The following is a 144,179-nucleotide window of genomic DNA, read 5'->3' on the forward strand; positions in this document are numbered from 1 at the left end:
CACTGGTGCTGAGGCGGTGATGTGTTGAGGTGGTGCTCTGCTGATGCTGAGGTAGTGTTGCATGGGTGCTGAGTTGCTGCTGAGGCTGTGGTGGTGCACTGATGCAGAAATGTTGCTGTGCTGATGTTTATGTTGTTCTGGGCTGGTGCTGAGGTGGTGCTGCACTGGTGGTGCACTGATGAGGAGGTGGTGCTGTGTTGATGCTGAGACGGTGCTTAGGTGATGTTGAGGTAAGGCTGAGTGATACGGATTCCCTCACCACCACTCTTCAACAGTATCCCTTAAAGCTTCATAACCACTAATGTTCAGATGCATTTAATTAGTTATAAAGGGACACACATACCAGTGTAGGGTGCCAGAGCACACTGTATCACACACAAATTACACAGAGAAAATCATAAGTGTATAAATTAGTGTAAAGGAAATTTTACAAAACAAAGAGGACTACAGGGTGAACAAGTCACAAGTCATGCGTATTGGTAGGCAGCATTGCTACAGAGTGCTTGTGCCCCAGAAGCACAAACTCAGAATTAAAAACAGAACACCATAGTTGAAGGTTCTCTTAAATAAAAAGAATCAATTTTCATCCAGATGAACCCTTTTTTGCAATTTTAATATCCCCTCTAATCTTTACGTTGCAGCACATGCAGTTCTTTGATGACAGTTCTAAAGTCACTGATCTGTTAGGATTTTAACTTATAAGCTGCAAGTAACAGAAGAGCAGTAACCCATTACATTTACATTGTATGCACTTTGTAATCCACATGGTACACTTTCTTTGCAGATAGCATATTAACCTGCTGGATAACTTGCAATGAGTTAAAACTTCTTCCACTAAACAACTCTGATCTGATCGTGGCCAGTGCTAGGCCGTAGGTAGGTCTGTTCATCTTCCGCTTTATTGCTTTTATTGCATTGCCTGTATTTTCATTGTTGTGTCTGTGACTGCTGTTGTCTGTCTTCCCCCGCTGCTTCTACGTGGTCCGTGGCCCTTTTTCTTCCCTCTGTTCCCCTCGCTGTCCCCGTGCTCTCTCTGCCATATCTTTCCTTCTGTACCCCTCGCTGCCCGCGTTTCTCCGCCCGGTTTTCCCTTCTGTTCCCCTCGCTGCCCCCGTGTCTCTGCCCGGTTTTCCCTTCTGTTCCCCTCGCTGCTCCTGTGCCTCTCTGCCCGTTCTGCCTTCTGTTCTTAGCTGCCCCTGTATTTCTGTGTTCTGTATTTTGCCTCTGTGCCACTCGTTTTTCCCTCATTTTTGTGCCCTTTTGCCATCTGTTCCACCCATTTTTTGTTCCCATCTGCCTTCTGTGCCACTCGTTTTTTCCCTCGTTTTTGTGCCCCTTTTGCCTTCTATTACACTCGTTTTTTGTGCCCTTCTGCCCTCTGTTCCACTTGTTTTTGTGCCCTTCTGCCCTCTGTGCCACTCGTTTTTCCCTTGTTTTTGTGCCCCCTTTGCCTTCTGTTCCAATTGTTTCTTGTGCCCTTCCACCCTCTGTTCCACTCGTTTTTTTGTGCCCTTCTGCCCTCTGTGCCACTTGTTTTTTCTTCATTCCTGTGCCCCTGTTGGCTTCTGTTCCACTCGTTTTCTGTGCCCTTTTGGCTTCTGTGCCACTCTTTTTCCCCTCGTTTTTGTCCCCCTTTTGCCTTCTGTTCCACTCATTTTTTGTTCCCATCTGCCTTCTGTGCCACTCGTTTTGTCCCTCGTTTTTCTGCCCCTTTTGCCTTCTGTTCCACTCGTTTCTTGTGCCCTTCTGCCCTCTGTTCCACTCGATTTTTGTGCCCTTCTGCCCTCTGTGCCACTCGTTTTTCCCTCATTCCTGTGTCCCTGTTGCCTTCTGTCCCACTCGTTATTGTGCCCTTTTGCCTTCTGTGCCACTCCTTTTTCCCTCAATTTTGTGCCCCTTTTTCCTTCTGTTACCTTTGTTGTCCCTCACTGCCCTCGCCGCGTTTCCCCTACAGCCCGACCCCCTGATGGCCCACTGCCCATTCGCTGCCCCCCCTCCCAGCTGCTCCTCCCTCCCACCTCCACATATTTGCCAGCTGCTGCGCGGCTGCGCAGTTGCCGTGCCGAAGACAAGCTTGTGTCAATCCCGTCTGTGTCCGTCCGAGCCTGGACCACGCCCAGTGCCAGAACCCCTGGCTCCTGCACCCAACACGACGACCGCCGCCACTACGACGCCAGCACTCTGCACGCTGTCAACTCCGGAGGGAGCCACACCGGCTTCAAGGCCGCCCCAAAACACACACAGCCCCTTCACCTGCCGGAACTGCAGCTACACCAGCCTCAGAGCCGACGAATCACCGCCCAGAAAGACCCCAACCATCTCCGATGCATACTACTGAACACCCGCTCCGCACGCAAGCTTGCCGTCGAGCTCTAGGACCTGCTCGACACAACATCCCCGGATGTCGCCTTCCTGACAGAGACCTGGTTTAACGACTCGTCCGCACCCAACATCGCCATAGCCATCCCAGACGGCTACAAGATCACCCGCAGAGACCGCACCCAACGGAGTTGGAGGGGGAATCGCCATCGTCCACAAGAACAGCATCAGGGTCTCGACTAGCAACGACGACACACTCAGCACCGCCGAACACATGCATTTTCAGATCCACACAGACCCTAACTCCACACTCAGAGGCACCCTTGTCGACAGACCCCCTGGACCCTTCCCCCAGTTCAGTGACTCCATCGCCGACATGATCAGCACGCACGCCCTGACCTCCCCCGACTACATCCTCCTCGGAGACCTGAACTTTCACCTTGAGAACAACAACGACAACAATTCCACAACCCTGTTCGATAACCTCGCCATCCTCGGACTGAAGCAACTCATCACAACGCCCACCAACTCTGCCGGCCATATGCTCGGCCCCGTCTTCTCCTCCAGCCTGCACGTCTCCGTCAGCCACACCACCGAACTTCTCTGGACCAACCACTGCTGCATCCACTTTGCCTTCCAGAAGCCCACCATACACCACCGCACCCAACAGATTCCCCGCCGCTGCTGTAGCAAAATCACCGAAGACCAACTACATTCAAACCTTGCTCTCAGCCCACCCACTGAACCCTCCAACACCGACGACGCTGGCCACATCCTCAGACGCTGGATCGAGGACTGCGCCAACACCCTCGCCCGCTGAAGAAACCTCCCCACAGAGACACCAGCAAGAGGGCCAGCTGGTTCACCACAGAAGTCCTAGCCTCATAGCAAGCCTGCTGGAAACTAGAGAAGAAATGGCACAGTGAACAAACTCCGTACAGCAACTCAGCACACAAGGGCACCATCCGCAACCACCACCACCTCATCAGGGCGGCCAAGAGGACCTCCTTCAAAGACTGCCTCGACATCAACGCACACATTAGCAAGGATCTCTTCAACATCGTGAAGGAACTCTTCAGCCCCAGCTCCAACACCAACGACATCCCGTCGTCGCAAGCCCTGTGTGACTCCCTCGCCACCTTCTTCCACCGCAAGATAGCAGACATCCACGACAGCTTCAACACCCAGACAGCCTCAACAGACAGCAACACAACAGACCCTCCACACCATCGACCATGACCCCTGCTAGCCTGGGCCAGCGTGAGCATCGATGACACCATCAAGACCATGCGCACAATCAACTTCGACTCTCCATCAGACCCATTCCCGCACTACATCTTCAACAGAGCAAGCAGCTCCATCGCACCCCACCTGCGCAACGTCATCAATCTCTCCCTCGAGACCGCGAGCTTCCCAGAGATCTGGAAACACGCCGAGATCAACGCCCTACTCAAAACACCTAAGGCAGACCCAAGAGACCTCAAGAACTTCCGGCCCATCTCTCTGCTCCCCTTCCCGGCCAAGGTCATCGAGAAAACCATCAACAGACAGCTAACCCAATACCTCGAAAAAAACTGAATCCTGGACCTTTCCCAGTCAGGGTTCCGCAGCAACCACAGCACCGAGACTGCCCTCATTGCCGCCACCAATGACATCAGGACCCTGCTGGACAACGGCGAGACTGCAGCACTCATCCTCCTAGACCTCTCTGTCGCCTTCGACACGGTCTGCCACTGCACACAACGCACACGCCTCCACCCTGAAGAGATCCGAGGCAAGGCTCTGGATTGGACCACCTCCTTCCTCTCCGGTAGAACCCAGAGCGTCCGCCTCCCCACATTCTGTTCCAAAGCCTCTGAGATGATCTGCAGCGTACCCCAGGGATCCTCCCTCAGCCCGACGCTGTTCAACATTTACATGGCCCTGCTTGCACACGTAGCCCGACAGCACGACCTCAACATAATATCCTACGCTGACTACACTCAGCTGATCCTCTCACTCACCAAGGATCCCATCACCGCCAAAGCCAACCTCCATGAAGGAATGAAGGCCGTCGCCGACTGGATGAAGACCAGCCGTCTGAACTCGGACAAGATGGAGGTCCTCATCCTCGGCTCCAACCCTTCAGCCTAGGACGACTCCTGGTGGCTGACGGCACGGGGGCAGCCCCGACACCCACTGACCACGTGCGCAACCTGGGAATCATCCTCGACTCAACGCTCTCAAGTCAAGTCAACGCAGTCTCCTCCTCCTGCTTCAACACCCTCTGCATACTCCGCAGGATCTACAGATGGATCCCAACAGATACAAGAAAGACAGTCACTCAGGCCCTCATTAGCAGCAGACTCGACTACGGAAATGCCCTCCATACGGGAGCCCTGACCAAGCTCATCAAATGACTACAACGCATCCAAAATGCCTCGGCACGACGGATCCTTGACATACCACGCCACGGCCACATCACCCCCCACCTGAGAAACCTGCACTGGCTCTCCGTCAACAAGAGGATATCCTTCAAGCTCCTCACCCACTCACACAAGGCACTCGACAAAACTGGCCCAGCCTACCTCAACAGACGGCTCTCCTTCTATATCCCCAACCGCCAGCTACGCTCCGCTGACTTCTCACTCACCACCGTCCCGCGCATCCAAAGAACAACCACCAGTGGGATATCCTTCTCCACCTTGCCGCCAAGACATGGAACACCCTCCCACTGAGCCTATGACAGACCCAACACCTGCTGACCTTCAGGATGATACTCAAGACCTGGCTGTTCGATCAGTAGCGCCCCCCCCAGCGCTTTGAGACCCTCGCGGGTATGTAGTGCGCTTTCCAAATGACTGATTGATTGATTGATTTATTGATTGATTGATTGATTGATTGATCTCATGAGCAAGAGCATCAATCACTAAAGTTATCTTGGCATTTTTACTGTCTGGGAATTGCAGGAGTCCAGGAATGTGTGGATGCTTATAAAAGCAAAATAAACTCAGAAACATTGCCCCTCCGAAGTCAGTATCCAGTGCGATTGCAAAGCCCTTATGCTGGCCCTGTCGTCTTGTTCTGCTTTTATTTATTGTAGTACATCTAAATGCACACTGTAAAAGGGACATTTTTCCAGAAGGAAACATTTTGACCTCAGCACAAAACTGATGAGTAGAAACTGCCAACTCTTCAGCCAGCAGCCAAGAATGCTGCAATAAAATGTAAGCAGTTATGTCTGAGCACCCACAGTGTAACAAGAGGTCGAAAACATAATAAAATAGTTCCCCCATGAACAGATCAACAGAATAAATTCTATTGATATTGTACTAAGTCCCTGCTCCTTGGAGGAAAAAGGACGGACAAAGAGGCAGGACTGACCACTAGTAAGCAAGGATTTTTGAAGGGCATTGAAACAAACAAATAAGAAGCAAGGAATGGCATTTGGCTCACAGAGATATATGTATACTAAAGTATACAAGAGGTCATACGCTTACGCTCAACCTTAAAACAGTATTTAGCGCCGTCAGAGGTTACACATACTATTCATCACGGTGCCACGCACCAGGCCCTGGTTGCGGTGGCTGCTGCGGCCACTTTTCCTGGGACTGCCTGCGGACTGGTCTTTGTCAATGGGGAATTTGAATAAAATTCTCCATTGACAATGACTTCACACTTAAGTGCAATGCAATGCACCACTGAATAAAGTCTCTTTCAAGAGGCCGATGCTGAGGACAATTTGGCACATGCATATCATAACAGGACCCACTTAATATGAAGCGCTTTTGTCTTTGAAAGAACTCAACTTCCTTTCCAAAAGCATTCTGGTTGTGGAAGAGAAAATTTTCTTTTAAGGATGTTTGGTCATTCATTGTCTTGCACTGTCAACTAAATTTTATGAACTTAGCATGATTAAAGCATCTGGACAGTCAATGAGTTAATAACTTCTGTGATGGTTAAGGTTTTCCCCCAAAGAGGGGTACGGGAGACCAGGGGCTTTGACAGAGTTAAGGATCTAAGAAGCAGAATAGGTAAATCAAACATGTGTGTATTGGAGTATAAGAAAGGGTGGTCAGAGAATCTGCCAGAAGCAAGGGAAGTGTGATGCTTCAGTGGAGAAAATAAAAATAATATTGAGTATACCTCCACATTTTTACAAAGAACCTGAATACAGTGTAAAAATAAATCGTTTATTTTGTGATCCAAATAGTCAAGGTTTAACAATTCTTGTTTTGTGAGTTAAAAACTTAGCGCTGGATCAAAGCTAGACTCGAAAGCTATGAAATAACAGACATTATCCTGTGGTACCTGCCAATTTTAGGTGCCCGACTGGAAGAAAGATTTCAGTGAATTGAAGAAACTGAGACTTCAGGTAAGTATTAAAGTACAGGAAACTTTGTTACCATTGCAGAGACCCACAACAGCTCCAGTTGGCAGAGAGACAAAGAATGAATAATCAACATTCAGAATTCTAGATCACAGAATGCAGTGAGCTAATACATTCGTATTACCTCACATATGAATTACATACAATTTTATAGATACAAGTAAATACCAAAGAACATAAGAGCAACACATATACAACTCTCTACACCCCTTTTATAATAATGAAAAACAAAAACAAAATGATAACAAAACAAAAGAATTAATAATACACAAAATCCTTAGAATTAAAAGGAGCAAGTCTGATATGAGAACTACTCCTCAATAGTCTGCTATCACCAGATCCACTAGTGATTTTTTGATTAGCATTTTAATCCATATTACTAGAACGAGAAGTAACACCGCCATCACCTCTCTCCCCTAAAGAACGAGAACAAGCCATGTTCTCATCTATGTTGTGCACAAGAGTGAGATTACAAAGATCAAACCAATCGGTATCAGATTGAGTTTTAACTCGGGTATAGTCTATCTTGGGTTGTTCATCAGTCAGTTATATTAAAGCATTTCGATTCCGCCATCCATGATCTTGTAATAAAACAGCCATTTTAGAAACTTTAATAATTTTAACTGGTTCAGTAAACGTAGATTGTCCCTTGCCAACCGTAATAGGTTTTTTAATTAGAACACAGTCACCTGGAGTCCAAGACATTACTTTAACATGTTTTTTTTGTCATAGTTCTCCTTGTACAATGCTTGTTTTTGTTTCACATGTTCTCTGACTTTATGCAAATCAAGGGAATGTGCATGATCAACTTTATCCATCACCCAAGAGGGAATGACTAGAGAAATGGGTTTCCTACCTCTCAATACCTAAGGAGAATCATCAGTGGTGGAAGGAGGTGTTGTATTGTAACTGCAGACTTTTTGGCTCACATACTAGTACACATCCAACTTATTAGCCATAGCTGTTTGTACCCCTTCCTTCAACAATTTGTTTGCTCTCTCAACAAGACCATTAGAGGCTGGACTATATAAAGGTACCAATATATGTCTAACAGAGACTTCTCCCAGAAAATGTTCACATTCATTAGAAGTAAAATGAGTGCTGTTGTCAGTAACAATCTCCTTAGGCAGACCAAAATATTTGTTGTAAAAATTAAATGACTGTCGTTGAATCTGAACTCCTTACAAAAGAAAAGTACAGCTACTTGGAACAGTAATCAATGATTACAATCAGAAACCTTCTATCACTGCCAAGAAGGGTAAAGGGACCTGAAAAGGACAATCCTAACTTCTGCCAGGGACCTTTAGACCTTTCAACTGGGCATAATGGAGTAGTGGAAGTGTGCCAATGTTTATCTGAACATAAACACTCAGGACATTTGTCCACAAAGGATTTAACTTGACCATCAATAACGGGCCACCAGTATGTTTCTTTAATCTTGCGAACAGTGCTAGGAATTCCTAAATGTCCCTTATGAGCAAAGGAAATAATGTTGCTTCTCAGAACCTCAGATGGAACTAATTTGTCCTCTCTAACAAAAATATAATTAAGAATGGATAATTCCGAAGCGACTTGTGAAAAACATCTATCTTGAATAGATATACTTCTGTCATATGGCCAGCCATGGACTAGAAATAGCTTCACTCTTTAAAGACAAAGATCTTTTTCACAACTTTCAAGCCATTCATTTTCAGACAATTTGACATCTTGCGTTGTCACTCACAGTGAAAACAACAGCACAATCATTATCCTTAAAAGGATCATCCACATCACTACATTCTAGAGGCTTATGTGAAAACAGTCTGCCCTGACGTTCTTACCACCAGGGATATATTTGATATCAACATTAAATTCCTGTAACCACACCAGAAGTCTGATAAGTTTAGATGAAGCTCTGTTTGAACAACTGTCACCAAGCATGTACATTAGCGTTTTGTGGTCAGTAAAAAGTTGAAATCTAGAACTCCATATATACATCTTAAATTTCTCAACCACCCATGAACACGCTAAAGCCTCCCTTTCGATAGTGCTATAGTTAACTTCAGCACCACTCAAGGTTCTAGAGGCGAAAGGTACGGTATACTCCTGACGGTCAATCATATGATTTAACACAGCACCTAAGCCCTTGGAACTTGCGTCCACAGTTACATTGCTCATCTAACCATTCGTAAAAGCTCCGATAGCTGGTGCTTCCAGAATAAAATTTTTTACAGAATCAAATGACTGTTGTGTTTCTTCAGTTAAAATGTACTATGAATATTTTTAAATAAATCTCTGAGTGGTTGCACTGTAATGGCATAACTCTATACAATGCGAGCATAATATTCGCTAAGACCTAAGAATGCCCGGAACAAATCTTTAACTTGCGGTTTGGGTGCATCTTTGACAGCATTTAGTAACAACAACTTAGATTGTATACCTTTGACAGAAATGTTGTGGCCTAAATAGTCAACATCTTGAGTAATGAACTTGCACTTATTCCTATTCACGGTCATGTCAACAGTTTCCAGTTTTTGTAAAACTTTTTCAAGGAGAATATAATATGACTCTAATGTAGCCTTGTAGATTAAAATGTCGTCCCAGAATGATTGGATCCCTTTGACATGTGTTAACAATTGGTCCATTAACCTTTGGAAAGCACTTGCAGCGGATGCTAACCCGAAAGGCATCCTCCTATTCATGTAGACTCCAAAGGGAGCAACAAATGTGGTAAGAAACTGAGAATCTTTGGAGAGGGGAATCTGATGAAACGCTGATCGTAGATCAATAGTGGTAAAATAATTGCAATCCCCAATATTGGCAAGCATTTCTTGGATACTGGGTAGGGGATGGCAGTCTACAACTATATTACGATTAAGCACTCTCAAATCAGCATGCAGACGAATATCACCTGAGCTCTTACGTCCGACAACAGCAGCAGAAACACATCCTTGTAAGCAAATATCATCTAACATTTTTTTTTAAATCGTCCCTGGCAGACAAAGGAACATGTCTGCATTTCTGAACCACTGCAAAGGCATTCTTTTTTAGTTTAATGGTGTGTTGGTAGCCTTTAACTAAGCCAACCATGTTGCTTAATACTCAAGAATATTTGGTAAATAAATTACCCAAATTAGAATCAGTACAAGGTTGTAGAATACTCAACGTTCTTGTTCAAAAGATAGAATGGGTAGGTCTTCTAACACCACTGGCTCAGCATGACCAGGTCTCAAAATTATGCCTAAATTCGCTTGGTCTTGCCATACCAGAATATCACTACCATTAAGGGCTACATACATTTTGGTACAAATCTCTCTACCTTTAAATTTGACAGAATCAGAAAAATAACCAGCCATGATAATATCATATTCCCCCCAATGCTTTGGGTTTGACATCCGTAGGTTTGAGCAGAACTTTTGACCAACATTTTTTAAAGGTTTTTTTTCATCTGGTATAGTGATAGGAGAGCTAGTGTCAGCCATAACATTGATATCAATTGGTTCAATTGATACATTACACATAGGCCCTTTACACATTTTTGTATCATTGCGTAAAGTATTAATTTCAATAGTGGACAAAGTATTGCTCATAGCCTCACAAACAGCATGCTCTTCAACATTAAGAAAATTTACCTTGCCCTTTTGTTTAGCTGATCTACACACCGTGTAAAAATGTCCGATTTTTTACAAGTGTTAAATCTCTTACCAGGTGCAGGACAATTCACATTGTTGCTCATATGATACTTGGATCCACATCTGTAACAAGAACCCTTCTCTCAACACTTATATGTGCTTTTGGTTTGGTAGAGACAATGTTTAAATCAACATCATTAGCATTACCAGTAGAAGTGACTTGCAAAACTTTAGAACTCTCAGGAAATTTACTAGCAAAATCTTGAGTTAAAATTTTTGAAAATACCACAGAACATTCAATGCTGCATGCAATATCCATCATTTCCTCAAGGGAAGGATTCTTTCAAGTTAAATTACGCTCTTGTATCTTTTTGTTAAAGCAATTAAAAACTAGTTGGTCATGCAAAGAAATATCTAAATTAGTACCAGATTGAAATTTAGATGCCAAAACACGCAAGACTGCGAAATAATCCTCAATGGGTTCATCTTGTGTCTGTTTGCATTTAAAGAACATATGTCGCTCATCCATAACAGATGGTTCATCAACATAATGTTTTCCCAATCGTGCCAACGCTTCCGAGAATACATTCCAGGTTTCGTCACTAGATGGGGCTGGAACAACAGGCAAATTGTCAAATACATCTTGACCTGCACTGCCTAAATGATTGAACAAAAGCGCTCTTTTTCTAGAAGCAGAATATTTGGTAACATCAATAGCCTCCATATAATTCTTGAAAATTCTATACCACTTGTGCCAAGGAGTGAGAGGCGTACCAGGATTTTGTAAAAAGGGAGGTGTTTGCATAACATTATTGTAAGAAGAAGACATATTGCCATAAAATAACAGTATTAATAGAATGCAGAAAAACTTTGAAGTAAAAGGTGGTAAGTATGTAAGGTAAAATAAGGAGACAACAGATAAAAATAATGCCCAAGCAAGCCTGGTAGATTCAAAGTCAAACAGGGCAGCAACAGTGCGATGCAACCGTTAAAGGTAAACACAAGCTCTTTGTGTCAGCAATAAACTAAGTTTGCAATCAAACACCAATATCAAATGTACCAAATCATGCACAAAACTCTTGCTAATTAACAGTACCGTTTAATTGTGACATGAAGTCAGCATCAGAGGCAGCTCATTAGTAGAAAGGATCAGAGAGGAATAGGTGCCGACTCTCGTAGAAACGATCCGAAATAAATTCGTAGATAACAGGAAATCTGTAGACGGTGGTAGGAGGTGCTGAGGCTAAATGCCTTTCAAAATGCAGTTGAATAATCCAAAGTGAATAATTAGAAGAAAGAGACAGTTGGTCGGTGGGTCCTCTGATAAACGCCAAATCCTCGCCAATATATGTAAGAAGGGTCTCAGTGAACTGAAGAAACTGAGGGGCATATTACCAACAACTAGCGATAATTATCGCTATGTTGGCTTAGCGGCAAAATTTTTATCGCCGAGCTGCGGCGATTTTTATCGCTTAGGAGCCTTGCTATTATCAAGGTATATCTCCTAAGCGATACAAATCGGCCGAAATGCATGAATATCGCTGAAAAGTCAGTGATATTCATGCATTACCGCGCTAATGCTCTTAGCCATGCTATCCACCTACCATTGGATAACATGGCTAAGAACTGCTCAGGGCAGGTGTTAGCTTTTGGAGATATTCGCGCTTAGAGCAAATATCTCCAAAAGTTGGTAATAGGAGATAGCGATGTTAGCGACTGTTTCCAGTCGCTAACATCTTGGCATGCCCACTTTGCATGTCATTAGTAATAAATATCACTGACATGCAAAGTGGGGCCCAAGATGGTCGCTATCTGCTACTAGCTGCCGCTAACTGGTGTTAGCGACAGCTAGGTAATGGGAGGATAATTTTATCTCCGCTTTCTTGGCTTTTAAAGCCAAAAAAGCGGAGATAAACCCCCTTGATAATATGCCCCTGAGACTTCAGGTAAGCATTAAAGTGCAGGAAACTTTATTACCATTGCAGAGACCCACAACAGCTCCAGTTGGCAGAGAGACAAAGAATGAATAATCCACATCCAGAATTCTAGATCAGAGAATGCAGTGAGCTAATACATTCTTATTACCTCATATTTGAATTACATACAACTTTATAGATACAAGTTAATACCAAAGAACATAAGAGCAACTAATATACAACTCTCTACACCGACTCACAACTTAATTTATTTATTTTTTAAATATTTTTTATTGAGATTTCAACTTATAGTCACATTACAAATCGTTAAGTTGAGGAGGGTAAAAGAAAGAATAAAAAACGCCTTTTCGAGTCATGACAATGATGATGCACATCAACAATAATTATACATTACAGTTGTCTCGTATCCTAGCTGCTGATGCGCGGAAGGAAAAGGAAATACACAGATCATATAACAGTTCCTCATAATACTTTGTACTGAAGAGTGTTTCCCAACTCTACAGAGCTATGGGTCATCAGCTAAAAGGAAGATGGCGCCTAGGAACTGAATCAACGGTGCATGCCGCAGTGTCATGGCCTTTCGTGTGCTGCTAGTGTGCGCCCAGCGGGGTGTCAAAAGAAAGTGGGGGACAGGTTGTCGTCTGGATCATTTGTAAATATGGTGTAATTCGCATATGTGTGCCAACTGGGGCCCAGTGTTTGTCATTTGTGAAGGTTCCTCACTCCACCCATCATGGCCAAAAGACCTGCTATGTTGAGTGGCCCCTCAAATTTAGGTGTGAGTGTTGCCAGCCATTTAAGGAACAAACGTATGACATTCCGTACGGTGGTTTTCAATCAGTGTAACTATTGTGTCCATTAATAAATTCGGTGGGATACCTCTAACGCGGTCAACTAGGGGGGGAGAACGAGTATATAGGTTAAATAGCGATAAGGGTCGATAACAATTAAAGGTAGGAAAAGAATACAAAAAAGCACTGTTCTGGGGTGCATCTAAAGGGGTGTATAAGCAGGTATTGTGTTCATATGTGTCAGTACATGTACGGTATTGCCCCCTGGTGTGAGGGTGGCAGTGTGGGGATGGGTGGATGTATCTTCAGCACGGTTATGGTGGGATGTTGGTATCTAGTCTTGTGTGTGGGGGGCGGGTCTGAGTTACTTGTCGGTGGCATGTGATCGGTTTCTTGTGTCGTGTGCGAGGCATGCTATTGTCTGATAGAGTCAAGTCACCTTCCCTGGATGCACTATCTTCCTTCTTGTCAGTCATTTTAATGACGCTCGACCAATCAGACGTCTACTTGATTCCCTGCTCAAGACACACCTGTCGAAAGGTTTTAAAAGTGTCATCCCAAGGCTGCGCTATTGGGACGGCTCGCAGTCCCGCCGTCTCCTCCCTGTGAAGGGTCGTGCTTTCTGCTGCCGCCCAGTTATTGAAGGAGGTGTACCAATGTTTGATTTGTGGTGGGTCTCTGCTCTTCCAATGTTTGGTGATAAGCCTCTTAGCGGTGACTAGCCCCAGGTCCTAAAATCTGGTGTGAACTTTAGTATGTTTCGTTCTTTTAAATAACCCCAGCAAACATGCCTCCCATGTGTGTGGCAGTTCCCCCTTCGTCAACAGCGACGTTATGCCGTGCCAATATGCCAGCAGCCTAGGACAGATCCAGAGCATATGTAAAATGTCCGCACTTGGTAGGGAGCAGCGCGGGCATATGGACGTATTTATTGCAAAATATTGGTTAATTTTTTCTGGTGACAGATACGCTCTATGTATTATATAGAATTGGATAATCTTGAACCGCGAGTTGCGTGGGGTATTAACGGGTCCCTCCAGTATTCTCTCCCATTCCTTGTCCGTCCAGTCTTTGCCCCTATCTATCGCCCATTTATCTCTCAGTGGTTGGAGGGTGCGAGTTGTGTGCAATAATAGTGCCTGTGCTAACCAATGTATCACATGGGATCCATTTACCATGACGTGCATATATTGTACCAACAAGTGTGTATGTGGTTCCTCGGTCATATCACCCCAAGCCTTTGTATACGTGCGTATCAATGATGTGTGTAGCAGGAACTGTCCTGCTGGTAGGTCTGTGGTCGTCACTAGTCTATCGAATGGAAGCAGAGTGCCATCAGTATGTAGGTCAGCCATCGTGTCTATTCCGGCCTGTTCCCATCGTTCCAGAGAGGATGTGGTTACAGCCCCTCCATCTTTGGGAGTACAGCCCCTCCATCTTTGGGAGTACAGCGTCTCCATCTTTGGGAGTGCCCAACAGAGGGAGTGCAGGGGCATAGGGCGTCACCGCCCGCGTGAGCTGCAAGCTTCGCGTGTAGCACTTGTGAGCCACTGCTAAATGTAATTGTGTCGGGCGAGGTAGTTTGGCCAGGGGATGAAACTGTGTGAGGACCTGCGTGTAGGTCAGGGTTGAGGTGTCGGAAGTTGTGTCGGTTAGGCACTTCCCACTCAGCCAACCAACCACCCACTGCAGCTGCTCTGCCAGGTAATAGAGTTCCTGATTGGGAAGCGCGAGTCCCCCCGCTGCCACTGGTGTGTCGAGTTTCGTCAGCGCTACTCGGGGTCTGCCGGTGTAACAAATGAGTGCTCTAATCATGGTTTCCAATTCTCGAAAGATGCGGTTCGGGACGTATACCGGTATATTGGAATAATAGTATAAGAGCCGTGGTAGGACAATCATTTTCGTTAGGGTTACCTGGCTGGGTACTTTGAGGGGGAGTGTTTTCCAAAAGGCTATTTGTGTCTGCAGGGAAGTGATGGCTCTGACCAGGTTACCCTCTAGCACGTCCGCGGGGGACCGGTATATATGGATACCCAAATATCTGAATGTGGTAGCGTGCCAGGCCAGCCGTACCCCGCCGAGTCGCACCTCGCATTCCTGCATGTCTGGGCTGAAGGAGTACACCCCAGACTTACCCCAGTTAACCTTGAGTCCTGAAAGGGCTGCAAAGGTCCATAGGGTGTCCGATAGCGCCTGTGGCACATATGTGAGATCTTTAATATATAGTAGCAGGTCGTCTGCATACAGTAAGACCGCATGGATACCGTCTACCAAGGGAATGCCCCAATCCTCGCCTGTTGTCTTAATAATTCTGCCAGTGGCTCCATTGCCAGGGAGAAGAGCAGCGGTGACAGAGGGCAGCCCTGTCTCGTGCCTCTCCAGACTCTTATGGCTGCAGACAATAGGCTGCCGGTGCGGACCCGCACTGTGGGTGTCTGATGCAGCAGGTTGACCATGTCTATAAAAGCCTACCCCAATTTATATTTCTGCAGTACCTCCCGTAGGTATGGCCATTCCACGGAATCTAAATCAAGCACCAAGCACCCCAACCTTGGCCATTGCTTCACTGCATACTCTTGTACTCTAAACAATCGATGAATATTGTGTGAGGTGCTTCACTTGGGCACAAAACCATTTTGGTCGACATGCACTAGTGTGGGCGTGAAGGGGGCTAGCCGCTGTGCCCAGGCAGACGCTAACATTTTATAATCAGTGTTGAGAAGAGCAAGAGGTCTGTATGAACCCAACTGCTTCTCATCTCTGCCTGGTTTTAAGAGGGAGACTAGGGTGGCCTCATTGAGTGTGTGTGGAAGGGAGGAGTCCTCTAATGCTGCCTCATACATCAGCAGGTCTGAATAGGCCTTGTAGAACTCCGCTGGCAGTCCATCTGGGACTGGGGACTTGCCATTGGAGAGTGCAGCGATGACTACTTGGAGCTCCTCTGGTGTTATGGGTGCTGCCAGGTCTTCACTCTGGGCATCCCGTAACTCCGGCAGCGGTATGTTTGCGAGATATTCGGCAATATCTGGGAGGGGGGGTTGCAGATAGGAGCGGTACAGCGTATTGTAATGGGTGGTGAATGCGTCATGTATCTCATTTTGTGTGTAAAGCATGTCTCCCTTATTGTCCTGTATCGCCGTCACCGATACCGTTCGGTCTTCCCTGCTACTCAGCCAGGCCATTAGTTTGCCAGGCTTATCTCCCACATTGTGTGTGCGAGCCGAATGGGCCGCATAGTTGAGGCAGCGCAGCCTTTCCAATAAACGCTCATGTTCCGCCCGGGCTTCTATTACCTCCCCCCTCCACCTCATTCTGGCACCTGCTCTTTTTGTATGAGGTCGGTCACAATCTTCGTTAAGTTTTTTTCCAGCTGCCTCCGTATGATAACCTGTGTGCCTAAGCAGTGGCCCTTGATCACAACTCTGAACGCGTCCCATTCTATCTGGGGGGTGGATGCCGTGTCCGTGTTGTCCTCAAAATAGTGTATTATTTGTGCCTGTAAAGAGTCACGGAATGGGGCTTCAAGCAGCAAGTCTGGTTGTAGGCTCCAGGTGGGGACAGGGGGATGTATATGTGCCCATGTCAGGTCTAACACATGTGGGTTGTGGTCTGAATGGGTACGGCCCATATAATAGGTGTCAGTTACGTGTGGGAGCAAGTCGTCACTCACCATGTACCTGTCCAACCACACATGCAGGTCGTGGGCGCCCGAGTAGTATATCCGGACATCTGGGTTGCGACACCGCCATGCGTCACGCAGATCCCATTGCGCGGGCCAGGCTGTGAAGGCTTTCATTACTCCCAGCACAGGTGCACTCAGCAGAGGCGAGAAGGAGCGATCCAATGCGGCGTCCAGGACGCAGTTATAGTCTCCGCCCAATATCCAGTGGGGGCCATGCCATGGGGACAAGACAGTAGAGAATTGTGCGAGAAAGCCCTGCTGTTCTGTGTTAGGGGCGTATACTGATGCCAGCACTACTGGGCGCCCATCCAGTCTTCCCTTTACAACTACAAGTCTGCCCTCTCTGCCAATGTAGGAGTGTTCAACCTCTAGGGGAGTTCCCGGCCTTACCCATATCAGTGCGCCTCGGGCATAGGAGGAATATCCCGTGGCGTAGAGTTGCCCACTCCATCAGCGGCGTAATGTATGCACCTCCGTGTCATTTAAGTGGGAATCTTGCAGGAGCGCAATTTGGACTCGGTGTCTCTTCAAATAAGAATATATTTGGTACCTATGTGAGGGTGTGTGCATGCCACGCACATTCCAAGTGCAAAGTTTAATAGCTTCCATTACGTTTGTTCAGGTGATCCCCGCCCTCCTTCCTCTCGGTACCACATTCCAGTTGCAAAAGCATTGCCTCCCAAGATGCCCCACATTCGTACATTGGATACACAATCAGGATTACCTGCAATAGATGGATAAAGATGCTATAAACAACAAATGATCCAGATGGCTCAAATAAATCTGAATAACAATCATGGGGAATAATACCAAAAGGTCGGCTGCAAAACGTGCAGATGTCTAAACACTCTATCGAGATAGTCAACATTCAAGTCTGGGGGGTTGCTGCCTGCCGAGCAAGGTGGAAGCTTCTTAACCAATGAGTCAATGTATGTGGTTATTCTCCTTCCCGGGGGAGCAAAAGTCGAACACAGTCAGCTCTATTGTAGGTTATGCAGGGATGCTGACAGTATGGTGGCCTGCATGTACTTCACCCCAGTGTGTGGCAGTCGCCAGCATGAGCGATGCGGTTCCAGGAGGCCCATCGGGCAGAGGGTTAGCCAGCCAGATCTTGCCGGCCAGAGCAGTTACCTGTTCTTGGTCTCCTAACCCCTTTCCAGCAGTCATGCAGTTAGGATCAGTACTCACTGTGTCTCCTGGCTGGCAACCAAGTGTCCCAGGAGCGGCGCCTCTTTGTGTTATCTCGGCGCCATCAATCAGCCAGAGCCAGACACTGCCGGGTGTTGCGGCCTTCCCATCAGGCTTCCTGGCCTGGCGTGGAAGAAAATGAAAGAGAGGGGGAAAAGATCAATGTGGTTTCTCAGCCGAACAGGTCTACCGTCTGTGGCGTGACATCTGGTAGGTCCGAGGAGAGGTGAATTGCTAATCTCCGCAACTATACGCAGTGCATCCTGCTGTTCCTGATGCATTACGTCCTCAGGTGGACCAGGGCCTGATTGTGTTTGGTCACCGGGGACCGGTGATTCTCTATTTCGGCGCCTCCGTCTCGGGCCTTTGTTCCGCTTCGCAGGATAGGTGTCTGCGGGTCTTCTGGGAGTCTTATCCGTGCCGCCGTCTAACCATGCCTCCAATTCATCTGAGCTAGTGAAGAAGTGTGTTTTGTCGTGTGCCACCACTCGGAGCTTCGCAGGGAACAGAAGTGAGTATTTGAGACCAAGTTGACGTAGTCTTTGTTTCACCGCTAGGAAAGAGTGTCTTTGGCGTTGTACCTGGACTGTATAGTCAGGGAAAAACATGATTTTGGCGTTATCGATCTGGATGTCGTGGAGTTTACGCGTTTCTCTCAGGATGGAGTCCCGATCTCTATAATTTAAGATACGGAGGAGGAATGGCCGAGAATTAGAGCCCGTTGGAGGAGGCCTCGTTGGAACTCGGTGTGCTCGTTCCACTATGAAGTGGGGCGACAATGTTCCCTCAGGTAGTAACGTTTGCAGCCGGTCTTCCATGTGTGCTGTGGGGTCTTTCCCTTCCCATCTTTCTGGCACTCCCACTATCCGCACGTTGTTCCATCTCGCCCGCCCTTCCGCGTCCTCTGCCCGATCTTCCAGAAATTTGACTCTGTTGATGAGGTCTCTCATTAGTTTATCCGACTGGGTGACTCAGGCCTCGAGATCCGACACAGTACTTTCCAAGGTGGTGGAGCGCTCCGCAAGCTTCTTGTTGCTCGCAAATGCGTTAGATCAATGGCCACTCCATCTATCTTTGTTTACAGCGACGTGCGTGTGGATTGCACCAATTACTCCAGCCTCTCCATGGCCGCCAGCACAGTGTCAAGCTTGGCCGTCACTTGGTCGGCTTCCGCCTGTTTTGTAAATTTGTACATCTAGCCTCGCAGTTGCACTCCTCCGGAGCCTGTGCGTGTCCTGGTGCCTCCAGACATGGGCAGCGTTGGAGGTGTGTGCGCTATATCCGTGAGAACAGTGACTGGTAGGTTGCCCAAGTCCAGTCCCAGTCCTTGAATGCGCGGACAAGTTAGCGTTTGTTGGTATGGAGTGGGCAAGGGTTTAAATGGCGGCTGGATTTGACGTCGCAACGCCTCGTGGCTGTTGAAGGGCAGTCCGATGCTATCTGGCGTGCATGGGCAAATCCACCACTATCCAAGAATTTCTGCCTGGTCTTCTCGGGCTAGTCCTCCGGCTTTTACATCAAGTGTCTGTTAGTCTCTCCAATCCCCTATCTCCAACGCCTTCAGCGGAGCAGCGCCGCTGCCTTTAATGAGCCTTCCCCTTGGTCTTTGCGCCATCCAGCAGTTGCGCCTTGTGAGTGTCTATTGCGCCTCAATCTAGCGTTGTCCCTGGGCAAGGCCCGGTCGCTGCACAGTAGTTGCCCTCATGTAGGTTGTCCCGGTGCGCTATAAGGTGCGTGCCTGTTCCGCCCCCAGCTTCAGCCACAATGTCCCTCCACCATAGGAGGCCCTGCACTGTCTGTGGCAGACCCCCAGTGGTCTACTCATGATTCCGGGGCTCCTCGGTGACACCTCCTGTCTGCCTCACGCAGGGGCTCCGACGTCTTCTGCAGGCCGATGTGCGCCCCTCCAGTTGAGTGCCTCACCCTGAAAGCGCGTCACCGAATACGCCACGTGTGCTGCCCAGCCGGGAAATAATCGGGGGGTTACAGTCAGGGGAATCATCTCCCTTCGGCAGGCTGTGCGGCGGGGCTCGGTTATCGCGGTCCTTTTCTGCCGTGTCTGCCTCCCGTACTAGGCCTCACTTTGCGGCCTTGCTCTCGGCCACGAGCTTCGGGCTCGCGTAGGTGCTGCCGCCAACGCGGCTCCCAGGTTTGCGGCCGCTTCCCGATGAGATGCCCCGGTGCGGCCTGGAAGCCCCAACTGCGCGATTTTCGGCAGTGTGGTAGACTGTGGGTCCAGACTGCAGGCACCGGGGTATGGGCCAGTTGTGCTCGGTATTGGCGGAGAAATGTCCCGGTGAAGGGGAGCTCACGCCGGAGCTCTACCCGAAGACGTCCAACCTCGCTGCGTGCATAGCCACGCCACCGACTCACAACTTAATGAAACTGGTTTGTTTATGACCAAACTGCAAAAACTTCGATGAGAGGGCTGAGAATTCTGCCGACCTGCTACACTGGAGGTTTGAGACTGGATCAGCACCACTGCTACATTTTGAAAGGCTTCAGTAATTATATGATTATAAATGAAAGCCAAGGCACTGCTGTTGTGCCTGACTTCAATACGTCCAACATTTACCGTCTGGTTTCTCTGAAACTCAATATTGAGCATTTGAGACATTGCAGAGTCCTTCTGAATTACTTTTAGCAACACCTCTTTCATTAAGTTGTGGCGTTTCATACAGCCTTCTTTGCAATTCCTATCTGATCCTAAACACCCATTTAATTTTTGATAACTTTATTCTGCCTGTCAAGATATGAGGGCTACAGCAGCAGGTCATTATGGGTTGCTGGGCCAGTACTTCATAAGCAAAAGCTGCATCATTTGTAATGTTTGTAAAAGATTCAGCTGGTTTTGATGATTTCATCATTAGAAAGGGGGTGATGTGATCATATTTCTTCACCCCTTAAATGAGACTTACAGTGTCTTGTAGGCGGCCCTACTGCCTTTCAATGTTTATTCCTTGCCATCTCAGTGTGCCCAGTCCGAAAAATTACAATAACTTCTACTTCCTCAAATTTAATTTGTAATGGTGCATCAGTAAATTAAAAATAATATGTGAGATAAGCATCATTATTATCTCAAACCCTCTTCTGAAGTTCGTGGTCAAACTGAATTAGAAGCTACCTGCCTACATTTTCATATGAAATTTGTTAATTGATGTCATAACTACATTTCATAAATGCTTTACTAACCTTATTGCTTTCGAAAATATGCTTGAATATGCACCATTTGCCCACTCTTTTACAAAATGTTCTCGTGGGAAGGACCACCCACACCCTCCAACCCATCCTTATGCTACTCGGGCTAGCTCGCTGTGCACGCTTGCCACTGGGCACTCATCACAAACTTTTACCCCACACCACTTTCTAAACTTACAGGCCATCACAGAATATGCAAACACAATGCAGTGAGTTTAATAGTGTGTTTGTTAAGAAAAACATTCTTCCACAAATCCACTTTTCCATTCTCAAGAGCAGTATGTTATATAAGCGCTCTCAGTTCTGGGACAGAATGCAACACGATCCCCTCCACATAATCCAAAGACCTGCTTTACAGTTGGGTGGTAAAGAAATTTCTACCCATTTTAGGAGGAAGTGCTAATTCTACAGGAGAATGAATCCATCTTTGGAATTCGGCCCATTATACTATTCCTATTCCTATTCCTAAGAGTTCCTAGGGGAACAGCAAATTTTTCTGTACACGAAGAACTGGGTATGCCATTTTTATGTGATAAAATGGCAGTAAACCCTCTAGTATGTTGGCTAAATTGTTGGTTAAATAACGACGTACCACTTACTCAGCTCATATTGAGGGAAGCGCTAACATGGGAAAATAGGCTGTTGGTTCCTTGGATAAAGTATCTAAGTAACTGCTTTAATGATATAGGGCGTCCCGAACTTTTTCTAACACCAAACTCCATTACGAAATTGGATGTTATTCTTGTGAAGAAGGCTTTTTTCTCTTCTAGGCACTTAGCCAGGGAGACTGGTAAAATGAGGAAAGGTAGTGTACGAAAACATGTGCTAATAAAAACAACCTTGCTCATGGAACCGTACCTGTCATGGCCGATGTCAAGTTATGATCGTTTTTTGCTGACAAGGTTTAGGCTGGATTTATTTCACTTACTTCTGGCAGTGCCTAAGGGATCCTATCGTGGACAAGTGTTGCCGGCTTGCGGCTGCGACGAAAAGTCTCCGCAAGACCTGGCACACTTTTTATTTTTTTGTCCATTTTACAACATACCAAGGAGGCTATATTTAAAACCCTGTCTTAAAAAATTGAACTTTTCTCAATTTAGACCAGCACTTTATTATCTTCAGATGCTAAGTTGTGACTGCACTTTGTTTGTATGCAGTTTTTTAAAATTAGCACTCAAATTCAGGAAAAGTATGGAAGGATAATAGCGCTGTTAATTGAAAAGATAACCTTTTTATGCTCTCAGAACACTCCTTTTTAATATTTTGAATGCATAATCTGCCTGTAACTTTTTGCGATTGTTTTTTTGTTAAGCCGTTTTTAACTTCTTTATGCAAGTATGAGCCAATATATGTATAGTGTCTAATGCTTTTATGGTTGTTATTTTAAATAACCGAATAAAGTTATTTGACTTGACTTGACTATTCCTATGGCATTGAATGCTAAAAAGGTTGCAAGTGATAGGGCATAAGGCTCAACCATGAATTTACCTGAGCAAGACAGAATGACTGTACCACAATGGGTTCTACCCCCAGAGAAATGTTTTTTGAAAGGGGAGTAAAGTAATGATTTTTTTCCCAAATTTAAAAAATATATAAATTACAGCATGCTATGTGTTTTGGATCCACATTGGTAGGCTATGGCCAAATGCACACGCTCTCCTCAACAGAGTGAGGCTTCAGGCAAGGCAGAGGAATCATGGTTTCCATTGGGAGAATATGTAATAAGAATTGGAAAAGCCAATAGGCAGCACCTTTGGGATCTGTTCGCTTTGCCAAAGGCGTTAACCAATGCTGCTCAGGATCTCTGATGCTGTGCAACATGGCTACAGAATTAGAAAAAAAGCTTTCAAAAATGGCTGCATCATTTTTAGACATGCACCCCATGGGTGTGCCTGACTACAAAATGATTCTGCAGTTTTTTTCTTTTTAGTTGCTAATGTAAGTTGGATCGAAAAATAAAGCACAAAAACATTTTTTGGAAGCAACTGGGGAGAAGTGGATGCCCAGAAGTGGCACACGTGACTCTGGGGGAGGAACAAACTCGGGCGATCACAGACAGAAGTTAGAAGCAGGTCACAGGAGCAGGTAAAGGATGTGGAAAGAGCAAAGTGGAGCACTAGGGATGGACAGCAAATGGGCAAAAAAGAGCAATGTGGAGCTGGTAAACTGAAGCACACTGCTGAGAAAATAACACAGGGGGTGTAGGGGAAAAGCACAGTGGCGAGAGCGAAGATTACCATTGCGTGAGGGTGTGGTACAAGAGAGAAATATATGAGTGAGACAGCCGAAAAAGACATGCATTCTTGTGGAGGGGAAATATCCTTTGCCTCGCAGTCAATACCACAATGTGCCTTTACACTGCAGTCAGAACCCGGCTGCAATGTTACCAAGCGTTCCTTTAGCATGCAAGTCATTACACAACTAGCTGCAAAGGACACATTGTTAGACTGGTGTTGGGTTTGAAGTCCAACACCTTCCCTATTGCTAAATGGACTGGAGTTGGAATAGTAATTTATACTATTCCAAAGTCCAGCAACCCCTTAGGCCACGTTGTGGTAATAACTTGAGTGGTAAAGGAACGCAAGGTATTGTCGCAGTCGGGGTACGGACTGCGGTGTAAAGGCATGCCTATCAAATGCATGCGGGGTTCCATCATACAACCCATGTGGAGTGCCTAAATAAATAGAAAAAGTAGTGCACAGTGGAAGGACACAATTATTGGGTCCATGCTTCATTGAAGAAGAGGAAGCAAAGCCTATGTACGCTAAACAATAAGAATCAAGCAAATGTGAGTGGCTATAAAGCCAACCAATAGTAAGCAGTGGTCAGACTCCAAGGCAATTGTAAGCTAACAATATGTCTTGCAACAGAAACTGCATGCGCTGTCTAGTAGGCCAGGGCTATAAAAAAAATAATTGCCCATTTGCACCTGGCCTATTGCTCAACATCCCCAGTGCCTAAGCCACTCACACTGGCAGCACTCTTCACATTTCTCAGCATAATCCTCACCTCCCAGTGCCACCTCCTCACCTACCATCACTTCTGTAAACAAAGTGTCAGGCTCATGCAACTTTTTAAAAAGTAGCAAATTTGAAATGTTCCATTGCCAATCCTGGAGGAAAGCATATTTCTAAATAATAAGATCCAATTAAGTAGTTTTCAGCAGCCAGCATAGCAGTATTTCACAGCCCTTAGTAGCTAAACTCCACATTTCTCTACTATGGCTTTGATTGAGATCACAAACAGTAGAGAAATGACATGCAGTCAAATGCCCCATATCAATATCATCAAAAACTTTATGACTTAGATATTTTTAAGAGTACAAAAATAACATGATAAAATTACTTAAAAATCAATATTTCATAACGGTTTGTCACACATAGAATTACAACATAGCACAATGCATTCAAGAATAGAGCCTACCACCGAGTAGACCTCATCATCCCGAAATCTTAAGTTTTTAATACATCTACATCAATTTCCCTTTTTTTATAAGAGGAATTAAAAGCCTTTTGTTAGAATTAATAAAATGTATAAAACGCAAAATGAAGCAGCGTGTGTTTCGAAAAATCTTCACAAGGACACGTACCAGTTATATAATTTGCATATTAGCCAAGGGTAAATACCAAGAGATTACAGACATTGCATGTTCCAAACCTACATAACCAAGGATTGCAAGCCAGTAACACCACATTATCCGCACATAGGAGTGCTGGGATAGCAAGGTAGTTAATAATTTGGTACACCATGATGCTGCCCAACTAGAACTGTACACAAGTTGTTTATATCTAATATGAATAAAAAAATAAGCCAGAATGCAGCCTTGGCATACCCCTCGGTCCAGACAAAAGGGATTGGTACATGCTCCAATTGGCCCAAAATTGACCCTAGCAGAGCACAGAGAAAATTGATCAGCGATGTGTCCAGCCCCATACTCAGAAGCATCAACCATAATTTTGATCTCATGAGCTGATCAAACATGCTTGGGAGATCCATAAAGGTCAGGAACACAAGAGAGTACTTGGAAATGGTATATTTGCTAATAATTAGATGGCGATTCAGGCACTGCTTCATTGTACCTAGGGCCTCTCTGAACCCAAGTTAACAATTACTCAAGATGACTTGTTCGGTGGGCCATGATCTGATACTTATAAAAACGGCTCTGTCCAAAACTTTGACTGCCAAGTTGAGTAGACAAATGGGCCGACATCATATTTGTTCCAATCGAATTAAAAGTTTCTCAGAAAGCTTTGGAATATTTAGAATTAGTGGCAAAAATGAACTGCTGACAATTATTTTCTTTGGTCTCTTTGCAACTAAGATTTAAGGATTAGCTATGTTCACAACAGCGAGTCTCAACTAAGTTTTTGTCCCTTGGTTTCTAAGACAAAGCACTCCACAAGCACCTATTGGCTATTGAACAGGGTGCATTTAAACATGTACGGGAGGAGTGCTTCCCAGAGTTTAAAGGTTTAATGAAATGGCTTTTAGCAGCAGCATATAATTCACTAAAAGCGGGCGAGAAAGCACAGCTTCCAGCATGGTCTGGGAGACCGATCATGAATCTGCTAAGAATAAGCTTAATAAAGAGTTCAGAAAAATACATAGGTTTGTCAAAGTCCAACCAAGTCTCACTTTTTCATTTTTTGGCCTTCAGATATCTTATACCTTAAATGTGCTCTACATCTTTAGCAAAGGATGCTGCAAAACTGGAGACAGGGAATTACGATCCCTAAAATTTACATTGATGGTATCACAAGATATAAATTGGCTCATGACACTCCTGGGAAGAAATATGTAGCTGGAGACTCGCTCTGCCCACAGCCCTGTTGGCCTTCCGAAGGGAATTCGAACCACATCTTTAAATTGAAATCTGCCAGTGTTCCCCGTATCCCATAAGCCCCAACCCTAAGGTCACAGGACTGAGAAGGACAGGGGAAGATGAGCTGGGCTTTCATCAGTAGGGTGGAGTACTATAGGCATTATCTAACTTCCAATAGCTGCCCGTAGGAGGTTGCATCTGACAAGCCATGTTGCCCATGGTGTTAGTGCCCAGGGCGTTATTGTCAGTAACATTCTGGCTGTTGTCGAAGTGAGGTCTCGTCACAGAGTTTCGTCGGACGCTGCCTGTCATAACTTCATATACTGTGTTGGTGGCACACTTCTCTTGAGACCGGTTGCCTTGTTTTATCTGAAAAATAAACAAAAAGCTATAGACATTGGAGGTGCAATCAATAGTTGTTAAATATGTTATAAGATTGATAACCACTCAGGAACTGAATGAAGTGCTTTGAGCAGGTGCTTTGGAAAATAACTTACGAATCTCCAGAGACACAGAACCTCACAAAGTAATCAAATCAGGAGGAGAAACGAACCAAGCACATAAAGTGAGACACAACAGAAATACATGGAAACTTGTAACTCCATATTGCGGCTTTGGGGGGCAGCCGAGAGCATGGGAGGCTTGCTCCCCCGGGATTTTTGGACCAATGGTGCCGCCCGATCACAAATTGGGCTCACTTTGGGCTATTCCTTTGGGCTGGGGGGCGGGATACAAATACAGCCATCTTGCGCTCCTTGTCACCATTTTGAGTAAGGTAAAACAGCACCCGGCGGGGATACAGACAACAGTTTTGAACCAATTCAGGTAAGCCCTGCGAAGCACAGCAAACACAGCAGGTCCGGGGTTCGATTCTCTGGGGGTTTTACTAAAATAAAAAAATATATAGCTAAACTAGCTTACCTGTCGCGCGTTGCTGCGATCTCAGAAGAAAGGAAATTTAAGGAAACTTGTTATGATAACATTTATTTTACATTGTGTCATTTTTATTGAAACTTATTCATTTTAATATGGAAAACATTTTAAAGTGTTGTTTTAATTCTGTTTATTTATTCGAGTGCTTGTGGATACATGGTGTATTTTGTTTTTTCGTCTGGTGCGTACACGAAAAAATCATAAGGTTTTCTGACGTGTGAGCTGGCCACATACAGTTGTCCATGTGAGAAGCATTGATTCTCCAGATCTAGTCCACACACTTGCAGCGATTGTCCTTGTGCTTTGTTGATGGTCATTGCAAAAGCGAGTCGCACCGTAAACTGTAAACGTTCAGTATTGGAAAGATTATGAGGGCCCTGGGGGCCGGGCGGCCGATATTTAAGACATTTTTCTTTTTTTTTTGCCAGAAACCTTCGCAGGAGTGTACTCAACAACTTTTAACACTTTTTTTTAAATGTATTTATTTATTTTATTTTTTTTGCCAGAAACCTTCGCGGGAGTGTTCTCAACAACTTCCCAAAGTTTCATGGCGATCGGATGAATAGTGTAGTGATGCATAAAGGACAAACAGACATACTTCCGTTTTTATATATATATAGATAAATAAAAAAATAAAAAAAACTCGTAAGGGCAGTGCCATCAGGCCGTTTTCCTTCCACTGACATGGAGCAGGCGTATGTAACTGGGAGGGGGCCTGGGTTGCAGTAGGCGACCTCCCCCATAATTAAAAGGAGGTGAGGGGGTTGGTGCACCACGCATTGCCCCGCTCCCCGCTTCCCGCCACTGTGACTAAGGACACGCCCCCTTTGCCTTCTGTGCCCTCCCTGCTCCCGCCTCCCAGCTGCTCCTCCCTCCCTCGCACTTCGCCATAAATGGCGACCGTGCGCATGCGCAGCATTGACGCGCAGCGGGAGCGCCGATTGTGCGCCGAAGGCGCGCCAAAGGTAAGCCCGTCTGCGCCCATCCGCGCCTGGACCTCTGGCCCCCGCAGACGCCAGCCCACCCGCCGGACCTACGACTCCACCGAACTCAACGCACTCAACACCGGTCAGATCCCGGGATGCTATCGAGCCACCCCGAGACGCACCCACGGACCCTTCAGCTGCCACTCCTGCAAGTTCACCTGCATCCGGACCTGCACTACACGATCACCCACCAGGCCGAGCACCAGCAGCAACCACCTGAAGTGCATCCTGCTCAACACTCGCTCCGTCCACAGACACGCCATCGAACTCTGGAACCTCCTCGACACCACATCTCCAGACGTCGCCTTCTTCACGGAAACCTGGATGAACGCCTCCTCAGCGCCCGACATCGCCATCGCCATCCCGGACGGATACAAGATCACCCGGAGGGACCGCGGCAATCAGACCGGAGGAGGCATCGCCATCGTCCACAGGAACACCATTCGCATCACGACCAACACCGACGACACCCTCACAACAGCCGAACACCTGCACTTCCAGATCCACACCGACCCCAAGACCACCCTCAGAGGCACCCTCATCTACAGACCCCCGGGACCACGCACACAATTCAGCGAAGACATCGCCGACTTAATCTGCCCGCACGCCCTCCCCTCCGCTGACTACATCCTCCTCGGGGACCTCAACTTCCACCTGGAGAACAACAACGACCGCAACACCACCACCCTGCTGGACAACCTCGCCAACCTCGGTCTCAAGCAGCTGGTGACCACTCCCACCCACTACGCCGGACACACACTCGACCCCATCTTCTCATCCAGCAAGGACATCGTCTTCAGCCACGCCACCGGACTCCACTGGACGGACCACAGCTGCATCCACTTCAGCTTCAGAAGAACCACGATCCACCATCACCAGCAACAGGTTGCACGCAGGAGCTGGAACAAGATCACTGCCGACCAGCTCGCTGCATCCCTGAGCCAGCACCCTCCCACCAGCTCAGCGAACCCCAGCCAGGCCGCCGACAACCTCACGAAGTGGATCAGCACCTGCGCAGATGACCTCACCCCACTGAGGACCCCGCCTAGCAGACCCGGCAGTAAGAAAGCACCATGGTTCACCGACGAACTCAAGAGTTCCAAGAAGAACTGCCGAGCCCTCGAAAGAGCCTGGCGCAGAGACCCAACACCAGACAACATGACCACCCTCAAGCTCGCCACTCGAAAACACCATCAACTGATCCACGCCACCAAGAAAACTACATTCAAGGAACGACTGGACAACAACGCACACAACAGCAAGGAAATCTTCAACATCGTGAAAGAGCTCTCCAACCCCAACGCCGGAAACAACGACATCACCCCATCACAAGACCTCTGCAACTCCCTCACCTCCTACTTCCACAACAAGATCGCAGACATACACAACTGCTTCAGCACGCAACCAATGCTCCCTACGACCGCACCAAAGCCCCCCACCACCTCCATCCGCGCCTGGACCCCGATCACCACCGAAGACACCATTCGTAAGATGAACTCCATCCACTCCGGATCTCCAACCGACCCCTGCCCTCACCACGTCTTCAACAAGTTCGACGCTGTCATCGCTCCCCACCTGCGGGACCTCATCAACACCTCCTTCAACACCGCCACCTTCTCGGAGAGCTGAAAGCATGCCGAACTCAGCGCTCTACTGAAGAAACCACCAGCGGACCCCACCGAACTCAAAAACTACCGCCCCATCTCGCTCCTCCCGTTTCTGGCTAAAGTCATCGAGAAGACCATCAACAAGCATCTGGCCACCTTCCTCGAGACGAATGGATCCCTCGACCTCTCGCAGTCTGGCTTCCGGGCCCGTCACAGCACCGAGACTGCCCTCATCGCAGCCGCCGATGACATCCGAGCCCTGCTCGACAACGGAGAAACAGCGGCCCTCATCCTCCTGGACCTCTCCGCGGCTTTCGACACTGTCTGCCACCGCACCTTAGTGCAGCGCCTCAGCAACATCGGAATCCAGGAGAAGGCACTGGAGTGGATCATCTCCTTCCTCGCCGGAAGGACTCAGAGAGTCCGCCTTCCAACGTTCAGATCAGAAGCCACCGAAGTCATCTGCGGCGTACCACAGGGATCATCGCTCAGCCCCACCCTCTTCAACGTCTACATGAGCCCCCTCGCAGCCATCGCACGCCAACACAACCTCAACATCATCTCCTAAGCCGACCACACTCAGCTGATCCTCTCCCTCACCAACGACCCAGCCACCGCCAGAGCCAACCTACACGAAGGGATGACAGACTTAGCCGAGTGGATGATGACCAGCCGCCTGAAACTGAACTCAGACAAGACGGAAGTTCTCATCCTGGGCTCCTCGCCCTCCACCTGGGACGACTCCTGGTGGCCCCCCGCCCTGGGCAGCGCACCCAAACCGACAGACCACGCACGCAACCTCGGCTTCATCCTGGACTCCTCCCTCTCCATGACCAGACAAGTCAACGCCGTCTCCTCGTCCTGCTTCGATATCCTGCGCATGCTACGTAAGATCTTCCGGTGGATCCCCACCGAGACCAGGAAGACGGTCACCCAGGCCCTCGTCACCAGCCGACTGGACTACGGCAACGCCCTCTACGCCGGAACCACCGCCAAGCTCCAGAAGAGACTTCAGCGTATCCAGAACGCCTCAGCAAGACTCATCCTCGACATCCCCCGACACAGCTGCATCTCCGGACACCTGAGAGACCTGCACTGGCTCCCGGTCAACAAGAGAATCACCTTCCGTCTCCTCACCCACGCACACAAAGCCCTGCACAACCAAGGCCCAAGATACCTCAACAGCCGCCTCAACTTCTACACTCCTACCCGCCAGCTTCGATCGACCAGCCACGCCCTCGCCGCCGTCCCCCGCATCCGAAGAGCCACAGCAGGAGGAAGGTCCTTCTCCTACCTGGCCGCCAAGACTTGGAACTCCCTCCGGATCCACCTCCGCCTGACCCAAGACAACCTCGCCTTCAGGAAGCAGCTCAAGACCTGGCTGTTCGAGCAGTAGCGGACCCCCCCTCTCCAAGCGCCTTGAGACGCTCCGGGTGAGTAGCGCGCTATGTAAATGTTTTGATTTGGTTTTTTTTTAAGTGGGGCCCAGGCGAGGTTTTTTTGAGGCAGGATGGTAGGCGCTTGGTGTCTCTGAGGGCCGCAGGCCGGGTTTCATGGCCTGTCAGGGGCTTGGATTGGTCACTTGTGTCTTCAAGGCACTGTCAGCTTAGCTGACAAGGGGGAGGTGTCAGGGGGCTGGCCTGTAGTCCACAGCTTGTCTGGGGGGGGGGGTGCCCAAAGGCAATCTTGCAGTCGCTTCGCTGACAAGGGAGGGGGTGTCAGGGGGCGTTGCCTGTAGTACACAGCTAGTCAAGGGGGGTCGCCCAAGGGCAATTTTGCAGTGGGAGGGGCAAAATAAATAAATAAAATAAAAATAAATAAGTAAAATATAATGGTTGGGGGTACAGGAGATGCACTGGAAGCAGAACGTCTCAGTCTGGGGGGGCGTTAAGCTCCAGCCTGCCAGCAATGTACAAGTGGGGGAAGGTTTGGAGGGGGCCCCACAGTGGGGTGCATAGGTCTTCGCCGGGTAGGGGGAGAGGTCTTTTTGAAGTGGGGTGGGATAGACAGCGTGGTATTGGAGAGATCAAAAACTTCCAGACAGAAGGGAAGAAAGGCAGCTAGGGCTGGCATCCCAGACTCGCCGGACCTTACTTGGGTGCTGCAGGGGAGGCAGCAGGGACAGGCAGACTTGGGAGAGTCACAAGAGGCTCAAGGACCCCGAGAGGAAGGGATCCAGGAGCGGCCAGCCAGAGTGCGGCGAGGGACAGTTTCAACGCTGCCATGAAGGGAAAAGGTGGCCTCTGCGGTGCAAAACCCAGTTGGGTCAAGGCGGCCTCAGGGAGCAACAGGAGCAACAAGCTGGAACAAGAGGGTGTACTACGGCCCGCAGTACTCGGGGAGGGACATCGAGGAGGAAACTCAGCAAGAGCAGGGCATAACAGAGACAAGGGTTAACAAGCAAGCCAGTTGCCAGTTCTTAGGTCCTGATGATAATCTGACAGAGGGACTTGTAAAAAGTGTGGAAGGTGATGCTTTGGCGCTGGAGGCACATGCCCCTGCAGGACGAGGGTTTGGATCACGCTAATGCTGGCAAGTTTAAAGAGGAAAACTCGCAGAAAAAAAATGAGGGAGGGGGAAAAAAAATTGAGGAAAGTAGGGTGTGGGGGTGTATGGCAACAATGTTGTGCCTAGTCTGTTTCAGGCTCGGAGATGCAAAGAAAAATACCCAGCAGAGGTCGAAGCCATTCGAGCCCCTTCACGACTGGCTAGGCGGAGGAATCCGGTGTGGACACCGACCTTGGTGACAGGTAGGGGCCATTGGTGGGTTGGGGAGTGGGGGGGACAGCAGTGCACAATCAACAAGGCTCCGGGGTACCATCTTATATGGGAGTGACAAACACAGGTGGAGTACTTTTAACGGGGAAAAGAAAGGGCCATAGAGGGGGAACGGGAGCTGTCTGAAAGGACTAGATGGTTATGTAATTGGAGAAGAGGACCGCAGTTTCCTGACTTTCGAGATATTCTTAGGCGTGGAAATACCCAAAGAGATGTCTTTATTCGAATGCACAATTGGGATCAGCAGGTAACACAGGGTGGATAGGCCTCACTACAACAAAGTATTTGGGGAACGGCTGGCATGGGACCCCACGGCCCAAAGGGGTGGGGTTGACCCAGAATGGTACTGGTAGATGGGTTTGGGGTAAGTTCGGGAAACCAACTATATGGACAGTGGTCTACAGTTAGTAAACCCTGTCAGGGGTGCACCCCCAGGTGGGGAGGGGGTACTCGGATTCGAATTTGATATCTGTAAGCTGACACCCAGTTATACAATGTTTAGGGGCATAGTGGTTGCAGTCAAGGGACAACAGTCTGGCCAAGGGAATCAGCTCCCTACAGCAGGGGATGGTCTTGGGGCGCAAGATACTGGGGAGCAGGTGGTACGACATTAAAATAAGATTTTGGGGATTGTCGAGGTTAAGGTTTGCAGGAGGGGTTTTACACTATGGTACGAAGGACCAAGTCCAACAAATAAAAAAAATAAAAAACTTTAAAAAAAACTTAAGGTCAGTCCACACAGGTACAGGGTTGGTAAGGGATGAACCATGCAAAACGTTGAGGCAGCAAGAAGGAGGGCCCGTTTTTTCATCTTGGCTTATCCGGGAAATAAGCATCCAACCTGTGGGGGGGGGGGGGGGGGGGTTCAAAGTAAGAAGCTGGGCAGTTTAGATTGTTGCAGCACTAGTCTTGGCAGGAGGGAGTTCCTGGCACTTTATATATGAAGGACTAAACAGATTGCATACTTTATGATATACGTAGACAGGGGACTGCTTGAGAGAGTAAAAGGCATAATGAATGGAGTTAGATGCTGCAGTATTGTGGTGCACCTTGATGACTTCGAGACATTGGGTGTCCCGTTATTTGTCAAAGGTTTGTGGACACAGCATTACAAAAGGGTGCTACATATTGTGCCTCGTTGGAGCGTTTCAGTGCAATTTGGCAATGAGTCTTCTACAGGGCAAATGGTTAAAGTGACGGGGAAAGATTACCTTGATGACCCCTTCCTGGTGGGCCAAAATGGTTTGACGGCCTGTCAGCAACAGTTGGCAAGGGTCTAAGAGTTCGGGGGCACAGAGATGCCCCTGGCACTAGAAAAGGTGCAAGGTCCAAGCACGCTGTTGTCATTCCTGGGAGCTGATTCGGTTTTGGGGACAATAGAAACATTCCTACCAACAAAGGAATAAGGGCACATGCAGTTGCGGCTGGATAACATGTTAGCTAAAATATGGTTTCCTCAGGGCAAACGGATAAAGTGGCGGTGACACATTACCTTGATGACCCCTTCCTGGTGGGCCAAAATGGTTTGACGGCCTGTCAGCAACAGTTGACCTCAGGTGGGACGGGGAATGCCCCTGGCACTAGAGAAGGCACAAGGTCCAGGCACAGTGTTGTCATTTCTGGGGACTGAATGGTTTTGGTGACAATGGTGGTACGCCTATCAACAGATGAATAAGGGCATATGCAGATGTTGCCGGATGACATGTTGGCTAATCTACAAGTGATGGTCACGGTGGTACAGGTTTTCATAGGACATTTGAAATGAAGGACTTTGGGTAGCAGTGCTATCACATGCATTTATCTGCGAGGGCAAAGGAAGCGTTTTGCATGGGGTTTCGAGTTCAGAGACGACTCCATTGACATTATTATAAACACGCCAGGAATGGGGACAGAATGTACAAATGTAATCTGATGCTGCACGAGCGAAAACATTGGTGCAGGGAAGCAGTGGCAAGACGTAGGAAATTGGGGGTTAGAGTTTTGTCTTCATTGAATTTTCCGCCAGGGGTATCCGTCAAGGCATGGGTATAGGATTTATGCACCGGATAGTCAATTATGGAGGGTACGTGCCTTTGGCAGGTGTATGGGAAAGGGCATGCTGGAAGGGCGAGCAGAGGAGACATGGACCAGAACTAGGGTTAAGATGCCAGGCATGAGACAAGGAGAGTGACTATGTTTAGGTTTTTGCAGTAGAGATGCAATGGCACTGCATTGTGCAAGGCACAGTAGACCAGATCTGCTGGCACTTCCTCCTGAACCCTATACCCAAGTCGGGAACAGGGAGTCAGGACTGGTGGCAGCGTATACACTTTAATGTTTTTTAAGGCCCAATTGATCCTAGGCAAAGTAAGAGCAGTGGGTCTAATTTTCCCTCCGTCATCCTTTGATAAGGGGTGGGTCGCTGTTAGCGGCTCTGCGCAATGTGCTGTTATATGTATATATACATACAGACACTCATAGGCAGGTGTCATTGATTGTCAACCACTAGCATCTGTGCCTCCTTGCGCACCCACTTAAACATCACTGTAGAGATATCAAATGTTTTTCTTACCTCCACTTTGCTCATAATAATGACTGTACATAAGGCCAGGGTCACCAGAGCAAAAACAATGAGCAAAGAATTCTCCCAATTCCTGGCTTCAGCGAGTTGGCAGGGCTGCATTTCACCTGAAATATAGAAGAATGTTCTTCAACATCTTGGGAACTTTATCCAAAAGGCGACCAGGTCATTAAAGATTTTGAGGTGAATTTGCCCGACACAACATTTTTTCATAAACGACAGAAAAAGCCCTATTTATATATTCTTTCACATGTTTGGCTTTAGCATCAGGATAGCGGTGGGTTGAATTTGCTATTCTATCAATCAATCAATCAATCAATCAGGTGTTTGTTAAGCAGGCCTACTCACCTGTAAGGGTCTCAAGGCACTGGGGGGTGAGGAGGTCGCAGGTTCCCGTCCATTAGGGAGGGGGTCTGTCGAAGCGTCAGGTTTTTGAAGTTTCTTGCGAAGATGGGGAGCGATCCTATCTGTCTGGCTTGGAGCGGAAGGTCATTCCAGGCTCTGGCCGTGGGGAAGGAGAAGGAGTGGCCTCCTGATCTGGTCTTTCTGGTGTGGGGGACCACAGTGAAGGCGAGCTGGGCTGATCGTATGGTCCTTAGGAGTAAGTGGAATTTGAGTCGGCTGTTCAGGTATGCTGATCCTGTGTCGTGGAGGGCCTTGTGAGCGTGGGTTAGCATCTTGAAGGTGACTCTAGCTTCGATGTAGAGGAGAGGAGAGGAGAGGAGAGGAGAGGAGAGGAGAGGAGAGGAGAGGAGAGGAGAGGAGAGGAGAGGAGAGGAGAGGAGAGGAGAGGAGAGGAGAGGAGAGGAGTGAGGCGAGGCACAACAACTTTTTTCCCATTCTGAAGCAGTGATAAACTTTCACATGTCGCAGGTTCCAGTCCATTAAGGAGGGGGTCTGTCGAAGAGTCAGGTTTTGAGGTTTCTTGCGAAGATGGGGAGCGATGTTATCTATCTGAGTTGGAGCTGAAGGTCATTCCAGGCTCTGGCCGCGCGAAAGGAGAGGAGCGGCCTCCCGATCTGGTCTTTCTGGTGCAGGGGACCACGGCGTAGGAGAGCTGGGCTGATTGCAGGGTCCTTTGGGGTACGTTGAATTTGAGGCGGCTGTTCAGGTATGCTGGTCCGGTGTCGTGGAGGGCCTTGTGAGCGTGGATTAGCATCTTGAGGGTGGCTCTAGCTTCTATTGGGAGCCAGTGTTGTGTGCGCAGGTGCTAGGAAATGTGGCAGTGTCTTGGCAGGTTGAGGACCAGTCTTGCAGTGGTGTTTTGGATGTTCTGTAGCCTGCGGGTGACGTTTTTGTTTATTCCGGTATAGAGTGCATTGCCGTAGTCGAGCCTGCTGGTGACCAGGGCATGAGTGATGGTCTTTCTGTGTTCGAAGGGGATCCATTTGAAGGTCTTACATAGGAGGCGGAGTGTATGGAAGCAGGAGGAAGAGACAGAGTTGATTTGGCGGTCCATTTTGAGCTCTGAGTCCAGGATGATTCCCAGGTTGTGTGCATGGTCCATGGGTGTGGGCGGGCTTCCGAGGGTGGGGCAGCACCAGGTGTTGTTCCAGGCGTCGGGGTTTGTGCCCATGAGGAGTACTTCCATTTTGTTGGCTTTTAGTTGTAGGCAGCTGTTTTTCATCCATTTGGCGACGGCTTCCATGCCTTCTCAAAAGTTGTGTCTGGCAGTGTTGGGTTTGTTGGATAGGGAGAGGATGAGTTGTGTGTTGTCTGCGATGACACAATTTTGAGTCCGTAGGTTCTGACGATGGGGGCGAGTGGAGCCATGTAGATGTTGAAGAGCGTAGGGCTGAGGGAGGACCCCTGGGGGACTCTGCAAGTGGTAGATGTAGGGTCCAAGGGGAAGGGGGGGAGTCTGACCCGCTGCGTTCTGCCAGAGAGTAAGGAGCGTATCCAGTCGATGGCCTTGTCTTGGATCCCTGCGTCGTGGAGTCTGCGTATTAGGGTGTGGTGAGAGACTGTGTAAAATGCAGCTGAGAGGTCAAGGAGGATGAGGGCTGCTGTTTCTCCTTTGTCCAGTGAGGTACGGATTTCGTCTGTTGCGGTGAGGAGGGTGGTTTCCGTACTGTGTTTTTTTCTTGGTTGACCATTTACATTGTGAGTCCCATATTTTATTATCGTGGAGGCTTATTCTCAGTATGATGAGTTGCTTCCCTCCATGTTTGGAGCAGTGCCTTCGAGCATTCGATTCGATCCCTCGATAGATTCTAAGGGAGACCGCAGCGTTCTTGTGTGTGGTTTTTTACTCCAGCAATTGATGATTGCATCTTGATGGCAGCATTCAATTAATAAAGGGCAGGCCACACCAGGTGGTAGAAACCAGCATCAGTGATTGTTTAGTATATTTTTCCCAGTAATTAAGGTATACAAAAAGTCCTTTGAAGGTAATTGTACTGCAACAATTAATAGACATAGTGACATGGTAGATGTCATCTTAACAGAAGCAATCATGCCCTTTACCGTCAGTGGGAGTTTCTTCCAGACAGTAGTACTGGTCCTCAGGGCTTCTATTGCTGCATGTGTATATCTTGCAATAACATCCAACTCATCTGCAGTGGCGGCTGGTCCACTGGGGCGTGGGGGTGTCACCCTACACAGTGTGAGAAGCAGAAACATGAAACGGTAAAACTACCATTGCATGTTTCTGCTTCTTGCACGGCGAGAAAGCAGAAGTGCCTGGAGTGCCTGGTTGAGGGCGGGCAGGTGGGCGTACCTGCTCGAGTGCAGGGAAGGCGTGTCTAGCCCACTGTCTTGGGTGCTGACTGTTTGATCGGCCTCAGGGCTGACCAAACCAGTCATGCGCAGTTGCACACTCTCTCTTTTTCTCTATGTAGGCTGCATGCAGCCTACATAGGGAAAATGGCTCCCTGGCCTACAGGCGCCCAGTTGGGCGCCGTCCGCTGCACCACATCAATCACAACGCTACAATTATAGTGTTGTGATTGGCTTAGGGGAGCAGGAAGGATGCTGCCTAAGTTAAACGAAGGCCCGGCCAGGAACAGCAGGAGCTAAGGTGGTGGTGCGTGACCCGGAGGAAGCAGTGAGAGGAAGGTACGTTTTAAATTGTATTTTGATTACTGTCCCACTACCTCCACACACGCCCGAACTCACCACCCCACCCGCCTGTCTTGCTGGCCGCCACTGCTCAATGAACCTGAACCGCCAGGTACATGAATGCTTTAAACTCCCAAGTCAAAGCTGTTCCCGGCAAAACCTCTTTAATGGAGCTTCAAGTCTATTGAATGTGAAAATTAAAGCTTTCTCCCAGTTGGCCTCTTACCCAGCTATTTCCCCAAAGGATTGTAATATATCTGTTGTTAGTAAAATGTCCCCAGCATATCATGACATAATGCAGATTTGCACCCCTTATTTTCATGCCCATATTGTGAAACCCCCCACAATCATGCTGCTCAAAGGTTCTGGCATCTTCTAGAATGATAACAGAGACAGGGGGTATTCCTGGAGGGTCCCTCTCTTAAAACTACAGGTCTAAGATATTACTTTCCTAGCAGGCGCCATAGCCGTAGGATCAGCATATGATAGAGAGATCCAAGCTATCATTTCTTGCCCAGTACCTAGTATCTGAATGTTGTGAATAAGTTTTGCCATCCAAGGGTATCCATGGACAGTGCATCAGGCAGCAATTTAGTATCTATGGTTCCATCCACAACCCAGAAGAGCCTTTGCATGAGGTATCTTGCCTTATTGTAAATCCCCTCTGGCTAGGGTGGCCAATATCAAGAATAGCATCTGCAACACAGTCGAATTATACTCCGTGCTTTGTACTCAATATTTAACATAAAATTAGATTTTTTTGTCAAAGGGTCGCTTCTAGATTTTTGAATCGAACCTTTCTTTTCCTTCCTGATTGTAGTTACCAGTTCTGACATTTAGCAGTGTTGTGTACCACAGCGAATCTGGGTGCCAAAATGTAAGAAAAAACACTGGCAATGCCAATAGGTCAGGGAAATTCGAGAGCTATTAACTTTATTAATTTTAATGTCTTTTAGTCATGCTTTATGGAGTGGAGTGGAGTGCAGTGGATGTATATTGTGTGGAGTGGGATTATGTGCGTTGAAGTGGAGTAGTGTGGAGTGGAATTGTGTTGTGCTGAGTAGATTTGTGTGTAGTGGAATTATGTAGCATGGTGTGCAGTAGAACTATATGGTTAGTAATTGTGTGGTATTAAGTGTAGGGAAATTATGTGTAGTGGGATTGTGGGTCATGGAGTGTAATTATGTGGAGTGGTATTGTCTGTTGTTAAATGGCATGTAGTGGAGTGGAATTATGTGGCGTGGTGTTGAATTTGAAGCATGATTTGGAATTCTGTTGTGGGGATTGGATGTGTGTAGTGTGTAGCAGATTTATGTGGCGCGTAGTGTAATTATGTGTTGTGGATACAAAAAATGTGTATTGTGGAATTATGTGTTGCGGAATGGAATTGTGTTGAATCAAATTGTGTGGCATGGACCTGTGTGGAACAGTGTGAAATTATGTTGAGTAGAATTATGTGGGATGGTGTGGCGTGTTGCTATGTGGAGGTTTGCTTTGTGGGACAGAGTAGATTTATGCGGAGTGTAATAATGTGGTATTGGAGTAGAGTATACTTTTGTGGAGTTGGATTTGTGGTGTTCAGTGGTATTATGCGGAGTGTAATTCTGTTGCATGGTGTGGAATTGAATTGTGTGGTGTGGAATTGTGTGGCAGTGTGTGAAATTATGTTGCATGAAGTGGAGTAGAAATATGTGACTTGGTGCGGAGTTCAATTTTGTGGAATGAGATTATGTGTTTTCAAATCGAGGGGATATATGTGGAGTGTAAATTTGTGGAGTGAACTGTAATTATGTAGGTAGGAGTGGAATTATGTGTAATGGTATTATCTGTAGTTGAAATGTGTTGCCTAGAGTGGTATTTTGTGAAGCGGGATTATGTGGCATGGAGCGAAGTGGAAATATGTGGAGTAGAATTTGTTGGATTGTAATTGTGTAGAACGCAGTGGAATGAGGTGGAGTAGATTTATGTGTAGTTGAATTCTGTGGCATGTCATTTTGAGATGTTTAAATGTGCTGTGTATAGTGGAATTATGCGGTGTGGATTTGTGTATTGTGGAATTTTGAGACACTTAATAGTGTTGTGTTGTGTTGAATTATGTGAAGTTGATTGGCTGTTGTCTTCACCGGCCAGATTGTGTAGTGATCTCTACGGGGCTTAGATTGCTGTAGGCAGCATATCTACTGCAATGCTGAGGGAGCCGCCTTCATGTGAAGTGAAACAATGTTGTTTATTTTAAATGTGCAAATACAAAAATCTGCAGCCATTAAAAGAAGACATTCACCTCTGGTTTCCTGTCTGGAAAAGCGCATGGGGGAATTTAGGAATACAAGTGAGGGTGGTTTGTGAGGAGGGAGATAGAGACACATTACAAAGATATAAAGGATAGGGCAATTGCTCTGATTTAAGGTCCTCAAACATAATACGCTGAGCAGAACCCCAACCAAAGCTTATGATTTAAAACTAATGAAGATGCAAATCAGATCTAAGCCCAAAAAATCTGATTAGATGTGGAAATAGTAATCTTAAAATGATGTAGGGCAATAGTAAAATACAATATCTGCACTATGACCCCAGTTTTCTCCTGGGCAGGTCCAACTACCATATAGTATAATTAGGCCCATGAGTGGTATTATGTGGCAATGGAGTACCAAATTAGGGAGCAGCGTTTAATTATGTGACAAGAAACTTTAAATTCAGTGGTATATCCTGGGGCAGTCTTGTCTGTTTTTAAGACCCGTAAAGGGTTCTCCTTATTGGTATCAGTTTAACACCCGAATATATCAATCAGCAACTGAAACCGCGGACAATTAACCGTTGTCCAAAGTTAGTCACAACACGCAATCTCTTTTGCTTTTCCTTAGGTACATTTTAAGCCATATGAGCTAGATTTGTTTCTGAAAAATGATGCACCGCACGAGGATTAAGTGGCAAATCTGTAATCATGCAGACCCACATAATTCCAATAACCCTAAATTTGAGTAATAAAGTGCTATGAGGAGCTTGATTTTAGCTTTGTCTCTTTGTGTGGGTATTAAACTTGGCAAGGTCAAACGACCGGGGAATGCTGCACGTTACAAGAATATTTACAATAATGTAAGTGTGTACAACTTATGTGTGTGAGATAAATAAAAATAGATTGTTACGGCTGCTCTGTCATATTGTCCTAATTAAATCTTCCCACCCTCTTCCCCCTGACCTCATCACATCTGGTGTGTGTGATCTGCGCTCTACCACACTGTTATAAGTACAGTTCCTCATGATTGAACTACTCCTGTTGCAATAAAAGAATTCTCCTTCGCACAACCTCTACTTCTTACACACAGCTACTAACACTCTATATTTGATTGGTGAACACCATACTGCTAGTTTTAATGTGATGATAGAGGTGCTGCCGCGTGCAGCAGCACTGCAAGAGAGCTGATCATATAGACAGAGGACCCTAAAATAGGGTGAGTGAGGAGGCGAGAGGGAGTGAACATTGGCTGGCCAATCATGTACAAAAATACCAAAGAGGTGTAGACCAAACTTGGTAAGATTGGTTTACACCTCTTTGGCGTATTTAATTTACCTATCAGTCCCTTCTAAAGTGGTATCTCATGTAACGGGGATCATTAAATGAAATGCTACTGGTGGGATTGCAGCGCTGTTTGCGGCACCCACCAAAATAGCCTTTCATACCTGTCTCGGGTCTCTGCCTTCGCAGGGCCGCGCAGGGCATGCGCAGTTTACTGCAGCTGTTACGTGGCACATAAAGTGGTTGCCATGTCTGTGACCCCCCTTTTAGTACATATCAGTCACCCCTAAGGTAGGCCCTAGCTAGCCCTATGAGCAGGGTGTAATGTTGGTAAAAGCTAGGACATGTGCCTTAACTGTGTGGCATGTCCTGGTAGTGACAAGCAGCCATTTTGGTTTCTCACTACAGTAAGGCGGCCCTCTCATAGGAAGGCGATTACCTAATATGTGTTTCAGTGGTAATTCCTGACCTGAGAGGAGTAGCGTGATCAAGTATGGTATGTTTGGAATAGTGGTAATAAATGCTGTGTAATGGTGTTCGCAGATTTATTGCCATTATTTTAGAAATGCCACTTTTAGAAGTGGCCATTTGTGTGTGCTATGTGTCTTTGTGCCTGCCTGTTGTGCATTGCACGTCTGGCTCTGGATGACATGGGCTGGGGAGGTGCAGTGGCTCCGGAGGGGCAGGGTCAGTCAGCGCTAGGTTGAATAGGCCAATCTGCATTTGGAGTAGTGGGAGGAGTAGCACCTGGGCCTGAATAGAACTGTGCCTGCCATCCACAATGCTGGCTCCACCCCCCTGTGGTGTGTCTGGGGCCAGAGCCTACACTAACAAAGGAGGTTGTTGTGCACTGTAAATGTGTTTTCAAGTCCCCTCCAGAACTGGTTTAGACTGGGCACAAAGCCCTGTGCCAGGGGGAGAACAAAGACATGTGATGAATAAATATTGGGGCTGTAACCCTTTGAAAGAGAGAACTTTTTGGGGTATCTGCAAAATCCAAAGGACTGCTAGGCGAAGAGGAACCAATGTGTGACCAGCTGCTGGCTCCTGGGGGTCCCTACATGCTGGCCTGCCTTAGCCCAGCTCTATCATCAGGAACTGGGGACTTAGCGCCTCCTGAGGCTTCATGTTTATTGACATAATGCCAGAGGAGCACTTTCTGCCCTGCAGCATGGGCAGCGCTCCCCCTCCCTTAGGTGGTCGGAGCCACAGGTGGGGGCCCACACTGCCCTGAGGCCTGATATATGATTTTGCACTTGAAGATGCTATTCAGGATCTCCCTCGGAAGGAATGCCTGTGTTGGGATTCCCCTGGTGGTGCCTGGTGGTGGGATGGCCCGCCGGAAGTCAGGCAGAGTCCGCACCAATCAGCGAAGTTGAGCGGGAGCCTACCCTTTGTTTGTGGGAATCCAGGGCCCCAGAGAGGGGTAAGGCGGTTGCGGCCTGGTTGGGGGCCGCCCAAAGGAAGTGCTGCTGGGGTGGCAGTCAGGCAATCCTGTGCCTGGTCCAAGGCGGGGCTCCCATCGTGCTGAGGAGAGCCCTGCGTGCAGCCAAGAGCAAGACGTAGCCTTGCAGGCTAACCAGACCCCGTGGGAGATGACCAGAGCCTCGCGGTCTCCCTGTGGCTGCATCCTTCATGTCTACCCTGCGAAAGGAGAGAAGCCCCGGTGAGTGGGGCTTGAAAGGCACTATTGGTGCCTTTCTTCAAATCCAGCTATGTTTGTAAAGAAAGGGGTACCCCTGACGGTAGTTCCTAAATCAGGGTGTATCAAATACTTGTGATCAAGAACAATTTAGGGACATGAAAATGATCTTAGCGGACCTGAAGAGCATACACAAAATGACGTCCAGTACCATGTATTACAAAAAAAAAATATATATATATATATAAAAATATATTTTTTTTTTCATAAATTAGTCATGTTTGAAACAAGCATTTGCAATGCAATAGGTCTCGCAATAGAAAAGTTTGAGCTTTTGGTGTGTAAAATGTAAAAAAAAAATTGTATTTGTTTATGTTTTTCAAAATATAAAAGTATTAATTTTGTTATTAGAAATGCCAATAGTTATAAAGTTAGCAAATGTTACATCTATAGCATTAGTAAAGGTACATGTTTAGTTTTCCCCTGTCTTACATGTATTGATCTGACAAATCACAATATTTTAACTAGAACATTTGTAATAAAGCTTGAAACATTGACAGAAAATATTTGAACCATTTGTTGTTGAATGGTTGCTCAGATTGATGCTGTTGTAGCGCATAGTGATGTTGTGGTGCCCCTGAGTGATGCTGTAGTGGGCTGAGTGGTGCTGTGGTGGTGCTGAGTGGTGCTGTGGTGGAAGTGCACACTGCCGGCTGGTGGTGTGTGTGCCTGGTGGAAGCGTGCACTGACGGCTGGTGGTGTGTGTGCCTTGTGAAAGCGTGCACTGACGCTGGTGGTGTGTGCCTGGTGAAAGCGTGCACTGACGGCTGGTGGTGTGTGTGACTGGTGAAAGCGTGTACTGATGTGGTTGTGCGTGTGGTTGTATGTGTGGTAGTATGTTGTATGGCGGGCGTTAAACTTAAAGTACGGCCGGCCGGCCGTAAAAAAATAATTAGGGGAGGAGAAGCCCTTTGATGTGGTGTCACGGCCTGGCGGCTGTGAAAAAATGCAATTAGGAGAGGGGAGAGTGGTGAGGAGAGTGGTGTTGAGAGGGGAGAGTGGTGGTGAGAGGGGAGAGGGGAGAGTGGTGAGAGGGGAGGAGAGAGTCAGGAGAGGGGAGAGAGGCGAGAGAGAGGTGAGTGAGGAGAGAGAGAGGGATTGGAGAGGGAGTCCTCAGAAGGATGAAAGCCTGAGTGGACCCACCAATATTTGAACCTGTGACCATGAGGTGAACACAGGCGGCTACAGTGGTTGCATTCGTCCACTGAACCACAAGACTCGGCATAGCAGGGTCGAAAACCAGGTTATGGAGTAGCAGGCCAAAGCATGAGAAAAGTGACAGAACCGGTGAGAAACGTGAGACAGGGGATGGCATGTGAGAAAGTACAAGGAGATCAGCGAGAAAGACGGGAGCTGAGATAAAGGAGGAGAAGAGGGTTAAAGAAGACCGCAAGAGATGACAGATACTCCAGCATAAGACCAAATGTTATGTAGGCAAGAGGGGCCTGGGGAGAGAGCAACGGGGGTGGGCAGGAGAAGCAGATGCAAGTCACGGCCGGCGGCCCTGATGGAGAGGGAGGGGGTGGTGATTAGGGGGGAGGAGAAGGGAGGCCGGCCGAGCGCACGCTGGGGAAGCCTGTGGGAGGGATGGTTTGATGAACATCGATAAAATTCCTGCAAGCAGCCACGAGGAAGCAGCACAAGTTTTAACAGGCACCCATGATTTAATAATAACTGTGTGTGTGTGTGTGTGTGTGTAGGGAGGGGAGAGGGGGGGTAGGAGAGGGGTTAGGGGCAGATGCAAAGATCAGTGCTGTGTTAGGAGTGAAGTGCAGGACCTGGGGCATGTGGATTAATTCCTCCACGCCAGTAATCTGTGCTCGCCCTCGTGATCGCAGGTTCAAGTCATGGTGGTGCCACTCAGCCTTTCATCGTTCCGAGGTCGATGGAATGAGTGTCATTGACAACAATAAACATCTTTAATTCAGCTCCAATGTATATGTGCTTTATAAATGCACGTTGTGCACAATAGCAGCACGTTGTGTTTACTGAGTGCCGATGTGAGTGTGGTGTGTCAGCGGAGCTTTGCCTAATGTTCCTCAGGATTAAAGTACATCAGAGACATTTATGTGAGCGTTGGTCCTGGGTGTCTGCTGCGCCTTCTGACTCTTGCATGGCAGCATGGGTGGGGTACAGCATCGGTCCCGTGTTTGTTCTGTGTGTCTCAGGAAGGAGGTTCCTCGTCAGAGCCGTGTGTAGATCAGGAGTGAGGTGCCCTGGCAGAGTTCGAGTTCCTGAAGAGTGACCGCTGTGGAGCAAGCGCTTTGCCAGGACTCTGCGTTGTCCCAGTTTTTAACTATAAAAAGGTATGTTGCGGTTGGGGACTGGGTGTATTGGCTGCGCTGTTTGGGCCGCGGATGTGAAACAGCATTGGTTTTTGTAAGTGAGGGTGGAGGTGTAGTGACCCAGGTACGGGTGGGGTCTGATACTCAATTCGTGGATTGTTGCCTGAAGACCATCCTGGAAAACCCTGGGCAGAACTGGAAGTGGTCCACAGTACTGGAATAATTGGCGATGCAGACATTAAGGGCTGATTTAAATTGGTAGAGCTTTATGGGTATTGTAGTACTGGAACATACATACATAGCATGTGCATTCCTAAAGCACACGTTCACTCAGAAGGGTATCTTCACACTGAATTTCAGATGTTTATTGTTGAATTTCAGATGTTTATTGTTAACCAACTCAGTGGTGCTTATTTTATCGACCTCAGAAGGATGAAAGGCTGAGTGGTCTCACCAATATTTGAACCGGTGACCATGAGGTGAACACAGGCCGCTACAGTGGTTGCATTCGTCCACTGAACCACAAGACTCGGCATAGCAGGGTCGAAAACCAGGTTATGGCGTAGCAGGGCAGAGCATGTGAAAAGGGACAGAACCGGTGAGAAACGTGAGACAGGGGATGGCATGTGAGAAAGTACAAGGAGATCAGCGTGAAAGACGGGAGCTGACATAAAGGAGGAGAAGAGGGTTAAAGAATACCGCAAGAGGTGACAGATACTCCAGCACAAGACCAAATGTTATGTAGGCAAGGGGGGCCTGGGGAGAACGCAACTGGGGTGGGCAGGAGAAGCAGATGCGAGGGAGGGGGTGTGATTAGGGGTGAGGAGAAGGGGGGCCGGCCGAGCACATGCTGGGGAAGCCTCTGGGAGGGATGGTTTGATGAACATCAATAAAATTCCTGCAAGCAGCCATGAGGAAGCAGCACAAGTTTTAAGATGCACCCATGATTTAATAATAACTTGGAGAATTTTCACCTTTGGTTCTCGACTTTGAGACATATGCTGACGTACTATCTCTTTTCATAGGAATCTCATCAGAACTGCCTGCACGATCTTTAACTATGTTGTAAACTGTGCAGCAGGTGGTGGATTATCCTGAAAATGCGGCAAATCCATAATTATGGGGACAGATAAAGGGTAGAAAAACAAACTGAGGAAAGGTGAGATATAGGTATGCGATATTGAGACAACCAGGTGGGACAGACAAAGCACTAACAATGGTGGGAGACAGGTGAATGAGAGGTGAAAAGGGACAGTACCGGTGAGAAACGTGAGACCGGGGATGGCATGTGAGAAAGTACAAGGAGATCAGCGAGAAAGACGGGAGCTGAGATAAAGGAGGAGGTGGACAAAGTTAAAGGAGAGATATAGGTATGCGATACTGAGACAACCAGGTGGGACAGACACAGCAGTAAGAATGGTGGGAGACAGGTGAAAGAGAGGTGAAAAGGGACAGAACCGGTGAGAAACGTGAGACAGGGGATGGCATGTGAGAAAGTACAAGGAGATCAGCGAGAAAGACGGGAGCTGAGATAAAGGAGGAGGTGGACAAAGTTAAAGGATGTACGGAGAGAGAGGGACAGAGAGGAGGAAAGGTGGGGGGGAACACGGCCTGGGGGAAGCTGGCTGGGGAGGGGGAGGAGAAATCCGAGTAAGGCTGTGTGCGGGGAGAGAGAGGGGAGGTGCTGGAGCTGGGGAACAGATGGCCGTGAAGCAGGGGGCGGGGCAGCGGAACCCTTTGATGTGGCCTGGCGGCCGTGAAAGGAGAAATGCTGCTGCCAGGGGGAAGGCTCATGCATGAGAGCAAGTCACGTGATTGCGATTCACGTGAACTGTCCAAAATTCGCTGGAGGAGAGCCCTTGGCCTGAAGTAGTTGTTCAGCGGCATTAGACTCGCAATTCATTCCTTGCGGAATAGAATAGGCGAGACCTAAAAAGGAGGGGGGGCGTTTTCAAGAAATACATGCAAAATAGCAATAGCCTCTGTGTCAGATGATGCAACATTATTTGCATGAATAATTACTTCAATTGTTTTGTTACAGAGGAAACAATAATTTGTTTTCTTTTTCTAAAGTTCATTAAACATTTACTAAATCATATACAAAGTGCAAAATGCTACTAAAAATGAGAACAAAATGATTTTAGGCATGGCTTTTCTATACAATAATTCCTACGCGTGTTTCGGCTGGAGCCTTCATCAGGATGCCATGTACATATATGTTTTGAAACCTTGATGTCTCATGATGGATCATTAGGCTTCTTGAATATTTCTACAGGAAACAGTTCTATCATTCCTAGGGGAAATTCTGTGGACTCAAAACAGGACGTGATGGATCAAACGTATGTATATATAGATGACTATTGTAGTATTCAGAGCCGTTTATTTGTTTTATAGGCAACCTCAATCTGTATCTGAATGTTGAGAATCGGAACCTCACTGGACAAAAAGCATATAAAAGGATCTTGTATATAACATGGGCTGTTTTAGCACTTTTCACAGCAACGCTGCATATATGAAAGAAATTGCCACTCTCCTGAAACGTAGTTACCGGGTGCCAATTGCCATTTAATGAAGAGTTCTACGTACCATTTACGAGCCTCCAGTGTCTGAACTGATGCAGTCCGATGCGTGTGACCTGCTGTTAGATAAAGTCCCGAAATCCGAGCGTCTAACCAGCTGGACGCCATCGGTTGGAGTGGTAAAATAAATAGACGGCTCTGAATACCACAATAGTCATCTATGTATACATACGTTTGATCCATCACGTCCTGTTCCAGGTGGAATATAAAGATCTGACAAAGTGGACCACAATAGGTGGCCAGGACTTTCACAAAGGCACAGAAAGGCCACAGATATTAGCTGTTTTTTTCAGTAATGCTAAATTGATCAGTATAAGGTAGAGCCTGAAAGCTTTATTGATTGTGCTCATTTTCTGTCTGAAGCTGGCCTGACAATTAGATAGAATCTTGATCTCCTCGACCCAGCTCTTGATCCTTTATAGCAATGCACAGAAAAAAAAGTTCTGAATGTTGTCGAGCAGGCTGAGAGGGACGATAATTATTGATCTTTTAACTGTCACCTTTCTTGAAGACCAGCACAATCTCGGTCCAAGACATGAATCAGGAACTTGGACTCCCTGTATAATTGCACTACCAATAAATGCAATGTATCAGCCCCAGATAATGGGATTAGATTCATAAAGATTGCTGGGATTCTTTAACCCCTTGGGCGCGGCCGCAATTCTGCGCCTGTGCGGCACTTCTGAAGAGTGGGCGGGTTCATGACGGCCCCCAGCCGTAACCAGCACACGAGCACCGTGATGCATGATGGCTGGGGGCTGTCATCAGCATGGAAGGGGTTAAGGGCCTGGAACCTTCCCATATTTTCCTTGTTTATGGGTTCCATCAGCTCTTTTAGCAAAAAAGGCTTAATTAATTGGATACATCAAAAACAACATGTTGCAGCAAGCAGCCCAAATAACAGTTCTTCTAGAGAATAGAACATGGCTTAATAAAAATACCACTGGTCCTCTGTTATAAATGACTCTGGGAAAATGGTTTTGTTGTTGTGGCTGGATGCCACAATTCTCTAAAAAGTATATATGTCCTTGTTCCATACAGTAGCCAGTAGATTGTTCCGTCTGTCTCTTTCCCAAACCATGGTTTTATAATGATGTCTTGATGCTACAATATCAGAAGGTGTCCCCCTCTGTTAAACCTTAAGTCGCAGCATCAACATTATCGGCGCCATCTTGCCCCCTTTTTGAGCCCATTCATGCGCGTAAGCGGCAGCCATTTTGAGTACCATGGCCTCTCTGCTCATCGTTGATAGCCAGCGCGTCTCTCTCTCTCTCCTGACCTCGCAAAGCATCCCCCCCGCACGCTGACAGCCCCCGCTCTCACATGCCTTGGATTGTAAACCCCTCTCCCACGCAGCTCTGCCTCGGAACCTCATCCTGTTCCCAGCGCGACACCTCCCACCATTCCTTTCATGGTCCCGGATCCTTTGATAAAACCCCCTTTCCTCTGTACCCGTTTGTCTTCCTCGTTCCCAGGGCGCCACCTGGCCCTGCGGATACTGTTATTGCCCCCTCCTGTACAGTAGGAAGTTTCCCCCATCAAAGGATCCAAGAGTTGATCAAAGCCCCCACCCCATGAGATCCGATCAACCTCACACATTCCGTGAATCGGCGGAATGTCCAGCTGCGCGATAATCATCACCTGTTGTGACCGGGGTGGGGACTTCAACTGTAAATGTGTGTGGGAACGGGCCTGAAGCGGGGATTCCGAGGATGTCTTCCCTTACATCAAAGTAAATGACAGAGATGTGTTTAACATAATAAAACAATAAACTTGTGTATAAGAGGCCAGGCCTCAGAGATGCGGTTAGAGCACCTCGAGAAGATACCCTGTTGTCTGATTTGATGTGTTCTGCTCCGTCGGAATAAACCTTCTGTTTCCTGCCTTCCAGTCTCCAGCGCCTGCCTCTTTGTTTGGTAACTTGAGTGGGTATAGAGGCGGCTAATGCCGGGCAACTTCGGAAAAGGTCTTCTGCCTGTACCTTTTTCTACAATTGGCGTCCCAAACGTGGGGCCCATCAGAGACTCGTGGATCCAGTGGGAGAGGTCCTGACGACAGAGCGAACGACTGCAACGATCGGGAGTGCACCTGTCCGATAGACCCTCGTCTGACAGCCGATCATCCGAACTTCACTGGTTCCGAACAGACCTCTCTCGAGTGATCTACGGTCATGACTGGGAACCATCAGGAGTGCCACGAGGATCACGAAGAATAGAGGACGATCGGGCGCTGGATTCGGAAGACAAGAAACTGTCCATGCGGTCCGGGTAAGGTCGTGTAAACACGACGAATTGCGGAATAATTGTTTGATTGTTTGGAAAATTCTAGTATTACTCTTTGTTGATTTGTTTAGAGATTCGCTGTCTGCAAACGGAGAAACAACAGGCTCTCTCTTTGCAAGCAGTGAAGGATAGGTAACGCAGACTTTTGTCCCCATTGTAATCCGTCGTGCCTATCTTTCTCCCCCACTGATTGATTGTTTGCCCGAACTACTGTTCGTGGATTGTTCTCTGGAGATTGTTTCTCCCCCAATGATTGATTGTTTGAACCCGAACTACTGTTCGCGGATTGTTTTCTGGAGATTCTCTGTCTGCAAACAGGAAAGAACAGGTTCCCTCTTTGCAAGTAGCGAAAGGGTAGGTAACGCAGACTTTTGCGTGCCTACTTATTCTCCCCACTGATTGTTTGATTGACCGAACATTGACTGTTCGATATTGGTTCTTGAGGTATTCACCGCCTGCAAACAACGTAGAATAGAAATATTCTGTCTAGTCTTTGCACGCAGTGATAAGATAGGTAGTGCAGACTTTTTTCCCTATTGTAATCCGTCATGCCTGTCTTCTCCCCACTGATTGGTAGCCTGTTTAGCCCGGACCGCTTATTAGAGATGAACCATCCGGCTCCACTGGAAGGCACCCCTAATAAGGACATGTTCACAAAGCAAGGATTGATCGCTATAGCTTATAGCAAGCTGTGGCATAAATATACGAAAAAGGATCGAGAAAGTCAGTGGCCACTGATAGGATCCTTCGATGAGGATAAGATAAGCGCGCTAGAAACAGCCCTTGGGAAACACAAGACAACGCCCACTATGCTTGATAGTTTCGGCATGTGGCGCAAAGAAACCGAACAGCGTAAGAAGAGAAACGAGAGTAGGTTGGGAAAAGAGCTGCGAAAGGCAGCCCACCTAGCTGCTAAGAAACTAGAAGAAGAGATTAAGGAAAGAGAGGAAGCCAACCAGAAACCAGAGATAGAAACATCAAACCAGTGTCCGGTTAGAACGCCCCCTACGCTCTATCCTGAATTGCCCTTGAAACAGCGAGCCAACGATCATCTTTTGTTAGGACCTCCGATCATCTACATGCCCCCTCCATACGCCCCTTCCCAACCCTTAGCACAGCACCCACCATCCCCAGGCACAAACGAGAGTAGCGCCACAGCTTCGGCCCCCATGGCCTCTGTGCCGGCCGAACTCCTTGTATTAGATACTACACAAACGACAACGTTAGGCGACCTTGAGACCCGAAGGGTTGGTTCTGCAGGAACAAACAGACTAAGCAAAGATGAGCGAGCAGGGATTGACAAAATAGCAAGGACACTGGTAGAAAGAAAGGAGGATGAAGAGTATATCACGGATATGTTTAACTCGTATACAGGAAGTCACAGACGACATTTTACCGTTCGACTGTGTTACCATGTCTTGAACGCATACGAAGACTGATATCGAGACAAAGGTCCCGAGAGCCTAACAACTCTGTACCGGAAGGTCGATATCGGGGATGAGGGCGAGTGTGATGTGACGGACCTCCTTATGCGTACGCTTGAGGTCTTCCGCCACCTCACTGAACAAGAATCGGGAACTAAACCCACGACATCCGTAGTGATCGAACCACAAACTGAGCAATCTAATGCCATGATGCCGATACGAGAGGCTGCCCCTTACTGGGTTCCTCCACGAGGTGAAGGGACTAACGACGATGCAAACCACAAAGATGCAAAGGGAAGGGTAGTGTACAACTGGGTCTACCAGCCGTGGGACCGGCAAGAGATTCTGACATTTCGGAAATCTATGCCTGATCTACGTAAAAACCCCACTGCCTTCTATACTGAGTTAGCTACAGCCCTAGGCTCAACGATTATGACCCTGGCTGACATCGACTTGTTTTTCGGTTATGTCTACCAGCTGATGTGTGGAAGCAAATCCGGAAAGTCGACCACCTTGAGCTGTTTGGACAAACCTGGTCACAACTCGATGGCATTGATAAACAACGAGAACCTGGACAAAAGCCTTTGAAATCCATTTTAGACCTCCCAGATAAAATTGTACAGAAATTAAAAACCCTGATTCCAGAAAAGAAAGTGGACTGGTCGATAGTAACGGCCTGTCGCCAGAAACCCCAGGAGGATGTATCGGACTACTTCTCCCGGTTTGAAACAGTGTTCTTCGATTACAGCGGCCAGGACATGACCACTGCAACCGGACACCATCTGTTTGTCCAGAATTATGTTAAGGGTTTGTCACCAGAGGTCTCCCAGAAACGGGAGTAGTTCGGCAGCCTCCAAACCTGCGGCTATCCTCCGGATGGCCCAATATTACGAACATCAGAAAAATGAAAATGATAGAGCAACAGAGAAAAAGAAGAAAGACTTGAAAGAGAGGGTGATGATTGCGCAACTGCAAGGGGTGACTCTAGGACGTGACCAATACAAGGGAAACTATCAGACGAACGTCCCTAGGACTGCACCTCCCAAGGACCGCACTTCGACTCCCCACATCGGACGTACAGACATTAGAGAGGACCAGTGTGCTTTCTGTAAAGGAACCGGCCATTGGAACTCCCAGTGCCCGGTTCTTTTGGAAATAATCAGAAATAAAGACCCCAAGGACATAGCAAGTGGCCCGAGAAATAGAGGACAGCTGCGAGGGCCCACAAATGACACGACTAACGATAGATTAAGCAAACCAAATACATTTGATCGACCCAGACAGAACCAGTGCCAGCAATCTGACTACGACGACGCCCACGACTTTGCATAGGACTGCCAGGGGCAAGGGAGGGATCCAGTCGAGCTCTATGTTGACCAGCAAGGCCCTTATGTCACTGCTAAGGTCTTGGGTACAAAGTCTCCATTTCTGGTAGACACTGGCGCAACACGTAGTGCGTTATCTAAACGACTGATTCCAAGGGCACCCTTGTTTGGCTCACTTATAACATCGACAGGTTTCGATGGAACGCCCTCCACTAACCCTTTGTCCGCTCCGATCCTCTTCGACTTAGAAAACAACACCACTGACACCACGTTTTTGCTTTCCTCCAATAGCCCTGACGCCATTATGGGACTTGACTTATTGAAGCACTTCCGAGCGACTATCAGATGGTCGCAAGACGGAGTTCGAGTTTTCCTTTACGACAACCCCGTTCTGCTTAGACATTGCCCTCCCCGATGCATGTTTTCCATCACTGACGTTGACACATCCCTGCTTGACACTCTGCCTCCGTATCTGTGGGCCAAGACAGATTCGGACGTAGGGTGCATGATGATTGACCCAGTACACATTACTGTCCGACCGGACGCGATACTCCCAAAACTTCCACAATATCGGATATCGCCCGAGGGCGAGAAGGCATTGGTAAAGATCATTCAGTCACTGATAGACGCAGGAGTGGTAGAGGAAGTAGTTAGCAACCTTTGCAACTGTCCTATCTTGCCCATCATCAAGAAACAAGGAGAGGGAGATGAGAAAGCATACCGCTTTATCATTGACCTTCGTGAGATCAACAAAGTGGTTGTACCCCAGTACCCCATGGTCTCAGACATCACCACCATCTCCTGACTTTGATCCCTTCTACTGCCACCACCTTCACTGTCATTGACCTCAAAAATGCATTTTTCTCTATCCCCATCCACCCGGACAGCCGATATCTCTTCGGCTTCACCCTACAAGCCCGCTCATATAGATTCTGCCGAGCACCCCAGGGCTACACAGAAAGCCCTAGCATCTATAGCCAGGCCCTCAAGAGACAGCTGGATCAAGTCCAGTTACCCGATGGAGTGGTGTTAGTGCAATACGTCGATGACATCCTTTTAGCAGCCGACACCACTCCATTAGCAGTCACAGCCACCATTCAACTCCTGCACTTCCTTGCGGAAAATGGCCACAAGGTCTCCAAGAAGAAGTTGCAATTCTGCCAACCCCAGGTCACTTACTTAGGCCACCTTTTGTCCAAAGACGGAAGGAAACTCACTCCCGACCGGATCCAAACCATTCTCGAAACTCCTGTCCCTAAGACTCAGAAACAGGTTCGCTCCCTACTAGGCCTCACCTCCTTCTGTCGACAGTGGTTGCCAAACTTCAGTCTCATTGTAAAACCACTGCTTTCTCTGTTAGCCAAAGATGTCCCTTCCCCCCTCCCTTGGACTGCCGAATGCCAATCCTCCTTCACGGAATTGCGAGATGCCCTTTGTTCGGCCCCTGTCCTAGGCACCCCTGATTACACAAAGCCCTTCTCCCTTTACACTCACGAAAGGGAGGGGTGCGCTTTATCTGTCCTGACCCAGTCCATTGGCCCAAAGCAACGACCATGCGCTTACTTCTCTGCCACTCTTGACCCTGTAGCCAGAGCCTTACCTGCCTGCCTTCGAGCTGTAGCTGCCGCTGCTATCTCTATCCGACAGAGTGATGGGATCGTACTCTCGAATTCCCTCACGGTACTAGTACCCCATGCAGTTGACACCCTTCTGAACCAGACCAAGACCCAACACCTGACGAGTGCACGACTGACTGGATACGAGTTGACTCTGCTTGGCCCCCACATCACCCTGAAACGATGCACCACCCTGAACCCAGCAACTCTGTTACCCCTACCAGAGAACGATCCCGATGCTTCCCCTGTGCATGACTGTGTGACCCTTACGGACGAACAGACTAGAAGTAGAATTGACCTCAGAGACACAGCTTTTCCTGACCCCGACGGAGAGCTGTGGGTGGACGGCTCTTGCATCAAACTCCCCGATGGCACCACTTCAGCTGCCTATGCAGTCACCACGGCTCGAACTGTAGTCGAGACAGCCCGCATCACGCAACGATCTGCCCAGGCAGCGGAACTGATTGCCCTGACACGAGCCTGCATTCTAGCAGCAGGAACCACAGCGAACATTTACACCGACAGCCAGTACGCCTTCGGGGTGGTTCACCATTTTGGGCTCCTTTGGAGGGAAAGGGGATTCTTGACCTCACACGGCACCCCCATCTTGCATGGAGATCTAGTCTCCGCCTTGATCGAAGCTGTCCTTCTCCCCAAGAGGCTTGCGGTCATCAAATGCCAGGCACACAAGAAGGTGACAGACATTATTGGACAGGGAAATGCACTAGCCGACATCACTGCTCGAACGACAGCTGAAAATAGGACGACAACACGTGTGTACGTGACCAGGTCACAAGCAGAAAAATGGACTGACGCTAGGGACACTATTAAAGGCATTCAAATGGCTAGCACACAACACGAATTGACTGAATGGGCACGGGTGGGACTAAAAGACGACGAAGGCTGCTGGCGGACAAAAGACACAAACAAATGGTTGTTACCTGACTCATACTTGATTCCCATACTGACTATGACACACTCCCCTGCCCACATAGGATCAGCCCCCATGATTGAACTTGTCTCCAGAGTTTGGCACAATGATAAAATCACAGACTCCGCCAAACGTCTGGTCCAACAATGCTTGATATGCCTGCAACACAACCCCGGGAAAGGAACTGTAGTACCCCGGGGAGGGTTTGGGGTCCCAAATCACCCGTTTGAAGTCCTGCAGATGGACTACATCCAGCTAGACAGATGCCAAGGCCTGAAATATGTACTTGTTGTGGTATGCGCATTTAGTAAATGGGTGGAAGCATACCCAACCCGTGACAACACTGCTATGGCCACTGCAAAAGTACTGTTAAAGGAATTTTTCCCCCGCTACGGCCTTTGTCGAATTTTATGGAGCGACAATGGCCCCCACTTCATAGCCGAAGTCATCCAGCTCATCTTAAAGGGGCTGGGCATCAAGCAGAAGTTCCACGCAGTTTTCCACCCCCAGTCTGCTGGACTTGTTGAGCGACACAATGCCACCCTAAAGCTTAAACTGGCCAAGATAGTGGCTACCACGGGTCTGAAATGGCCAGACGCCCTCCCACTAGCATTGCTATCGATGCGTTCCACCCCCACCAAACATCACTTGACACCTTACGAGGTTGTTTTCGGTCGACCCATGAGTGTCTGGTCTGCACCGAAACCAACTTCCATTCATGACGTCCCGGACGTCCTAATGTCTGATTATCTGCATAAATTGACTGAAACTCTGTCTGTCATTCATCAGCAGGTGCAGCAGGCCATCCCCGATGCTTCCAGGGGTCCGGGTCACGCCATCCAACCTGGAGATTTCATGCTGATCCGAAACTTTCAGCGGTCGAAGAGTTTGGAACCCTGGTGGACGGGCCCCTGGCAAGTGTTGATCACCACCCGGACGGCTCTTCGTGTGGAGGGGAAGCGGCACTGGCTGCACGCGCACCACTGCAAGAAGGTCTCCTCGACCTTGGCCACAACAGAAAGCATCGACAACCAAGAAGAGCTCCTGAAGAAGGACCGACCGTCACTAGCCTGCTATCCTGATACCCAAGCCCTTGAACTTGCAAAATTCTCTGATCCTACTGTGCCATCCAGAGAAGGGTATTTCCTGCGTCGAAAGGAGGGAGCTTCGGCTAAGTAGACCACGGACTAAGTTAAATCTCAGAACGGTGACCTAAACACCACCAAGGGTCACCCGGAGAGAAGCTAAACGAAGTCTGTGGTTCTGCCCGCTACCGAGCACCTTGAAGATGATGGAAGCGCCAAATAAGAAGATGATGGAAGCAACAGGAAATACCCACTACAGAAACCCAAAAGCAGACAGACTCCACAGCTCAAAGACAATTGCACTTTTCATCACAATCCTTTTCTGCTTTCTCCTCATGACCACGCTCTGGATTGTGGAAGGAAATGCACCTGCTCACGAAACATTCCTGACCACTGCTCAGCCTACCACCATGAAGGAACATTATCTGATTTCGCTCTCTCCTCAACTCAGAGAGAGACGAAAGGAGTTTTGGAATAACTCCTTTGTACAATTGCTGCACCAGCACAATCTTGCCACCAACGCCACCAACTGTTGGATCTGTGGGTTGCTACCCCACGCCACTGGACACTCAATACCATTCATCCCTTCACCCTTCTCAGTTCATGGCTCCTGCCTTGCTTGGCTGATCCTCCTGCAAGAAAGCTATAAAGACAATGCCACCTCCAGCAAAACCATGACGCACTTCTATCATGGGGTCTGGCGAAACAAAACAAAGACACACTTCTGCCCACAGACCTCCAACGACTCAATCCACATGGACATCCCTGCTAAAGAACGAATTGAAATGCAGGTGTTCAACAATCCAACCAGACCCACCTTCTCCTACCTGCGGAAACGAACGGCTGCCACTCTGACTGTGGCCCTGTCAGTCATCAACGTCACAGGCCACATGTGCATAGAAGGGCTTGGGACACAGCTGGTAGGCCGCAGTGCTTGCCGTTTTACCAGAACTTTGGACTCCACTGATCCACCTTCCTTTGTGTCGTCCCCAAACATGTACTTCGTCTGCGGCACAAAGGCTTACACCTGGCTCCCCAAAGGCTGGGGGGGCACTTGTTTCATCTCCTTCATCCTTCCTCCGACTTATGTGGCTCCAGCGAATCATCATAGACAAAAAATGAGCCAAGGACATTGAACAAGCCGACTCAACAGGAGCACAGTTCCTCGATGCTATGAAGGGACTTGTTCCGCTCTGGGGCCCGATGGCAAACAGCCGTGCCATCCGACATCTGACTCAGGCAGTTGAGACAACAATGAACATCACAGCTGGTATCCTTGCTAACAACACCGCCGAACTTCAAGCGGTCCGCTTGGTGGCACTCCAGAACCGCCTTGTCCTAGATGTGGTTCTTGCGGACCGTGGTTGAGCATGCCGAATTATTGGGTCAAGCTGCTGTACATACATACCGGACAATTCACCCTCAGTGTACAAAGCCATCGAACATCTCCACAGACTCTCTTCAGAAGTCCACCAGGAGCAGGAAGAATGGTCGTTTGGTGGATGGTTCTGGAGTACTGTTAAGAACTGGGGCTGGAGACTGTTTACCATCATCCTGATTCCTGTAGTTGTGATATGCGGTCTATGCTTAGGAATTCAATGTCTGCCACCTTTGTGTTCATTATGTACAAATTGTATTTGCCCTAAGACTGTGGACTTTGGAAATGAACGCATGGGAGCATTGTATGATGCTGAGGTCAGGGATTTAATGAAGATCGATATCGAGTAGGCAAGCTGGCTAGATATGTTGAAAAGGGAGGACTGTTAAACCTTAAGTCGCAGCATCAACATTATCGGCGCCATCTTGCCCCCTTTTCGAGCCCATTCATGCGCGTAAGCAGCAGCCATTTTGAGTACCATGGCCTCTCTGCTCATCGTTGATAGCCAGCGCGTCTCTCTCTCTCTCCTGACCTCGCAAAGCATCCCCCCACACGCTGACAGCCCCCGCTCTCACATGCCTTGGATTGTAAACCCCTCTCCGACGCAGCTCTGCCTCGGAACCTCATCCTGTTCCCAGCGCGACACCTCCCACCATTCCTTTCATGGTCCCGGATCCTTTGATAAAACCCCCTTTCCTCTGTACCCGTTTGTCTTCCTCGTTCCCAGGCCGCCACCTGGCCCTGCGGATACTGTTATTGCCCCCTCCTGTACAGTAGGAAGTTTCCCCATCAAAGGATCCAAGAGTTGATCAAAGCCCCCACCCCATGAGATCCGATCAACCTCACACATTCCGTGAATCGGCGGAATGTCCAGCTGCGCGATAATCGTCACCTGTTGTGACCGGGGTGGGGACTTCAACTGTAAATGTGTGTGGGAACGGGCCTGAAGCGGGGATTCCGAGGATGTCTTTCCTTACATCAAAGTAAATGACAGAGATGTGTTTAACATAATAAAACAATAAACTTGTGTATAAGAGGTCAGGCCTCAGAGATGCGGTTAGAGCACCTCGAGAAGATACCCTGTTGTCTGATTTGATGTGTTCTGCTCCGTCGGAATAAACCTTCTGTTTCCTGCCTTCCAGTCTCCAGCGCCTGCCTCTTTGTTTGGTAACTTGAGTGGGTATAGAGGCGGCTAACGCCGGGCAACTTCGGAAAAGGTCTTCTGCCTGTACCTTTTTCTACACCTCTTCATAGATCGTATTAGAGAGGTCCTCATCAATTTACTGTCTATGTTGAAGCAATGATTGGGTTTTCATAAGGATTCCTTCCTTCCATTGATTTTCCTAGAAAGAAGTGGCAATATAAAGTTCACTATGCTATTATGCTGATTGGGAATTTGCTGTGGGCAGAGGGAGGAAGATTCTTCTTGAGCTCATATGTCTTGTACAAAGGTCGATGTCTAGGGTAAGATGTGGATAGACTAGACTACGTACAACTTCATCCTGACTGGTGCATGCACACTAAATGTTATCTCAAAGGGTGCTAGAAATCAAGGGCCAGATGTATTAAAGGTTTTAACTCATTCTGTGCCTATGAGAAAATGTGTTTTACATATGCCCCCTCATCCCCCATCAGATTGAAAGAGTAAAGAAAAGGATCAATGCATAATGATCACTTTCTAGGAATGCTTTAACCTTCATTTCGCACTGTGGTCTATAGCAATAAGGGAATTCTATTAGGCTTTTGAATAACCATTGTTGAAAGTTGTCCGTCTGGGTGTGTCTGATTCTGATCTACCAATGTGAGAAGTTAGCCTGGCATATGATGTCCACTATTCTAGTGGGCACCTTGCACCAGTCTAATCGACCCTTATTGATGGTGGTTGTAAATTCAACCTTATAGACAAGTTATCCTAGTGGTAGCATGGACCAGCAGTCTTAGACTAAGACTTCAGAGAGCATGTGAAGCAAGCTGTTTTACCAATTAAAATCCCTTGAATACCTAACGAAAGGACACCACACAAGGTAGATATCAAATATATATGTACTTATTTCTAACACAACCCCTCTGCACTCTTTATGAGGTCAGAGGTCAAAGTACATCACAAGCCACTCAATTAGCATACGATAAGTTGCACAAATACAGTTATGCCCTAGGGGCCTCACAAACCATATACTAAGGAAGTGGTATAAGAACCACGTGAGAGTTAGACAGCAGGCCTAGAACCTGTAAAATCGCTGGGACTACACTAAACAACCAAAGGTTAGGAAGTAGGAGGCCCACGGGAGACGCATGCAGTGTCTAAACACAGTTGCGAGTTACCATTGACTTATAATGGGAAACGAAGAAGTTACAAAGTTACTGTTTAAGGACACTTCCGGATGGACTTCGATGAAACCCCTTTAGACTAGGACACTTCGAGAGTCAAGACCCACGGGAGCACCGGAGTACTCGTGTTACCTCACCAAGGGAAGCCGGGTACATAGGTGCCTTTTGGTGTCGGGTTTCGTCGTCCTTTTCTATGGAGATCTGCAAAGAAGTGCTGCAGGCGACCAGAGGAAAAGTGTCCGGGTCGATCCAAGGGTGGATCGGTGATGTGAAGAACCTGAAAGCAGAGGGGACAGAGTCTGGGTCACTAGCCAGTGACCGGGAAGGAACCAGGCGATGTCTCATGCTTGAAGGTGAATAAGGTGAGCTTGTCTCTTCAGCTCCGAGGTCCAGGAGGCATCGACGATGACCAGGATCTAGATACGAGCTGTCCAACAATGAATCTAGTTGACTGTGGTGTCGGTCTCCAGATTGGACCCAACAAGGCTTGGCAACCTCAACCCACGCAGGATGACAAGATTGGCTCTGTGGCAGACCAGCAAGGTCTGTGTCACTTCTCCTTTGAAGAGAAGCTGGAGCAAGCCTGGAGCAACCAGAAAAGCAGTTTAGTTCAAAAGAAAAGTCTTCAGGAGGCTCACTAGCCAATGGGCAAGGAACTGGGAAGATGCGTCAAGCTGAAATGCAAGAGCAGGCCCCACGCGGCACTCGTGGAGTGTGAAGTGTTAAGCTTCGGTGCAAATGGCACTCGGGTCTTGGGCTTTTTGTACTCCAATACACAACTGCGAGGGTACCTCGGTAGTTGAGCTGTTAGCAAAATTCTGAATATCCAGGGTGTCCGGTCCCACGTCTCTCATGTCTGCCACAGGTCTCAGCTTTGCTGTGGATGTGGGTCAGAGTGGGCGAAGTCTGAGAGTCCAGTTCCTGTGTTGCTGAGTCTTTGGGTTCCAGCGGGAGTGTCGACATGGCAGACCAGCAAGTTACTGGTGGTGCCTGTTTGCACAGGGTGGTCATTCCTTGACCACAAGGGAGATGTCTTCCGTCTCTTAGTCAGAATGGAATGTCAAAGGCCCAAGGATTCTGTATCATAGTTTCTTTCCAGGATAATCTAAAGTCCTGGGGACACAGCTCCTACATTATACTAAGCTAAGGGGCTGGATTACCTGCCTAGGTCCCTCCTATGGGTGGACCTGAGAAGGGGGTGGTTACACCCCTTTCCCTTTGTCCAGTTTCGCACCAGAGCTGGGGCTGGAGTGCCCCTGCAACTGGCTTGAACCGGGCAATGCATGGAGCACCTTGTGTGCCCCAGGCAATGTCTAGATGCATTCACTGAATGCAGCCCTCCCTGCTCCAATACACATAACCCCTGTCTGGGGAGGTGCTGGCACCTCCCTGGACAGGAAACCTATTGTCCAGGCCGCCCTTGCTGGAGTTTCCCCCAGAACCAGGTGGTCAGACTCGTGTCTGTGGCAGCAGCATCCATTTTGTGATGCTGAGGCTCTGTTTAACTTTAACCGGGTAAAGCAGTAACATACATGTCTTTTCCCTCTAGAAGGGTGGAATGCTACCCCCGCCGCCAGAATAGGCAGGAGGGTAGTATTCCAAAGTGTTTGACACCTTACACAACATGTTTTGATAAAGCCAAACCAAAGTTAGCATTAACCGCAAGGATTATAATGCACTTAAGAGTATATGGTATGACTATATCATAGAACAGCTATAAGGAGATGGTTCAGAAAGCTGCAGAGGGGCTCAGCTCATGCTAGGGCACCTTCTCACATAAAACCAAGCACTCTGCCTCCAGGATTGTCGAGCCCTACCATAGGAGTGGCTTATAGGTGTGTATGTGTCTATATGTAAAGGTAGATATAGGTATACTATATCTAAGTAAGGGGTGATTACACCACCTTACCCAAGCTGAGTGATCAGCCTGTGGTGTCAGTTTGGAGGGCCAGCCAGGGGTGGCATAATACATGCTGCAGCCCCTGGATGCACCTATGCCCTGGGTACCTATGGTACACTATAAAGGGGCTCACAGAGGTGACCCAATACTCAATCTGGTATGTACCTAAAGTACATAGTATCAATTTAGAGAGAGAACAGCTGGGCTGTGGGTCTGATTAGCAGGCCCACAGCCACATTAAAGTCGAAAAACCAGAGAATCACAGCAAAAAGTGGGGTGACCATAGGAAGCAGACCCTACTCTACTATAACATATTGCAAGCACTAAGGCTGTGTGGCAAAGCCAATAAAACAAACTAGTTCCTTGTTACTGTCAGATGTCTATTTATTTCCCTTTCGAAGTCGAACCATATCCTGTCTTTATCTTCGACAGCAATGGAGTACTCATCATTCCCTGCTATATTTGTAGCCAAACTGAAGCTGCTTCTCAGACCCATGTTTTGTGTACTTAATAGCTCATCAAGAATGGATAGCAGTTTTTCAGTTTCGCCAATGAGGCACTCTCTGCAATATAAATTGTCATTTGAAAGTCTTGAAAGATCAAAATGTTAGCAGCAGATATTGGATATCAGGACGTTTAGAGTTAATGACGGTTCATCACAGCAGCAGTAACCCTATCTGAGCAAGTCACCCATTTCCACAAATGAAAAACAAGTAAGCAAATTTCTTTTCAGGACCCTAAGAGGACCAAAAAGATATGTACATTTAAGGAAAAAGTATAGAAATTGAATCCTGTTACCTGTGACAATCAGCACTGTGCCTGGCCCATACAGATCGGAGTCGGGCGAACCTGTCTTGCCAACGCACATGTACCAATCTGTATCATTTTTCCGCAGCTGACGCAGCCTTATTGTCATGCTCATTGCTGTCCCAAACACCTGGACGCGCTCAGCAAATTCATTTCCCACACTGCTGACTGATCCGCTTTGCTCCGAGAAGTGCAGGAGCTCCCGGACACCTCTCCGCAGGCTCATCTTGTGAACAGTCCGATTTGAAGGCACCACGCAGCAGGTTATATTGATCTCTGCATCTTCAGTGACAGAAATGAAGGCCGGCTGCTGGTCAATGCTCTGATTCGCACCTGCGCATAGAGAAGAGCTCATAATGAAATATGGCAGCCAATAGGAGGGCCTCCTCTTTCCCATCATTGAAGCAATAGTCTAATAAAGATTAGTCCATGAAAATTTCAAAGGGGCTCCCAAGCACAGTTGTTTTATATAACCCAGGGCCAGATGTAGTAACGTTAGGAATAACGATTTTCTAATTGCGATTCTTTCCGAATCGTAATTAGGAAATCGGTATTCCTAATGTATGAAACCTAAGCAATTCCTAGTGGGTCGCAAATAGACCTACCTCATGCTTATTAATGAGGAAGGGCACAATCTGCGACCCATTAGGAATAGTTGCCATCACACTGATGGTGTCAGCAGACCACCATGCCTGTGAATGCTTTTAAATAAAGCGTGTTTTTTTGGTTTTTTTAATGCAACCCGTTTTCCTTATAGATGCGTTTAAAAAGAAAAAATGAAACTTTGCCGTTTCATGTTTTTTAAGGATGCTCCTAAAAAGTATTTGTTTTCCATTCTCAGATGGGAAGGGGTTACCACCTCCTTTAACACCATTGATGCTAGTGTTATTTTCCTCCTATGCTGGATGATCTTTTTTCCCATTGTTCATGACGAGCTCAGCTCATCATGAGTGTATGGAGTTGTACACCATGACGAGCTGAGCTCGTCATGAGCGTCCAAGGGGTTAAGAAGTCGGTAAGATCTGAATGTTTTGCGACCAAAATTCAGTTGAAAAACATTCACAGATACCATTCAGATTTGGGTATTTGGAAGGGAATGTCATAAACACTCTCCTTCCAAATACCAAAATTGCAAACACAAATAGCGTTTTGACCAAAACTAGGCATGTCTTGTTCTCAGTCTCTGCTTTTGAGCACTGGAACGCTTCTTCTGAAGCAGCCAAGCGCTTTACAAATGTCATTGATTGATTAGTTGATATTGCACTCTGCATTAGCACTCAATAACTCAATCTGCGTGAGTACTGAGCACAGTTGTTTACCTCATTGCTCTTTGGGGTATATTTACAAGAGGCCTGGGGGCACTTTGGGACGTCCGCATGAATATTAATGTCTCTAAAAACTGTGAAGTTGACAAATATTAGAGATAATTGAGCAATAGCGTCACACACCAGTGGGAGGCAGCTATTGGGGCAATCCAGGGACTTCTAACTCAACAAGACAGCAAAGTGGGGGTTAATTTGAATGTGAAGATGAGACTCTCAAAATTCCCATTTCAGCCAGCGTGGATTACCAGACCCCCAAAGTATCCCTGAGAATGATGGCTACGCCACCTCCTATCAGTTTCTCCACCCCGGTTAGCACACAGGATCCGATAGCCCAGAGGACTGGTCATGGAAAGGTCCAGATTGGAACCTTACTTGAAATAGATTTAAGTGGGAAATATGAAATCCCATTTTTTATCAGATACACATGTGTACTGTATATAAATATACGTGCATCACTAACCATAAGGTCACGGCCCACATGGCGCAATAAATTATAATAAAGCAGGACCACTTTAGTAATTGACAGAATTTTGCTCCTTTATAATAACAGGATCATCATCAAGATTCCATTGTAACAAGAGCCAGAGAGAAAAACTACATAAAAGAGGGGGAAAACAACAGAAGGTGAGACATAAATATATATTGTATTATATAAGCAAATACATGATATACATTATGAACAGTGTATTATAAGACCACATAGGTGCTTACTTCAAAACAGTGAATAATAGGACATCATTTATGAGGAGATGTCAAAATAAAGTCCATAGACTCTCTGAATTTGAAGCAAATTTAAATCTGCTTTTCACTAAACCAGAACTGAATCCAACTAATTGGTAGGGTTGTACCTGGTCAATTGTTCGTGGGCTGTTAGACATCCTGGTTAAACTGAAAAGGCTTCAAACTCTGAACCAGTTTAACCACAGCTAAATCATTAGGATCATTAAAACAGAGATTAAAATCACCCACTATCATGAAATTGGCATAAATTCACAGCCAATGGAGCAAAAAAACTAGATTTCAAGCCAGATAGGTGATACAACAATACACCCAACACAGAGAAGGAGCCTGAAAGACATAACGAAAAAAAATGCCCTAACATCTGGAAACAGCAAGTGATTTAAAAGTGCTGGAGTAGTGAAATGCAGAAATAATAGCAACTCCTCTGCCTTGTTGGGCAAGGCGGTCGTAACAATAGATAAGTTAGCTGGAAGGGCCAACACTATATCAGGGGTGAAATAAGGACTGAACCACTTTTGGTTTAAAAAGTTCATCCAGATTAGGATCTAAAATCAAATCAAAGATTTACATTTCTTTGTATGTAGACAGCGACAGTTTAAATGAAAGCTTTAGAAACATGTTTTGGGAGGTTTGACTAGCCCCCCATATGGTGTAAAATAAGATACAAATGAAAATCCAAAAACAGTAAAACCTGTGAAGAGTACAAATGAGTGATATTGTGGGTGGTGTATGTTTCTTAAATTGCAAGACAGGACATAAAACACTCAGTTACATTATAACGGCTTACAATGCTCAACTTCAGTTTGGGAGTAGCTAGAATAATGGTTCAAGGACTCATGTTAATAGTAATTTTAAAAACATGCAGGGGTCTTATTTGATTTTATGTTACCATGTTGAAAATTAAACTTTCAAAAGGTTGTAATTTTCCTCCCTTAGTCAAACTAGTTTTTTTGCCAGTGTCCAATGTCATGTCACTGTGGATGCTTCCCTCTGGTGAGAAGTGGATTGCTCCCAGATAGTGGAGAAAGAACTTTGGGCGTGGAGAAAAGTTTTGTTCCTTGAGAAGGGTGGTCTTAGTGCTCACCCCCTTCTTTAGTTCATTGACAGATGCAGCTCACAGAGAGGCTTGCCTCCCTTTTGTCTTGTTAGTCAGTTCGGCTTTATAAACCCATTAGTAGGGGGAGCTACCTCGGAACTGGTTCGGAGGGACCACATCTTTGGGTGGGAACACCGATCTCTGACCAGGGGAAGAAAGCTTCTGCTATTTTAGATTTAGGTTGAGAAGAGTACTGATGGATAGTTTACAGTAAACCACATGGTAAATGCATCAAAAGTGGGTAGGGTCACCTGTGAGAACTTTGCCCCATTGGCTAGCGAGTGGCAAGGAGTTTTCCCAACTCACAGGCTGGCACTGGGCATGAAAGTGGAATTCTCAGTACCTTTCTGAGAAACTACTGGACCTGTGGAGAATAAGAAGAAGGTCTGTCCGGCAATCTTAAGAACCTGCAGGAAGACTTGGCCTGTCTGCCTTTGAACCTATAACCCCAGAAGTGACTCTAGGGGTCAGTTATCTGACCTCCTGTTTTAGCTACAGGGACACAACAAGATTCCAGAAGCCCTTTCCCTGCAATTGCCCAGCTGACCAGTGCCAACTGAGCCCGCTATAGGCCCTGCTGCTGGCCTCTGTTGGAGTGAGTCCTAACCCAAAATGGTGCTCACGGGTCCTTGGTTGTGAGAGAGTGTACTCCTCCTGTTCAAACAGCAAAGGTTTGGACTTTAAAACCTTTTGCCAAATTTCCCTTCAAACAACCAGCAAGAGACCGGTACTGTAATTGAACCAGAGCTGTCAAGGTTGAAATACTGGTCGGATTCACCTTGCTGGCTTGGCTTGCTGTTGGAGATCTGACTTCCCTAAATGTTTTTAAGTCCGAACATAGAGGGCTTCATCAGGACCGACGCCGAGCAGCATCCCATCGACATCGAGGTCTTCCTGGGCACAGGCTCCAGTCTTCACCCACTCTGAGTTTTCCCACCTTCATTGACACTTGTGCCAGGACCCCACTCTCTGGCAACCAGCAGTCATTAAGCCCTGCTGCAGATCCTGCTGGCCCACTGACAACTCATCGACAGTCATTTTTCTTGCAAAAAATTTCTATGTCTGAACGTAAACTTTGCACCTGGACTACCCTGGTAACTGTATCTAACCCTTGCTCCACTGCAGTCAGCCTTAAGTCAAGTCAAGTCAAGTCAAATAATTTATATAGCGCGCTACATACCCAGAGGGTCTCAAGGCGCTTGAGGAAGGGTGGGGAATTACTGGTCGAAAATCCAAGTTTTAAGTTGTTTTCTGAATGCTAGGTGGTTCTGAGTGAGGCGAAGGTGAGTGGGAAGTGAGTTCCAGGTTTTAGCTGCCAGGTAGGAGAAGGATCTTCCTCCCATGGTGGTTTTGTTGATGCGAGGTACAGCAGCAAGGGCTTGGTTGGAGGAACGTAGTTGGCAGGAGGGGGTGTAGAAGGAAAGCCGTGTGTTTAGGCATTCGGGTCCAAGTTCGTAAAGTGCTTTGTGAGCGTGGGTTAGGAGGCGGAATGTAATCCTCTTATTAACGGGGAGCCAGTGGAGGTTTTTCAGGTGACTAGAAATGTGGTCATTACGCGGGATGTCTAGTATGAGTCTGGCTGATGCATTCTGGATGCGTTGGAGTTTTTTCTGAAGTTTTGCGGTGGTACCGGCGTAAAGGGTGTTTCCGTAGTCCAGGCGACTCGTGACCAGAGCGTGGGTGACCGTTTTTCTAGTTTCGGTGGGAATCCAGCGAAATGTTTTTTTGAGCATGCGAAGAATGTTGAAGCAGGATGATGAAACGGCGTTGACTTGTCTGTTCATCGAGAGTGAGGAGTCCAGGATGATGCCTAGGTTCCGTGCGTGGTCCGTCGGGATGGGTGCTTTTCCAAGGGCTTCTGGCCACCAAGAGTCATCCCAGGCGGAGGGGGAGGTACCTAAGATAAGCACTTCTGTTTTGTCGGAATTCAGTTTCAGACGGCTGATCTTCATCCACTCAGCTACTTCTTTCATTCCTTCATGTAGGTTGGTTTTGGCTGTGTTCGGGTCTTTGGTGAGTGAGAGGATCAGTTGGGTGTCATCAGCATAGGAGATGATGTTGAGGTTGTGTTGGCGTGCGATGGTCGCGAGGGGGCTCATGTATACGTTGAAGAGGGTGGGGCTGAGTGAGGATCCTTGTGGCACGCCGCATATGACTTCAGTGGCCTCTGATTTGAATGGTGGAAGGCGGACTCTCTGAGTTCTTCCGGTAAGGAACGAGGTGATCCATTCCAGTGCTTTTTCTTGGATTCCGATGTTACTGAGGCGTTGTAACAGGGTGCTATGGCAGACTGTGTCGAAGGCAGCGGAGAGGTCAAGGAGGATGAGGGCGACTGTGTCTCCATTGTCCAGTAGAGTTCGAATGTCGTCGGTGGCTGAGATGAGTGCGGTCTCAGTGCTGTGTTTTGCTCGGAATCCGGACTGTGAGGAGTCGAGGGATTTGTTGGTTTCGAGAAAGGCGGCGAGCTGGTTGTTGACAGCTTTCTCGATGACTTTGGCCGGGAATGGAAGGAGCGAGATGGGGCGGTAGTTTTTGAGTTCGGTGGGGTCAGCTGTGGGTTTCTTCAGAAGGGCGCTGAGTTTGGCGTGTTTCCAGCTTTCCGGGAAGGTGGCGGAGTTAAACGAGCAGTTGATGACGTCTCGGAGGTATGGTGCAATGATGGAGTCAGCTTTGTTGAAGATGTGGTGAGGGCATGGGTCTGTGAGGGATCCTGAGTGGATGGAGTTCATCAGGCGGATGGTGTCCTCAGTGGAGATTGGGTTCCAGTCATTAAGGATGTTCAAGGGGGGTGAAGGTATGGCAGAAGGTTGGGTGGGTTGATCTCCGGGTTGGTTGTTGAAGCTGTTGTGGATGTCTGCGATTTTGTTGTGGAAGAACGAAGCTAGGGAGTCGCAAAGGGTTTGAGAGGGAGTGATGTCGTTGGAGTTGGCTGAGGGGTTGGTAAATTCTTTGATAATGTTGAATAGTTCCTTGCTGTTGTGGGCGTTGTTGTCTAATCGGTCTTTGAATGCGGCTTTCTTGGCAGTCCGGATCAGTTGGTGGTGTTTGCGGGTGGCGTTTTTGAAGGCGTCCCTGGTGCTGGTGTTTGGGTCTTTTTTTCCAGGCCTTCTCAAGGGATCGACAGAGTTTCTTGGATTTCTTAAGATCATCGTTGAACCAGGGAGCGTTTTTGCTGCCTAGTTTGATTTGACGTTTTTTCAAAGGTGCTAGGATGTCGGCGCTGTTGGTTAGCCATTGAGTGAGGTTAGTGGTTGCTTGGTTGGGGTTTGAAGAGTGGGCCGGGGGGTTTTGAAGAAGCGATGAGGAGATCTGGTCAATGGTGATTTTGTTCCAGTTTCTTCGCAGAGTAGGTTGAGGATGTTTGTGGGATGTGGTCTTTTTGTAGGAAAAGTGAACGCAGCTGTGGTCCGTCCAGTGGAGAGCTGTGGTGTGACTGAAGGAGATATGTTTGCTGGAGGTGAAGATAGGGTCAAGTGTGTGGCCTGCGTAGTGAGTGGGGGTATTAACAAGTTGTTTGAGTCCGAGGTTGGCGAGATTGTCTAGAAGGGTGGTGGGGTTGCTGTCGTTGCTCTTTTCCAGGTGAAAATTGAGGTCTCCCAATTGAATATAGTCCTCGGAGGGGAGGGCGTGTGGGGTGATAAAGTCAGTGATGTCTTCACTGAATTGTGCGCGGGGTCCTGGAGGCCTGTAGAGGAGGGTGCCTCTGAGTGTGGTCTTGGGGTCGGTGTGGATCTGGAAGTGAAGGTGTTCGGCGCTGGCGAGGTTGACGTCTGAGCTGGTTGAGATGCGGATGGAATTCTTATGGACAATGGCGATGCCTCCTCCTGTTTGTTTGATGCGGTCTTTACGGATGATCTTGTAGCCGTCCGGGATGGCAATGGTGATGTCTGGGGCTGAAGAGGCGTTCATCCATGTTTCTGTTAGGAAGGCGACGTCCGGAGAGATGGTGTCTAGTAGATTCCAACGGTCGATGGCGTGTCTGTGGACCGAGCGAGTGTTGAGCAGGATGCATTTTAGGTGGTTGGGGTCAGATCTCTGTTTGGTGTTAGTGGATGAGGAGCTGCCTTTGGTGCCGTCATATTTGCAGGAGAAGCATGTGAAGGGTCCATGGGTGTGTCCAGGAGCGGCTTGGGCGCAGTTGGGGAGGCGACCGGGGTTTAGGGCTAAGAGGGTGGAGGCGTCATATGTAATGCGGGTGGGGTGGGAGGTACGGGGGCCAGGGGGTCTGGCGCTGGGCGCGGTCCAGGCGTGGACGGGCGTAGACGGGCTTACCTTTGGCGCACTTTTGGCGCGGCCGCAGCGCGTGGACGCTGCGCGTAGGGACATGTGGCATAAAAGGAGAGTGGAGGGGCGGAGCGTGGGAGGGTCAGCTGGGAGGCGGGGAGCGGGGAGGAGACACGGGCAGAAGAACATTTGACTTTGACCCGGTATAGCACAACCAGATACCCACGATTGGCACTTTGTGCTTTTTGGTGTTATTTTTAAGTTAAACTTTAAAAATCCATATACCAAGTTCTACTAACTGGATTTTTGTTGTTCTTATGTGATTGTATTTATTACAAGTTACTTTATTTTCTTAAATTGGTGTGGGATTTTTCTTGTGTTGTGTTTTCCCTGTGCTAATATTATTATACAGTTATTTTATAGCCCATGGCTAACCAACCAGGGATTTCCAGTGCTTTGGGAGCAGGTTGATCGGTCTAGGAGGAGCTGAAAGAGACAAGTTTTCAGTTCCTTGCGAAAGATGGCGAGGTAAGCACAGCATCTTATGGACTGCGGGAGGGCGTTCACTAGCCTAGGACGGAGAAAGGAAAAGGAGAGTCCACCCATGCGGGTGTATTTGACTCTCCAAACTGTGAACAGAGTTCTAGTTCTTGAGCACAAGGTGCGAGCCGGGTAGTATGGAGTCATTAGTTTTTGCAAGTACCACGTTCCTGAGCAAGAGCTGATCTTGTGTATGAAGCAAAGTGCTTTGAGTTCTATTATTATTAATTGGATTGTCATATGTATTGAATGTTTTCTATATGTGTGTTTCAAAATTATGTTTTTCTTGCTTTTATGGTTGTTGCACACACCAAATAAAGCCTTTTGAATTGAATTGAGTTCTTTTCACTTGTTACTGGGAGCTAGTGTAGTTGGCGAAGTAGTCTACATGTTGAAGAGTTTTTTTGGAAGGTGGAACAGAGGCCTGGTTTCATAATTCCGGACCACCTGCAGGCGCCTCAAAGTAGGCTTGTCTTCCCCAGGTATAAGACATTGCCATAATCAAGTCTAGATAATATCATGGCCTGGATGACTGTTGTTTCTGAAGAGAATGGGAGTACCCACAGGATCTTTGTTATATCCTAAATATCACATTTGTGTATAATCAGCCTAGGTCCCCCTAACAGCTCAGCTAGAGTGAGAGATGGTAATAGAATGTTGGCGTGACTGTGATGCGTGTAATGCCTGGGTGCCTTAGTGGATGTGTGGATGACAGTTGGAGATGGGCTGAGCAGTTAGGCAGGCTGCTCCTGGTGGGGCTGATGTATGGCTGGTACATGACTTGTACCTATCTAGAGCTGGCTGGACTAAGATTGTTAATACCCTGATGTGGATCTAATAAAGAAGACTTGAAACTACTCTGCAAGGGTACCAGTGTCTTTATGCAGGATACAACAATCTTCTTCAACCATTTTACAGTAGCAGAGCAAGTAGGGTCAACTTTAGTGGCTTGCGGCTTCATAGACAGGGTGGAGTCAAGAAGGAAGCCAAGGTTTTTTACTCAATGGGTATGACTCATTGGTGTTCCCAGCACAGTCGGCTAATCTTGAGGCCCCCCTAAAAAAAAATGGTTCTTTCCCACTACCATCATCTGGGTTTTGTTGCCGTTTAGTTTCAGGGAGTTGGTATTCATCCAACTGGAGACAAGGCAGAGGCAGGGATTGAGCTCCTCTGAGCTGCGGTCTGTCAGGTAGGAGGAAAGCCATGCCAAAGCCATGCCTTGGAGGCCCAGTTGGAATAGTCTTTCTACAAGAGTAGCATGGACACAGTGTCAAAAGCCACGCTGAGATCTCATAGGATGTGCTGCCCGTGTCCATGAGTCATCTTATATGTTCTGTGACTCCCAGGATGACTGTGTTAATGCTGTGCCCTGCTCAGCAACTAGACTGGGAGGGCTGAAGGGCACCCTGGGTTTCCACAAATAAGGTAAGCTGAGAATGTACATGTTTTTCTATTATTTTAGAAAAAATGGGCAACAGTGAGATAGGTCTGAAATTAGAGAAATCAACACGGTCCAAATGGGTTTTTTAACCAAGAGGAAGATCATTGCATGTTACCAGGCCTTGGGTAACTGCCCTTCGTGTAAGGAGGAGTTCAGGAGTTTTAACACCGGCTGCATAGATTGCAGGCTTACGATGCTTTGTTTAGCTTGGGGAGAGGTCTAGAGGTGACCCTGATTTGACAGATGACAGTAGGTCTTTCAGACAGGGGTGGTCTTGTGACATGGCATTTGTGTCCCTAGTTGGGGGAGAGCTGGGTCTATCATGCATTAGATTACCATTATTGTCAGCACTGGTGGAGGTCAAGGTGGACTGAATGTCTGTTACCTTTTTGATCAAAAAAGACAGCAAGCTCCTGGCATTGACCATGAGACAGTGAGGGATAAATATGACTAGGTTCTGATAATTCTTGGACCACTTTAAAAAGTGTTTAGGGTAGTTTTTTGATTTAGATATTTGTCCTGAGTAAAACGAGACATGTGCTTTTCTGCAGTGCAAGTGGTCCTGGCTCAGGTCTATTTTGTATTTTATTTTTGAGTCACTGTCAAATAGCTTCCTCCAAGCTCTTTCTAATAACTTACAGAGCTTTTTATTTTGCCTTTAAGGACTCATAAAACCAGGGGCAGGTGGATGATGTCGGAGCGAGGATCTCAGCTTAGCTGGTAGGGTAGTGTTTGGGGAGACTCAAAGCCAGTTGTCAATTGAAGGTTGGTCTATCTCAACCTCTGCACCACCTGATGTGGAGTCCTTAGCAGGCAAGCATTGAAAGCAGGGGTGTAAAATGTGGCCCAATTTCTGATCATGACCCTAGGCCTGGCTGACATTGAAAATGGTGGGGAGAGAGAAGGTACAAAGAGGGCACTGCAAAGTGATCGGACCACAATAGCGGAAGAGGGGGTCCATAGTAAGGCCTAAGATGTTGGAGAAAATAGGATCTAACAGGTAAACTGCTTTTTGAGTACTGCATAAGTACTTCAGATTAAGCACAGGTTTATTTAGTGACTTTTGTGCTTCCTCCTGAAAAGGATTGTGATTATTTTTGTTAGAGGTGGGTTATCACCACATCTCAAATAATTCTGCAGTTTCTTACATTCATTCATTCCTAAATTCCTGAACTACAAGTGGAGCCCTGTGACCCTAGGAAGTGGTAATGGCATTTACGCACACAGCAATCAATACGTCAAAAAACAGCCTCCACTTGGACGAGAATGAGTTGCATGTTGGCCTCTGGACGGAAAAAGTACAATTAGAAACTGCACTTCAAATAGAAGATTCTGTTACCCATATAGCGATCTGAATAGAGCTCACAAAGGAGCATTAAAAAGGTTAACGAAAATTAGCAATCCACTTATTGCAATGCCGACACATTACATGTTCAGATATCTTGGCTTTATGGAGTCTCTGAGGTGGCCAGAAAGATTTCTGTAAACAGTATTAATTCATCTGAGTGACAGTTGGCAACTTATTAGCAGCATTTGATACCAACAGCCTCTTGCATTCTATACTTTGCTAGGAGACAGTACCATTTTCATAAACCGATTATGCCCTAAAATAATGGGATTTTATGTATTGCTAAGTTTTTAATACTTCACGAGTGCTGTAAGCCAGCACTCTATAAATATCAGGGAGTGTTTTGCCAGAGACTCTCATTAGAAAGGAGGTTGATTTGAAATCCGTAATTGTAATAAATGAAAAACGTCTCCATTTTGCAAGTCAGCTATTCAACCACTTTTCTATAACTCCCTGTTCTACTCATAGATCAGCGAGATTATATTTGAAAACAATGTGTCAGAACACTTCCAATTTCCCTATGTTTGGCTACATCCATCACTCACCTCAGAGTTTCAAAGTGTCTCTGGGTAGTTTTGGTGTCTTGCTTCCCAACTCTTGTAAGGCTCTTAATGTTCAATCACAAACAAACCTCCTTGGCAATATAATTATTTTCTCCACTTTGTAGCTCTACGAAGAAGACATGTGACACCTTTCATTTATATGTTAAGTGAAGGTTGTCACTGTAGCTAATGAGAGGAATTGCCCTTTCTAAGGGCTAAAGATCCCTAAAAAGAAACTCACAAAAATTAGTTAAAAACCTGTGACACTAAAATGTCACTAATTGTATGTTGGCCCACCTTTAAGAGGCACTGCTAGAGCATTAAAGTTTTCCTAAGAGAAATATTATTGCATGTGAGCCCATCAACAAGTCATCAAAGATGTGTTCAGCATAGAACGTAAGGGCAGATTTACAAGTCCCTTGCACCCATTTTACGCCGCCTTTGCGTCACTTTTGTGATGCAGCGGTGGCGCTAAAGAAGCGCCATTGTGCGGGGTACTTACAACGTGACGTATCTGGGAGATGCATCACGTTGTAAAGCCCTGCGCCAGAAGGAGGCACTCCTGCGTAGGGAGGGGGGGGGGCATTCCGCCACGGGAACGCCTCCTAAAAGTGGCTAAGTGATATCTACAATGATTTCTCTCAGTCACTTTGGGGCCCATGCTGTGTCAAAACCTTGCACCTGCTTGAAGCAGGCCTAAGGATTCTGTGCCATTTTTGCTCATTGGTGCGCCGCATTGTAAATGCAGCGCATCAATGGTGGCGGAGGCATGGCGCACAATAAATGACGCATCCCTGCTGATATGCACGGATGCGTTAGTTATTGTAAATCTGCCCCCATAGAATGTCTACACCACACTAAGAAAGAAGATAATTATGTATTAAGAAATGATACAAAAATGAAGAAAACTTGATAAAGGATTTAATAATTATAGTTAGATTAACTCTATCCGTTTTATCTCTTCCAAAAGAATGGGGGTAAAAAAAAAATTGTTTTTTATTTATAGAGTGCAGTCACACGGAAGCATCATTGCACTTATTAACCACAGAAATAAAAAAAAGTAACAGAGATAGCATCCGAGGGAGTGGGAGTAGGATTGGAGATTGGCATGGTTCACCGTGTCGAATGCGGTGACATATTACAGCCAGAAATAAGTTAAAAACAAGCATTAGAAATGCAATAGGTCTCGCAGCATTAGAGTTAGTGCTTTTAGAATTGTTTATGGGTTTTTTTGTAAATCTTTAGCATGAGGTTGAGGGTGAGTGAGGGTGAGTGAGGGTGAGGGGTTGAGGGTGAGTGAGGGTGAGGCTGAGGGGTTGAGGGTGAGGGTGAGTGAGGGTGAGTGAGGGGTTGAGGGTGAGTGAGGGGTTGAGGGTGAGTGAGGGTGAGTGAGGGGTTGAGGGTGAGTGAGGGTGAGTGAGGGGTTGAGGGTGAGTGAGGGTGAGGGGTTGAGGGTGGGTGAGGGGTTGAGGGTGGGTGAGGGTGAGGGGTTGAGGGTGAGTGAGGGTGAGGGTGAGTGAGGGTGAGTGAGGGGTTGAGGGTGAGGGTGAGTGAGGGTGAGTGAGGGTGAGTGAGGGTGAGGGGTTGAGGGTGAGTGAGGGTGAGGCTGAGGGGTTGAGGGTGAGGGTGAGTGAGGGTGAGTGAGGGGTTGAGGGTGAGGGGTTGAGGGTGAGGGGTTGAGGGTGGGTGAGGGGTTGAGGGTGAGTGAGGGTGAGGGGTTGAGGGTGAGTGAGGGTGAGGGTGAGTGAGGGTGAGTGAGGGTGAGGGTGAGTGAGGGTGGGTGAGTGTGAGTGTGAGTGAGGGTGAGTGGGGGTGAGTATGGGTGAGTGTGGGTGAGGGATTGAGGGTGAGGGGTTGAGGGTGAGTGAGGGTGAGGGGTTGAGGGTGAGTGAGGGTGAGGGAGGGTGAGGGGTTGAGGGTGAGGGGTTGAGGTTGAGTGGGGGTGAGTGAGGGTGAGGGGTTGAGGGTGAGTGAGGGTGAAGGTGAGTGAGGGTGAGTGAGGGTGAGTGAGGGTGGGTGAGTGTGAGTGAGGGTGAGTGAGAGTGAGGGTGAGTGAGAGTGAGGGTGAGTGAGGGTGAGTGAGAGTGAGGGTGAGTGAGAGTGAGTGAATTACCAGACATCCTTACCAGTTAACGTTCAAAGTTTACGAAATCAAAATGCTTTTTAGTAATCCAAAACAATGTACTGCTGCGGCTTACTATACAATAAGTATCATACGGTGCAGAAGTTGGGTCGTGAGCACACATACTGAATCAATAGGGGGTTTAAACTGTCCATGTAAACGTCCATTATTTCATAGAGCATCCTATTGTTAAGTCCCATTAATCCGTGCAAACAAAAGTACAGAAGCACAGGGAGAGAGAGTTTGTTATCAGGATCCACCATTCCGTGATCTTGAGAAGTCGAGTTTACAGCTTGGGCCTGCCTGTTTCACACCAGATCATTAGCCCAGGAAGCACCCTGTCTTCCCATTATCCGTGGAGATGGCCTCGTCGGTGATATTCAGCGATCTTACACAGCAAGCAGTGGCCATGCATGTTTTCAAGAGAGAAGTGGGCAATGTAATGATTTCCGCAGCCCACTATAAATATAACAATTTTAGTTTGGGCCCTGATACTTAGTACTGTTCTGTAGTCATTCTATGGAAATGACGACTGCTCGACAAGCAGAGCAGAAGATGCGAGTTAGTAGTCATTAAAATTCGGCAGTTTCCTGAGCCTGGCCCATGTGATGTCTTTGTTAGCATGCGAGTTACACAACGAGTCGACAAGCAGAGCAGAAGATGCGAGTTAGTAGTCATTAAAATTCGGCAGTTTCCTGAGCCTGGCCCATGTGATGTCTTTGTTAGCATGCGAGTTACACAACGAGTTCACATGCGGGCAGGGAATCCAGAGCAGCTGCTTACGCAACTGGGCTGCTGACCTAGTTTCACCTTTCACTGAAAAGTTATCACTGCGAGCTCCTATTGTCCCTCTCGGTTATCACATCTATTTTTAGAGCCACCATCGTTACCTGACACACGACCACACATCACCTAGGCTCTGGAAGTACTGTGCCGAGCATGGAGCATCCCTGGACACGGACACTCGACCCTGGGATCTGACCTGACAGCAGGCGCAGGGCAGCTTCACACAGAAAGCACCCTTTATGAGTCCACGTTTATGCTTACCATGTTCTTGAAGTCAGTACTTTTTGGGGACGCACAAACATCTCTAGGTGTACGGACTTAAATGCAAGAAAAGCGTCAGTCTTGCTGTAGGCTGCGACACGGCGGGAAGGGGAGGGGGCGGAGCGGGTGAGCTGCGCGAGGGACGCAAACCGCGTGGAGTGTTACCGGGGGAGGGGGGGGTGGGCTTGGAGGACGGAGGGTTAGCCTTAGTGTTAGGAAAGACGAGTGATGTGACCGTTGCGGCGATGTTACACGGAAGGAAGTTAGACGGAAGGAAGAGAGGGGAGGGGGAGGAGAAATGCGACACGGCGGGAGGGGGCGGAGCGGGTAAACAAAGACGGACGTGCACGCGCACACGCTTTTAAGGTCAATGCGCATGCGCATAAGCTCAATGCGCATGCGCATTGACCTTAAAAGTCATGGGCACTGCAAGGAATCGCCACGATTCCTTGCAGTGTAGATAAAGAGTGGATAACTCGCAATAGTCTCGCTTGCTCGATGCGCATGCGCATCGACAGGCGAGACCTAAAAATAAAATAACCAGCGCAGCAGCCTCGGCTGGAGTAATGGTGGGCGCACCTTTTTTTTAATTGCGATCCTCAAAGCGGCTGCATGCCATTTTTTCTATTTATTTGCTTTTGACACAATGGTAGCACCTGCGCTTTACCTTTAAACATCTTAAGTTAAAGCGTGGGGGCCACAATTTCTTTAAAAGTAAAGAAATAAAAAAGAAACTGCTTTATTTTTCTATTTGTTTACTTTTGAAGCTATTGCAGCACCAGCGCTTTAGCTGAAGATGTGCAAAGCCTAAGTACGGGTGCCGTCATTGTAACAAAAAGTAAACAAATAGAAATGGAGCAGCTGACATTTTTTTCTATTTGTTTACTTTTGTTACAATCGCGGCACCCACGCTTTAGCTTAAGATGTTTAAAGCTAAAGCACGGGTGCCATGATCCATTTCAGTGCAATAGCTCTCAAATTACTGAAAGTTTGAGCTTTTGGTATTGCATTATTATTAGAAATGCGAATAGCTCAAACTTTCAGTAATTGGAGACCTATTGCATTGCAAATGCTTGATTTTTTTGGCGGGAGGGTGGAATGGGAATCATCGTCCTCTTAAGTGTTGCACTCTCTCCCTCTTTCAAAGATGCCTCTGCCAGCAACTTTTTTTAAAAAGCGCTGTGATTTAGCTGTGCTGGCCATGTCATACTCTTTTTTTTTTTAAACTTGCTGTAATGCTGCACAGCTACTGTGCTTAAAAAGGCCTACAAACAATTGACAAAGGCAACAGCTCACATAGGAAAGACCTATTGCCTTTCCCAGTGCTTGTTGAAACAAGGAATTAGGAAAACGACGAAACAGCTGTAGCAAACATCTGGAAGGCGAAATATCCAATTAGAGGACAGTTTACGTCTTGTACACAAAGCATGCACCTGAGATTGAATCCAACTAAGAGAAGGGAGCCTGTGGAAAGTGATCAGAAGAACCATTATCTAAATTACCAACACCACAGGTGCGGTCATATTTTGAATGGCTTGTGACTTTTTGATCTGTAAAGCCAGAAATTTAGGATGACCAGGTTTTGTAATCCAAAAACTGGGAAAATTTGCAGAAATTGTAAAAGGACTACAACTTCACATCAACCGAAGGGCACAATGACAGCGCTCATCTAAACAGAAACATGCACAACGTGGCACTGAGGAAATAAATAAAATGCAATTTTTAAAATTAGTATCTTATCTGTTAATTAAATTGCTTTGTTTTATAAACCGATAGCTAGTACTGCTTTACCAACATACAAACTTGCATCGATTGCTCTAAGTTAATTGTCTCCAAAAACCGGGGCATGAATCAAATTTACAGAAATCTGCCAGAACAGCTGGTAAAAGAATCGGGACTGTCCAGACAAATCTGAGATGCCTGGTCACCCTACAGAAATCCCAAATAGGAGGTGCTACAGTAGTGCAAACCAGTGGCATAAGGGAAAATGATGGGGCTTCCTTGCAGATTGTGATGAGGGGCCCCTGAGTTTCCTATAGCTCACAGATATTTATTGGCCTTGGACTGAATGGAGACCACTTGAAGAGTTGGGGGCCCGCCTTTTCCACAGGGGCTGCAGGGCCTGTGTTACGCCTCTGGTCCAAACCGTAAAGTATCAGGGTACCTATTGCAGGCATTTGCTCGTCAGGAGAGAGGAATGGAAGACTTTTCCTCAGCATGCAAAGAGTGAGAAGGCAAGAGCTAAGGGGCTTTTGGATATGGCATTTTAAAGATATTTGTTGTCAAACCAGGCACCAGGATTCCTAATTTGGGCAGCAAGAGAAGGTTGCATGCCTGTAGGAGATGGGCAGATCAACCTTGACCAGCAGGTTGGCTCTCCACCAAAGAGCACGATCAGAGGTCCTCATCAGGTCTAGCAAGAGGCCGCCTGGATTGTTGAGCTCTCTAATTTTAAAGAGCTCTTCAAGAGTGACTATAATCACAAGTTCAGCATTGTGACACAAGCGTGCCCGTACTTTCCAGAAGTTTCAGCAGCCATTTGGCCAGATGCCATCAACTTAGTGAAGGCAGACAGCAAGATGATGGGACTGTATTTTTACAAATCATGGGAATCGAGAAACATTTTCTAAAGCAAAGGAGAAATCAGTGCCCTTTTAAAGGAGTCATTCTTAGCCTCCCGTAGTAAAGGCAGATCCTAGCTGTTTAATGATCGAGACTGGGTCAACTGAGAGGTCAGATTTATACCTATCTAATACCTACCCTATGGTCATAGCTGGAAGAGAGTCAATTCTTTCCATCTGGCTACAGGAAGGTATCAAGGGGCATATTATCAACAAATCGCGATATTTATCGCTAAGTAGGGTTAGCAGCAATTTTTTTATTGCCGCGCATTACGGGATTTTATCGCTGAGATAACGTGCTATTAGCAGCGTTTATCTCAAAAGCGATAAAATTCCCAGCGATAGCGGCAAAATCTGTGAATATCGCTGAGAATACAGCGATATTATCGCTAACAGGGTCTAAGCCATTATATCCACCTCCCATTGGATATAATGGCTAAGAACTGGTCTGAAGAGGTGTGAGTTGTTGGAGATATTCGCGCTTAGCGCGAATCTTTCCATCGCTACGCCTGTGTTGCTAATAGGCGATAGCGATGTTAGCGACTGCTTTCAGTCGCCAACAGGTTGGGTACACCCACTTTGCATGTCCTTAGCGATAAATATCGCTGACATGCAAAGTGGGCACCAAACCGCTCGCTATCGCCTACAAGCTGTCGCTAACTGCTGTTGGCGACTGCTTGCTAATAGGGCGATAGTATTATCGCCGCTTAGCAGCCACAAATAGCCGCTAAAGCGGCGAAAATTGCCTATCGCCCCCCTTGATAATATGCCCCCATATGTGGTGGGGAGGCCATCATATTGGTGGTCTCAACGTCACAAGAGATGTCATTGATTTTCCTGACAAGAATGCCACCAAATGTTTACAAAGCAAATTTGAGAGGGTGATGGCAGGGGTGCAGCAATGAGGGAGTGGATGTTGGGTTCTGAGAAGAATAAGGTAGTAGCTGTGCCACAATGGAGTAGCTTTTTGTCTACAGCAAAACAGAGAAGACCATATCTGTTTATAAAACTAGGTGGTAGCAAGGCACCAAGGATTTTTATCAGTTACTCTCACAGAGTCATAGCTTTCAGAAAGTAGGGCTCAATCTTCGGTGGTTAAAAACTGCCTAATGGTGTGGATGGACACAGAATGCACTTTTCACAATGTATTCTTGTAATATATTCCTCCAGAAGAGGTTTCCAAGACACTAGCTTGGTGGCACACAGTTTCTTTGGGCAGCCTCAATACTTAGGACCATTATAAAGAAATGACTTTGCGCCGCTGCATGACAGGTAAAGGGCAGGAATGCACCATATTTAACACAATCTGGTGCACGTCTGCCTTTTTCCAGCACTGGCGCACAATGTGCTGCCTAGCACAAACACAGGCACCCTTGCACCACACAGGCACCCTTGCACCATGGTGCAAGGGTGCCTGCGTTGTAAGCAGGATTGTTTTATTGCAGGAAGGGAAACGTCCTGAACAAAAACAATCGTAAGAGGCATTTTCCTCTTTCTATGTGAGCCGCAGAATGCGATTCGCACAGTGCTGCGTTACGTTACTTGGGATTTATCAAGTAGCTCAGGGCCACGCATGGGCCCCTTGCATGGCTGGATAAATCGTATCTTAGGGGTTGCATTGCTTTTGCACCACATTGCGTGCTGCAAAAGCGAACCCAAGACGTCATAAATATGGCCCTTATTATGTAAATACAGGCATGGGTGAATGTGCTCATAATTTTTCTTGAGATGCTGCTGTCCTCATCAATTACTCGTGCCATCCACTTCTTCCGCTAGTTTTGCCCAGTTGCACTAAATTTCTCCCCAAGAATATTGTGAAAATATTGGGTAAAACAGGAAAATGTATCACTGTTAGGTAGTAAAGGACAGACACAATTAGGGCGCAGTGGGCCACTTATACCCATGAGGACTGGCGCCACTGCCCCTGCTGGGCTAACATGAATTATGCCCTTCGCTCTGTGTCCTAGGGATTCTGAACTACTCTCCAGTGACCTTTGCCATCCTCTTCCACTTATTTCGGTCACTGCTTTTCATTTCTGAAAATCACCCGCTAGAATAAGCAGAACAGGGTGGCAAAAGGCACTGGAGTCTTTTAGGAACTGTCAGAATAAGCAGTGCCCCTGCAAGCTCTCCTCTTTATTCAGTGCCCCAGGCTTTGTTTTTCTAAATATGGGGCTCAGTGAGTCGTGGGCATCTCAGTTAAGTGCCGGTGGGTCGCACCAGCACACATTAACTAAAGAATAGCCTCTTCTAGCTGTGTTCCCCTTAGCAGGAGCAGCTGAACTTATAGGCCCTTTGCAGATTTCCCCAAGTGTTGATCCATCAGTTCACATCACGTCACCAGAGTGCCCTGTGCTCTTGGCACCTCCACACAACACGGTACAAAAGGGGGTGGTGATGGACGGAGCATCTGAATCAATCAAACACTCACACCCAGTCAAAAGATCTGGGTTTAATCCATCACTGTTCTTTAGCCCACTCTGCCACCCCAGTTCAGACATGGCTATATGCAAATCAGTTTGACCCTGTGCCTCATGGGAACAGTCCAGCCCGAACTGCCAAGTCATGTCTTCCCTGGACCGGAAACAGGCTTCCGAGGACCGGTTTCTGGCATTCCAGCTGTCTTCAGCCCGGCTTGCTTGAATCCAGTGGCAAAGTGAGCAAGGGACTCACGTCTGAGCATACCCTGCCACACTTATGGCAGCCAAAAGCGGTACAAAAGGGGGTGGTGATGGACAATCTACAAGCTGTCAGGGTGATTTACGACCCCTATGATATTCAAATGAGCAAAAGACAAACCAGTGATTTATGGCCAGCCGATGATTTATGGCTGGTGATTTATGATGCCCATGCAAAATGATTTATGACAACAAAATTATGACAGCTTTGTGTCAGAATGATTTATGACATCCTGATGATTTATGACCATGATTTATGGCAACAAAATGATGACAGATTTGTGACAGAATGATTTATGCTACCCAGTGATTTATGACCCATGATTTATGATGTCCAAATGACACTGCGTGATAACCAATTGGGATAATGCATGATATTGATTTATGACCCCGGCCCGAGAAGGTGTCCAGGGAATTGTACAAATATGACGTTTGTAATGTAAAATAAAACTGTGACCACAACCACCACAAAAACAATGACTGTTGTCTGTGTGTAGTAATGCAGAGACACTGGTATGGTACGGTTCCGGGAATGGGCGCAGTGCGGCTGTTATAGCAGAGGCCGCCCACAAAGGGGGCCTCAAGGGCTGCGCCACAACGGCCGCCCATGCCCCACAAGGAACAGATCCGGTTTGCGCTGGTCAGCGCCACCATGAATCGCTGCGCTGCAAAAAGTGTACAAGGCCATCTCTTCCCCCTCCCCAAGAACAAAGGGAAGAAGGAAAGGGGAGGGGGATATAAGGCAACGCTCCCCATGGGCAGCTCACCTTTTACATCAGTGAGCTGGGGGAAGCGGCACCAACGATTTTGGAGTCTCACCCACCCACACCTACAACAGCAGCCTTGCAGTGCTGACAGGGACGAACGGGACTATGGGTGCAATGATTGGCGAAGGAGACACACCGGGCAGTGTGCGGGAGTAGTGCAACTCACTTTGGGATGCCTCACGGCTGAGTGAAGTGGGCTAACAACAGGGGGTAGCAAACAGAGACGGCACTCGCAGCCCAGCCCCCGCCGGACAGCAGGGCACAAAAGAGTTCAAAAGGGTAGCGAGCTGAGGCCTAACTCCGGGAAGAGGCTATCCCCATGCGATGAGAGTGCAAAGAGAGAGCAAATCTAACCAAAAGGGGCGGAAACAAGAGGTGTATTGGTTTGGTAATGGAAACACACTGACAGACCGGTGTGTAGAAGGAGGGCCACTCACTCTGGGATGCCTTACGGCTGGGTGAGTATGCCTGACATAAAATCGGGGTAGCAAACAGAGACGGCACTTGCAGCCCAGCCCCCACCAGACGGCAGGGTGCAGGAGAGACTAGCAAGGTAGCGAGTTGTGGTCTGGCTCCGGGAAAAGGCTACCCCCCCACACGCAAAGGTGCATGGAAAACAACAAAGAACAATCTACAAGCTGTCCGGGTGATTTACGACCCCTATGATATTCAAATGAGCAAAATACAAACCAGTGATTTATGGCCAGCCGATGATTTATGGCTGGTGATTTATGATGCCCATGCAAAATGATTTATGGCAACAAAATGATGACAGATTTGTGACAGAATGATTTATGCTACCCAGTGGTTTATGACCCATGATTTATGATGTCCAAATGACACTGAGTGATAACCAATTGGGATAATGCATGATAATGATTTATGACCCCGGACCGAGAAGGTGTCCAGGGGAATTGTACAAATATGACGTATGTAATGTAAAATAAAACTGCGGCCAACAACCACCACAAAAACAATGACTGTTGGCTGTGTGTAGTAATGCAGAGACATTGGCATGGTACGGTTCCGGGAATGGGCGCAATCCAGCTGTAATGACTTTTACACTCTTCCTTTAGTTTTTTGCATTAGTTCGTGGTGTGGTTGTCAACTTTTGCTAAGCCACGAAAAGTTGAACTAGGGCAATCAATGAGAACGAAAAGTTAGTTTCGGAAGCCATGGTAGTTTTCTGCCCTCCCTCGTGCATCGCAAATATGGGGTACCTCAAAGGGTTCACTTGGTGTGGGCCCTTCACAAATATGCAGCAGGTTTGGCAGCTCGTGCAGCACCCACGAGCACGCGCCCCATGTTATCATTTCTTTGTAGTGGCCAATGGAGGCAATAATGTAGCAAGTCCGGTCACCTGCCGTACTGCAAGCAAACTCCCAGCTCCCAAAGTACTGGTATGGATAGCGAAAGATTGCCATGATTGAGGCGCAGTGAGCTCCCTGCTCTCAGCACTGTTTACCCTGCACGTCAGCTCATCTCCCTCCCCTTGGCTAACGTCTGTGCTGGGCTATTTTTTTTTCCGTAGCTACCAGGGCGCCATTTCAGTTAGCAAGACGAAAGAAAATGCTATTTCTACTTTTTAATTACAATTGTCATGGAGTGGGGTTGTGATGCAGAATACAGTGTCTGGATATTTCACTGTATTGAAGGAAACGCATGGTACATATATGCAAACTACTCGCCCCTTCACCTTCGTTCTACTCCTCACAATGTTTGAATCACAGCCCATTAAAGAGGACAAGTAGGTTGGGGAGCTAAGTTTGGGTTAGCCCAGGGCGCTATCTGAGAAAAGTCCAGCTCTGATCACCACACACCATCATGTAAGGGTACATACCTGGGAAGAACATTTAATAGGCCTCCAACACAGTTCAAAACTGACACTAGTACAAATGTAATGCAATAGATTTCACAATTACAACAAAGTGAGCTATTGCCATTTTGCATTACACCATTTGATTAATGCTTCATGAAGGGAAGAAAAAAAAACAATTACATATACAATACCAATAGCTCAAAATAATGTCATTGCGAGACCTATTGCATTGTAAATGCTTGTTGGATACTGGCACTTGTCTAACCTGCTGTGAGCCTGATAAGGGTCCACATTTAAGAAAGTATTTTCCAAACAGGAATCTGATCTGTGCATAAAGGTGTGAGCGTACATGGAGCTGATGCCTTCTCCAAAGGGAAGAACTGACTTGAACCACTCTGCTGACTCTAGCCTGATTTAGAGTTTTAGAGATTTAGGGCTTCGTTTATGAGGCCTTGCGTCAGTTTTGCGCTTCCGATGCGTCACTTTTGTGACAAATCGGCAGTGTAAAACATACCTCCTATTGCACACTATTTACAAAGTGGCGCATCTGAGCAGATGCTTCACTTTGTAAACCCCTGTGCTACATTATAGGGTATAATGCAGGCAGGGGGGCGTCCCCCGCAAAAAGCCTCGTATAAGTGACGCAGTGAAATCCGTGAGAAATCACTGCGTCACTTCTAGGATGCCGTTGCGTCAAAATCTTGCGCCTGCCTCACAGCAGACGTAAGACTGACGCAGGCCCTTTCACATGGGGCTTGCCCGTGTGAAAGGACGCATTGCTGGAGTTGCGTCACTTTTGTGACACTCTCCAGCAATGCCTCGCTTTTGCGTCATACAGATGCATCAGAAATACTGACGTATCTGTAACTCCTTGCGACATGATGCGTCATACATCAAATATGACACATCAGGTATGTCGCAAGGAGTGCGCACTGAGAAGTGACGCATTGCTGCTTTCACGCAGCGATGCGTCATTTCTCATAAATGAGGCCCTTAGAGTGTGGCAGACGTGTTACAAACATGATACCTATCCCATTCACCCTATTGTAAGTGTCATGGATATAATGTACTTGTAATACAGCAGATGAGAAATTCTGTTATATTTGCCACAGAGAAGAACCTCGTCCGCCAAACTCTAAAGCAGGCCCTGTGTCTGCTCTGGGCCAACATCAATGTTGTTTGATTGTTTCCGTGTCTGCAGTGAAGTGGCTCTGAGGATGCTTACATTTCCACTGTTCTGTGCAAAGGTTCAAGAAGGCACTTCCGTGCCCTTAAACTTGCAGCCCACTTGTTTAGTGCACCAGCATGGTGTCTCATATGCACTTTGCAAGGGTTTCCTGTGAAACGAGGCAAACAGTTTGCAGCGCAAACCTGCAGCAGAGATTCAAAATATTGTTTTATGTGTGCTGCTCCTCAGACGTCAATGTCTTAATCTTGATATCTGACCGTCCCGGAAACAGTTTTTTATCCAGAGGACTCACGGTGTGGGGGTCACTTGATCCAATAACGCAGGTTGCTTCAGTGTTATGCAGGTGTGAGAAATGGTATTATGCAGTAGTTTGGGTATTTGGTATAGTGCACACCTTGCTCCTAGGAGCATAGCACATGTTTATAGTAGCAGGAGAATCTCAAATAGGCTACACACAGAGAAAACTGTTGCACCCATTTCACACCATGTTACAAGAACCAAGAAGTGATCGGTGGCGAGTGGGAACATCCGTAGCCCACTGAACATTGTATTTTTACGTATTTATACTATGCAAATTTACAATTTCAGGCACAAGCAAATGCAATGATTTGTACAGAAACGGACTCGTTTGCAGACAGAAGAAATTCCTATATTACCCAGTTATTCGGGTCCCTGTTTTGCTGTTTCATCATGGAACATAGCGGGGGTTAATTCAAAGTTGAGTAATGAAGATTGGGTTTCATTTGTATTCAAATTTGACTTCATTTGTTTTCAGGAGTCATGGTCAGTAGTTGACTTTCATATAAATAGGTACCGCTCATTCAATGCCCCAGTGATTCCAGCAATATCAGGAAGGATTGGCACTGTTAGTCGCTGTTAAGCATATGGTGATAAAAATTAGAATAATCTGCTCCTCTCCATTGTACCAAATAGGTTTACTCTGTAAATAAGGCCCTGTAGACCTGTTAATTATAAATTCTTATCATAACATTTTTGAGCAGTGTAATCCCCATGGAGCAGATGCAACCACTATGAGACACCCACTCTGTGTTATGTGGAATGGGGATTATAACTGCACTGTGTGTAACTATAGTGGACCTCGAGTGTGTGGGATGGAAAATATAGAGGGGCAGTCAATGTCTCATTTTACCCACTCAATATATGGGGATGCGTTATACAGAATTGTGGCATTAAAATGATTTACTGTCTTTAAAGGGTTGTGTAAATGACATTAGTGGACAATGTCCAACATATGTGGTAAGAGGTCATGCAAGTGTTATTGATTATATGCTATTATCTAGTAGTTTTCTTAATTTGTTGGAGGATCACAAGGTCTTATCATACTGTTCCAGTGATCATAACCCCCTAACAGCATCTTTTAAATTATAGAATGGCAACATTCAATCGCCTGATGTTCCAAGTAAATATGATACAATACAGGGAATAAAGCTGAAATGGGACCGGGTAAGCCAGCAGGCATTTGAGTAGAAACATATCTGTGAGAACCTGGATCTTATAATCAGCTGTTTAAGTCATGATTCCTCCCCAGAGGTTATCATGCAGGACTCTCAAGCCGTGTGCACTGTCGTGTCAGCTGATTTGACAGTGAAATGTTCTCACCCTGAGGAGAAACCCCCTAGCTTGTTGACTGAATAGGGCTTGTTCAAAGCCATACAAAAACCTAAAAGGTGATTTCAGCCCCCCCCCCCCCCCCCCCCTCGGGATGACAGCCCAGTGAAGGTCCTGGGAAAGAATTATAAAGCTACGGTTGAACAGAGGAAGGGTGGGTTCAGGCCAGGGTTCTTTTTTTTAACAATTACAGGCAGCAAGTGCTCTGATGGACTCGAAAAAGTTCTGGGACGTTATTAACCACCCAATATTTGCAGGCATCCCTTCCCAAAAATTGGATTCTTTGATCCTAGGGAAGACTTGGGTGGAACATGTAAACCTTATTTTTAATCCTTTTAATATAACAAGTGCCCAGGCAGGACTAGGAGTAAAAGAACCCCAATCTCTAGAACCAGCAATCCACTTCAGTATATCTATTTCAGTAGATGAGGTAGCGATTGACATTAGGGCTGCGATTGTTGAACCTTTTCCTGTTTCATGGAAAGATGCTATAGTGGTTCCCGTTCTTCATGAAGGGGGAAAAAAATGCCCTGGGTGTTATAGACCCATATTGTTGATTGATTCAATGGTAAAGGTATTGTGGAGGGTTCTTTTAGCCTATTTAGAAGTTTGTACAGTTGAGAATAATATATTGTCACAAACCAAATATGGTTTTAGATTTAAGAAAAAAGAACAGAGCAACCTGACCAAGGTTCAGCACAACCAAAACAACGGTAAAATCAAATATTGTTGTGGTGCAGCACACTTCCAATGCCCGTCGTTCAAGGGCACAGTTCCGGTCAATATGCTTTTTCAAAAGGTGGAAGGCGCACTCATTGAAATATCACAAAAGGCGATGTTTATAGTCCAAACAAGTATCTTCTTTATTTTGGCAATTTGCCTGGTAAACACACACCGCCAACGCATTTCGTTCCGTGATGGACTATAAACATCGCCTTTTGTGATATTTCAATGAGTGCGCCTTCCACCTTTTGCAAAAAAGCAAATACGGTTTTAGACCAAGAATGGGACAGTAGAACAGTGCCTCAATTCGTCACAGATTATTAGCAGGTACAAGTCCATGAAGTACTCAGTCGTCGTGCCTTCATGGACTTATCCTGTGCGTTTGATTCCTTCAATCTTGACAGATTGTGGACCATGTTGGGAGACATGGGAGAAGAGGCACCTTTCGTCCTTATATTGCGTAGGCTTCATTCAGACACTACAGTTAAGATTTGCCATGTTATTAACGGTGAGAAAACCAGGTCCATATTATCTATGGAAGGAGTCTGTCAAGGATGTATCCTTGCCCCATTCTTATTTCTTTTTTATATAAATGGACTGGTGGCACATTTGTTGGGAAACATTTTTGATTCTCCTAAGATCGGGAAAAATTGTATTGCATTCTTGCTATACGCAGACAATGCTGTCCTCATTGCAAGGACAGCAAACAGCCTACAGAAATCTTTGGACGCTTTTGTAGGTTTCATGGCCTCTTTGGATCTTAAAGAAATTATAAAAAGTCGTAAGTTATGGTGTTGGTCCCAAAAGAACAAAGTCCAAAGTATTTGTGGTCCAGGCAGTGAGATTTAAGAAGTCAACAGTTTTTCATATTTGGGAATTGTTTTTAACTCTCAGCTTTCTTGGACTCTCTAATTAGATTAAGAGCACTGCAAACATCAAGAGTAATGAAGGCACTTTTCAGATTTGCAGCTCAACTGAGTCAGAAGCTAGTGAAAGAGTTGCTACTCTTTATAGGGCACAGTGTCTTTCAATCGTTACTTATGGTGCAGGGGTGTGGGGCCATATTACCTGCTCTAAGCTCCAGATAATAGAGAATAACCTTATCAGAAGACTTTTGATGGTACCAAAAAGTGTGTCAACTCTCTTCTGTCATGTTGAACTGGGCCTGAAGTTACTGGGGGATCGAGTTGGTCTCACTCTCCTATTGCTATGGGCTAAGATTTGTAATACGCCTGAACTGGAATTTACTATATCCATTATACTGGATTGTCTCTCTCACATTAATGTTCATACTATTCCATGATTCAACTACCTCAAGTGTATGTTACAGGAGTTGGTCCTGATTGAATTGTTTAATAACCCCACTAATATGCCCCATCAAGCTAAAGTTATTATCAAAACCGCACTAGGGCACATTTACTCCACTTGCAAGTGCTGATTCAGCTGAAATCAGTGAATAACTTGGTTGTACCGATTGTTATCAATCATCCCTGTTTTTTTCTTGTACATTTGATGAATCCTCAACATATATTTCTTCTGACTAGATTCTGCCTGTCCTTGGTTCATTTTCTGGTGGCTTTCCCACAGCAATGCAGTTGGTCTAATTGCCTATGTCCATGCTCATGTGGTAACTTCACAACACAGAGAACTTTGCACTGTACTCTGTTTTGTTCTTTGTGCACGTCACTAAGAGCTACATATTTACTTCCAATATTAAAGTCTCTCCGACCCTGTTCTGATACAGACGGTTATAGGTGTTTACTCTCTTTCGACTCAAAGGCCACCTGCTGTGCAGTTTTAAACTTTATAAGAGGAGCAATTGCAATAAGAAAGAAATATGGCTAAGGGAGGGTTGGCGTATTCTGTAAGGATTTGTCCAATTGTTATTGAACAAACCAGGGTGCTGTTATTTCAATATCTATTGTGAAGACTCCTGTTGTTTCTTAAATGTGTTTTTATGGTGAATTTTTGTATTGTGTGCTTTAATGATTCATTTAAATTGAATAAAGCTTGTTTGACTGACTGTTCCGTAGCTTTTCCCCTAGATCACATTTTCTATTATTTTAGCGAATAGGATAAAACGCAGAGCAGCTCACTTTTTCTAAGGCTAAGACGGTTATTGATAAATCCAAAATACATACATATATTGTCCAGCTGGAGAGTAGTCTAAAAGCTGAAAAGATAAAAAAAATGTATTGTGTTGACTTCAAGAAGTTCACATCTTTTCATTTTAAAGCCTGGCCAAAGAGGATGTGACAGGACTCTAAAGAAATATCAGCCACATTAATATCGAACCATTTTTGATAGTTGATTTGAGATAAATTGCTCTGATGATCTGCACATTTTACAGACTGCAAAACAGTGAACATGCAAGTTTCTTTTAACAATATTTTACATCACAGAGTGGACAGCGGTTTGTTGTATATGGCAAGAGTGGACAGCAGATTCCTGGTAAGCAGGAAGTCACACCTCAGTTATTTCAAACCTGGGGTCTACAGAAAGAGGTAGGTGTTATGTGTGTATTAGTGAGATAGGAAGTGGGGGCTCATATTCTCGTTTGGGCAGGAGCGTAGCACAAGCCCTTTAAGCCCCTGTGGTGCAGGGAGGACACTAACCCTACAGATGCCCCTTAACTCTTCGGGGAGCCCCATTCAGTCTAAGACCAATGAAAATTTGTGAGACATTGGAGACTAAGGGCCCCTATTCACATTATGCAGGGCAGGCATCTTTTTTGTAATTCCAATGCATATGTGAAGAGTCAACACTGAAAGTGATAATGTAACACAGAAGCGTGGTGTGTGGAAACGTGCAGAGGCATTATGAAGGAGAGGTTAGATAAGGCAAAGCCAATAGGTCAGGCTATTTAACTTGCTTTAAATTACATCATTTATTTATTGATTGACACGTATGCATGTGGCTTAAGTGAATGTGCGAACAGTTCAATTGGTTGTCGAATGAATAGATGAATGCAAGGATAATAGAGAGCATGGCAATAAGCTTGGAGTGGTTGTTGGGGGTCCAGTACTTATTTTCTATCATCTGACTGTATTCCGAAGGAAAAGAAAGAAAGACAATAAAGATAGAAAGGAAGAAAAAGGGAAAGATAGAAAACTGCTTATTGGCTCTTGACTTAAACTTTTAAATAGTCTCCTGCAGTGAAAAAACAATACATCAATTGACATAGAAATATAATGCATGATGATTCAGGTTTTTTTAGATGTAAAATAGTTACTGAGGTACTGAAACAAACTCTATAGGAGGCAGAAGGATACACCAAACAGCAAATAGCATTAGGTGAGATAGAAATACTTTTCAGGGCAGAGCTAATGCTCACTGCGTGAATATTTCAAAGCATTGTCAATAATAGCTCTATGGGTAGCTGTGGTGTCAAGCCAGCTCTAAAGAACCTGCAACGGGGACATAAAGAGACAGGAAGTATAGAGGCACAGGGTGAAATCAAGACTGGGCAGCCTTGGTATCTTGGTATTCATTCGTAACCGTGGCATTTAGCAACAGCAGCCTAAAATTATTATTTTAATCAAGATAAGAACTGAAATGAAGCCACGTTTGACTGTGCTCAAGGCTGAAAATGTACCATGAATCAGGCAGATCACAGATCAGGCAAAACACACGAGTTCCCATTCTTGGGACTCTTCATGTGGGCTGGAATTACTAATTTTTATATTGAGATTAGAGTATAAATGAGTGTATGAACGAGGAAAGGGGCAGGGTGCAATAAAATACTTATTGTGATTATATAAAACATTTTGATAAGGCAAAAATCGAATTAATGTGTTATTAAAGAAGTACGTCTAAATGAATATAATGTATATCTAAGAATGTCACAAAATGTCATGAGGGTTATTCCTTTTTAAACTATTGAAGTTATAGGGGTCATAGGTCAGTTAGATGGTATTCCACATAAAAAACAATACAAGTTAAGTGGGAGCTCTTGTTTTTATTTTGCTCTAAATATCCATCTAATAAACCTAACAGAAACGTGCTGCGTTGCCGTTCCCATTTGTGTATGTACGCAACTGAAAACAATCCTGTGGCCTTAACTATAGTTTTTATAATTGTAGCACCAAGAAACCTTGGTGTACGAGCGCTATATAAATACTTAGGGGCAGATTTATGAGGCCCTTGCGCCACGTTTACGCCGCTGTTGCGTCACGCAAGGCGGCGTAAACGTGGCGCATCCCTACGAACGATTTACAACGTGACGCATCTAGGCAGATGCGTCACGTTGTAAAGCCCTGCGCCGCTTGTGGGCGTTCTGGCGCAGGGTGGACGTTCCGGGGCAGGTGCGCCTCGCAAAAGTGGCTGAGTGAAATCTATGAGATTTCACTCAGTCACTTTTAAGCCAATGCTGCGTCAAAAGCCTGCGCCTGCTTGAAGCAGGCGTAGGTCTTGATGCAGCATTGTTAAAATGGGGCACCCCCGAGCCTTGCTGAAGCTGCGTCGCGCTTGCGACGCAACTCCAGCAATGCGCCACATTTCCGGCACAGATGCGTCGCGCATCTGTGCCGTTTTTGCACCATGGTGCGCCGCATTATAAATGCGGCGCACCATGGCTGGCGGAGCTGTGGCGCACTGTGGCGCATGTTAACTGGCGCATCCCTGGGGATGCGCCAGTTAACATAAATCTGCCCCAGACAGCATAATCAGCGCACTCTTCAAGCACTCAGCGGCCTTTTATACATTGAACTATGGGGTACTGGTGAGGATGCTTCAAAACTGTCTGGTATGGATTGCTGTAGCCTTTTTCTTCATTCCTCATAAACTGAAGCGAGAATTGAACTGGTGCAATTGCTCAGGTCAGACTGCATGCAAAGTGTCCATGGGGTCCATTTCTCAACCTTGCATGGCAATGACATTTTGGTATCTCGGGCACCTTTGCCAGAGGAGCACCAGGCGCACTTTCACGTGTATGTAGATGACACTGAATTCACATGAGACTGGGGAAGGGCTCTGGAGACCAGACAACCATCCACAAGTCCCGAGTCCACATGGACCAGTGGATCAGGCAAATCGTCATCGCTGGAACAAAGCCAAGACTGAAACCCTTGCCCTGAGATGTTTAGATCCCACTCCCTTCAGTCTCATCCCTAGCTATGCAGACACCCCCAACCCCATCACAGAATGCACATCACCTGGAAGTTTGACTTCACATGTTCAAGTAACATTACTGCTGTGACCAGGGGCACTCGTTTAAAACGAGCCACTCTCCTGCTCTCCCAAACTCAAACTCGAATTCATATCATAGGAGTCAGAGTGATGGTGTACTTAGGCCACTGAAGCATAATGTTAAATTAAACCCCCCAAAAATTCGCTTAAGTACCAGGCGGCAAGAATTAGCCTCAGACTACATTATTGTGACACCAGCCTCAAAATGCCTCCACTGGTTCCCAGTGCAATAAAATATCAGATTACATTGAAAGTGCTCTGACCCTTGCATAAGGATTGGAAGCACAAATGCGACCAGTACGTGAACACCAGCTCCTATGGAGATCTGCAATTCTTCCTTGTCCTCTGGAAGAGTGCCAGACGCGTGGAAAAGGCTCTCATTGTCCCTCTTTTAGAGGCCTACCCCTGACCCACGGGTTATGTCTCATTATCAACTGATCTCTCCTGTGCTTCTGGGGACTAATATTGCTGAAAGCTTGGTGAACAACCACCTACCTGCCAATATTGAAAAGCATCAGTTGCTTAATGCACCTAGATTTGGTTTCCGTTATAACCTGGGTACCTAAACTGTCAGGGACTTAGCTGGGGAGGGGGCGTTATACCTCCATAATACATTTATTTTCTCGTAATTAGTTGGGTTCAGGTGCTTTCAGTGAGGTATGGTGAGGTGTCTGTGGGATTTCACCTGGGATTTTTAAATGCACACACCGACAAAAACACATGCGCTCTCTCTCATCTCTGTTTTGAAGTCGTCAGAAATGTTGTTTATTTTACTAAATGTTGGGGCATATTATCAAGAACGATGTTAAAGTGATCGCCCCCTTAGCGGCAGTAAACTACCGCTAAAGCGGAGATAATGGGATTGATTATATGCCCTTGTGAATTCCCAGAGAAGCTCAGGTTCACACCAGAACATGGGCTCCTATGGGAATTCACAAGGGCCTATTATCAAGCCCATTATCGCCACTTTAGCTGCAGTTTCCTGCCCCTAAAGCTGGGATAATTTTAACGCTGTTCCTGATAATATGCCCGTTGTGTTTCTCTCAATTAGTAATCCTACACATCCCCATTCCTCTCCCTTCACTGCTCCTTAAGCCCCTCTCATGTGCTCTATTTGTCAGATAATGCATTTTAACATTATATGCCAGCGTGATCGTTGGGAAATATGTACTCACAACCCCCCCAACCGTACTGACCAAGCTACGCCCTTGAAAACTGTATGATAATAGATATCTGTCTTAGTCATTAATGTTTTCTGAGATCTTGTACTAGTTAGCAGCGCAGCCTTTTTCTTCACCTGTACTAGGTCCAGGTCACCCACTCCTAGGCAATCGTGCTTTGTAAAACTTTCATTCAGCGATTCATTCATTCATCCATTCATGCAAAGGACAAGTGCAGAAAAAGCACCCAACTACGTTGCAGCTAGGACCATGTGACAACACACCTAACATCTAATCAACCAATAAGCCATCAAGATTCAAGTAAATAGCTTAGGCACCAAAGAGTTCAGAGTACTAAACGTACTATAATTTTAATCCCAGGATAACCTTTGCTTCAAGAGCTCTATGCAGTGCAGCTTCATCTCACACAAAGTATTTGGACAGACAACCCTCAAAAGTGAGTACAGGTATCAGAGACATGATAGAGCCTCGATTGAGAGCCTATTGCATTCTTTCAGCATGACGATCTCTTAACACTGATGACTACCAAATAGGGCTGATGTGACTATGAGACACGGTTTTTCTGGTTTCAAATATTGTTTTGGAAGTGACCACACCGCAGAATGAGACACTGCCCGGGGGGAAAGCCTCTAAATCAACAGGTTGAAACATCTACAATTCACCGGCACTGCTGTCTTCTCTTTTCTTATAAAAGGCCGGAGGGAGGAAGAACGCCTGAATTTTCCTGTCCCCTCAAAGCTGATGATGAGGTTTCCCCACTTTTTGTATTCACGCACAGAAAAACGTAGGGGAATATTTCCTAAAATGTCTTGCAACGTGGCACAGCAACCAAAGGTGCTGACCTGCATTGCATGAGAGAGAGAGAGAGAGAGAGAGAGAGAGAGAGAGAGAGAGAGAGAGAGAGAGAGAGAGGGAGAGAGAGAGCTCAGTATCTACAGAGATATGGTACTGTTCTTCTCTTTGGTAGCGCTAGTGCACAATCAGGCTGCCAGTGCCATACACACACACCTTTGCACCTTAAAAAGGATGAATGGATGAAGGCAGAGATGGATAGAGAGAAGGGTGGAGTGGTGGACGGAGAGAAGAATGAAGAAGATGGATAAAATTATCACTCTATGGATGGATGGATGCAAACATAGATGGATGAGAGGAGGATGAAGGGATGGATGGAGAAATGGTTGGATGGAGATAAGCATGGGTGAAGATCGTATGGATAGAAGGATGAATGGAGAGAGGAACAATTGAGAGAAAAATAGAGTGATGTATAGATGGGTTAGAGATGGAAGGATGGGGGAGATGGGTGAGTTGTTGGTGAGAATGAGGGAGGAACGAAGGGTAAAAAGTTGATAGATTCAATGGATGGAAGGCTTGAAAAAACCCCAGAAAGGATGGGAAAAAAGAAATAAAAGCAAGATGGAAAATGACAAAGAATGGAGAGAAAGAAGGACAAAAATGGAAATTTAAGAAGCTCAGAATTTACCTCGGCGGGGGGCATTCTCGCAAATGACTCTCAGGTTCATTTGCCTCCTCCACTTGCTTAGAGCTATACGGGACGTGGTTAAACTGAGGGGTGTTTTCGTTTTCTGCCTAATCCCTTGAGCAACAAGTTCTATTATTTCCCCAGTGGGTGCTCTTTCCATCAACCTCTGAGGCGACCCACTCCTGGCTTGAGCCTGCTTCCTGAGCAGTCTGAGATCCCTTTAATCTGAAACGTGGCATGGATGTGCACACCTTACATACCTGGCTCGAAGCAGCAGCACAGGAGCAGCAGCACAGAGCACAGGGGGGCTGGGTCCAGCAGCATGGCTGATGAGTAAAGTTCTAACTCGCTTCTGAGGCACATAGAAGCAGAAATCGTACACGCCTCCCCCCTCCACCACAGGACTTCCTTCCTCCGATTCATTCACAACACTAAGCCTCTTCATAACTGTGACTACGAAACAATGCAGGTAATCAAACGTTTTAATGGATATCCGTTGTCAGTGGGGCAATGCTGGACGCAGGGTCAACTTAAGGATTCTGGGGCACCAGGTAAGACATATTTTAGGGGCCTCTTTATGTAACAGATTCCAATTTTATTACTAATTTACTGCTAATTCCGGAACGTATGGTGCCAAACAATACTTCCTTATGTGTTAAACTTTAACAGGCTCACACAAAAACATCAGAAATTTGTCATGCCTAGGACCTCAAAAATCCTTAAGGTGACACTGGGTAGATAGAGTCAGAGGTTGCATCCTTCACCCGCCCTAAAAACTCCCCAGGTTCTCACCAGGAGTCTGGGAAGGGCCGTAGCTATCAGGGATGTATCAGTGCAGTGGTGTAATGTTAGCCCCCACACCACCACACCACGGGGGCGCAAGCTCCAGTGGGCCTCTACAACACTGCACGGATGACAGGACCCTGGTCTGAGAGCACCTGACTGGCTCCAGAGCGCGCGTGTGAGGGTGGCCTCCATGTACTCTGCAGGGGGGGCTCCCTCGAGTCTCATTGCACCACTGCAGGGATGTGGGAGGGGCCAAACGTGCCCTGCTTCAGTCTACCTAAAATGTCACCGACCTCATATCTTTTTTAGAGGGACTGGCTCTGTGTTTATAGGATAGTGGAGGAAGAGAAGAAGGGAAGGAAGGATGTACCCAGTCACGGTAGTTAGGAATAAGAGAATATAGAGACACAGGGACGGATCAAAGAATGAGAAATGAATAAAGAGGCAATTTGATGAAGGGAGAGAGACCAGTGAATCACATAGGTAGGGAAAGGGTAGAGATGTAGGGGAGGAAGAAAGCTTAGCAAGATACAAGGAAGAATGAAGTGATCCAAGAGTGAATATTGAGATACAGGGTAAAATAGAGAAATGAATCAGACAATGGAGCTATACAAGAGTGAGTGGAGAAGACATGGAAGCATGAGGAGTGATATAGACAAGAAGAGAGAGACGAAAATAGAGATATGGATGGAGAGATATAGGTAGTAAGAAACAGAAGAGGGTTGGGAGATACAGGCGAGAATGGAAGATACAGGAGTGAGATGGAGGAGGAGAGAAAGTGGGGATGCAGGAAGGGATGGAGACAAGGGAGATGGAAGAGAGCAACACAATAGAAGAGGGCAAATTGGTAAGAGTGTAAAAAACAAATACAGAGGAAAGGGAAGAGGTGAAAGGGGCTTGTAACAAGGAATAGAGGAAGCGGGAGGTGTGATAAGTGCATATACACAGCTAATAATATAGGGATGTGAGAAGAATGGTATAATGTAAACATTAATGTACACAAGAGCCCAGAGATGCAGTGAAAGACGTAAAGTAACAAGATATAGGGGCCGAGGGAGGGAAAGTAGGGAAGAGTGAAGGAAATGGAGAAAAAAAAGGATGTGGAATGAATGGTACTCGAGTGATGTCAAGAAAAAATAGAGGTGGAAAGACTGGATACAGAATTCAATACATCCGAGGAGGATGGATGGGGGAAAAAGAATAAAGGTGGACAGTGGAGAAATATAGAAGAAATGGAAGGCAATGAATTTGGATGTATTTAAAGAAGAATTTAGAAATAATGGAAAAATAGAGATGAGTAGGAAAAAGTGAACAGATTTCGGTGACGACGGAGAAAGTGTGAAAGGTACAAGAGAGATGTAGGAGGAAAGGGAAATAAGTGGGAGAAACTACAGAGAATGAAAGCATCAAAGGGGAATGGAGAGGGCGATTGAAAGGTGAATAACTAGAAGTGGAGTTGTGGAAAGTGAAAGGTAGCGTGATACAGATGAGAAGAAGAGCTTGGAGATATTCAGGGAATGAGAACACAGGTATATGTGGAAGTGACTCTGATGCAGGAGACTCCCACAACTGATTGCAGTACTGGCATTACCATTCATGTCTAAGCAATGACCAGACTGGTACACCAGACGAAGATGGGTACCTCTTGCCAGGTCTAAATTTTCCCCTTTTTATACATATAGGTCACCATTGAGGTAGGCCCTGCATGACCCGTAAGGCACGGTGCAATGTATTAAAAAGGCATGACATGTATTTTTTACTTTTACATGTCTTCAAAGTGAAAAACTCTCAATTCCATTGTTCACTACTGTAAGGCCTGTCTCTCCCATTGTATGGCATAGCGATTGCCGTATTACATCTTTTAAGTATAATTCCCAATTGTGAAGCAGTAGATTTTTCAAGTGCGGTGTCACTGGACTCACAATTAAACGTAACAACATATGGTGAAGTTGGATTTTAAATTACAGTTAATCAAATGTCACTTTTAGAAAGCTGGCATTTACTTATTTTAGTAATTTGATGCCTGTTACCTGTCTCTGTTCTGTCTGGGTTGGGTGACAGCTGGGCTCTGTGTCTTCCGTCTAGACAGCCACACACAAAAGGAGCTGAGGTGTGTTTTGATGGGCCTTCCTGGGAAATGGGAGGGAGGAGTTTGGCACAGCATTACACTGACACCTGAATAGGCTGTGTCCTGTCCACACACAAAGGGCTGCATACCCCCTTGTAGTGCATCTGGATCCAGCGCGTGAAGGGAGCATTTCTGTGCACTTCAAAGCTTTCTTTGAAGTCTCCCCCACTTCAAAGGCACAACTGAGTATAAGTACTGGACCTCTGACATCATAACTTCAGCCCACTTCTGGACCTGAGAAGACTCTGCCACCCAAGAAAAAGAACTGCGGTGCTGCAGAAAGGACTGTCATTTTCGAAATTGCTGTTTGTTGGACTCTTGCCTTGCTGTGCTCTTGCTTTGCTGTGCTCTTGCCTTGCTGAGCTGCCCAGCTGCCTGCTGTTCTGCCCGAGTGAGAAGGACAGGACCTGCAGCACCTGGACCCAGAATGACTCCAAGGGCTTGCTGTCTTGCCTCCTGTTCTAAGTCTCAGGGATATCAAAGACTTCAAATACCTGCATCTGCTTCTGGACTCTACAATATGTGAGTCTGCCCTGCCAAGTGGTTCTACCCTAGCCCTGAACCCTTAGAAGTGAGGCCTCAGGTAATTCTACATCCCAAACCATTGCTTCCTCATCGGAACCAGCACATCTTTGCCTTTACAAGAGTCTGAACCAGCGCATCCTCATCATTGCATGGAGTGGACCTAGTGTATTGTCTTCGGAATCAGCGCATCGCCTTGGAAATTGACGCATCGCCTCCTGTTGGTGCAGCAGCCGTGCATCGCATTCCTAACAAACCAGCACCTTACACTTGTAACCGACGCATCCCCACAGTTGCGTGGAGAAAATTGAAGTATCTTGTCCACTGCACAGTTTGACACTGATACATCGCTTTGGCTGCTCCTCGCATCTTCGTCGACAACGATGCATCCCGGATCAAGATATTTTGGCGCGTGCTCCATTGTGGGTGACCTGAATTTTTTGACTTTGCCCCAGTCCAGCACAACCAGATAACCCATTTAAGTGCGTATTGCCTTTAAGCACTATTTTTTAGTTATTCTTTATAAAAATTAATTTATCAACTTCTGCTTTTTTATTTTTTCTTGTTTTATTTATACAACTAAGCTCTATTTGTATAACCTGGTGTGGAGTCTATTTGTGGTCTTTTCATATATATGTGGTACTGTTTGAAGTGTTACACAAATACTTTACACATTGCCTCTTAAATTAAGCCTGACTGCTCTGGGCCAAGCTACCAGAGGGTGAGCACAGCATAATTTAGGGTGTGTTGTGACTTAACCTGACTGGGCCTGACTGGGATTGAGGTTCCTGCGTGGAAAGGGTGCATACCTCTGCCAACAAGAAACTAAAATTCTAACATGCCCCCATCCATGTTTTTTGTGGATTAAGACTTTCCCCCAAAAAGTTCTGATTGTACTAACTCACAAAGACAGAAGAGTTTAAAGGTCACTGAATTCCGGTGAGACCATGCTGCCTGCCTGTGATAGCATATGTTATCACCTGTGTTGTGTTTTAAACTTGTGGTTTTCCCTGCCCATGATTGCTTCCATTTAACATGGTGAATTGTGGGATTTGCAGTCCAACCTATGTAGTATGCCCCGCTCATTCCCTGGTGACAATTCTGTTTTCCCTCCAAATATCTCCTTTGCTCTGTGCTAAGATCTGTATGTTAAAACAGTGCACTCCCAGCCACCATTTTGTGTTCACTAGCCAGTGAAACCAGCCCCCCTGGCTCCCTCATCCCAGCAACAGGGATTTTCTACATCAGAGGATGCTTCTATGAGCTGTTTAAACAGTGTTTACTAGGTCCTGTGCACTTCTTTTTTTGGCCAGCAGAGGGAGTAAAGTTTTATTCAAACAGTATTGTTAGATTTCAAGTTAGTGAGGCCCTTACCTGCTGAAGTCCAAAGTGTGGATTGAGCCTGTTTGTCTCCGAGGAGATTCTGAATAGGAGAAGCAGCTGCCCAGCCCCCACCCCCAGGCCAGCAGACCATTGGCTATTCAGCTACTAGGCAAGTCTGAGCCCTCCTCTCACACCTGCCCTGGCCCCTTAAGGCCTTCCTGGGTGCACCCCAAATCATTCTCCTCCATCTTGTGAGTTGCAGCCTACCTGTACCCCAGATTGCAGTGAGCAGAGTCCTGGAAGTGGTAAGGAGACAGACTAGTGCAGTCTCTTCCCAAAACAAAAAGTTGTTTAAAAACCGATTTTCATTTTCTGTGTTTACAGTCTTTGCCTGTGGTTGTTATCGTTTAAAATTGTAGTTTTAGCCTGCCTGTGATTGCATATTTTATCACCTATGTTGCGTTTTAAACTTGTGGTTTTCCCTGCCCATGATTTCTTCCATTTAACGTGTTGAATTGTGGGATTTGCAGTTCAACCTCTGAAGTTTGTCTCTCTCATTCCTTGGTGACAAATCTGTTTTCCCTCCAAATTTCTCCTTTGCTCTGTGCTGAGACCTGTATGTTGAAACAGTGCACTCCCAGCCACCATTTTGTGTTCACAAGCCGGTGTAACCAGCCCCCCAGACTGCCCCCACAACCCCTGACTACCCCCACGCCCCCCCCAGCAACAGGGATTTTCTACATCAGAGGGTGCTTCTGTGAGCTGTTTAATCTGTGTTTACTAGGGCCTGTGCACTTCGTTTTTTGGCCAGCAGAGGGAGTAAAGTTTTATTCAACAGTGTTGTTAGATTTCAAGTTAGTGAAGCCCTTACCTGCTGAAGTCCAAAGTGTGGATTGAGCCTGTCTGTCTCCTATGAGATTTTGAATAGGAGAAGCAGCTGCCCAGCCCCCACCCCCATGCCAGCAGACCATTGGCTATTCAGCTACCAGGCAAGTCTGAGCCCTCCTCTCACTCCTGCCCAGGTCCCTTAAGGCCTTGCTGGGTGCACCCTTAATCATTCTCCTCCATCTTGTGAGTTGCAGCCTACCTGTCCCCCAGATTGCAGTGAGCAGAGTCCAGGAAGTGGTAAGGAGACAGACTAGTGCTGTTTCTTCCGAAAACAAAAAGATGTTTAAAAAATCGATGTTCACTTTCTGTGTTTACTGTCTCTGCCTGTGGTTGTTACAGTTTAAAATTGTAGTTTTAGCCTGCCTGTGATTGCATATTTTACCACCTGTGTTGTGTTTTAAACTTGTGGTTTTCCCTGTCCCAGATTGCTTCCATTTAACATGTTGAATTGTGGGACTTGCAGTTCAACCTCTGTAGTTTGTCCCTCTCATTCCTTGGTGACAATTCTGTTTTCCCTCCAAATTTCTCCTTTGCTCTATGCTAAGACCTGTATGTTAAAACAGTGCACTTCCAGCCCCCATTTTGTGTTCACAAGCCAATGAAACCAGCTCCCTGCCCCCCCCCCTAGCAACAGGGATTTTCTACAGCAGAGGGTGCTTCTGTGAGCTGTTTAAACTGTGTTTACTAGGGCCCGTGCACTTCGTTTTTTGGCCAGAAGAGGGAGTAAAGTTTTATTCAAACAGTATTGTTAGATTTCAAGTTAGTGAGGCCCTTACCTGCTGAAGTCCAAAGTGTGGATTGAGCCTGTCTGTCTCCTAGGAGATTCTGAACAGGAGAAGCAGCTTCCAACTCCCTGGCCAGCAAACCTTGTCTGAGGTTGCTGGGACCTTATATGGGCTGCTAGTGGTTGGTACATGTCTACACTGATTGGTGGTTGTATCTGGTGTTTCTATTCGATTAGGGTTAATTTCCTCATTGGTTTGGTGTTTGAGGGTTCTGATTGGTTTCTGGGTCTGTGATTCATTTACTGTAGGGTTTGGACTCGGGCTAGGGTTAGGATTTCTATTGGAAGTAGGGACTAGGGCTTCCTATGTTATTGGTTTTTGGGAGTAGGTTGGGACTAGGGCTAGGGTTAGACCTTTAATTGGAAGTAGCTATTAGGGCTTCTGGTGTGATGGATTGCTGGACTAGGTGTGGGACTTAGAGTAGGGTTAGGCTTTCTATTGGAAGTAGGGACTAGGGATATCTGTGCCATTGGTTGCGTGGACTTGTTTTGAGACTACTGATAGGGCTAGGGCCTTTATTAGATGTAGAGATCAGGGTTTTTGAACTGATTGGGTGCTTGGACTAGGGCTAAGATTGGCTGTAAGGTCCTGGTCTCCCAGTGGTGCTAGATTTTAGGGCTAGTGTCGTGATTGGATAGTGTTAGGGCTAGGGCTCCCATTGGCTGAAGGGGTCAGCTGATTACTAGGGCTATAAAAGGCCAGGCTTAGGGCGTCTCAGTCCCGGCGTCGAGGCTTAGGGCATAGTGGACAAGGGTTGCTGCCTGTTTGAGCCTGTTCGAGACTGGTCAGGACTAGGGCCAGAAATGCTGCCCTTTTTCTCATTGATGAACTGGGATCACTGTCTAAAGTATCAAAGGAAGTAAGAATCCTCGGAATGACCATGGACTCCAAGCTGTCGATGAATGCCCAAGTGGATAAACTAGCAAGATCAAGCTTTGCTACTATAAAAACGCTGCAACGAATTTTCCCTCATTTGGGATTTCCACACAAGGTCCAAGCTACCATCTCCCTTGTTCTGTCCAAACTCGATTACGCCAATAGCCTCTACCACGGATCACCTTTAACGACCATGAAAAGACTACAACCGATTCAGAACTCAGCTGCCAGACTACTCCTGCTTATCAAACCGCGAGACCACATCTCCCCTTCCTTGAAAGCCCTGCATTGGTTACCCGGTTGCCAGAAGATCCACGTTCAAGCTGCTTTGTATCATCGACAAAGCAATACATGGAATGGGACCACTCTTCATCAGGAATAAAATCACCAAACACATTCAACAAAGGAACCTCCGCGCTAAAGGAGCATCTCTCCTCAAAATCCTACCATATAAGAAAAAAACCCTATTTCTCAGCCTATACTTCGCTCAATATATCTTCTAGCCCAGCCTTCTGACTCATCTCAAACTTCTTATACTACTCCTTCAAATGCACTACCCTATCTCTCATCCTATACATCTATCAATATATCTTCTATATTCACTCTCTCATTTATCCCAAACCCCATACCACTACTACGATTGCCAAAATAACCCTTTCTAGACTCTCTCCTACTCTACCCCTCCTTGCATCATCTGACACCAATTTTACTATACCGATCCCCTAAAACAAACCTTTCTAAACTCTTTCCTCTGAGTCCTCCCCTCCAAAACTACTTTTTACTCATCCAAAAGACTCCTCCTACTGCTAAGACCTAAAAAAATAAAAAAATAAACCTTCACTCTTTTATCCCTCCACTATCCTTTTCAATCGAAATTAACAGACTAACATGTTCACTTCTCAAATTCCATATTAAACTATACTACCCAAATAACTGAATAAAATATCCACTAAAATTACTTCATATTTTGGACTATACTAATTTTCAACAGTAATCCTACGCCAATTCGAAAGGCAGGAATGCACTGTATATATAAGATTTCAGCCAGCGCACAATTATTAGCTGTGTGCCAACGAAGAGACCCATGCACCTGGGTGTCTGTGTTGTTGGTATGATTGTTTTTGTGCAGGAAGGAATACCTTCCTGCACAAAAAACAATCACTAGAGGCGTTTTGCTCTACTGCAGCACACATGGAAAGAAGAAAAAACAAAGAGAAATAATGTTATTTCGCCTCATTACACCACCCCTGGAAGGCGTATGGTTTAAACACATTCCCATATTTATGCCATGTTGTAAATCTGGGAATGTGTTAAAACCTATAGGCATTGCGTGCGAACAACCACTGCAATGCCCATGGCCCACCTCCCCAATGCAGTGTGAGGCAACACAGCCACTTGCACTGCATTGCCTCACTCCATGTCTACAAGACTGTGAAAAGCCACGCAGGGTGGCTTTACGTGGCCTTGTAGATCGAACAACACTCTGTGCAGCACAAAAATGTTTAAAAAAAAGTGACGCTCCAGCAACGCACAGGGCTTGTAAATAAGTCCTGGAGCATTTTTTAGAGCTGAGTGCGCTGCAGGCAACTGTTGGACCAACCATGCCTGCTCCCATGCTTCAGCATGGGAAGAGTAAAACAAGCATTGGCATAGCCAACAGGTCTCGTCTTTGGGACCTTATAAGTGTTTAGCTATGCAACAGTTGATGTTGTTGCACCAAGGCTATTGTGCTGGATAAGTAAACACTTATAAGGTCCCAAAGGCAAGACCCATTGGCTATGTCAATGCTTGTTTAGGTTAATCACGGAATATCTGGTGACAGCGGTGCTGTCAAACCAGACCTAAAACTGCTGGGAGGTTCTTTAACTTTATATGCAACACATTGACCTAATTCTATTTTTTTAGGCATCAGCACATTACCGTCAGAAAGTAAGCACTATGGTGAAAGCGAAACTACAATTCTCAGATGACAAGGTTGGGTGAAAGAACTTGCTAAAAATATCAGATTTGATATGACACGGGGCATTTGGTAGCGATACAAAGCAGGGCACAAGGGTCTGGATGAAGCACACTGTAGCAGGTTGCTTGTATCAAAGGCTAACATCACAGATTACCTCAGGCATGCACGTGGGCGACATTAGTTTAGTGTCACAGCAGGTACCTGGCAGCGATCATCCGGTGAAACTGACAAGCTGCCATCACTTATCCCAGCTGGGAACTATACATCAGGTTTCAGAAGTCCTAATGAAACAAAAGCACTACGATCAAGAAGCACTTTGCTCTCAAGGCTCAATCTGAACAAAACCATGCACAAATTGCTTAAGCAAAGGTAAGCCGCTAACCTCTTTGTATCCTACCTGTAATATATTCCACGGGACAACATTTCTTTATTTAAAACCACAGTTTAGCGTCAGTGCTAAGAAAAATACTTTAATATTGAGAGCCACTGGACATTACACTATTAATAATCAACCAGGTATTGCTTTATACACATTAGAAGGAGTTGAAACGTTTGAGGTGCCACAGCACATTATTGGCTTCACTCACAGATGCCGGAAGGAAGGAAGTAGGGCTTTGGAAATAAAAAGATGTGACGAGAATTACTTCTGCAGCTGTCTGTGGAAAATTAAAGTACACCCCGGGTCTTTCACAGAGCGGAAGACTATCCGGTCTGCAGCACAAGGTTTTACAGCAGCTTGCCCTTGATCCTGCAGTTTTATTACAGAGGGATCTGCCGTGGGCACACAACAGGCGGTGGCTTTAGAAGTTCAGCTGTGCCCTACCGTTGTGAGCCAAGAGACAAGCGCATGGGCACTGAATGGAAGCAGAGTGGGGCTGCAACTGCGACATCTGAAGCTGCCACAACAAGGCCTGCACGAAGCCTCCACGACACTGCTGTATATGTTAAAAACACTCATGGCGGACTGTGAAGCAGCTGCTATTGTCCACTTGGGTGGTGGAAGTGACCCCTTTGTCTATGCTGTGCCCCTTCTCTGTCCCAGTAGCACTTGTGCAGTGAGGTAAGGGGAAGAAGAGGGCCATCCGGCATGTAAAGATAGCCCTGAAAAGGTAATAGAAAGATGTGTTTTGCTCACTGTGGCGCTGAAAGCCACTGCACAGACGGTATCTATTCAGAGGAGGGGCGATGGACCTGGGGAGATGATGAATTTGGAGTTGAGTGGGAAGTTGGGTGTACTGAACTGCAATAAAAAACAAGCAGTGGCCGCGCGGCTGTGAAAGTGTTGCGGCCGCGCAGCCGTCAAACTGAAAGTGATCGTGGGCTGTAAGGGTGCCCGCGAGCGATGCACTTAATGAGCCATGATGAGAGAGGAAAGCCAGATGGCGCCTCTGCTCGTAATTGTTTGCGTAACCGCACGCTCTAGGCCACACAAAAAGCTGTGGTCAACTTTTTAGAGCCCACTCACTAAATGTCTTGCCAGAGCAGCGCATGCGCTAGCTCAGGCGAGGCCTAAAAAGCACACCTCCTCTGAAGTAAAAGAAACTCTGCCCTGCTGCCACCCAATCTTAAACCTCGCAGACACATGTACAAAAACCCCTGCAACATTTACCACTGCTCTAAGCAGATAGTAAATTAATGAATATCTGGGCCTGTTGTTTTTGGGAAAAACATTGGGGGCCTCATTTATGAAAAGTGACGCATCGCTGCGTGAAAACAGCGATGGGTCACTTTCTACTGCGCACTCCTTGCGACACCAATGATGCGTCATATTTAATGTATGACGCATCATGTCGCAAGAACTTACAGATACGTCAGTATTTCTGACGCATCTGTAAGCGCAAAAGAGACGCATTGCTAGAGTGTGTCACAAAAATGACGCAACTCCAGCAATGCGTCCTTTCACAAAGCCCCATGTGAAAGGGCTTGCGTCAGTCTTACGCCTGCTGTGAGGCAGGCGCAAGATTTTGACGCAACAGCATCCTAAAAGTGACGCAGTGAAATCTCATAGATTTCACTGCGTCACTATTACAAGGCTTTTTGCGGGGGAACGCCCCCTTTGCATACATTATACCTGACGCAGGTATAATGTGGCGCAGGGGTTTAAAAAGTGACGCATCTACCTAGATGCGTCACTTTTTAAGTATGGCGCAACAAGGCGAATTTTGTACGCCATTGGTGCATCACAAAAAGTGACGAACCGGCGGCGCAAAACTGACGCAAGGCCTCATAAATAAGGGCCTAGGAATTGAATCCAGGATTTCCTGATCGTCATCCTATGCCCCATTCGTAGGTAAAGACACTTCTAACACCCTTTATCCCACGCAGAGATACCGGTTGTTATTGTAAACCCAGCCTCCATACATTCCCACTGAGATAACGGGGAACTTGGATTGAATCGTGATGTCCACTTATCCTGAATGATAGCTTTAAAATTGCATTTCATTCCTCTTTCTGGTGGGGGAAAACTCAAAATGGTGCTCAAAAACCTCCTTGTCATTGCTGCTGAATGACCATTACATAGAAACATGAGCATGTGGGGATCAGCTTTCAAGGGGTTTTAAAAGCAGAGATCATTACCTTCTGCTGACATGCTGGGTAAATTGGCATTACCTCCTCGTGGTCTACAGGAAGTGTATGTCAGGGAGGCGGGTCTCCTCATAAGGACATGGAAGAGCAAGGGAGAATCAGAGAAATGGTATCAAGCACAAGCAATCTAAATGCTAGCAAGTTTGTGATCCTGGTAGTCATGAGGTTTGTCTAAGTGTTCGCCACCTAAGAACTATTGATGGATCAACTACTGTTTGGATGAACATAAGCTGTTGTGTGTTTATCTAGGAACCATAATCAATATTACCTTTTTTATGGCCGTACATGACTATACTTGATAATATCCATATAATGGCATAAGAACCAGATCCATATTTTAGTAAATCGCCCTTGCAGTCCAAAGCACGGCAAAAGCTACTTCCTTAGATTCCTAGAAAGCACAATGAGTTCTTTCAACATACCAAACCTCTAGCAACCCGGGAAATCCCCGTTAGCTTTGTTTTGATTTCGTCCTAGAACTCCTGCGAAGCACTTTAAGAACGGCCAGTTCTTAGTGAAATCTTTATTGACGTCTTATGTCCAACCTTACGTCAAACCCGGCACCTTTCAGGTATAAATATGCCAACGTTGCCTTAAGCAAACACACGGTGGTGAATTCTGGAGCAGAGCAGCTGTCTATTTGCAGAGAGCCCAGCAGATTCGAGAAGCCCACGGACGCTGCCCCTCCTCTTTTGACTCGCTGAGAAAGACGCTGTCTTTTCTCCTGCCGAGAAAATCCAGCTCCTGCGTTTCCAGCCTACCCTTGCGGGTGACTGGGATATCGAGTCCTGAGAGGGATACCAGACCTCCTACATTCTATTCCCAAGGTACAGTGCTGACTAAACCCTTAGAGAGAATTCTTGAACAGATTCTTGGCAAAAACCTACTTAACTTAAACTGCTACTTACTTACTCCTTCCCAGTATTAGGCTTAGGTCAGGTACACCGGGGTAGGCGTAGTTTAGAAGCACCAGTTGAGCACATTAGCCAATGTATATATGTATGTATATATTTTATCCATTTTATCCATTTTAAAGTATCTTATGGCTAAGAAACCATATCAATGCTTTTACAGTATTATTTCATAATACTCCTTTTACTGTACGTACTTTACTTTATATTAAGTATTGCAATTGTGGCAATTCATTTTTCTTGCATAAGAAGAAAGACTGCTCAATAAATAATACCTTTTATTGAAAACGCCCATCTCTCTCTTCTCTGCACTCTGGTTAAACTAAGAACGCACGTCTGACTGAGTGAAATAACTGTCTATTGTTTCACACAACTCTAGAGATTGACTCTTATTCTGAGGGAGCAAAGTTGTCATGTTTTTGCGGTTGTCGGAAGCTGAATCCCTTCTTGTCTGAGCCAGGGAAGCTGATCCCTTCCTATTCATTCAAGAAAGTTTCCAGTGACCTCTGAGCTAGCTGGCGCAAACCTAAATTAAGTCTAACATAGTCAGTAGAGACCTAGAAGACCTCAGTCCTACGTCTACACTGCTGTTTATGTTATTCCAATGCGCAGGGCCTATAGGGAAAATAGGAACTACACTACATGGCGCCCAACGTTTGGTAAGGCGATAAAACTAATGCAAGACGTTAGAGTAACTCAGTCGTGCTTTTTCACACAGACCCCTTTTCCCGTAAATACTCCAATAGACGTCTGGAGTGGGTGAAAGGTTAAAATCCGCCGGAACTTAGTAGGAAGAGATTCCTATGTAGAGTTTCTGGTTTAGTCAACGTTGAAGGATACAGTGTTCCAAAATATTGTGCACCTAATCTTTTATTTTCTTGAAACCTGATCTGCAACAAAAAACCTTTCTGACAGTAAATTGCCAGACAGTGATGACGAAAGGGAGGCAGCTAGATTAGCAGCCCGACTAATGGAGGATGACACAAGTCTCCTACAGAATGACCGAGATGCTATTCTCATTCCGGTCAACATACGGAAAACCATAACTAAAAAACTTATAGAAAATGGACTGACAGTACGAGGTGGTACAGTCATTTTCGTGATAGAGGCACACGAATATCAGCAGACAGAGATATTCTATTCATGGATAAACTTTCCAGCGGCAAACGCTACAACACACGAATTCCACTATTACAAAATAGAGGAACCTCCGGAAGAATACACTCCTTTCGAGGAGATTGAAATCCCATTAAATTACCAAGAGCACCTGCTCTGGTTTAAAGGCGCCCTAAAACATAATGATCACATCACCAGGCTCGGTCCACTAGGTAGACCAGGAGCAACGTGGCCGGTTCTACACAGTTGCCACACCACATTCAGACATTGATAAAATGTCACGCGAGGAACTTTTAGCACAGCTAAAATTACTAATTAAAATTCACAGACAGTTAGTCAAATATGTAATGCGGACTGCAACATGTCCAACCAGCTGTTAATATTCCACAGCTGACCCCTCATCAGGGGAACACAAATAAAATTACACCACAGAACATACAATCATGTCTAGGAAAAACACCCGCAAAACGGGAACAAATTCCATTCTGGCTGGCACAGAAAATAACTCAAATAGAGGCAGTATTCCCAAATACTACCCCTATTGAGAAACACAGGATTCTGACCATCTGCCTTACCATGGGGGTCGCACCACATGTGGAGGACTGTGACACTTGGGGCACAGTCTTTGCTTCCATTTACATGAAAACACATGGTTTTCCGTCTCTGGCGGTAATACCAGATGTGCTAAAACAAATTCAGAATGAATACGGTCCAGAACCTGCTTTAACTCTTGGTATGAAATTACTGGAAGACTTCAAGCAGGTCTCGGCTATATTATTAGCCAACATAAAAGGAGAAGCAGCATCTGTGGCGATCCACCAAAAATTGAAAGAAACAGATATAACAGATCAACCAATTGAACTTGCCAGAATCATAGAAAAATCACTATGAAGAAATAGGTAGAGATAGTTTGGGTGGGAAACCGGTAAAACCCCAACTACTTGAAAATCCAGAAAAGATATTTATTAAAAATAATCAAAACACTCCAAAAAAGAGCTGGGATGGAAATAAACAATCCAGGCCCAAAGAAAAAAGATTCCAGTCCAGAGGAAGGTCTCCTCGGCGGAGGGAAAGAACTCCGAACCGAGAACACCAGTCTCCCCAGAGGGAGCCCTCTGAGAAAAGATATAACCTTAGAAATAGGGATAACTTGAAAAAGCCTGATAGATATCAAAGTAATGATACACGTCCCTCTCGATCTTTTTCGCAGAAATCGGAAAGAAGAGGACGGTCAGAACAAAGGGAAGAGCACACCAAGTCCAAATACAAGGAACCTGCTCAAAGTAAAAAATTACAATTTCCAAGAAAGAAGGTAGCCAGTATTAAAGTAATTGAACATGCCGAGAATACTGAGGACACAGCTGAAAAACGGAGAGTGGACACATACAATGCTAGACAGGGCAGCAGAAATCAGCATAGCTCGCAAGATCCTGATGAATCATCTGGAGACAGTGGACATGAATTAATACATTCAAGTGGAAACTGCAGATACCAGAGTTAGCAAACCTCATAAAATATATGAAATAACACTGCGTATAGAGGGAGATAAGACTAGGAAAATAAGGGGTCTGATTTGGGATAACCTCTCAAAAGGCTATCACATCCTATTAGCTGAAAAGGACTGGCCACCAGAGTTTGTCAGGGAGTGCCCTCATGGCGAAGAAATGATTATGCCTGCCTTCTCAAATCATATTCCAATTCATAGAAAATATATATATGCTAGAAAATGGGCAGTAGCTCAAGCACCTGCATTATATAAGAATCATGTAGGATGGGATGAGGACTCTCCTCCTCACAAAATCCAGTTAAAATGTCAACCAACTGCACAAAGGCAGTACCCAATTAAGCAAGAAGCTAAAAAACAGGTCAGGGAGATTTTAGATCAACTTGAATACCAAGGGGTGATTGAAACATGCACCTCTCAAATGAACAGTCCTTTGTTTCCTGTCTCCAAACCAGACGATTCATATCGTCTAGTCTTGGACTACAGACACCTTAACTCATGTTGCAAAACATTTGCGGTACAAAATTCGCACAGTGTGGCACTGATGAATAACATAGTTCGCAAAAAATACAAAACAACATAAGACATTTCTAATGGATTCTTTTGTCAAAACATTGCACCTGAAAGCAGGTATTTAACCGCTTTCTCAATAATGGGGTCACATAAAAATTTCTGTTGACTCCCACAGGGATTCAAGAATAGCCCAGGATTATTCTCAGCTAGAGTAACAGAGTTACTACAAATGTATGATGATGAGGCCTTATCTTATGTCGATGACATCTATCTCACAGACGACGACTTGGATACTCACTTGAAAAGAGTGAACACCATAATACTTGGGTTCGCGGCAGAGAGTTACAAATTCAACTTTAAAAAGTCACGAATTGCCCATCTGACGGTCCTGTTTTTAGGATACAAGTTATCAAGTGAAGGAAAAAGCCTAGCAGACAACTTTTTAGAGAAGTGCGCTGTACTCCAAGCACCAAAAACGCTGAAGAACTTACAATCAATACTAGGCTTCCTGAATTTCGGAAGAACTTATATTCTAAATTATGCGGAGAGGGTTAAACCTCTCTACGAATTAATAAAACCTGATTTCAAACCAGTAAATTGGACTCAGAAACACACAGAAATTTTGAGATCATTGCAAACAGACATGTTAGCTAAAACAAAATTGGAAACACGTGACAATACACGCAACCTTGTAATCCGAGTCATCCCAGGAAGATGCGGATTCACGTACCTGACCTCTAATGAGGGAGAAACGGTACCAATAGCATACAAATCACATTTGTACACACAAACGGAAAAAACATTCAGTCTTAAAGAAAATACTGTGAAGGCGGTACAGACTGCCATAGCAAAAGAAAGAGCCCTAGCCCAAGGCAAAAGGATAACTGTTTTTACAGCAGAATCAGCCTTTGAGGCGTTATTCAGCCTAGTTAATCTAAAAACGGTGGCACTAGATCCTAAATGGATACAGTGGGAAAATTCTCTTGTGGCAGAAGACGTGACATACTATTTTGTCCCGGACATGAAAAAACTGAATGATTTGAAATATGAAGAAGAATATCCTCTGCCAATCGAAATTCTGCCTCTCAAACAGTACTCTTGTATAATCTATACGGACAGATTTGTACAACATTACAATGTAGATGATAACTCCTACAATGCAGCCTGCGCGATTGTTAAAGGTCGCTGGCTCTGCGGTAAATTCAGACCAAAAATAACAAAAACTGAATCACTGAGAAACTGTTCGGCTCAGCGAGCTGAAATCAGATCTTTAAAGATGGCACTTGAGAATGCCGATCGTGAATTCCCGACACTAATAGTGTGCGATTCGCATTCCTGCGTCAAATCTTACAATAATGATTTGCAGAAATGGGTTCAAAACGGTTACAAAGATGACACAGGTGCCACAATCAAGCATAAAGTGCTTTGGGAACAAGTAGTTCTTTTACAGAAAGAACTACAAAAGACTCACGTGATACACACACTGAGTCATCAACGTGATGGCATTCACGTTGCAGGGAATTCATTGGCTATTGCAGCCACAGCGGAAGCAACTCAACCAGCTTCCGTAGCCACAAAAAAGCGTTCAGAAAAATACATAGACGGGGAAACCATGCTGGCGGTAAAAACGTCTTCAAAAGGCAACTGTGCAGCACTACCCGTGAACTATCCACTCAATTATACATACATAATTGACGCGAACTCCGTTCCTATTGCTCGAATCCTGGAGTGGGATATAGGGTGATTCCAAACACGAACCGGAGAGTCTTATTAATAGCGGACGCACATATGGGTGATGGTCCGAGGCACAACCAGATTAAGGAATCTCTGACAGAATTACAATCAGAATACTAGGTGGCTGGGGATGAGCCTGCAACATTATAAATTTGCAAAAAGCTGTCTATACTGCAACAGAGACCGCAGTAACGAGCCAACTGGAGTATTGCCATGGCCATTTCTGTAGTTAGCATAAGGCTATCTATACGTAAAATTCAGCGTCTCATTAATTCCTTCTAAGACAAAAATACACTAAAAATGTAGAACACCAGCGCTCGGCTGACGCCAGAACTGTTATAAAAGATATGCGAGTCTTTATCGGCACATACGCAATTGCCATGCTTCATTCTGACCAGGGTCCTGCTTTTAGCTCTCGAGCTTATAAGGAGGCCATGACCAGCATGGGCATTGGGTTGCGGTACTCTTGTCCCTTCCGTCCTGAGGGTAATGGGGTTGTGGAAAGAAAAAACCGAGACATAAAGCAATCTATAACGGCAAAGGTATTAGGTTCGGGTGATGGGTGGGTCCATCATTTAACAAGTGTCCAACGTAGTCTTAATAATCTGCCAAGAAATTCTCTTAAAGGTTTCAGCCCGTACAAACTATTGTTCGGAACTAGAATGTATGTTCAGGACTTAGATAGTCATGCTTCAGTGGTAGAAGATAAGAAAAAATGCTTTGACATCAAAGATCGTTTGGCTGTTTTACAGGACTTAAATGAAACAAGAAAAGCCCTGAGCAACATAAAATTAAAACAGCAGCAAACAACCACTGAAGATACACCACCTGTCCCAGCAAGACCTGTCTGGATTCCAAAGATTGGGGATCTGGTCAGAGAAAAGATTGCGGTGAAGAAAGAATTTGGGCCTTCTTACAGAAAAGCAGTACCGTCTTAGCAGTCAACGGAGCAAGATCAGTGGTACTACCGCCCCTTGCTGGTAAAAAGGAGAACTGAGTTGTATCCATCGACCTGGTAAAACCACAATCATGTGGCCAATAATAAATAGTAGGCCCAGTGGACTCCCAAGAAATAGCAGAATACCCAAATTTTCTACAATCCAAGAGGTTCAAACTGAAAGACTAATCACATTTGATAAACCTGCAGTGAATAAAAAAGGACTATGCAACAATGCCATGGAACTTGTACCTCTTGAATCTCAAATTGAAACAGTTCGTCAAGAAACACCAGTCTACAATGAGGTAGCCTCAGAATGTGCTGATGAAAGACAAATTGGAAAAACAATCCCAACAATTGACAGAACTGCATCTGGCTACTTCATCAATTTCGATAACTTCTCTGAAGACCCAAGCGAACCAGAAGTAACGCCAGCAACAAAAAAATTTAAAGACAAAGCCAAAGAACTCTGTCATCAACTCAAAGAAATATATCTGGCTTCCCCATGGATTGAATTCTGGATTGTGCTAGGGGTATTTTTCCTCCTGCTTTGGCTCATCATGGTACTTTGTTTGGGAAAATTCATTGAGGGAAAATACAGTACAATGGACACAGCAAGTCAGAACATCAACTTGGTCCTACAGCCACACAGGTCATCTCACATCGAGAAAAGAGAACTATCATCAGTGAATGTCACAGCCATTCCAATACCCGGCGGGGTAGTTTGGGACAAAACGAATTACGAAATACATGGCCCGGTCGAGCTATTGAAATATCCACATCAATTCAAGGTTTCATTAAGTGACTTTGTAAAACCAAGCACATTCTCTGATGATTGGGACTTTGAAAGCATTAACAATATGATGTCAGATCTAGTATTATCAGCAAAATTTACAGAACATGATTATTTACAGGGGTCATCGAACTATGACCAGATGTATTGCTACAACCATTATGCACACCACTATTTGCATAAATCTGCACAACCTAGAAATGTTTTTAAATATAATCAATGGGAACATTGTGCAACACCACCCAAAAGCAGCTCAAAAACATTTTATGAGAAATTTCCATACTTCTCAGGGTTTAACACAAGTGATGTAGAAACATTTTAATATAAACTGTTAGATAAAACAGGGACAAAAAAACATGCTGACAAATACTAAACTGATTTATTCGGAAATGGTTATGAAAAAATGATTACTTTTGGTTTTGATTTCTGGAAAAATAACATTGAAACAAAAACTATCTGGGGTACAAAGGAATGGCAGGTACAAGGCCTAGAAGCTTTATTTCGAGCCTGCATGATCCCAGAACAAATAATGTTCCTGAATGACACAATTCAACAGACTACCTGCCTTGGCCTAGCCAAGGTAAAAGACTTAAACCAACCGTCTATTCCAAAGCCAATACCTGATAATACAACCACAGATATTGAGATAGACGTATCCAAAATTTTACATCAAAATAGAACACATCCTGATTGGAAAAAGTGGGTAGTCTGGCCAACAGACACAAATAAATGTCAAGATAGATTCCTGAACAAAATACAGGGGTTAAAAAATGACCAGACCAGACCCTAGATACTTCCAAAGACAACATCCAGGGATAGTAACAACATACAGTGTAGGGAAACTATGCCTTGAATGGCTACAAACATCCACACTGGCAGAAATTAAGCAACACTTATCTTTACTTAAAGATGGTGCTGACTTGCGCGATTTCGTAATGGGACCACGCAAACAGCGTCAAAAACGTTTCATAGCGGCCAGTATATACGCTGCTTACAACGAGGAATGGAAAGTGACTCAAATTGAGACAGCAGAGAAAGTACGAGAAATTGATCGTATTAATTTGGAAAAATCACTTTCTGTTGTGGACAATGGATTAATGACTCTGTCCTCCAGAATATATTCACTGGACAGTATTGAATCATCTGCAATCGATATAATAGATCAGGACTTACTAATGTTACAACATGGCCAGTCCCAGTTACGTTCTATTGTACAGCTAGGCTGGACGTTGCAAAACCTGCATTCAGGCTATGTGCCATGGCGTTTAATCAACACAACGTCATTGTTTTCTATCTTTAACCTTACAGATAAACAAATCAGTTTGGCACAGAAAGGAGCAGACTATACAATCCTGAGCATTGAAAAACTTGAGTGATTACCCTTTACAATGTCAGAAAGACCTGTCATTGAATGAATAATACACGGAATAATCACAATTCCGATTACAACTTTCCAATTTAAAAATTGCCAAGAGTATATACCAGCAGGCCAGTATGAAAGGTTGGATAAAGGATACATTAAGTCATCATGGAAATTACCTTATACACACACATGTTATAGTGACAATAACAAAAATGTATTTCTTAGTGGTAATGAGTGTAAACAATCACTAAGCGGTATACTTTTGTGCCAAGGTATTAACTTGCATGGGGCCTGTGAGGGGACTTCAAATAACCTTTCATGCTACCAGCATGGCACACCTGCAACACAGATAGAGCCATTCTTTAGACAACTTTCTAACGGGAGTTACATTCTAATAACGGACCACAGCTGTTGTGGCATGGTGCCAGGGAAAGCATATCTCGCAAGCGTTACTTCCATGGTCACTTGCTGTATGCAAGCATTGTATCAAAACGGCCCTGGAGACTCAGAGGCTCCGATTTGGCCTCCGTTGAATATCTCTTCTATACGAATTGATACTTTAAGCAGAATGAAGTCTGTGCTTTTACAGACAACAGTGCCCATCACGTCATCAAAAGAGACGTATGATCTCCAAGTTGCAAGGACAACTGCAGAGATACATACACTTTTATAAACAAATTGCCCCGTGCATTTCGTAGAAATGTTAAGCCAAATCTTAAATATGTCAGATGCCAGTGATATCTCACATGTATTTAAGACAATTTTTTCGGGACTGTTAACACCCTTCGAAGCAGTCCTGGGCATCTTTCCTATTTTGTCCATTCAGTCTTTGGCGGCCTACCACTACTTTTGGGACTCGTAGCACGAATATTATTTTTGACCCTTCTGCTCCGATATGGCAAGCCAAAACGCAGACATGACTCCAGCAACAATGGAAGAAACGATCCTAGCAATACGCTACCGGGACCGCATAACTAAAGTCCTTGGATTAGCCTGGCTAAGAGATCTGAATATGACCTGGTTTCTTTCATTCAGACCTATATGGCAGAACTGCATCTTACCTGTGCTTCGATGTATGCTATGCGGAGAGAAATGCGTGTTAGACACCTGTCTTATACTACAATCAGCAGTACCAATGGATATCGATACTTTGCTAAGTCCTGTAACAGCTCATGTATCGTGTTGTCCCCAGCGGTTACCAATCCTGATGACGGCATTCGTTGAGACTTCTGCACTACGATTAGGTGGTGTCAGTGAAGCAAGAAATGAGAGCAACATCACCCAGGTACAACCTTCTGTGAGCATTGCTGATCCCGACACCGATGATAGCAATCATTCTCACGACTGCCAGGTTACAGCATTATCAAACTTGGTCGAACTCTCACCTGAATATGTAGACCAATTTTTTGCAAGTCTGTCCGAAATGATGTTCTCCCCTGAACAGAAACAATAACTTTCTAACTAAAAAGGAAAGCAAACCGGCACACAGCGTTCCCCAAAACTCTGAATTTAGCCTTCGGCTTTGATAAACAAAAGCTACTGAAAAACATTTGGATCTATTTTTTCCCCTGAAAAGAAATTATTTTTTTTCCCCCAAAATTCCAAAATATTTACCTTTTTTTCTGGCACTTGTACTCTGCTTACAGTAGAACTATTCATAAAGAACAGAGCTTCTATTTTTAGTAGATCTAGAGACAATACATTACCTCAGCCTCTAGCACATTTAAAGCAACTGCATTTATATGTGATGAAATGGTCTCGACCTTTTTATTTTCTGTATTAAGAGCCATTTCATGTGTAATTTCCGCAAATCGTTCAGTTGATATATATAAGCAATTTTTTCTGAATGATCATACTGCTTGAAAGCGTACAGTACCTATTATCATTTTCATGTATTTTCGTATACACCATTTCGAATGCAAAATGAATTTTGGGGTGGGTTAAAATACACATGCACCTTTATTGCTTAGTTTTAGTAATCAATGGACATAAAATCGTGGAGTGGGTGTTGTGTGTTTATCTAGGAACCATAATCAATATTACCTTTTTTATGCCCGTACATGACTATACTTGATAATAGTTGTATCAAAAAAGGGGAAAGCACGGAGTTAGGACAATTGTTAACGGGGTCCAATGTATATGTCCCAGAAAGACTAACCAACAACTAATAATACAGAGTTCCCCGGGCAAAGTCAACTAAATGACTGGCATGAGCCTCTCTCTCATTGAGTCAGGCAGAAAGGGTGAGTGTTGTGAACCCTTTTCGGAATTTTTAGGGATACCTCACACAGGTCACCGGTTGGACTACACTTGTAATCCCACCCGGTGATCGTCCAGCGTCATCATCGGTATCCTGCCCCTGCGACAGACTGGCGGTGCAATGCCTGTCAGGCAACAACAGATGTCGCACTTTGGCGGGGATCTTCTATTCCTTAGCCAAAGGGTGCGTGGGTGTGAGGGGCCTAAAAAAGAGAAGGGGTTTATGGTTGTGCAAAAGTGAGCGTGGGTGAGATTAAGAAAAGTCAGTAGAGTCCAAAAAATAGATTTTTAATGGCATGGCTCACTGCTTTATTAAAATAATAAGGGGTATTGAGGCGGGACAGTCAAGGTAGTAGAGCCTCATTCAACCCTTAGTGAACAAATGGTCAACATGTTTCTCGCCACGAAGGCAATTCGTCAGGACCAAAAATAAACAGTGCTCATATAATTGCAGGGGATCCCTCAGTGATCAGAGGGATCCAGTATACGACCTGGTGTGTGTCGTATGGTAATCCTTCGTCAGGACCCTTTCCAGAACTGAGTAGGAGAGAGGAGAAGAAGGGTGTCATCAGAAGATTATATATATCTCTGTATCCCTCGGTAGACCTTACATGCACCTTTGACATGCTAGTATAGTGTAGCGAGGTGTCGATGGGTCTAAAGAGGCCCCATCGTGAAGAGATATGTGAGTGAGAGAGAGACCGAAAGCCATTGAGGAGAACGTGGAATTCCCGCGTTCTGTGACTATCAGGAGTATACATTTGGTGGGCATGCCTTAGGTCTGCCCTGGAGTATGGCATGCACAATAGTATATACCAGAATCATTTTGCTGAAACACGCCATGCGTTTACAATCTTGTGATCTAAACGGCTGTGAATTAGCCATCGGTACACGTGATTTCAAGCAGTATCTAAGACAACATTAGGGAGAGAAAAACATTATTTATACAATTTCTTGAAAGATTCCAAGAACACTAGATGGCGTCAGTGTGCTGAAATAAGACTAAACCTTATCGTGAACCACCAAACAAACATGCCGGGATACTTGATAATATCCATATAATGGCATAAGAACCAGATCCATATTTTAGTAGATCGCCCTTGCAGTCCAAAGCACGGCAAAAGCTACTTCCTTAGATTCCTAGAAAGCACAATGAGTTCTTTCAACATACCAAACCTCTAGCAACCCGGGAAATCCCCGTTAGCTTTGTTTTGATTTCGTCCTAGAACTCCTGCGAAGCACTGTAAGAACGGCCAGTTCTTAGTGACATCTTTATTGACGTCTTATGTCCAACCTTTCGTCAAACCCGGCACCTTTCAGGTATAAATATGCCAACGTTGCCTTAAGCAAACACACGGTGGTGAATTCTGGAGCATAGCAGCTGTCTACTTGCAGAGAGCCCAGCAGATGCGAGAAGCCCACGGACACTGCCCCTCCTCTTTTGACGCGCTGAGAAAGACGCTGTCTTTTCTCCTGCTGAGAAAATCCAGCTGGGGCGTTTCCAGCCTACCCTTGCGGGTGACTGGGATATCGAGTCCTGAGAGGGAGATACCAGACCTCCTACATTCTATTCCCAAGGTACAGTGCTGACTTAACCCTTAGAAAGAATTCTTGAACAGATTCTTGGCAAAAACCTACTTAACTTAAACTGCTACTTACTTACTCCTTCCCAGTATTAGGCTTAGGTCAGGTACACCGGGGTAGGCGTAGTTTAGAAGCACCAGTTGAGCACATTAGCCAATGTATATATGTATGTATATATTTTATCCATTTTAAAGTATCTTATGGCTAAGAAACCATATCAATGCTTTTACAGTATTATTTCATAATACTCCTTTTACTGTACGTACTTTACTTTATATTAAGTATTGCAATTGTGGCAATTCATTTTTCTTGCATGAGAAGAAAGACTGCTCAGTAAATAATACCTTTTATTGAAAACGCCCGTCTCTCTCTTCTCTGCACTCTGGTGAAACTAAGAACGCACGTCTGACTGAGTGAAATAACTGTCTATTGTTTCACACGACTCTAGAGATTGACTCTTATTCTGAGGGAGCAAAGTTGTCATGTTTATGCGGTTGTCGGAAGCTGAATCCCTTCTTGTCTGAGCCAGGGAAGCTGATCCCTTCCTATTCATTCAAGAAAGTTTCCAGTGACCTCTGAGCTAGCTGGCGCAAACCTAAATTAAGTCTAACATAGTCAGTAGAGACCTAGAAGACCTCAGTCCTACAACTACACTGCTGTTTATGTTATTCCAATGCACAGGGCCTATAGGGAAAATAGGAACTACACTACAAAGCTTCTGGCATCAACCAGTGCTCCTAAGATGCCAGGTCATTGTTTCCAGTCAGCCTCAAGGGTGTTTTAAAGAGTTTCACACTTAATCGCTGAATTTGCTGACAGGAAGAGATCTCAACACTTGTTTCAAGTGCTTGCACTTGAAGGTTTAGGGACAGATGAGTAGGCATCTCTCTGTGAGTTTTAGAGAGCACAGCATAGCTTTATTACAGTCATTAGATCCCCTCTAGATGGTCCATTGCAAGGTACCTTGCCACTTCTTCCCTCTGGTTGCTTTCATGGGTATAGACATATGTAACTTGACACCACTGACTACGGAATCAATTTGATATGTAGCTGACAGATCTTTGTAAATTCTAATCAAACCATGTAAATATGGCATTAAGGAGAAGTTTCCTTGTAAACCTCAGTGATGAGTATTGTGTGACTGGGAGGGTTTTATGGAAGTAGGATTTAGCCGGCGATAGCTTTTTAAAATCTTCTGCCAAACAGGAGTTTTAAAAATCCTCCTATCGGCTGGGAGCAGACTTTTGTTCTGAATCCCTGCCCGCAACGCAATACATATTGCTTCAGCCCAGAGGGACCATGCAAATAGCAACTTTTCCCTCTGGGTGGGAGCAGTGCCAGTTCCCATACCTGAGGCTACAGGAACCCTGGGGCTCCTGGCCTCCCAGATGGTGCTTGGTGGGTGCCCTGGGTGGGCACCGGGACACCCACCTATTATTTAGGGAGGCCCAGGCGGATGGGGTTCCAGGAGCCTGAAATGGCTCGGAGAGAGGCACACGCAGCCCTATCCCCTTTTTAAAAAATGCATGCTCCAGGACATGAGGTCCCTTAGACCTAGTAAAGCTTGAGGAGGGGGCTGTGCAGGCCCCTCCCCTTTTTTATTGTATTTTGCCACAAGGGCGGGTCCCCGTGGCCTATTAAGGCTTAGAGAGGAGGCTGCATTTCCCACTTCCCTTAGATTTTGGGCCCTGGTGATGGGGTCCCCAGGGCACATGAAAGGCTCAGAAGGGGGGCCATGCGGCCCACATCCTTTTTTTTAATTATATCTGGCCCCAGGCGGTGGGTTCCCTAGGTCTCAAGAATGCTTGGCGAGAGCCCCCTCCATTTTATTATTGTATTTGGCCCAGGTGACCCTGGGGTCCTTTAAGGCTCAGGGAGCGAGGCTGCACCTCCCCTCCCTTTAGATTTTGGCCCCAGGGGATGGGGTCGGGTCCCCAGGACCTTTTAAGGCTTACGTGCTCCACCTCCTCTTTTTATTGGAACTGGCCTCGGGGATGAGATATTATATCTTTTCAGGGTATACATCAGTAGGTGGTTTATGTTTGAATTGTTGGTGAAACCATGTGAAGCACTATGCTGTTATCTTAATGTATAATCTTGTTGCATTTTGCATTTCATTTATTATGCAAAAAGTATTGTTTTACCAGTGACGTTTTCTGTTCAATGTATATCAGTAAAAAAGTTGTAATCAGCATTTGGTCACAACAATACAGTCTGTCTTCTATGCCTATTCATGTTTGAGTGGAATAGGCTTACATCACCCTTGGGCTAATTTAGTGTTGGATGCTGTTAGCGGCAGAGCCAGTGCCTCGAGAACGACCCGCCGCCTAATGGCGGACCCACAGTGCCATGAAGAGCAGGCGCTGTAAGTGGGATGGAAATACTCGAAAGTGAATGTTTTAATACTGGCAACAGCAGTGCACTCCAATCTGTTATCAATCTACAATGGACAATGACAATCATTTTATTTATTTGATGTCAAACAGCGTCCACTTGGGATGTTACTTGCTCTGACGAGATTGGAAATACCACCATCCAATCGTATATGGAGGCGGGAGTTTTGGCCCACTGGGGCGGGACTAACAATAATGAAAGGCAGGTGTTCCCATCAGATGCTGTTTGTCATTCTGTGCATGGGCTTGTGATCAAAACGGAGATGTGAAACACGCTAAGTTTAAAGATTTCATTTTGATTTCAGCGGCGTGTAGTGGATGCTGCAGACTTCACTGGCAGAGGTGTTGTTTCCAGGAGGACGTTCTCACCTTGGGCTAACTTTGTGTTGGATGTTGTTAGCAGCAGAGCCATTGCTGAGAGAACGACCCGCCGCCAAGTGGTGGACCCACAGTGCCATGAGGTTCAGGGGCTGTAAGTGGGATGGAAATACTCGGAAGTGAATGTTTTAATACGGGGAACAGCGGTGCACTCCAATCTGTTATCAATCCACAATGGACAATAATTGTACTTATTTGATGTCAAACAGCGTCCACTTGGAATGTTACTTGCGCTGATGAGACTGTAAATACCAAAATGCAATCGCACATGGAGGTGGGAGTTGTGGCCCACTGGGGCGGGACTAACAATAATAAAAGGCAGGTGTTCACATCAGATGCTCTGCATGCGCTTGTGACCAAGAACGGAGATTTAAAACGTGTTAAGCCAAAAGATTTCATTTTGATTTCAGCAGCGTATAGTGGATGCTGCAGACTTCACTGGCAGATGTGTTGTTTCCAGGAGGATGTTCTTAGCTTGGGCTAACTTTGTGTTGGATGTTGTTAGCAGCAGAGCCCGTGCCGCGAGAACGACCCGCAGCCAAGTGGCGGAGTGCCATGAGGTTCAGGCACTGTGTTTATTTATTTATTTATTGGAAGGTTTTATATAGCGCTGACTAAACCCGGAGGTATCAGATCGCTTTACATGAGTATCACACAATAATTGCAGGTTACATCTTTACAAAGGTTACACAGTTATTAGAGCATGGCAACATAGTGACAAGTAAGGTTGAGACAAACAAAAAGGAACATATAGATAAGGGAAAAAGCAGGCAAGGGGAGAGATTCCGTGGGGGGGGGATGGGAGCAGGGGAAGTAGACAGAGAATGGAGGAGGGTATGGTGAGTGACACTGCATGGCAAGAGGAGGGGGGAGGGTGATGGGGACACAAACCAGTAGACGAGTCAAAACTGCGCCCAAAGTCCAGTAAGCTGTGATCCCAGGGGGAGTGGTATCATTTCCCCATCTCTGTTGCGAGAGACTCCTTAAGCACAGTGGACTCTCTCGGAGGAGTCTCTGAGACTCAAGGCCTACTTACTGGATCCTCCCCCAAAAAGGGGAGAGGGAGTGCTTTGGCAAGGGGTGCCATACCATACCTCAATTGTGTGTGGCTCCCTTGGTGCTGTGGTATCTCTCAGTGGGTACACTGAGACTCCAACGTATATATATTGGATCTTTCCCCAGCAAGGGGAGAAGGAGTGCTTAGTCAAAGGGCACAAAAGGACAGGGGGCTAGGCGGTGTAGCGGGCAAGGGGAAAGATTCAGGTGAGAGGGGATAGGAGCAAACGAAGTAGACAAAGAACAAAAGAATGCTGAATGGGAACAGATAGATAGATAGGAGACCAGGAAAAAGCAGAGTAACAAAAATAAGATGAGGGGGGTGGGCGAGACAGGGAGACAGGGAGAAAAACTGTGCCCAAAGTCCGGCTGGGTAGGTGACGGTCAGGGGATGAACCAAGGCTGATCTCCTCAATAGCTGAACAGAGCAGCTCCACCGGGCGTCGGACATAGTGCTCAGACTTCACTGTCAGGATGGAGATCAGGAGTATGCTCAGAGATTGTCATTGTGCATTTAGGTGGTGGTCGCTTCCACCCCTCGTTCACCTCTGCTTCATTGCTGCCTCTTTGGTCTGTTTACTCTGACCCAGGTTCTCAACAGGTGCTCCGTTCCCAGGCACATTATCTACCTAGTGACGGTAGCAGCGAAGAATCGAAAGACCTTGTTATTTGAGGTTCTTTTGGGTGGCATAAGGTGAGCGCCGTCCAGTCAGCCACCGGCCGCCTTTCGTTCTTTGTGTATCGAAGGCGCTTTCTCATCTGCAGATCCCCAGAGGGGAAAATTTGGAGGAGGCGGGAGGGAAGGACATGAGGTTGTGTACCTGGCCGCTCCGATCGACATCTTATGGTGCGAAGAAGGGCACAAGCTCGGTTTAATGAGTGGCAGCAGCAGTGGATCGGCTGGGGTCAATTTGCACTGCGTGCGGTCATATAGTACTTTACTTTGCATTTTCTACCTCTGGCCGGGACACAAGCCCCTACTCAAAAACAAAAGCTAGGTGCCCAGTGAGTTGGTGGGGCTGACCCTTGGCATAGGTGACCATGTTCAGGGGATGCCGGCTCTTACGCACAGGTGAGCTCATGGTGACCACTAGACATGGATGGGCTGCGCTCTTCTAGTCACTTCTTCATCAGTGGGATCATCAAAGGGCACTTTGAGTGCATTTCAAGTGCATAAGTGGGATGGAAGTGCTCAGAAGGGAATGTTTTAATACTGGCAACAGCGGTGCACTCCAATCTGTTATCAAACCACAATGGACAATAATTGTACTTATTTGATGTCAAACAGCGCCCACTTGGGATGTTATTAGCGCTGATGAGACTGCAAATACCAGCATGCAATCACACATGGAGGCGGGAGTTGAGGCATACTGGGGCGGTGTGAGAAGTTGGCCCGATATGCAGTGTTCACTATTCTAGCGACCACTATGCATTGGTCCAAACGACCCTTATGGTGATTGGTTGTAAGTCAACCTTAGACCAGCTATCCTAGTAGCGTGGATACGAGCAGTCTTCGGGCTAAACTCTAGAGGGCGTGTTAAGCCAGCTGTTATACCATCACATACCCCTTGAACACCAAGTGAAAGGACACCACACAAGTGTTATGAAAATAAACAGTATATTTATTAGAATCACAACAGCCCTGTACTCTTTATGAGGACAGGGTACTAAGCACACAACGAAACTCTTAGGAAAATACTTCAACTGCACAATCAATACAAGTGCCCGAGGGCACGGAAAGTTTTGTGGTCTCGGGCGGACCCGATAAGGCAAGTCGGAAGCGGGGGACTCGGAACCCTTAACTTAGGAGGATATGCGGGCACCGAAATGCCGAAGTTACCTAGCCACAAGGGCTGTGGCTGCACAAGTCTTTACAGACATCGGGAGTCTTCGCTGACGAGCCAGGAGCCGGAAGGAAGGAGTTGCTGGCCGGCGACCAGTGGAAATAGTTCGTAGAGATCCAAGCCTGGATCAGAGATGGATGACACCTGAAAGCAGAGGGGACCAAGTTCGTACTACTAGCCAGTAGTCAGAGGGTACCAGGAGGGCACCGGATGATCGTCACCCCGACTAGGTGAGTGGGCGACGCTAGGCTCTGCAGTCTCACGGACCAGGAGGCGTTGTCGGCGACCAGGATGGAGGTGCGAGCTGTCCCACGAAGGTTGATGCTGTCGGCGTCGCTGGGCCCAGGATTGGGGCAACAAGCCTTGGCAAATTTCAGGGCCACGTGGCGGGCCTAAAATGGTGTCTTGAGTGGACCAGGAGGGTCCAGGGTGCTCCTCTCGCAGAAGGGAGCAAAGGCCAGTCTGGAGCAACCAGACCAGCAGCGTTGGTTGTCGGGTGTCGTCAAGAGAGTCACAAGCCAGCGGCGAGTGATCGGACAACGTGCTGAACAGCAAAGCAGAAGGGCCCCATGCAGATCGTGGAGATGCTGGGAGGCTGCACTTCGGTGCTGGAGCTGCTCAGGGTCGGGGCTTCTCGGACCCCAGAGCACTCACCAGAGGATCCCTTCGGTGGTCGTGCTGATTTAAGAAAGCGTGCAGGTTTTGATGATGGCCGGTCCCTCGAGGTCTCGTCGCACCCACAGATCTCAGCTGAGCTGACGATGTGGGTAGAGGTCAGAGGTGCCAGGGAAGCGGCTTCTCGTCGAGCTGGGCGGTCGGATTCCTGAGGAAGGACTTGCAGCAAACCGCAGAGTTCTTAGATGGTGCCTGCGGATGCAGGGTGACTACTCCTTAGCCACAAGGGAGAAATCTTGAGAAGAAGTCGAGAGTTCCTTTCGTAGAAAGTATTCTTGATTCAAAGATGATCTAATTTGGAAGGGTCTCCGCTCCTGCCTTTATCCTAAAGAAAGGGGTGGGTACATGACTAGGTCCTAACCTAGGGGTGGGACCAGGAAGGGGGGTAGTTACACCCCTCTCCCCTGCCAGACTTTCCCCAGGTCAGGGGCTGCGCGCCCCTGGAACTGGTTCTAACCGGCAGATGCGTAGTGAGCACCGGGGTGCCACTCCGCAGTCACCTTCTTGTAAAGCCCTGCCTACCCAGGATACACAAAACCCTATCTGGGATGGTGCGAGCACCGCCCCGGACAGGAAACCCTTTGTCCAAGCTCTCCTCGCTGGAAGGACTCCCAGCAGCAGGAGGTCAGACTCGTGTCTGTGGTAGCAGCGTCCATTTTGTGGAGCTGAGGCTTCAGTTAACTTTAACCGGGGTTCACAGTTACGTACATGTCGTGTCCCTCTAGAAGGACGGAATGCTAACCTCGTTGCCAGCATTGGTGAGGGGGCAGCATCCCGATTCGTATGACACCTTACTCGACATGTCTTGATAACGCTATACCAAAGTTACTAATATGGTACGCGTTAACATGGAACAGCCATTGGGTCTTGGTTCCGCAAGCTGCAACCGGGCTCGGCTCGTGCCAGAGCCCAATTTCACACGATTCCATGCACTCTGCCTTCAGGATTGTCAAGGCCTGCCATAGGAGTGACTGATAGGAACTCGGGTGTCCATTTTAGGGTTAGATATAGGGATACTATACCTACAGCAACGGGCGAGTACGCCACGTTGCCCCAGCTGTCGCGCAGCCAGTTGTGTCAGATTTAGATGGCCATCCAGGGGTGGCATAATACATGCTTCAGCCCCTGGTAGGCCCTGGGTACACCGATGCCCTGAGTTACAGGGTCTGACAAGGTGGCCCAGTTCCAATTGGGTAATGCACCTAAGGTACACACATCAAGTTAGCGAGAGAACAGCTAGGCTGTGGGACTGATTGGCAGGCCCACACCCCGAGAAAGTCGTAAACCAGTGAAACAAAAGCAAAAAATCTGGGTGATCATAGGATTGCAGACCCTACTCTCCTACATGTGACCCCCCCCCAAACGTTGGGACAATAAACTAACCTTGACCAGGTGAGTCTTCTTGTTCTAAGTGGAAATACCTGGAGAGCCCATCTGCATTGCCATGATCAGTGCCAGGTCTATGCTCCACTGTGAAGTCCATCCCCTGTAGGGAAATGGACCACCTAAGCAGTTTGGGGTTTTCACCCTTCATCTGATTTAGCCATAAGAGGGGCTTATGGTCGGTCTGAATCTTGAAATGAGTGCCAAACAAGTATGGCCTCAGTTTCTTCAGGGCCCAAACCACAGCAAAGGCCTCCCTCTCAATAGCTGACCAATGACCAATTTTTCTCTCTGGGGGTCAGCCGTCTGCTTATAAAAGCAATGGGCTGGTCATTACCATCAAAATTCAGTTGAGATAGAACAGCTCCCACACCCAACTCAGAAGCATCTGTTTGGACAATGAATGGTTTGGAGTAGTCTGGACTCTTGAGGATAGGTGCCGTGCACGTGGCCTGTTTTAGGTCATCGAATGTTTTTTGACAGCTCGCTGTCCACTGAACCTTTTTTGGCATTTTCTTACTTGTCAGTTCATTAAGCGGAGTCACAATCGATCCGTAATTTCTGACGAACTTTCGGTAGTAACCAGTCAGGCCCAAGAAAGCTCGAACCTGAGTCTGGGTGGTTGGAGTAGCCCAGTCCCTGATTGACTGTATTTTGCTCTCCAGTGGTTGAACTTGGCCTCCACCGACAAGGTGGCCCAAGTATACAACCTGTGTCTGCCCTATCTGGCACTTGGTAGCCTTGATGGTGAGACCTGCTGCTTGCAGAGCCTCTAACACTTTCCGCAGGTGGACCAGGTGATCCTCCCAGGTGGAGCTAAAGACAGCAATATCGTCAAGATACGCCGCACAGAAGTCATCCATCCCAGTGAGAACATGATTCACCAACCGTTGGAAGGTGACAGGTGCATTTTCAAACCAAAGGGCATCACCACGAACTGATAATGCCCACCAGGGGTAGAAAATGCGGTCTTGGGCTTGGCGTCCTCAGCTAACCTGATTTGCCAATACCCAGCTGTCAGGTCAAATGTACTTAAGTAGTTGGCAGAAGCCAATCTATCTATAAGCTCATCTGCCCTTGGTATTGGGTGGGCGTCAGTCTTAGTGACTGCATTGAGACCCCTGTAGTCTACGCAGAACCTCATCTCTTTCTTACCACCCGGGGTGTGAGGTTTCGGCACTAGAACTACGGGACTAGCCCAAGGGCTATCCGAGGGTTCAATGACTCCCAACTCCAACATTTTCTGCACTTCAGTTTTGATGCAGTCTCTAACGTGATCGGGCTGCCTGTAGATTTTACTCTTGACGGGCAAGCTGTCACCAGTGTCAACCTCATGGGTACACCAATTGGTCTGACTGGGTGTTAGAGAGAACATATGCCGGAAGGATTGAAGAACCTGTTTACAATCCTCCTGTTGATGTTCGGAGAGGCTGCCACAAAAGACAACACCGTCTACCGATCCATCGTCAGGATTCTGAGTGAGCAGGTCTGGGAGAGGGTCACTCTCCTCCTCCTGTCCCTCATCTATGGCCATGAGCAAGCTCATGTCCTTCCTGTCGACATATGCCTTGAGCCTGTTGACATGGAGCACCCTGTGGGGGCTCCCGGGAGTTCCAAGGTCCACCAGGTAGGTGACCTCTCCCTTTTTCTCCAGGATGGTGTAGGGCCCAGACCATTTGTCTTTGAGTGCTGCTGGGGCCACTGGCTCCAACACCCACACCTTCTGTCCAGGCTGGTAAACAGTCAGGACAGCCTTTTGGTCATGCCAAGCTTTTTGGAGTTCTTGGCTGGCCTTAAGGTTTTCAGATGCCTTCTCCATGTACTCAGCCATCCGCGAGCGGAGACCAAGGACATAGTCCACTATGCTGGTTGCAGGCTTTTTGAGAGGTCTCTCCCATCCTTCCTTCACCAAACACAGGGGTCCTCTTACAGGATGCCCGTACAAAAGTTCAAAAGGGCTGTAGCCAACCCCCTTCTGTGGGACTTCTCTGTAAGCAAATAAAAGGCAGGGAATCAGGACGTCCCATAACGCCGGAGCTTTTCAGGTAGTCCATGAATCATCCCTTTTAGGGTCCTGTTGAACCGCTCAACAAGCCCATTGCATTGTGGATGATAGGGTGTAGTGAACTTGTAGTTGACACCACATTCCTTCCACATAGCAGTCAAGTAGCTCGACATGAAGTTTGCACCTCTGTCAGAGACAACCTCCTTAGGGAAGCCCACTCTGGAGAACACTCCAACTAGGGCTCTTGCCACAACAGGTGCTGTAGTGGTCCTAAGGGGAATAGCTACAGGATACCTGGTGGCATGATCCACTACCACCAGTATAAACTTGTGCCCTGATGCTGTTGGGGGTTCCATTGGACCGACAATGTCAATCCCCACACGTTCACAGGGCACCCCCACCACAGGCATTGGTATAAGGGGGGCCTTTGTCGTGCCACCTGACTTACCACTGGCTTGGCAAGTGACACAGGAGCGACAGAACTCCTTGGTATCTTCGTTCATGTGAGGCCAGTGAAAGTGTGAGACAAGCCTGTCCCACGTCTTCATCTGGCCTAAGTGTCCTGCTAAGGGAATCTCGTGGGCCAAGGTAAGAAGGAAACCACGCTGAGACAAGGGGATAACCAGCCTCCTGGTCATGCCAGGCTTGGGGTCTCTTGCCTCAGTGTACAGGAGTCCATCCTCCCAGTATACCTTGTGGGTACCTGTGGCGTTCCCAGCAGCCTCAGCAGCAGCCTGCTGTCTGAGGGGTTCAAGGGAAGGGCAGTCTAACTGGTCCTTCCCCAGGTCTTCTCGTGTGGGTCCCCCTGAGCCCAGAAACTCAACTTGATCAAGTTCGAGTTCTTTAGGTTCAGTTTCCCGCAATTCCTGGAGGTCAGCCTCCTCTGAGACCTGATCCTCGACCTGGGGCAAGGGGGAAGGCGCTGCCTTAACCCGACTGCTCTTCTTCTTGGGAGGTGTCTGGTCCGTTGTTCCAGGATCCAGCACCTGTTCAGTGGGGCATCGTCTGACCTGTGACCTAGTCACAGCAAGCACATGTGCTGGCAAGCCTAACATCTCCATGTGAGTCCGGTGCTCCACTTCTGACCATTGCGATGACTCCAAATCATTGCCCAACAAACAATCCACTGGGAGGTCTGAACTAACAACAACCTTTTTCTGGCCATTTACCCCTCCCCAGGAGAAAGCAACAATCGCCATACTATCAATCAATCAATCAGTGACACTTGTAGAGCGCGCTACATACCCGTAGGGTCTCAAGGCGCTGGGGGGGGGGGGGTGCCGCTACTGCTCGAACAGCCAGGTCTTCAGCTTCTTCCTGAAGGAGAGGTGGTCTTGGGTCAGGCGCAGGTCGGGAGGGAGGGAGTTCCAGGTCTTGGCGGCCAGGTAGGAGAAGGACCTTCCTCCTGTAGTCGCTCTTCGGATGCGGGGGACGGCGGCGAGGGAGAGGTTGGCTGATCGGAGGTGGCGTTTGGGTGCGTAGAAGTTGATCCGGCTGTTGAGGTAGCTCGGGCCTTGGTCGTGTAGGGCTTTGTGTGCGTGGGTGAGGAGGCGGAAGGTGATTCTCTTGTTGACGGGGAGCCAGTGAAGGTCTCTCAGATGTCCGGTGATGTGGCTGGTTTGTGGGATGTCGAGGATGAGTCTGGCTGAGGCGTTCTGGATCCGCTGGAGTCTCTTCTGGAGCTTGGCGGTGGTACCGGCGTAGAGGGCGTTGCCGTAGTCCAGTCGGCTGGTGACGAGGGCCTGGGTGACGGTCTTCCTGGTCTCAGTGGGGATCCACCGGAAAATCTTCGGTAGCATGCGTAGGATGTTGAAGCACGCAGAGGAGACGTTGTTGACTTGTCTGGTCATGGAGAGGGAGGAGTCCAGGATGAAGCCCAGGTTGCGTGCATGGTCTGTCGGTTTGGGTGCGGTGCCCAGGGCGGGGGGCCACCAGGAGTCGTCCCAGGCGGAGGGGGAAGAGCCCAGGATGAGGACCTCCGTCTTGTCCGAGTTCAGTTTTAGGCGGCTGGTCGTCATCCACTCGGCTACCTCTCTCATTCCTTCGTGCAGGTTGGCTCTGGCGGAGGCGGGGTCGTTGGTCAGGGAGAGGATCAGCTGGGTGTCGTCGGCGTAGGAGATTATGCTGAGGTTGTGTTTGCGTACGATGGCCGCGAGGGGGCTCATGTAGACGTTGAAGAGAGTGGGGCTCAGAGATGATCCTTGAGGGACGCCGCAGATGACTTCGGAGGCCTCTGACTTGTACGGTGGTAGGCGGACTCTCTGTGTTCTTCCGTCGAGGAAGGAGATGATCCATTCCAGCGCCTTGTCCTGGATTCCGATGTTGCTGAGGCGCTGTACTAGGGTGCGGTGGCAGACCGTGTCGAAGGCCGCGGAGAGGTCTAGGAGGATGAGGGCTGCTGTTTCTCCATTGTCCATCAGGGCACGGATGTCATCAGTGGCGGCGATGAGGGCGGTCTCGGTGCTGTGGTTGGCTCGGAAGCCGGACTGTGAGGGGTCGAGGGATCCGTTCGTCTCGAGGAAGGCGGCCATCTGCTTGTTGACGGTCTTCTCGATGACTTTGGCTGGAAACGGGAGGAGTGAGATGGGGCGGTAGTTCTTGAGTTCGGTGGGGTCCGCTGTTGGTTTCTTGAGTAGAGCGCTGAGTTCGGCGTGTTTCCAGCTCTCAGGGAAGGTGGCGGTGTCGAAGGATGTGTTGATGATGTCTCGCAGGTGGGGTGCGATGACCGCGTCGGCCTTGTTGAAGACGTGGTGAGGGCAGGGGTCGGTCGGTGATCCGGAGTGGATGGAGTTCATCGTGCGGATGGTGTCTTCGGTGCTGATCGGGGTCCAGGCGTGGAGGGTGGTGGTGGGGGGTGGTTGTTCGGTCATGGTGTGCGTTGGATGGTTGTTGAAGCTGTTGTGTATGTCCGCGATCTTGTTGTGGAAGTATGAAGCGAGGGAGTTGCAGAGGTCTTGCGATGGGGTGATGTCGTTGTTTCCTGCACTGGGGTTGGAGAGCTCTTTCACGATGTTGAAGAGTTCCTTGCAGTTGTGTGCGTTGTTGTCCAGCCGTTCCTTGAATGCTGTTTTCTTGGCGGCGCGGATCAGCTGGTGGTGCTTCCGGGTGGCAAGCTTGAAGGAGGTCCTGTTGTCCGGTGTAGGTTCCCTTCTCCAGACTTTCTCGAGGGCTCGGCAGTTCTTCTTGGAGCTCTTGAGTTCGTCGGTGAACCAAGGGGCTTTCTTGCTGCCGGGTCTGCTGGGCGGGGTCCTCAGCGGGGCGAGCTCGTCCGCGCAGATGGTGATCCACTTCTTGAGGTTGTCGGCGGCCTGGCTGGGGTCCGCTGAGCTGGCAGGAGGGTGCTGGCTCAGGGAGGTGGCGAGCTGGTCTGCTGTGATCTTGTTCCAGCTTCTGCGGGCGGCCTGTTGCTGGTGGTGGTGGGTCGTCGTTCTCTTGAAGGTGAAGTGGACGCAGCTGTGGTCCGTCCATTGAAGCTCTGTGGCGTGGCTGTAGTCGATGTCTGTGCTGGATGAGAAGACTGCGTCGAGTGTGTGTCCGGCGAGGTGGGTGGGGGTGGACACCAGTTGCTTGAGTCCCAGGTTGGCGAGGTTGTCCAGTAGGGTGGTGGTGTTGCGGTCGTTGTTGTTCTCCAGGTGGAAGTTGAGGTCCCCCAGGAGGATGTAGTCAGAGGAGGGGAGGGCAAGCGGGCTGACGAAGTCGGCGATGTCCTCGCTGAATTGTGTGCGTGGTCCAGGGGGTCGGTAGATCAGGGTGCCTCTGAGGGTGGTGTTCGGGTTGGTGTGGATCTGGAAGTGCAGGTGTTCGGCGGTGGTCAGGGTGTTGTCGGTGCTGGTCGTGAGACGGATGGTGTTCCTGTGGATGATGGCGATGCCTCCTCCCATCTGGTTGGCGTTGCGGTCCCTCCGGACGATCTTGTAGCCCTCTGGGATAGCGATGGCGATGTCGGGCGCTGAGGAGGCGTTCATCCAGGTCTCCGTGAGGAAGGCGACGTCAGGGGCTGTGGCGTCTAGGAGGTTCCAGAGTTCGATGGCGTGTCTGTGGACGGAGCGGGTGTTGAGCAGGATGCACTTGAGGTGGGTGCTGCTGGTGTTCGACTTGGCGGGTGCTGGTGCGGGGCAGGTTCGGATGCAGGTGAACTTGCAGGCGTGGCAGCTGAAAGGTCCGTGGGTGCGTCGTGGGGTTGCTTGAAGGCATTCTGGGAGTCGGCCGGAGTTGAGAGCGATGAGGGTGGCAGCGGAGTACGTCAGGCGGGTCGGTCGGGGTCTTCGGGGGCCAGGGGTCCTGGCACTGGGCGCGGTCCAGGCGCGGACGGGCGTAGACGGGCTTACCTTTGGCGCGCCTTCGGTGCACAATCGGCGCGCCCGCTGCGCGTGACCGCTGCGCGTTCGCACAGTCGCCATATAAAGGCCAAGTGCGCGGGTGGGCGGAGCAGCTGGGAGGCGGGAGCGGGGAGGGAACAGAAAGAAAAAAGGGGCGGGGCCTACGGTGGTGGCGGGAAGCGGGGAGCGGGGCGGGAAGACGGAGGGCGGCGAGGGTAGGCGGGCAAACAGGAAGGACAAGCTGAGAAAAATTACAGAATTACAGAAAACAGAGGAAAAAAAACGCTAACACGGGCAGGGAAGCAAGGAGACAAATTAGCAAGCACAAATGACGGGCAAAAACAAAACAAAACAAACGGCAACGGAGTCGGCCGGCAGCGAGGCAGGCAGCGAGGCAGGGACAAGGCTGAGGGGCACACGCAGCAGCTGGTGGCCGTGCGGCGCAGGGGTGTCCCACAAGTGGGTCACACTCACCTGTGTCGCACGGTCGCCATATAAAGGCCAAGTGCGCGGGTGGGCGGAGCAGCTGGGAGGCGGGAGCGGGGAGGGAACAGAAAGAAAAAAGGGGCGGGGCCTGCGGTGGTGGCGGGAAGCGGGGAGCGGGGAGGGAAGACGGAGGGCGGCGAGGGTAGGCGGGCAAACAGGAAGGACGAGCTGAGAAAAATTACAGAATTACAGAAAACAGGAAAAAAAACGCTAACACGGGCAGGGAAGCAAGGAGACAAATTAGCAAGCACAAATGACGGGCAAAAACAAAACAAAACAAACGGCAACGGAGTCGGCCGGCAGCGAGGCAGGCAGCGAGGCAGGGACAAGGCTGAGGGGCACACGCAGCAGCTGGTGGCCGTGCGGCGCAGGGGTGGCGCAGCCGTGCGGCGCAGGGGTGTCCTATGACTGGTAGTGACGTTGCTGGCATTGGTCACCAGGAAATCTGTACCTGGCATGATCTGTCCAGGGTCCACAAAGTTAGGCGTCACCATGGTGACACTGGCACAAGTGTCCCTATAGGCCTGAGCCATTCTTCCATTGATCAAAGGTGTCTGTCGGTATTTGCCCAAAGTATTGGGACTGACATCAGGGGATATATCCACATCCCCTGTACAGACAAGGACAGCCTGAGTGAGTGTGCCAACTAAGTTGTCACACCCCTCAGAACCCAAGGTTAACCCAACTAGTCCCTTGGGAGGCGCACTACTACTGCTGGCTGTACTAGGGGGCACAGGTGCCTTAGGGGCTGCAGTAGCAGGAGTCTGCCCTCCTTTCTTGGTGCACTCACTAAACCAGTGAGTTTTACTTTTACAGTATTGGCACCACCTTTTCGATTGGCCTTCTTGATTCTTCTTTTTCTGGGAAGCCTGACCCCCCCCCCCTCTTTGGGTTGTTGGGGACCTGTCAAAGACTTCTGGTCATTTTGTTCCCCTTTCGAATCTTTACCCTTCTGGTCTGCTTTCTTCTGACCACCCTGGTTCTGGCCCTGGTTTTGCTTAACCCTTGTTCTGACCCATCTGTCTGCCTTCTTTCCCAAGTCTTGGGGAGAGGTCAGATCCGAGTCGACAAGGTGCTGATGCAACAACTGGTTCTGACAATTGTTTAAAATCTGTTCTCGCATGATCAAATTATACAATCCTGTGTAATCAGTAACCTTACTGCCCAGCAACCAGCCCTCCAAAGCCTTAGTGGCACAATCAACGAAATCAGACCAGTCCTGAGACTGAGTTTTCTGGGTATCCCTGAACAGCAACCTGTACTGCTCAGTGGTTAGGCCGAACCCATCAATCAGTGTGTTCTTCAGGACTTGGTAATTATTAGCATCCTCGACTCTAGTAGTGAGGAGCTTGTCTCTACCTTTACCTTCAAAGGAGAGCCACAAGATAGCTGCCCACTGACTCTGGGGGACGCACTGTACAGTGAAGGCCCACTCCAAAGCAGTAATCCATTTGTGGATGTCGTCCCCTTGCTTAAAGGGGGGCACTATCTTACTCAGGTGCCTAGTGTCTAAACTCCTGTTTTCCCGTGGGGGAATGCTGCCACCAGTGGGATTTGTCCCACTCAATTCTTGCTCTCTAGCGAAGGCGAGTCTTTCTTTGGCTAGGGCAAGTTCTTCCCTTTCGATCCGCAGATTGACTTCCCGCTCCTTAGCTTCGTACACTCTCCTCTGAGGGGATGTCATCCCTCTTCGAGCAGAGCCTCGAGAGCCATTGGATCGAGCGGATCTGTTAGAGCCTCTCGACAGAGACCTAACTCGTCCACTCCCAATGTTAAGCTGGCCTGAGAGGGGCCCCAGGGGTCTCCTAGTATCATTCTCGTGCCGGCTTAAGTTGTCCCTAGTTAGCTGACTAACCACTACTGGACCTTTGTCTGCCTCGTCCCCAGATGTCTCTGGCTCCTCATCCTCCTCTTCACCTTCTGCGGAGAGATGGATGAGGTCAGGGTCACCTGCGGTTCCCTCGAGGGGGGGCATGCTCCCTTCTGGATGAGAAGGGTCGGTGTTACCCGCCCTCCTAGCATCATAAGTCTCCAAGAGACCAATCAGAAACAGAGTTGTGGGGTTTGAACCGTGTTTTAACTTCCGAGATGTACAGAGTTGTCGCATCTCTTGGAAGCTAAGTGCAGCATATCTGGACATGACCTGTGGAGGGTCGACTGACACAAGGGGAGACTCAGAGTTTCCTCCTTTGTCGGACATGCTGCTTCTAGTGTGGTGTAAGTGATGCACCTACCTACACTATATGTTTACCTACTGATCCCTTGCTAAGAGTTGTAGCCAAGGTGTGCTAAACCTTTAGGAGCTACAACAGCTGGTTCAGTAGAACTCAGAGTATTCTAAGCTAAGTTATATGTACCTGGAGTACTTATGCGATCTTTCACAAGATATTCTTAGGATACGCGTGGTAAAACAACAGCAAGCTCAAATCCCAACCGCTGCTCACCAATGTGAGAAGTTGGCCCGATATGCAGTGTTCACTATTCTAGCGACCACTATGCATCGGTCCAAACGACCCTTATGGTGATTGGTTGTAAGTCAACCTTAGACCAGCTATCCTAGTAGCATGGATACGAGCAGTCTTCGGGCTAAACTCTAGAGGGCGTGTTAAGCCAGCTGTTATACCATCACATACCCCTTGAACACCAAGTGAAAGGACACCACACAAGTGTTATGAAAATAAACAGTATATTTATTAGAATCACAACAGCCCTGTACTCTTTATGAGGACAGGGTACTAAGCACACAACGAAACTCTTAGGAAAATACTTCAAGTGCACAATCAATACAAGTGCCCGAGGGCACGGAAAGTTTAGTGGTCTCGGGCAGACCCGATAAGGCAAGTCGGAAGCGGGGGACTCGGGACCCTTAACTAAGGAGGCTATGCGGGCACCGAAATGCCGAAGTTACCTAGCCACAAGGGCTGCGGCTGCACAAGTCTTTACAGACGTCGGGAGTCTTCGCTGACGAGCCAGGAGCCGGAAGGAAGGAGTTGCTGGCCGGCGACCAGTGGAAATAGTTCGTAGAGATCCAAGCCTGGATCAGAGATGGATGACACCTGAAAGCAGAGGGGACCAAGTTCGTACTACTAGCCAGTAGTCAGAGGGTACCAGGAGGGCACCGGATGATCGTCACCCCGACTAGGTGAGTGGGCGACGCTAGGCTCTGCAGTCTCACGGACCAGGAGGCGTTGTCGGCGACCAGGATGGAGGTGCGAGCTGTCCCACGAAGGTTGATGCTGTCGGCGTCGCTGGGCCCAGGATTGGGGCAACAAGCCTTGGCAAATTTCAGGGCCACGTGGTGGGCCTAAAATGGCGTCTTGAGTGGACCAGAAGGGTCCGGGGTGCTCCTCTCGCAGAAGGGAGCAAAGGCCAGTCTGGAGCAACCAGACCAGCAGCGTTGGTTGTCGGGTGTCGTCAAGAGAGTCACAAGCCAGCGGCGAGTGATCAGACAACGTGCTGAACAGCAAAGCAGAAGGGCCCCACGCAGATCGTGGAGATGCTGGGAGGCTGCACTTCGGTGCTGGAGCTGCTCAGGGTCGGGGCTTCTCGGACCCCAGAGCACTCACCAGAGGATCCCTTCGGTGGTCGTGCTGATTTAAGAAAGCGTGCAGGTTTTGATGATGGCCGGTCCCTCGAGGTCTCGTCGCACCCACAGATCTCAGCTGAGCTGACGATGTGGGTAGAGGTCAGAGGTGCCAGGGAAGCCGGTTCTCGTCGAGCTGGGCGGTCGGATTCCTGAGGAAGGACTTGCAGCAAACCGCAGAGTTCTTAGATGGTGCCTGCGGATGCAGGGTGACAACTCCTTTGCCACAAGGGAGAAATCTTGAGAAGAAGTCGAGAGTTCCTTTCGTAGAAAGTATTCTTGATTCAAAGATGATCTAATTTGGAAGGGTCTCCGCTCCTGCCTTTATCCTAAAGAAAGGGGTGGGTACATGACTAGGTCCTAACCTAGGGGTGGGACCAGGAAGGGGGGTAGTTACACCCCTCTCCCCTGCCAGACTTTCCCCAGGTCAGGGGCTGCGCGCCCCTGGAACTGGTTCTAACCGGCAGATGCGTAGTGAGCACCGGGGTGCCACTCCGCAGTCACCTTCTTGTAAAGCCCTGCCTACCCAGGATACACAAAACCCTGTCTGGGATGGTGCGAGCACCGCCCCGGACAGGAAACCCTTTGTCCAAGCTCTCCTCGCTGGAAGGACTCCCAGCAGCAGGAGGTCAGACTCATGTCTGTGGTGGCAGCGTCCATTTTGTGGAGCTGAGGCTTCAGTTAACTTTAACCGGGGTTCACAGTTACGTACATGTCGTGTCCCTCTAGAAGGGCGGAATGCTAACCTCGTCGCCAGCATTGGTGAGGGGGCAGCATCCCGATTCGTATGACACCTTACTCGACATGTCTTTATAACGCTATACCAAAGTTACTAATATGGTACGCGTTATCATGGAACAGCCATTGGGTCTTGGTTCCGCAAGCTGCAACCGTGCTCGGCTCGTGCCAGAGCCCAATTTCACATGATTCCATGCACTCTGCGTTCAGGATTGTCAAGGCCTGCCATAGGAGTGACTGATAGGAACTCGGGTGTCCATTTTAGGGTTAGATATAGGGATACTATACCTACAGCAACGGGCGAGTACGCCACATTGCCCCAGCTGTCGCGCAGCCAGTTGTGTCAGATTTAGATGGCCATCCAGGGGTGGCATAATACATGCTTCAGCCCCTGGTAGGCCCTGGGTACACCGATGCCCTGAGTTACAGGGTCTGACAAGGTGGCCCAGTTCCAATTGGGTAATGCACCTAAGGTACACACATCAAGTTAGCGAGAGAACAGCTAGGCTGTGGGTCTGATTGGCAGGCCCACAGCCCGAGAAAGTCGTAAACCAGTGAAACAAAAGCAAAAAATCTGGGTGATCATAGGATTGCAGACCCTACTCTCCTACAGGCGGGACTAACAATAATAAAAGGCAGATGTTCACATCAGATGCTGTTTGTGATTCTGTACATGGGCTTGTGATCACGAACATAGATTCGAAACGCGTTAAGCCTAAAGATTTCATTTTGATTTCAGCGGTCTGTAGTGGATGCTGCAGACTTCACTGGCAGAGGTGTTATTTCCAGGAGGAAGTTCTCACCTTGGGCTAACTTTGTGTTGGATGTTGTTAGTGGCAGAGCCCGTGCCGCAAGAATGACCCGCCGCCAATTGGCAGACCCACAGTGCCATGAAGTTCAGGGGCTGTAAGTGGGATGGAAATACTCAGCAGTGAATGTTTTAATACTGGCAACTGCGGTGCACTCCAATCTGTGATCAATCCACAATGGACAATAATTTTACTTATTTGATGTCAAACAGCGCCCACTTGGGATGTTACTAGCGCTGATGGGATAAATCCTATGGGATTTTTATATTGGCGGATGGGACATCCGTCACCTTTGTGACGGAATAACCCATCTGCCGAAATCTAAATCATGCCCTTAAACAATGGTGACTTCCCGATAAGAGATCCTGAAGATGTGTCTGAAATGGAAGCTGCCCCCATGCACCGACATCTCTTTCCTGTGTGTGGGGCACAGGAGAGGCCCAAAGGCTTAACCCAGATATCCACCTCGAGAGTCCCACCACTTAATACGACTGCACCTCCAGATGTGGAGGGTGTGAATGCACTTTAAAGATCTCAAAGGTACACATTACACATTGTCTTAAGTAGATAATGCCCACAAAAGCTGCTGGTTCTCAGTATTGGATCAGAGAAGCGCTAATATCATTGAGAAGACAAGTCAGCTATCTCCTGTGTTTCTTCATGTTTAAGCAAATGCAACACAACCTCTCAGGAGTCCCTGCAACATTTTAAGGGTTCTTGGACAGGACAGATATATAAGATAGACCTAGGTCTTCTCAATATCGTAGTTTACACAGTGATGACATCATGCCAGAAAGACAAGTTGGAACACAAAGATAGCTATTGAAAGTTCAACCTGCACGGTCTCCTTGGTTCTGCAATATTACCAGTGCCGATCCTCACCAGTACTGATAACCGACATTTCTCCCACTGAGTACCAGACCATGAGGGGGGGCTTAAGGGCCAGTGGAAAGAGAAGGGAGTGCATATTGTTGATTGTTAGCTGTAATTGAAATGCAATATTTTCAAATCAACATTTTTGAGGCCTTCAATACATAGATGAGAGCGTGTGTTTTTTTCTCAGTGTGGCCATGTAAAAATCCCAGGTGAAATCCGACCGACACTTGATATTACCCGACTGAGAGCACTTGCTCCCAACTATTTACTGCAGAATACATTTTTTAGGGGGGTGTAAAGCCCCAAACACCTCCGCCTGGAGCTACTACGCTGAATGGAACTGGAGAACCGGGTTCATATCCGAGCGTCAGCTCATCATCTTGTGATACTGGCCAACTTACTTAACAACCCCTTCTTAGAAAAGTATGTTTTAATGTAAACATTTGATTGTCATGGGAAGTACTTGGATACCCTTGAGCCAAGTTTGCGCTATATCAAACTCCAAAAATGTGGTTCTACTCATATGACACAGAGGATGATGACTGCCGTGTCTCACAACACCTACAAATTCCAAATGCATGTGTTGGGAGCTAAGTGTTTTTGTGATCTGACTGAGTCAGGAGGTGTTAAGTAAAAGAACAGCATACATAAATGGGACCTCAGCCACGTATGTAAAAAATAAAATAATATCTATATTGAAGATTGCTGCAAGTGCTGATTTAAGTGTTCTTGGACTTATGTGTATGTGCCTATCCCTGCTGTCACATGCCCACACGTAGTGGCAGGGCTGGAAGAGACAAGCTGACACTTACTCCCACTCACTCTCAATTCCAGAAGGGGGTCAGAGGGCATTGGCTACACTACCTTACTGCTCAGCCCTGAGTCTCTCAAAAGAAGTCACACAGACCTGCAGCACCAGGAAAACGACCCTAGCAATCATTGATGCAGCATGTCAACCCCCTTGGAAAATGTTGCCTGCTGTCTGTCCTCACTTCTTATAACTGCCCATGGTACTGTGCCCTCTTTGGGTCCCTTGTCAATTATATCTACACTTATATTCTATCTATTTGTATATCTTGCAAAAAAAATTGTTACAGGGTCGCCTTTCTAATTTCCATTTGCCTGACAGTCCAGTGATCTTTTAATAAATTATGGGTAAAAGGAAGAGTACCAGCAAACCTCCTGGGGAGCCAATGGGCAAGCAATCCATTAACGGTTCCCACTTTGCCACACTTTGTGACATAGACAATCTCATGGAGGAGGTGGAACATATTTTACAGCCAGAAAATTCTTGTTCCAATGGGGCAACCCCCCAAAAAAATGCAAAAGGCCCCTATAGTTAGGATAGTTAGGAAAAACCCCTGATATAGACTTACAACTTCATTACCTACAGCCTGACTCCAAAGAGAAGCACAAGATCCATGAGAATCAGCGGGTTCTGTCATGCAGTGCTGGCTGGGGATGCCTGACACAGTGAAGGAGGAGATATTGAGCCAGACAAACAAACAACATGTTTGATTTTCATGTAATTCTTTTATTTGCCACAGTATTGAAATAGCTGAAAGACACTCTAAAGTTTTTAGAGAAAGAGAAATCTTCCAAAGCTCATTGTCAACTATTTGTTTCACAGTCACTATTGCAATGGACTCTACATTGAATGTTCTAATAAATCTATGTCCAGAATCCAAAGAGTTCAGAAAAATCCTGCTCATCACCTGTTCAGCATGAAATAAAATCACCACTGTTATGAGCCAAGATGTACCCCAATCGAGGCCTAGGTAGCTGCACAACCTTTTGCCTACATTTGTCCTACCTTGCTCTACATAATGGCTTTTGGCGCCAACGTTTTGCCTAGTTATGTTCCGAACTAATGTTGTGGAGTTTTCTCCATAAACTGGCCTTACTAAATATGCATGAGGATTCTTAGTATCATATCTTAATCCCCTACCTAGGACACACAACAGGGTTACCATCCTCCGTATAATAACTCTGTACAAAAGTCACCGCTATCGACATCCTTGAACACCAGGCCCACAGTACCATTTGCCCTGAGGGTATCTTTTGGGTATAAAAGAAGCACATCTTCACTGGGCAGCCAGAGGAGAAGCTTCCATGCTAATACAAGAGGCTGAGATTCCTGCACACAGAAAACTCCAGCACGCAGTGGTCTAACACCCCCTACGAGGAGTCGAACTCAAGACCAAGACGGGGTCCTTCATTCTCTCCCATCAGGTAATCAGACTGGCTCTTTCCTAGGGGATTCTTAGTTTTATACGTTGTGAGAAGTTGGCCTGATATGTAGTGTTTCCAATTCTGGAACCACTTTGTATCAGTCCAAACAATCCCTTATGGTGTCTGGTTGTAAGTCA

At 47.0% G+C, this 144,179-nt stretch overlaps 1 protein-coding gene across 1 annotated transcript; it reads right to left on the reverse strand.

Annotated features, from left to right (window-relative positions):
• Nucleotides 1-24,037: 24,037 nt before the first annotated feature.
• Nucleotides 24,038-97,036, reverse strand: LOC147702047 (uncharacterized). The gene is made up of 4 exons (XM_086928745.1): nt 96,958-97,036; nt 62,989-63,330; nt 34,773-34,888; nt 24,038-26,286 (listed from the first exon to the last, which is right to left on the reverse strand). Exons 1-4 carry the CDS (start codon nt 97,019-97,021, stop codon nt 26,053-26,055), a joined length of 756 nt encoding a protein of 251 aa, XP_086784871.1. The 5' UTR covers nt 97,022-97,036; the 3' UTR covers nt 24,038-26,052.
• Between the last annotated feature and the right edge of the window lie 47,143 nt (nt 97,037-144,179).

This window comes from Lissotriton vulgaris, chromosome 7 (assembly GCF_964263255.1).
Source record: "Lissotriton vulgaris chromosome 7, aLisVul1.2, whole genome shotgun sequence".
Lineage (NCBI taxonomy): Eukaryota > Metazoa > Chordata > Amphibia > Caudata > Salamandridae > Lissotriton > Lissotriton vulgaris.

Bases quoted from the DNA above. Each gene is read 5' to 3' on its own strand.
- LOC147702047 (XM_086928745.1), bottom strand. From the start codon at position 97,021: ATGCTGCTGGACCCAGCCCCCCTGTGCTCTGTGCTGCTGCTCCTGTGC. The intron at 63,331-96,957 runs GTATGTAAGGTG...CTCTATGCGCAG, and splicing joins GTGCTGCTGCTTCGAGCCAG to GTGCGAATCAGAGCATTGAC. The intron at 34,889-62,988 runs GTAACAGGATTC...TCTATATTTCAG, and splicing joins CACAGTGCTGATTGTCACAG to GTGAAATGCAGCCCTGCCAA.